This window comes from Cyprinus carpio, chromosome B8 (genome assembly GCF_018340385.1).
Source record: "Cyprinus carpio isolate SPL01 chromosome B8, ASM1834038v1, whole genome shotgun sequence".
NCBI lineage: Eukaryota > Metazoa > Chordata > Actinopteri > Cypriniformes > Cyprinidae > Cyprinus > Cyprinus carpio.
The window spans coordinates 24,444,224-24,588,402 of record NC_056604.1 but is presented as its reverse complement, the minus strand read 5'-3'; the positions used below and the strand labels follow the sequence as shown (position 1 = coordinate 24,588,402).

The following is a 144,179-nucleotide window of genomic DNA, read 5'->3' as shown; positions in this document are numbered from 1 at the left end:
CAGTGATAGAAAAAACATGAGCCAGACGTTTCATTAAATCAGCGACAGAAAATAACAATTTTGTGGGAAAATAAGATAAATAAATGTTTTTAAGTAAAGTTTTTGGACATTAAATGGATCATTTGAACATTGTGTACCACTCGTTAGAAAATTAAAAGTAAAATTATACATAAAAAGAAAAAAAAATGTTATTACATCCAAAACTTTTAACATTTGACTGCTTTTCTTATTTTAATGTACTAAAGCTGATATATATATATATATATATATATATATATATATATATATATATATATATATATATATATGTATAAATGAAATCAGTTAGATTTAGAATTGTAATGAAGGGTATATATATATATATATATATATATATATATATATATATATATATATATATATATATATATATATATAATTCAAAAACCCTTCATAACAAATCTAAATCTAATTGTGAATTTTTTTTAAATTCATAAAAAATATTTCTGCTTTATCATGGACACTTGTATGTATCATTGACCCACATAAATAAATATATAAATGATGTCACAGTGATGGTTGTTGATCTCTCACGTTTTACGTTTAGAAATTTGACTTGATTCTTATTTCAATTTAGTTTAATTTAATGTACTAAAATTAAAATAAAAAAATAGAAAAAATAGCATTTAAAAACAAAGACTTAAATTTTAAAATTAAAAATAAAAACTGATTCAAAATATTAATAAAAAATATAAACGTATCTGAAAAAAACTAAAACAACAATGATCCATACAGTAGCACTTATAATTTGAAAAACCTTCATTCTTATTTTGTGAAAAAAATTAAATGCGATGAAATGTGGGAAAGGTTTTATTGATATTTTTGAACTCAGGATCATCACCTGTAAGCAAACCTCATCCTTCTCCACCTGCTCAGGAGTGTAATGGTAGTGCAGGGCTGCTTCAAACACCTCGTTCTCCGAGTTCACCTCCAGATCGTTGCTGGAAAGGACACTCAGGATCTTTTCCGGAGGAAGCTTTCGATACACCGGCGTACGTGAGAAGGTCTGGATGTTCTTGAGTAGATACGAGCGAATTTTTTCCCCGAGCTGGTTGAGCCCGTAGATGTCAGCTAGCTTTTCCACCTCCAGGATGTTGTCATCATCCAGCCAGGAGAACAGGAAGTCGCAGCAGAAGCCGATCACATCTTGGACCTGCAGCAGAGTGGCAGCACACAGCACTTCCTGTACCGTGTCCAGGTCCAGCTCCAGCTCGGAGGTGTAGATGAAGTCCAGCAGTTTGGTCATCGCTGTGTATGTGACTCCATGGACGGGGATCTCAGTCTGCTGCATCTCCCGCAAACCGCCGGCAAACATACCCCTAAACACAGAGAAAAGAAGGACTGTACAGGGGAACAATAATCATGTAGCTCAATCTTCTGAAATCCACTTTTATTAAATCACTGTCACAAAACAATGTGCTTTAAGTTAAGAGCGGCAGGTTCAATAAAGACGATTTAGTTAACCAACTGTTTTACAATATTCTTTAAATATACTCTTCTCAGTAACCAATGGTGATACAAAGGTCATTACTCATTACTATTAATTAGTTATTAATTAATCCACAAATGCAATTCACACATACAATGACTTAAATACATCTCTTCTATAATGAGCTGTTTTTTTTTAATATATATCACATATTTTTTTATATATGACATATTTATCACATATACAAACATATACAGTACAGGTCAAAAGTTTGGAAACATTACTATTTTTAATGTTTTTGAAAGAAGTTTCTTCTGCTCATCAAGCCTGCATTTATTTGATCAAAAATACAGAAAAAAAATGGTAATATTGTGATATATTATTACAATTTAAAATAATTGTTTTTAAATTTATTATACTTTAAATTATCATTTATTTCTGTGATGCAAAGCTGAATTTTTAGGATCTTATCACATGATCCTTTAGAAATCATTCTAATATGAAGATTCATTATCAAAGTTGGAAACAGTTCTGCTGCTTTATATTTTTTCAGAACATGTGATACTTTTTTTAGGATACTTTGATGAATAAAAAGTAAAAAAAAAAAAAAAAAAAAGGAAGCTATGTTTTTAAAATATAAATATTTTGTAATAACAATATACACTACTGGTCAGTAATTTGGGGTCAGTATTTTTTTTTCTTTCTTTTTTTAAATAACATCAATACTTTTATTCAGCAAGGATGTGTTAAATTGATAAAAAGTGATAGTAAAGAAAATATATTATTAGAATTTTTTTTTATTTTTTTTAATTTTGAATAAATGCAGTTCTTTTTAACCTTTTATTCATCAAATATATTAGACAGCAGAACTGTTTCCAACACTCATAATAAATCAGAATATTAGAATGATTTCTAAATGATCATGTGATAGACTGGATGTTACATGTGACACTGAAGGGTGGAGTAATGATGCTGAAAATTCAGCTTTTATCGCAGGAATAAATTACATTTTAAAATATATTCATATAGAAAACAGTTATTCTAAATTTAAATAATATTTCACAATATTACTGTTTTTGATCAAATAAATGCACGCGTTGATGAGCAGAAGAGACTTCTTTCAAAAACATTAAAAATAGTAATGTTTCCAAACTTTTGACCTGTACAGTATATATATATATATATATATATCTATATATATATAATATATATATATATATATATATATATATATATATATATATGTGTGAAATAAAAATTAATCTAAATCTGAATTTGTTTTTAAATTTGTTTCTAAATCTGAATTTGTAAATAAACACACACAAACACACACAAACACACACACACACACACACACACACACACATGATACACATTACACATAAATAAATATATATATAAATGGGGACACATAAAGTGGTAACTTAATTGATTTGTGCATTCTCTGTATTTATTGGGTAGTTTAAGTGAAATTTCAAGGAGTGACAGCAGTGCTATATTTAAAAAAAAAAGCTAAAATATTTAATATTTAAAAACTTAAAATAGTGTCCAGCACCTAAAATAGACACTTTCTTTTACATATATATATGTTACCATTAACAATTCTGAAGTCAGTAAGCTTTTTATTTTTTATGAAATTAATCCTTTTATTCAGCATAGGTGCATTAAATTGATCATAAATGACAGTAAAGACACTAATAGACTAATATAATAATATATATATATATTTTAAATAAATGCTGTTCTTTTGAACTTTATATTCATCAAATCATGCAAATCAAAAAATATATCACAGCATCTGCAAAAATATTAAGCAGCACAACTGTCTTCAACATTAATAATAATTAGAAATGTTTCTCAAGCAGCAAATCGGCATATTATAGTAATTTCTTACGCTGAAGACTGGATTAATGATGCTGAACATTCAGCTTTGCGTCACAGGAATAAACAACATTTTAAAACACATTCAAATACAAAAGAGATGTAATAATAATTCACAATATAACTGTTCTAGCTGTATTTTTGATTAAATAAATGCAGCCTTGATGAGCATTAGAGACTTCTTTTAAAACATTTTAAAAACTTTATCATCCCTAAACATTTCAGGAGTGTCAGACGTGCCTGAAGTAGTCACACGAGGCGGCCAGGAGGATGCGGTGAGCCTGGATGGCCTTTCCTTCTACCAAGAGCACCACATCGAACAGAATCCCTCCTTGTCGCAGCATCAGGAGCCCGTCTAACAGTCCCTGTGGATGGGCATTACTGCGGTATTTCTGCTTGGCACAGGGCTGCGCGGAGTGAACGGCTCCTCCAGCCTCTCCAGCCACGCAGGAGACCAAATCATCAGCCATCTTGACATAAAAATGCAAACAGAAAGTGAACCTGCTCACATTTTTGTGCGTAGTTCCACACTGCTGCTAAATGAAAGCACAGGGAGAGAAATGAGTAAATACACACAAATCCTGACAGCTTTCCCCACCCTGTGTGAGTCATCAACTGCTATTAATCATCACGGAAAGTAAATATGACAAGCATATATCACACCACAGAGACAGCAGGAAGAAGACATACTTTGATTTACAAGGAAACAAAGTCCTTCCTGTCACATTTCATAACCACACAAAAACAAGAACTAGGTCAAAATGATATGTTAATTACTATAAATAAATAAAAAACAATGCAATTTTAAGGGCAATGTTAAGTTTGCACTCAAAATAAACAGAGAAGCTATGATTGACACCATGCCTCTCACTTTTATATTTGTACACAATGTTAACATCATTTAGCTGTAGTGGCCTATGTATGTTCTTCCAATGAAAATGATATTAGCAGAAAGTGCAAATAAACAATACGATAATAAAATGATGCGAACAAAACGGTGAGGTGTATTCAGCTGACAGCAGTGTGTGGCCGTTATATAAACTCACAGTACAGTAGATGTTATGAGTTATGAGATGTTATGAGTGCACGAGGTTGTGTGATCTCTGCAACACTCACCGGAAATGATCGGACGGTGAAAAGAAGCCCGTTGCAGTCAGATGACAACAGTCACTCTCTGATAATGAAGATGATTATGACGAATATGTTTTAGTTTGTTTGTTTTCTGATCGCCCAGCTGAGTTTCCCCGTGATGTCACAGCAGCGCTTCCGGTACAGAGCAAAACAAATGACATCAGCAGCTACTGTCAAATGAAAAGCACCGGGGCGCTACTTCACTGCAGTTCATAATAAAACAGTCTGTTCTGCTGCTGGATGCTAAACTGGTATTATGTTATGTTATGTTATGTTATGTTATGTTATGTTATGTTATGTTATATGTTATGTTATGTTATGTTGTTATATGTTATGTTATTTTATGTTATATGTTATATGTTATATGTTATGTTATGTTATGTTATGTTGTTATATGTTATGTTATTTTGTTATGTTATATGTTATATGTTATGTTATGTTATATCTTATGTTATATGTTATATGTTATGTTATGTTATGTTATATGTTATGTTATGTTATGTTATTTTATGTTATGTTGTTATGTTGTTATATATTATGTTATTTTATGTTATATGTTATGTTATATGTTATATGTTATATGTTGTTATGTTATGTTATGTTATGTTATATGTTATGTTATGTTATGTTATGTTATGTTATGTTGTTATATGTTGTTATGTTATGTTATGTTGTTATATGTTATGTTATATGTTGTTATGTTATATGTTATGTTTTTTTGCTATATGTTATGTTATATGTTATGTTATGTTATATGTTATTTTATTCTATGTTATGTTATATGTTATATGTTATATGTTATGTCATGTTATGTTATTTTATGTTATATGTTATGTTATATGTTATTTTATTTTATGTTAGTTATATGTTATATGTATTTATCTGTTATTAATAATGTTACTAATGTTAGGTAATGCATTCAGTGTACTTTTTAGATTACTTTTAGATTACTTTATGAAACTTACCATTAAAAGTACCATATTGATATAAAAAAGTAAAGAGAAAGAAAATATATTCCTTGAAATATGTACTTTCTTTCTTTTTAGAAAGGAAAATTTAAAAGAGGATAAAGAAGAATTAGGAAACACTAAATTATGAATAATCTGTGGCCATTGTGTGTGAATTATATGCGAGTATGCAATCCATAAATAAGTAACTGTAATCTGATCATGAGCATTTTAAAATGTTATATAATCTAAGTACAAGTGCTTAATGTTTGGAATCTGATTATGAAGGCCTAATCCAGATTACATGTAGGTAATCAGTTACTAACCAGATCTGATAATATACCATTATCATATTATCTATAAACTCAGTTGTAGCACAATTAGTTTTAATGTTTACTGCACTATTCTACTCACACACAATTGAACAGCTTTGCAATGTAAATGGAAAGCTCAATGTTTTGAGAATATTTTAAGAGCCCACAGAGGTCAGTCTATCATAAATGGCGCATTCATCTCTCATGAGCAGCAGAGGACGCTAGAGCTCTATTTCTGAGCTAATCTCAGGACAAGGAAGATGTTTTTCAGCCTTTTATGTCATGCAGCTTCAGTAAGTCTAAACCTCACATTCTGGATATAACTTTTCAATCATATTGAATGAACACACTTACAACAGGTACGCCAATAAATGCTTTATAGAGATTGTATTGGATTATAAGCACACAAACGAACATCTAGCTACCCTCGCTGCTTTTTAGATTAATATTCTAACATTTTAATGAAATAATAAACACATTATACACAAAATAGTGTATACACAGAAAAAGTAAAAAAGCTGTCACTGGGGAGGTACACTTTCAAAAGGTACAACCCAAAATGGTGCATACTAGTACCTTAAGTGTAGTACTTTCAAAAAGGTAATGCCTCAGTGATATACACATCCTGTATACATAAATTAATTTCTTTTGACTTTCCAATGAGCATCCAGCCAGGCCTTTCAAACACCTCTGCTTCCCTGGAATGGTCAAATAACAGAAAAAGAGAAGTCAGCGAAAGTGAAATCTTGTTGTGAGATTTGCTTCGAAACTACTTTCATTCAGAAATTGCTGGTGAATTTCACAAATAATGACAAAGAAATGGCAGCAACACACTGACTCTAATGTGATATTTTGAAGCAGAAAGATTAAAATAGTATTTTCCTGTAAAACATACACCAGAACATCCTTTTTTACTGTGTATTTGCATCATTTTGACAACCCTTTCTTGCAGCTGATGCTATTATTCAGTGGATTACTTTGTCTCAGAGCTTTTGCCATCTCATATCTAATGGAGCATGTTGCTCATATCACCCAAACCCCCAGCCGGGTCATTTGTAATGACATATGTCCACTTGTCAAAGGTCTGAAATCAATAAGAATCAAACACAGAGGCCATATGCAAGGCCAGTGAAATCTGTAATCACACCAGCTGCTTGTACATCCACAGAATATAAGCGCAGAACACAAACAACAGCATTTATGTCATTTGTTCACATTGACAATCTTAACTTTTTTTTTTTTGGTTTATTATTATTCCTGTGTGAGCTTAATTCTGGAAGCTAACGCAGCACTTCTGTTTCTTATATATAAAATATTCAGAGCTCTCACACTAGCCTGTCCAACGCAAGTGTTGCACTGGCACTAAGCATTCGGCGAGCATGTAGGATGTCTTGTCCACACATGATTAATTAGGCTGTTAATCATCTTTAAACACCCCCACTTTCACAAAAAGCTTATCTGCATTTCATAAACCTGCGCTGGTATCAGTGCGGTGTAATATATGAAGCGTTTACCGGGGGACACAGATTAGTAAGTGGAGCATGAAACTATTGTTTTCATTACCAATGACAGCAAACAATTGCAAACCACCTGCAAAATGCAATCATTTCATACATCTCTATCTGTCAAATTACCCTTTTTAAATGGAAACGATGTCGACATATTGCACAAAGACGGTGGTACATTCTGTAATGAGTTTTTACTAAGATAAGCGTGCTATTCTGCTCTGTGCTAATGACCTGATGGTTCATTGAATTAGCTTTGCCCGTGGAGACCGTACAGCGAGGTTCATAAAAACAAATGATGATGCATCTTGCGAGCGGGTTTAGCAGTACCAGGAGACTCAAGCACGTAGTGCATGTCACTCTAGTTCAATATGCTAAACAGCTTTCACATGCTAATTATTCATGGCTAATCGTGGCAGCTAATGATTTGAATATGCAAAAGTAGTTCTGTTGTCGCCTCTGGGCCTATAACAAAAGAATATAGTCTAAAGTAAAGAAAAAAATCTTTGTTTGAGTTTGATATCAGACTACAAAGCAAAATCTTTTAAAATGAATTCAGAATCAAAAATGCCATTGAAATAAAATGTAGAAAAGCCATTTAGTGTATCGTGCTGTTAAATATCCCATTAATCTGGGATTAGTTTTTTATGTTTACTTGTATTTGACTAATTCCTGTCACAGTACTGAGTGAAATCGTTTTCTTGGTTTGCTGAACAGCTGTATTTGTGTTGCTTGGTTGTACGTGTGCATGGAGGAGCATCCTGTCTCCTTCAGTTAGTGTCTCAGGACCTCTTGGCCGGGGCAGTGATGCAGATAAGATGCAGTTATGTCACTGTCTGGTATACGGCAGGAAGAGATCCAGAGGCAGACAGTCAAGTGTCCCAACGCAGTGAGTTCTGTTTCACTGTCCCTGAGAGTCACTGAGAGACAGCATTGCTTATCCATTCAAAAAGCACTAAATGTAAAATACTTTTTAGAATCATAAAATTTTAGTCAAGTAAACACAGGATGTGGAAATCTAGTAGGTGTTCATTTATGTTCATTGTGCATTGGCTACTTACTGTAAATCACAGGTAATCTTTTTTTTTTGTCTTACTTCATAAAGACATTGTACCAAATGTTGTAGTCTTTAAACAAACAACAACAACAACAAAAATCCCTTTGAAAAAATTTTCACTCAGAAATTGCTATTTTTTTTTGTCAAACAACACATTGAATTTCATTTTTAACTTTTAAAGTAGAGTGTAATAGTATTACTCCAGTAATTTTTGTTATGTTATAATTTTTACAATGCAGGTAAATTGGAAATTTAAAAATGCATTTCTTAGTTGTGTCTTATTTAAGCATCAGCTTTGCCCTAAAAAATCCCCAGAATTAGAGACACAAGTGAAACAAATGTTTACATATAAGAGTATACAGATTTTGCCACTACTGCATTCCAGCCTGAGTGACAGAAAGAAAGAAAGAAAGAAAGAAAGAAGAAAGAAGTGTATTTGAAAGTAGTAAGATTGAAATAGTGTATATAGTTTCTAGGGTGAAAATATAGGGTTAGGTTAGGGTTAGGGTTAGGTTAGGGTTAGGGTTAGGAAAGAAAGTAGTATTGTCTGAAACTGTCTTGTAAAACCTTCTTCTTCTTTTTTTTTTTTTTTTTACAGTGTAGAGCTATAAAATGAATATGGTTAGAATTGTAAGAACCCTAACCCTAACCCTAACCCTTTTTCAGGTTATATTGAGATTTTTGACTTTTAATCTGATTATCTTGGCAAATCTGAGTGCGGTTTGAGATGTTGTTGACTTCTTTCTGAAACTATACAGCAGGCACATGTGATATTATTGGGTCTCTGTATTTAATCTCGTAGCTGTCTGAGAAACAGCTGAGATATTGAAATCATCTCATTTGTCAATTTTCTTTCTGAATGATAAATACATTTTCATTTAGCCGGTTCATGGAGGTTGCAAACGTCAAAACCGATTCTCCCCTGGCTGTGACATGAACTATAGTACATGTCAGAAAGTGGCTATAGTACATACTTGATATGAGCGTCATAGCTGTTGTCTCTAGTGGAATATTCAATTAAACTGACTGGCACTGGATCAATGTTGTCTTGATACTGATTTGCTCAAGACATTGCTGTGTACAGTATGTCTGCTTCTGGCTTTCACAGGATTTCCCAAGGGCACTTTATGGGAAGCGATTAAGGGACAAACATGTTACATAACGGCAGGTGCACTAATAGATTTCCACAGCAATTACATACATCAGTGTGCCTGCCAGACTTTACATTTGGACACATTTTGAAATACAAAATGAAATATTAGTGTGAAAGTCAAAAATCCTGTGCTTTGGTTTATTGACATAATTGCTGATGTAATAATGCTTTAAAAAACAAAAGTGGCCAGATGATATGCTGTTTCTTAAAGTTTTTGTATGTATCCCTCTGTCTAGACCCTCTTTCCTTGTGAAATCATTGAAATCAGATTATTTCATGGTGCAAACATTATGAAAAATCAATGTTAAATTTCACCATTGATTTTTCATAATGTTTGCACCATGAAATAATCTGATTTCAACGATGAGAAATGAAAACTTAAATTAAACCATGTTTTTTTTGTATTGAATCAAAATTGAAACAGTATCAAATCAATTTTGCTTTATAGAGCAAGATTCTATGACAGTAAGTCATGTCTGTTTTGACTTCTTTTAATCAGAGACCATGTAAGTGATTTAAGTTGGACAAAGATTGATTTTATGTCCATCCTGATTTATTTTTCATTGTTGAAATAACATTATTTCAGGGTGCAAACATGATGAAAAATCAATGTTAAATTTCAACATTGGTTCAATTTTGATTTCAGCATTAATTCAATGCTGGTCTGGCATCTAGGATATAATTTTAATTGTAGTGTGTTATTTAATTACATTAATTACATTCAAAGTAAGAATATTTTAAATGTACTAAATTGCAACTTCATCATTAACAAATGTATAATTATAAATATATTTAATTACATGATATACAAGTTTAATAGAAATTACATTAATATGGAGACAGATTAGTCTCAAATATAATTCACGCAAAAAACACGATTCACACATGCGTAGACAATTTCACATGCATGAAACCTAATTCACGTACACACAAAAAAAATTCACGTGCATGAAAAAAATATATATTCACAAAAAAGCAATTCACATGCAAAAAATAAAATTATATATTCATAAAATACATTTCACAAATGCAAAAACACATTCGTAGATATACAACTGTGCACAAAAAACCTTTGAATGTTTAAAAATGTACGAGTGTCTGAATGTACAAATTGTCATTTACTACGAATCCACTCGGATTTTGTGTGTGTGTGTTTTTGAGACTTTCCTGGCAGAGCTCTCTTCCCACGTGGGTCTGTCGTACTCTTTAGCCAATCAGATGCGAGCTTACCATTCAACCAATCATGTCATAAGCCACCGAGAGTGCATTCAGAAGCTCGCAGGCAATCTGGGAGACGTCAAGAGAGAAGCCCATAGAAGCCCTGGCGTTACATTTTAAAATACTTTACAAAATAATTAATCAGAATACTTACTCCTGCTCACTCACGCCAAAGAACTCCCCCGCTCAAGCTCACCGTCTCTGCAAGATTAACGATGGCAGTTTGCACGCACAGCTACTAGAAGATTTACATCTGTCAGACAGGTTGCTGACGTCATCAAGCTTAGTTTGAGTTTGCGCGTCAGAAACGGAAGTTCGAAAAATCGCTAAAAATGGGCTTCACTTGTCTCAATTGAGTTCCAATTGGGTCGCTGTGTCCATTTCTTTTACTGTCTATGGGGATTACTGATGTAAAGGCTTAATTTCCGTTCTAATTAATCCATATTGCGCAAAAGGTGCGCAGAATCGTGCTCCTTGAATGCACTCTCAGTGGCTTATGATATGAATTGGTTGAATGGTAAGCTCGCATCTGATTGGCTAAAGAGTACGACAGACCCCCACGTGGGAAGAGAGCTCTGCCAGGAAAGTCTCAAAAACACACACACACAAATCCGAGTGGATTCGTAGTATATGACGATTTGTACATTCAGACACTCGTACATTTTAAACATTCAAAGGTTTTTGTGCACAGTTGTATATCTACGAATTGTGTTTTGCATTTATGCAATGTATTTTATGAATATATAATTTTATTTTGCGCATGTGAATTGCTTTTTGTGAATATATTTTTTTTTCACGCACGTGAATTTTTTTTGTGTGTACGTGCATTAGGTTTCATGCATGTGAAATTGTCTACGCATGTGTGAATCGTGTTTTTTGCGTGAATTATATTTGAGACTAATCTATCTCCATACATTAAAGGGATACTCCAACCCAAAATGAAAATTTCATCATTAATCACTTACCCCCATGTCGTTCCAAACCCGTAAAAGCTTTGTTCGTCTTCGGAACACAATTTAAGATATTTTGGATGAAAACTGGGAGGCCTGAGACTGTCCCATAGACTGCCAAATAAATAACAGTATCAAGGTCCATAAAAGGTATGAAAGTCCTCGTCAGAATACTTCATCTGCCATCAGACGTGCAATCTGGGTTATATGAAGCTACAGGAACACTTTTTGTAAGTGTTAAACAATTCCTTTGTCAACAGTCTCCTCTGTCTCTCTCCATATCACCGTATACTCTTCTGTATCATCCGCGCCACAAGGAGGCACTGTTTTCTTTCAAATCAAAGCTAAATACATGTAGAAACAGCGCATCCTTGTGGCGCGGATGATACAGAAGAGCATACGCAGCATACGGTGATATGGAGAGACACAGAGGAGATTGTTGACAAAGGAATTGTTGAATAAAGTTGTTATTTTTGTTTTCTTCACTTAAAAAAGGTGTTCCCATCGCTTCATATAACGCAGATTTCACGTCTGATGGCAGATGGAGTATTCTGACGATGACTTTCATACAATGGTAGGCATAATATTTCCCACTACACAGAGTTTGTGATGTTTCAAAATATCTAGGAATGAAAGATTCCACAACACTTTTATTACAAATATAAAATATATATACCAATACTGCCATACACACTTAAAAGTATCTGCTTTCCCACCAGCAATTACAAACTTGTAGAAGTTGTTGTGTTGTAGAAGTATGCGACTCGGGATGCAGCCGACTAAAGAATAGTTCTTCCCCGTCACCCTTCGTGTGATAAATGTCTTTTCCAGATTGTTGTCGGTTCATTGCTCTCTGTCCCTTGAGCCGCCCGCCAGAGTAATACATCACATTGCGAGGTGTAATTTGTTTTTGATGGAGTCGGTCCATGACATAAAGCATTGTTCCAAAATTCTGGAACAGCACTTGAATGACTCTTTAATTGGACATATATGGAAAGCTTGTTCTTTGCTCCAGAGAGTAAAAAAACAATTTGACTTTGTGCACACATTCAGTGACTGCATTTACAGAGCCACTGAGTCTCTCAGTCTTGCTCTCTGGGGTGTTTGGTGTTTTATTGCTGTGAACATGAGTATGAGATATTCACTCAGTAAATATTGTGCTTTTGCTAATAAGTCCAGCAGGTGTGTGAGCGGAGAGCAGTGTCATGCAGTGTTCTTCGGAGCGGAAGCTTGTGCCAGGGAGTGGCTGATCTGCACACGATGACTCTAATTAGTGCACAGCTGAGGTGGTTGGTTTCCATGCCGACTGGTTGGTCTGGTAGAGGTCAGTCTGAGCTCCACTCAGGAAGGAACCAGATAATGTGTTTTCTCTGGTTGCATCCTAATTCACATACTATCTGTGCTGATTAGTCCATTTAATATCAGAGTTCGTTAAATATTATGCCATAGGATCCCACATTATATGCTTTTTATGATTTTTTCCCCCTGAATTATGCATTCGTGCATGAATCAGTGTTTTAAGTAAATGTATGTACTTAAAACTTAACATGGAAAAAAAATGTAATCTGTTTACTTCCGGGAATATTCCAGGTTCAATATAAGATTAAACTAAATGCACATTTGATAGAATTAAGTGCACTTCTTTTCACAAGTGTTGTGTCTTTGTGAGAAAGTGAGTGAGAAATCAAAATGTATTTTTCTAGTAAGCATTATCATGTCACAAACACACAAAAAATTTTTTTGCAGAAAATTGACTAACTCTCAGACCTTTCAAGATACATGTGTTTGTGATGTGGTGTTTTTATCAGCTGTTTGGACTCTCACTCTGATGGCACCCATTCACTGCAGTGGTTCCCTGATGAGCAAGTGATAGAATGCAAAATTTCTCCAAATCTGTTCTGATGAAGAAACAAGCTCACCTACATCATGGATGACCCGAGTGTGAGTAATTTTCATAACATTTTCATTTTGGGCGAACCACTCCCTTAATACATATTTATGGCCCCTTATTCAAAATCTTTCATTAAATTGCAATAACTTTCCTGAGGCTTGAGGATCCCAATATTCCCTAAGAACACCAACAAATGACAGCATCCCAACAACATTATCTCTGCTCACTTCAAGGTACAATCCACCCTTAAGACACAGCTGTCATTCTTAATAAAGCCATTTTTACCAGTTTGGTTGCATTACAAAGTAATGTTTGTACAAAGAATGGTGAGTATGATGCTGAGGAGAACTTGGACTGATCCAGTGTGACACACCATTATGTGATTAATTTCCCGTCCATGCAGATAAGTGTTTTAAATTTGCTAGTGTGAGTATAGCCATTATCGGTATCTAAAACCATTATGTAAAATAAAACGAAGAATGGATTTGGGAAAAAAGAATAAATAAATAAATAACAACAGTATGATGTCTTAAAATCACAAATGAAGATATTTTAATGAAACATTTTTTTGTCCCTCTACTGAAAATCCACATAACCAAAACTTGGATGCTTCTAAAAGTTCATAAAGTCATTGTAAAAGTAATCCATATGAATCAAATGGTTTAACACAAGTCTTCTGAGAAGACTATTGCCTATTGAAAATATGATTTATATATGCTGATTTAATTAAGGATTTTATTCACATATAAATGTCGATCCGCCACACACATCAAATATGATAAATAAAAGCTCAACCTTGGTTGTGTGACAAATGATTACACGTCACTGGTTCTTATACATCAAGCAAGCACAGAAACATGTTATCATATATCCTTTTAGGAAGGTTTAAAACATTAACATACAGTAGATATTTGAAACTTTTTTTATTGCTCACAATTAAAATCACAGCAATACAGCCATCTGTTTTAAAATAGATATCACGCTGTGAGAACTTCACACTTCTTGACATCTATCACAGTCAATCACATTGGCTTCACAAACTCACCACTGTGTCGTATTTGTAAGTATGCTTGAAAATACCACTTTATTCTTTTTGGAAAATATTCAAATGAATAGTTTTTTAATTATTAATATTTGGTAGAGTTATTGTTCATGCCTTTCAGTATAAGGTATTCAGCTTTGGAAACATCCATATCTTAAGTACTTCTAGTCCACCAGAGGCTATTATCTCATAGTGTGCCATCATAACCTTATCTTCAGCTCTTAGTGTGTTCAAAATCGTTAACCTTTCCATTGATCTGCTTGAGTTTGCACCTCTGAACTGTATTAGCCTGTGCCCTACAGTAGCTCATCTGATCAAATACTTCACTGGGAGCTATGTTCTCTCAGAAAAGCATCTAATTTAGCATGTTGTAACTGCTGAGAAATGTTGGCAGATCCAATTTACCTGTGGCTCAGATGCTATCGAATTTAACTGTAGCAGTGCAGCGCTTGGTCCTGGTTCTCTGAGTACTCCTGCGGGCCGGTTTAAAGCTGGACTCTATTAATCAGGTCTGGATGGTGTCTTGACAGCTGGCTGACCCTGACAAGAGCAATTTTGTCTTTGCCTCTCACAAACCACTGCCATGTGATCAATTCTCAGCCACAGAGAAAAATCCTATAAGGCTACAACCGACGCTTGTCAGATCTCAACGCTCTGTCTCCTCGGGCACTTTCATAGAGACACATAACTCTCGCCCTTCACAATAATAAATCGAAGACGTTATGCTCTTTTTCTCCTCCCCCTCCGACCTTCTGAATCAGTCATGAAGAGACAGTTGTGCCGACCACAAAAACTGCAGTGATAAATTATTTTCGTCAAAGTCACTAGCTGTGTATATTACAGGACTGGATTGCCATTTTCCACTTGTCTCTGCTCGCAGGAAGAGTTACTTCTGAACCAAGACGGTTTTCGTCTTTCAAGATTGAGCTTTGATAGGGAATCAGGAAAATCTTCTGATTAAATTGGAACGCTTTCAAAGGATTTAATCAATATCTCAGTTGTGGACCTGTACAGCTGACCTATAGCTGACCCTGATCCTCAACCTGCATCCCCCAAGACATGCCAAAAAGATTAAATTAGACAAGGACTTCCATGCTGGTTTATGCTAAATAATACTGGTTTAACACTGGCTTTGTGAAGAAGAAGTGTGCTTTAATTGTATTGCATGTGCACTTAGTGCACATCAAACTTTGAAAGTGTATTTAAAAACTGTACTTGCAGATAATATAATAATTAATTCATGAAAACAATGTATTTAAAGAGAGTACACTTTTATGACTATATTTCTTAACACACTTAAGTACACTTTTAAAAAGTGAACTCCATCTTAATGTCAAATGAAAAGTTTTACTTTACAGTAATATTTGTGCTTTTAATGTTATTATAATATAATAATGGCAATAAACTATGAATTCAGACTATTCCGGTCATAGTCTATAAGTTACAACACCCTACTGTAGGCCTTATTCCATGTTTCTTAAAATATATATATATGGATCTATGCCAAAATTCCCCATTTATAAATATGCATGAGCACTTTTAACATTCATAAAATAAATAAATAAATAAAACAAACAAGTAAATAAATAAATAATAATAATAAAAAAACAATAAAATGAAATCATTATATGACATAAATGACTATCACTATGAAAAAAAAAAAAATATTTTAATAAAAATGTCAAATGGAATAAATCTCATAAATGCTGGTATTGAGATGAAAGGTCAAGATTAATAAGACCATACCCATACAATGAATGTGTTGAAATGTAGTGACATCTGGTCTAGAAGAAAATTAATCTTCTTACCTTGTTGATGAAATAAAGTCAATATAGTCTACAATTAATTAGGATTTTTATGTTGACTTAGATAAGTAGCCTGGTATGGAAACCAGCATTCAAACCACAACCTAGACTGATGTAGCAGAAGAGTAGATAAAAAGACAAACATTGAAACATAAAGTACATGTGACCTGTATTCAACTGGCCAATACATCTTTTGTAGCTGTACTGAAATGAGTGCGAGTATGTGGGATCTTCTGAATAAGACATGAGCATCCACCTGTCATGTTTATGCAACACAATCTTCCAGTGCTGGCAGTTTTGGCTTTGTTTTGTCGGTCAGGTCATGTCACCCAAGGTCTTTTCAGTCTCTCTCGATCTGTCCCACACCAGCTGAAAGATTAGACTTGAGGGTAGGTGGAACGTTTTGTGGTCCTTTTCCAAAAAGGCCAGGGCATTTTGGGAATTATATTAGGAAAGACATGGGTAGGCAAAAGGGCAGGGGTAAATACCAGTCATTATTAATTTGGCTCACAGCAAAGAAAGCATCTGTTTCACAACTGCGTACAGTGAACCTGGCACATGAGCAGAGGCTTTTCTAAAAGACTGAAAAGAGTTGTTCAGCATTTGAGTTAGGTTTCTTTCATGTTGGTGGAAAGATGTGGGCAATAGTTGATGACGTACAGTACCACCTCAGCTGCTTCTCAGGACAGTGCTGTTCTTGCTTCAATGTTGTTTACTGTGTTTTGTTGTAGCTGTTGTGTCCTTTGTTCATCCCGCCCAATGCCCTTGATAAACTCTTGGTAATTGTGTGAGTTGTTGGAGGCCTTTCTGTGAAGTGGTAATGGAGTGCAGGGTTGACCGTTCGACAGTGATGTCAGGGACTAATGGCTTTGCCTCAGCTGAATTGAAGATGGAAAGGTGAGCTGAACTGATTCTGTGGGTCTTTCTTACTAAGCTGTACACGTCTCCATCATACATGGCTAAAAGGAGCTGTATGTCATTTTTTTTGACTGTACTAAAGCATAAAACACTATTATATGATTGCAGATATTTAGCAAACATGTTCACATACTTGTTTCTCTGAAAAACTATTGTTTTGGTCTGTGTGATTCTGCCCACTACCAGTTTACCCAGTATTTCAACACCCTGGGTTTCCAGTTGGTGGAAAACACAGTGCAGCAACATAATTAAAAAGCCTCGACATTCAACTAAAAAGCTGTAAGACCTGAGGCATATTAAAGATGGATATAAACTTACCAGATTACAGTGTAAGGCTCATCGCCTTCTATTGTCAGTTGGTCTTGTTTCTGTTGCGTATTCTTAATCTGGCAACCCGTGTGAGCATCGAGTCCGAGAAGAAAGGTGTAGGAGAAACTATTTTTTCCAGTATTTTGAATTTGGACTGAAGTACCCATTTCAACCGTTAGCTGTCAAATCCTGAACCTTTAATATATTGGATAAAATATTAAACTTGCTAAATCAAGTTAGATATATTAGTATGTCCAATACAGAACCTACACAATCTTAAAAATAAAGGTTCTTTATTGGGATTGCTGGTTCCATGAAGAACCTTTAACGTTCATGGAATCTTTCCACTCCACAGGATGTTCTTTAGTTCAAAAGGGTACTTTAGATTTTTAAAATGTTCTCCACACTAAGAAAAATGTTTCACTGAAAGGTTCTTTGGTGGAAATGGTTCTTATGGCATCACAGTGACAACTCCCTTTTGGAACCTTTATCTTTAAGAGTGCAGGGCGAGATATACTACAGCAATTCTGGACTGCTTGAATGCTTTTATCAATGCAAAATGTAAACTACATTATCACCTAGTTCCAATCTGCTAAATGTGACAATAAAACATGAAGATATTAAGATATTATAAACACGAACAACATCATTTTCCGTAAAGCTGCTTTCAAACAATTGTATTGTAAAAAGTGCTATATAAATAAATTTGACTTGACTTAATATTTTTTGTTAATCGTTTTGTTAGTCTTTTGTAATATCCCTTTAAATAACAAAAGCAAGCTCATTGAAGGGATACTCCACCCCAAAATGAAAATATTGACCCCAAAATGAAAATGTTGAACATTTTCAGTTTGGGGTGGAGTAACCGTTTAATGACATCATTTTCTAAGAAATGACATTATTACATTAAATTGCATAATAAAATTGGTACATTATCAAATTTGCAATTTTTTTAAAGGCTAAATTATATCACTGTCAACTCCTTATTAAGCTTTGGCTATACTGTAACTTTAGCTGTATATTTGTATTCTGTTAGACAGCATCAGTTAATTTTATAGTTGTGTAAATAATCAGGATAATAATTAAATATATTTAAGTACAAGAGCAAGCAAATTTCTGGAAGTTTATACTATCCCATGTGAAACAGAATTAATTTGTATTGAAAATGCACTTGGGTTTAGCATCAGGGTTTAGCAGGTTATTTTCATCAACCTCTGCTGGTTGATGCTGTAACTACTCTATTGTGTGGACATCTTTATTTAGACATTTTTTTTTGTACCACATGAAGAAGTTTTAAAATTGTCTTTTCTTTTTTTTTTTTTTCACTGCACATACAGTCCAATGGCAAACTGAAAGCTAGCAATGATTACATGCTGGGGGTCGAACTGAATCTCTCATATACTTGTATGTATGGATGTGAATGTACAGTGTATTACAAAAAGTGAATTTAAGTCTAATGTTTACTTTTTTTGTTTATAGAGTGGATATTTAATTTATCATTTCATTGATTTAAATTAATTACTGATTCGTCTAATTTGGGGCAAATTAATTTGACCAGCTATTGAGATTTATTTCTAAATGATTGCTTTTAAAAGTGGTCAAGAGGATATCAGTTATTAAACTGTGCTTTAATGAGATGATTGTGCTTTTTTTTTAAAGATCCATACTGGACATTTTGTTGTGCCTGCTTAAAAGGTCCACAGTCCGATTTCTAGGTAACAACGTATATTGATCAATTACACACACACACACACACACACACACACACACACACACACACACACACACACACACACACACACACACACACACACGCAACTGAAGGTAAATGTTAAGCACACAGCAGGGCTGATAACAGAACAGCTAAGTGATTCTCTATGGATTCATTCACCCTAATCTGCTCTCATGCCTGTCGTTATGAGAGAGAAAGCATGTTCTCACTCCAAATACATCTGCAAGATGCTGAACAAAATAAAATATCTTCAAAAACTGCAGTTCTGTCATCATTTTCTCACATTCATGTTGATCCAAACCTGTATGACTTCCTTTCTTCTGTGGAACTCAAAAGGAGAAATTTAGCAGAATGTTCATTCTGCTTTTTCATACAAATCAAGTATAGGTTTGAAACGACATGAGGTTGAGTAATCAATGACAGGATTTTCATTTAATCCATTTAAATTGTAAATTAGGTTATGTCTATAATGAATTTGGCTCAACCTCTGATGTGCTCAAATGGAGGTGGTCTGGACATTAGAAATGTACAAATATGATGAAGGACGAAGAAGATTTAACATTTAGCAAACATGTGCTTGCATTACTAAGTGACTCTGAACAAAAGCAGAAAGGATGAATAAAGATAAATATAGGAGGAAATGGAGAGAGAGAAAGACAATCTAATCCTGGGAGAGTTGCATTTACTTTTCACTCTCCTAATGAAATGTAATCTTGATAAAGCATTATTTTCTCTTAGCCCATGCAGGCCTTGCTCTTGTGGTTTTGGAGCATTTCCATTCATCAGAGTGGATGCAGTTTTATTCAAAGCAAAGGAACTGAGCATGGTGCTTTTGGACAGAATTTTGTTTAAGTAGCTTATTACTTTGAAAAATGATACACACACTTGAGAGGTCATATTTTAGATATTAAATATAAATGTAATATTAAACAATTATTTATGAAACAGTTATGTGTCATGAGCATTATAGGTGAATTAATTTTATGAAAAAGTTCTAGCCTGTTTCTTTGGTAAAATTTTATAACTTTAATAAGTCACAAAAAAATTACATAGAATTATAATATAATATATATAATATATATAATATATATAATATATATATATATATATATATATATATATATATATATATATATATATATATATATATAATATCATTTTACATTTCTCCCCAAACTCTTTTGTGTTACTTTGAGTGGGAGAAAAAAATATATAAATGCATCAAATTATTATTATTATTATTATTAAATGGATGTTATATAATGTGATATTATCGGTCTCTCCTCATGGTTGGTTTTATTATAGAAAAAAAAAATACAATTGTAAAAAATTCAAAAACATAATTAAAATATATATTTTTGTTGACTTTTTTAAAACAAATGAATAGATCCCAGCATCACATCATTGGCCCATATCAACTAATGATCTGTCAAGCATAATATGTTTTAATTTTGTATATTTTATTTTATATTAAAAAAATTAAACTAATGTTATTAAAACTTAAGTTAACATAACATAATATAATATAATATAATAAATTATAATATAATATAATATAATATAATAATATTTGTAGTGTATTTTTTTATAGTTTTGTATATATAATATAATATAATATCATATAATAATTCTCTCTGTTGTAGCTATTTATTTTTATATATTATATTATTAGTGATTTATTAAGGTTTATTATTATTATTATTATGGTGTGTTGAATAGTTTTTGTTTACATAATATATCTGTGTGTACTGTGTATATTTATTATATATATATAAAGACACAAACATACAGCATATATTTTGAATATATTTACATGTATTTACATGTATATATTTATATTCATATAAATTATATCATATATAAAAATATTTAATATATAAACGTAACATATTTTTCTTAAATATATACATGCATGTGTGTGTTAATATATACATAATAAATAAACACAGCAACACATATATTATGTAAACAAACACTTTTATTTTGGATGTGATTAATCGTAATTAATCGTTTGACAGTACTAAATATAATATAATATAATATAATATAATATAATATAATATAATATAATATAATATAATATAATATAATATAATATAATATAATATAATATAATATAATAATGCTAAAATTATATTATGTTTGGTAATGTTTTCTTTAGCTATTAAATATCTTACATTTTTATGCTGCATGTACTTCATTTAGCTAAGCAGTTTAGCAGAGAATAAATAAGAAGTTGACAAAGAAGACAAAAACTGACAAATGAACCCCGTCCACACATATTTTTCTATGTCTTACAAAATAGTTTTGCTTTTCATGCAATTCTCTGTGGAATCATTAGGCATTTTGGCTCCATTTGTCACTCTGATTAAAGAGAGAGAATCCATCATGTCTGAGTGTGCCATGGCCTTTATGTCCTGCAGTGATTCTGACTCTCAGGGTCCTGAAGGAGCAGAGGCCTGTTCTCACCTCAAGTCAGGCTCAAGTCATTAGGGGACTTCCAGAATGTTCTTTATGCTGTTGAGCACATAAAAAAAAAAAAAAAAAAAAAACAACTGATGTAAGAAGTCACCTCGGTCCTGACCTCTCATTCTGTCCGAAACAAGCATAAATGTGCTTATCATACTTTACCTTTTCTGCCTTGGGTTGGTTGCTATCAGAATGAGTATTGATTCACTGTGACAGAAACCACTCTGGTCTGGTTTAGGGTGATTGGTGGAACTTCAGCTGAGGGATTAATTGGGAAATGGCCCTTATTTAAATTGCATTAGGCATTCCACTTCCAACCAGGTACAAAACCAACAGTGATGGCAATTACATGATTTCTACGCTTGCCCAGTCAAAATGACAATCTTTTGAGGAGAAGACATGACAGTGTGTCATTTAAAAGTCAGAAAACTCACAAGTCATGTGGTAAGTAATTGCAGATGGTTGAATGTTAGGAAATGACAATATTCTCCATTCCCCACTGGTGTAATGAGTTTTCTGCACCAGCATCCACCCAACATCTGCTGCCCCAGGCAGACGCCAATCAGACTGAAGTACATACTCACATTATATCAGTCTCTTTCCCTCATCTGAACACAACTGCAGGAAGCACACAACCTCAAACACCTGTGTATGATGCATTCATTGATGACTTGATTGATTATTCACAGATGCTGTAAATAAGAGATGGCTGGACAGATGGAATAATGAAAAAAAAAAAGAAAAGATATGGATCTAGCTTTTAAAGAATGGTACTTGCATGTGCAAAACTTGCTGGCATGATGCCAAATCAGTTACCAGAGTCATGCTAAGAGGTTGCGAAGGTGTTCTGAGTAGTTCTTACTAGTGCATATGTGATTGGTTGAGGTTTTGAGTCATTGCTGCATGATCAGGGTAGTTACTGCACGGAAATAATAATAATAAAAAACATGTCATTTATTTAAAGTGCATTAAAGTAACTGCCTTCAATTTTTAAGAACAATCAACTTAGCTGTATTAGTCATTTCAACGTAAGTTACATTATTGTGACTTAAAAAACATGAATTGAATCTTGTATAAAGTATAAAAAAAGTTGAAAATTGCTTAACTTATTTTGACTTATTACTGATCATTTTTTAGGACTACACTACACTATTTTTCACTTAAATAATTACCAAATTATGATGACAAAATGCTCATATTATCATTCAGCAGTGTCTTTCGGGCATTTTGGCTTATGTCTAAAGAATATAGCATATGGTCTTTATAATAACAAAATAATAATTTTACTTTTTATAAATATTTTTGTCCTTGAGAAAATAAAATTTATTAATTATTATTAAATTAAAATTTAGGGTTTGAGCAAACCATAAATATAATTTGAGAAAAACTTCTAATATATATATTAGAAGTTTATATATATTGAATATATATATTGTCCAAAGTATCATTAAAAAGCCCACCAATAAAGGGATACTCCACCCCAAATTGAAAAGTTTGTCATTAATCACTTACCCCCATGTCGTTTCAAACCCATAAAAGCTTTGTTCATCTTCAGAACACAATTTTAAGATATTTTGGATGAAAACCTGGAGGCTTGAGACTGTCCCATAGACTGCCAAGTAAATAACAGTGTCAAGGTCCATAAAAGGTATGAAAGTCGTTGTCAGAATACTCCATCTGCCATCAGACATGCAATCTGGGTTATATGAAGCGTCAGGAACACTTTTTGTAAGCAAAGAAAACAAATATATATATATCTATATATCCTGGTCCCTCTTTCACAGTAAGTCTTAAGGATCATTTCAATTGTTCCAGTCGAACATAACTAAAAACAACATTTTACAAAGTCTGAAGTATTAGGGACAGAAGAAATGCCTTATATGAGGGTCAGATGAGAATATAAGAACAATGAGGGAAAGAGTAGGAGCGAAAACAAGTGAAAAAGAAGTGGAATTCTTCCCAGTTGGGCTTGTTAGGAGAAAAAAAAAACATTCTGTGGAAACTGACATCATACATTCACATTAGCGGCTGATTTACAGTCCCCCAGTGGGCAGAGCGAATGATGGGCATCCCAGGCCTTCATACAGAGGTCTGTGCAGGTTATGAGCCAGAGGTTCCCTTTAATTTACACTGCTGCAGACACAAACACAAGTCTCTGCGCTGCACAGAACAGAATGTTGTTTATGTATGAGGAGTCTCCTTTGCATATCTAACGATAACTGTGAACCAGCGTGAGATTCTCTGCAAAAGCCAGCGTGTTTTTATTATCTCAACCTTCACATGAAATATTTTAGCAGGACTGTTCTCAGCTCACAGATTTGGGATTATCTGTACTCATAGGAATGTCTGCTGCTCAACCGTATCTTCAATTATTCTGAAAGGATGGCATCTCGGGAAATGTGTTGTTCAAATTTCTTTTTTAAGGATGTTTATTTGAAAAACTTGGGCTTTGAACATAAAAGCTGCTAACCTTTGACAATATGCAATACCTGACTGCATTGCATATTGTCTGTGGTGATGATGTGTATTTGTTACTTTTAAAATTGTGTGTTCCTAGCCTATTATAACAGTTCTTTTTTGAAAACATTCCAAATTGATTGCCTCAGCAAAACACTGAGATTTTCACAGTTTGGTATCACTCTGCTTTTCTGTCTTTACTCATTTTGACTCTTTTGGGAGGACGCACTTGTACACAAGTGATGGGCCCTGTCTAAATTCACAAACTCTCTAAGCAGGTACTTCTTTTAATTAAGTAATTACTTTGCACACCTAAAAAGCATGTTCTACATAGTATAAATTTGTGTAGTATGAATTTATTTCTGACATACTACATCCATCATGTCTTTGCTTTGTGATCTACCTGCATCAGTTGCATTGCTTCACTTCCATTCACAAATCATTTCCCATAGCCTCATAGGATAGTAAAGTCTCCTTGGATGTGTACTTCAGAATCTTGTAAGAAGTAGGTCATCTTAGTACATTTTGCATACTAATATCTTATGAATACTATGAATTTGGACATACTACTCTTTTCACATACTGTTTTTCCTACTATACAGCAATTTTGAATGCAGCCAGGGATTTTATGAGTGAGTTATTGAATTATTCACTTAACCGATTCTTTTAATAAAGTTGGGTCCACAGTGTATGATTCATAATAGTCCTTTACAATTGTTGCTTGTCAGACTGTACAAACATGATCTCAGCTATAAGCCACATCAGACTGTAGGACAGTTAAAATTTGTTTAAAACAGACAAATGCGAGAAGAGCTGTCCAGAGTTTTACATTATTATTTTGTGGCACGTTCGATGACAGTGAGCTGCATTTACATGCAGGATTGAAATGGTAACTAGCAAACAAAACAATTGCAAACAGGACTCTACCTCAATTTCATCAGAGGAAAATTTGATCAAAATGATGATTAATTGGCAGTCCGTGAGCATGTTAACTAGTGATCAAAGACTACAGATTTTGGCTTAGGATCAGAGCAATCATTTAAGATTTGCAAAATTTGACTTAGACGCCCAAATTTTGGGCAAGATCATACAGTGTGCACCTGGTTTAACACTGATTCATTCAGGAATAAATCACCAGTATTATATGATTTTTTAGATGTGACAGTAAATTCCTACCCAGGCTTCTGAAAACTTCAAAAATACCTACCTATATGTATGAATTGCTGCAGTTTCCAATTGAAATGAACACAAGAGGGAGTAAAATTCCAATAACTTTAATTCCTTTTCACATAAATTATGTATTAAAGGGACAGAGTTTTGATTGAGAAAGCCTCATTTTCACACAATTCTTTGCACAATATTGTTACGACCTTAAAACAAATTTAACATGCTGCAAGATTTGAAAACTGATACGTTTGAATATACAGCTTCACATGCATCTTCACAAGGTTTTTCTAACGCAGTAGTTTAGCTTGGTAGGAATTCCATGAAACAATGGTATGACAAAACAGCTTAAACCTGCATATAAAGAAGTTAAAATAGCACGGTTGCATCAGCAAATGCATTTTTATACCACATACCATATCGGTTAGGCTAAGGGTTGGGTTTGGTGTAGGGGAAATGTTATTTTTCAACATGCATGAGCCTTTTTAGCGACACTCCCTGGACATTTGAATTTTGAACCTACGCAATACATGCCTGAACCAATGTAATAAAAACTTGAATGCAAGTTTTAGTGCTAATCATTAGACATTTCACTTTGCAACTGCCAGGAAATGTGCAATAAGGCACATAATATCGTTGTAGCAAAAAAAAATTGTCACAAGCAAGTATTTCTAATGAGCCTGAGTTGGTAGATTTTGCTTTGACATTGTTTATAAATATTTTATTGTCAGAAAATTGGACGTCCAATCACATAGAAAAATAATTGTGAACATCTTCTGATCAAACTTGCATGATTTGATAATATTCATAGCACAAATGGTGTAGGCTGAATTAGACAGTGAAATTAAATAGTAGGCTAATAGTGATGTAGCAACAAACCACATTTTTTTTTTAACATAATGGTTGCTAGGCTTTTGGCTTTTACTATGTCACAGGTGCACAGTGAAATCAATGTCAGCCATGCTATCTATTTAACTCTACACAAAAGCTAAATATAGAGTTTCATTAGCTGGGCTATAGTTAAGAGTCATAGATAGACTTGTAATTATCTCACTGGTTCATCTCTTTTGTAAGCAAGCAACACTGGAATACAGTTTCACAATGCAGTTTTGCTTTTCAGGAGACTGAATAGGGTTTAAAATAGAAAGTATTCATACTGTTGACCTCTCACCAATAATCCACTGATCCACACCTCATTATGTATACGTACTACACTAATTGGATAGCAGAGATATTTTTTAAAATCTATTTTATAGACAAGAGGAAGACAGAAAAGATAACAGGACATGTAAAAATGGTAAATTTCAGAGTGACACACTGCTGCTTATAAAGCATGTAAATCTATGAGAATGGATTTCAAATTTCCAGTGCTCACTACCACCTTTTCTTAATACAGGCATTTAAAACCCTAGCTCTGTTACTAAACCTAGTTAGCTGTTTACTAAGACAGCATTTTAAGACATCATAACTTTGCTTTTAATGCGAATGTAGTTTGAAAAGTTTAGCTTACACGGTGTTCTTCAGGGTTCTGTTCTAGGGCCATTACTCTTCATCACCAACATGCTCCCATTATCAGGCCCGGATTGGCTAATCGGGAGGACCGGGAGAATTTCTGGTGGGCTGGTCTGATATTTTTGGCTGCAAGGGCCAGTGTTGTCATGCCACTGGGGTTGAGATCCGCTGTGCCGCATCCACTCACAGCAGCCCACTCTTTTTATTTATTATCTTCTCGCAGCCTCACTCGCAGGGTTGCCAGCTGTTCTGTATAATACGGAATCGTCCTGTATTTAAGGCATCAAAGAAGCATCCCCTTTGAAAGCTATAGCCTACGGTAATTCCCTTCCACCATCCGCGTTTTGATTTTGCCAAATCAGTTTGGGCGAATGCAAACAACTTATTGATCATGAGCCCAACATCCAGCAAGGCAGGAAAACATTCAATCTACCCGAGGGAAGACATCTTTCATTGTAAATTAATACTGTTGAATAGAGAAAAATATACTACATTTTTATAAAAATTAACTTCTAGTGTATTCTTAAAACTAGACCCAAGTACAAATCCAAAGGCCAGAAGTAGCTCACTCTCTAAATTTTCTTATATTAAAAAATATGCATTTTCATTCATTCATAGGCTATATGATTGCAATCAAATTTTAGGTAAAAAATGTTTATGCTTCAGTGACTTATGTTTCATTGACGTTCAGTTGCTATGCCTTCAAATTTCATGCAATTTGTATGTATGTAATTTCACAGTGTTTTCATCTCCTAAATTACTACACTACTTGTGCAGTCATTTTTTTTTAGAATAGGTAATTGTACATAAATAGATTAAGCAAAACAAATGTTATTATTTCCAAGAACTTTTTAGGCAGACATTATGATACAAATATTTTGAGCTTCCCTTATTCTGTCCCTTACTTTATTTAAAGAAATCACAATTGTCCCTTATTTTTTCATTTCTGAAGTTAATTGGCAGCCCTAATGATGACGTAATTATCATTTAACTCCCCCGACAGAGGCACCTTGCTAAAAAACGTCAGTTGTTGAATATATGTGAGCAAAAATACAATGAAGCACAAGGCTGTAGGGAACGGTTCACTATGCAGATGTAGGCCTATATACTGAGGTTTTGATAACATTATTTTAATAGGCCTATAGTCAGTTGTGAACTAAAGTGGGCCGGTCCAAGGCATGAAACTCCAGGGCTGAAAATGAGTCCCACTCCGGCCCTGCCCATTATGTAACGTTATCCATCATCATGGCTTCAACTTCCATTGCTATGCAGATGACACCCAGCTCTATATCCATTCTCAACACAATACTCCTTTTCCCACCAACTCCATATCAACTTGTATTAATGATATAAATTCTTGGATGACCAGTAACTTTCTTAAACTCAACTCTGATAAAACAGATCTACTTCTTGTTGGTTCACCAAAAAATGTAGCTCATTTCTGTGTCGACAATGTGAACATTGTCGGAGTCTTTGTTTGACCTTCCACCACTGTTAAAAACCTGGGTATAATCTTTGACTCCTTTCTCTCCTTCCTCCCTCACATTTCTTCACTCACTAAATCTGCCTTCTTTCACCTCCATAATATTACTCGTTTACATGCCTTCTTAAATATCAATGATGCCGAGACACTGGTTCATGCCTTCATTACTTCTCGACTCGACTACTGTATTTCTCTTTTCTATGGTCTACTAACACAACAATAAATAAGCTCCAATATATTCAGAACTCTGCAGCTAGGGTTCTCACTTTTTTAAAGAAACCTTCTCACATTACTCCCATTCTACACAGACTTTCGTATTCAGTACAAGATACTCCTCATCACCTTTAAAGCACTTCATGGTCTCACACCCTTGTATATTTTCTCATACCTACTCCCCAGTTCACACACTATGATCTTCTGATATTGGTCTGCTGTTAATTCCATGGCAAATACTAGCATCTTTTGGTGGACAGGTGTTTTGTATCTCACTCTGGAATTCTATTCCCAAACACATTGGTGATCTCTCATCATTACATGATTTCAAAACCCACATTAAAACATATATTTTCCTTCCCTGTCTCTCTGATCTCTGTCTGCATGATCTGATTCATGTCTTGTTTATCTGTATTGCTTTTTTGCCTACTGTCATGTTTATCTGTTATGATATTGTAAAGCGACCTTGAGTTTGCAGAAAGGCGATATATAAAATAAACATTATTATTATTATAAGTTTTAACCAGTTTTAACATTTTCATTTAACTTTAAATAACACGTGGTTAAGGGTTAAGTGCTAAGCTTAGCAACATGCTCATGTCAAACTATTGTAATTAACTGTGATTTTTCATGTGGAACTTCATGTTCTGTTGATGTAGAACCAGACGTATTTCATTTTGCATGTTGCCTTAGATTCAAAGGTAGCTGTGTGGGCAATGGCGCAATAAAGCTCACTAGGATTTGGACCAGAGCTACTGTGATAATTTATGGCAGTCAGTGCCACTAATGTCAAGCTGGCATATCATTCTAGTATAGTGCGACGTATGTCTCATTAATGTGCCTGAAATCATGGGTTGAAAGCTAGTTGCTGCACCTTTCATATTATTACCCCAAACCTCCTCCACTGGGGCACAGTGACAAATCTTAATAAACCCTTCAGTTCTGTGTGACATCTTGAAATGTCGTGACCTGAAGGCTTTGAAACCAGCCAGCTTGCTCTTGTCAAAATTAATTTGTTGACAGGGAACAGGTTGCCAGTTCAACAGTCTGAATGCCGGGATCAGAGGTCTTTGAGGTATAATGTTTTAAACTAGGCTTATTGGGTTGCTACAAGTATAATATCAGTGTAATTCGTCGGTACACTTAGATTTTAATAACATTATTAGTAATATTATTCCCATCATGTACTGAAAAAAGCTTCAGGTTGCAATTCTTCTATTTTTTTGTTGTCTGTCTGGAATATTGCTCTGTAGATTATCAGCTTTCTTCAAAACCGTTGCATTGGGGTGTGTGAATACATGTGTCATTACATATACGTGTGTGTGGAAGGTGTGAAAGTGTGAAAATGAATTCCTTAGCATTTATTCTGGCTGTATTGATCCCGGGGTCAACAGATTATCACTTCTTTCTTTTTATCTTCTATCTTTCTCTCACATACCTCTTCTTCTTCTAGTTCATGACCCAACGTGACATTCTAATTCCCACCGCAATGACGCGATTGATTCGGTAGAATCAAGATACAGAGAATTGAGTCACATATCGTGAAGCCCCTCTTCCAGTTTTTAATTATTTTGTTATATTGGCTATTTTCTCAGAGTTTCAGTTAAAATCCCTTTTAAATGGCCTAATTCCAAAAATAGGTTTAGAGAGATCGTTGTCTGGTTAGATGTGAAGCAACTGAAGCAAGTCTTTTTTAAAATACTTTGCCTTATCCACCTCATTTTTGACGTAAGAGCAGGTGGTTACTATAGTTAAACCATGGTAAGCACAAATCAACCATAGTTTTGCTAGACTAACCATAGTTTAACCACGGTATTTGTAGTACAACTGTGGCTATAAAAATCAATACACCAAAAAACCATGGTTGCTACACATTTAGCATGGGTAGGGGTTTTGGTTGGGGATATATGTCACTCCTGAAACTTTGCTGCATATACAGGGTATGTGGCCGTTGGTCCTGTTAGCATGAAAATAATTTTTTTAATTTAAATTCTGGATGGATTATGTAAGTGGTGCTGAACCGAAACACAGCAAAAACAAGTTAATGGTCACCGATTCCCATCTTGCTGCAAGTCCATCAGCCTCTGTGTGCCAATTAGACTGTTAACTTATTGACCAACACGTCAAGTCTTTCACTGACATTCAATGACGTGGCCATTTCTTGATTAAGGGCCTTTTAGATAACAGATGATTAAATATGTAAAGTCTCTATGTGCTGAAACACCTTCTGATATATCCGAGCATGTTTATTCATACAGCACAAATTTATATTCACTATACTTTTTGTGGCCACTACATAAAATTTGTAATAAATAAGGAGGATTTTATAAAAACGTATATAAATGAGGTATATTTTGCAACTCATTTCTCATAATCATGACATTTCTTTTTGTATTTGTGACTTTATTTCTCACAGCTGTGAAAATATTTAGGAGGATATACAAAAGCGATGTAATTCCCATGACTGACAAAACATATTTTACAATTTGACATTTTTTTTTTTTACTTTCTTACAATTGCTTGTTTTATTTTATTTTGAGAGATCTACAGAATCTAAATATATTACTTGGCTCTTCATTGAATTTGTTATGTGTATAAATCTAAACATTCAAAAATTAAAATGTTATAATGTTATTTGTATTGTAGAAAAAGTGCCTTTTGCATGTATTAGCATTATATGAACTATGATTTAATTAGTTATCAATACCACAATACTGCAGACATGTTGATTGAAGATTATTTGACAAACCATGATGCCTCTCAGCATACACACACACACACACACACACACACACACACACACACACACACACACACACACACACACACACACACAGGCACACACACACACACACACACACACACACACACACGCACGCACACACACAAAATGAAAATAAATTGTACTTGTTCCTTCCTCTGATGTTCTGATGAGATCTGATCCAGCCTCAGCTCACCCTCCACAAAACTGTCTATCACGCCTCTCACCTTCAGGAAACCTCACAGCGTCACACACTTGCACTCGTTCACACATCCACACACACACACACACACCCTCACACTGTGAAACACATTCTCACACTCTCTTCTTCTCATTTCGCTCTGTCTGATTATGTGCAGAATGAGCAGATTGAACTGAAGCTTGCAATTATGGCTCTTCAGTGAAATAACTCATCCAGTAATCCAATACAACTCCCATTTCAAGTTTAGAAGTCACAGAAGTAGAGACAGATAATGACGTATAGAACTATAACTAAAAACTCAGTCACAATTTCTACTTCTACGTTGTCCTCTGGATGTTTTTCAGAAGAAAATGTGAGTGGTGCCTGTGCAAAAACTGTTGCCATGGTGTTGCCAGGTAATTATTGTGTGGTTGCCAGGATGTTCGGAGTGGTTGCTTGATATTTTATTTTTACAGGCACCAAGTTCTGGTCAAATTTTCTAAAATGGAAACATTTGTCAAAGGCAGGCCAATAGCTTTATAAAGATATGCTTAATTCTATTGAATGTGCACTTTTATTGCACTTCAAATCTTATCAGCAGTTTAATTATTATTATTATTTTTATTTTTTTGCAGATGATAATAATAATAATAATGATAACAATAATAATAATAATAATAATAATAATAAAGACCACTTAAGTGTATGCAAAAAGAGCACATGATATGTTTCTTCATGCACTTAAGTGCACTTTAAAAAAAAGGACTTCACAACAATGTCAAATGTAAAACTCCTACTTTAAAGTACATTTTTAATCATTTTTTTAATCTTTTGTCAAGTTTTAAAGAAGTATATTAATTCACCAGAAATATTTGTCAGCACATTTGACAGTATAATTTTTCAAAGGCAATAGATGTAATTATGAAATTAAATGTAAAGTTGGATTTAAGTCCTACTTAATTGGGTCAAAAGCACTCTTTAATTTTCATTTAATTGTAAATAGCATGCAACTAAGTGTATGGAAACACTAAATTCAGTTAACACTTAAGTATATTCTTTTAAAGTATGCCATTTCCATTATAAGGACTCTTTTTAAAAGTACGCTTAAGTGTACTTCTTTTTCAGAAGGGATATAAACAACCAAAATATAACAACATATTTAGGATTCAGGTAGGAGCAAATGAATCATTGATAAAAAAAATAATAATAAAAAGGTCCCAGTTTATATGGCCTTAACTACTATGTAGTTGCATTTAAATTAATATTTGATACAATGCACTTAATTTATTCATACATTTTTTAACATTGTACTTACATTTTTAAAAATACCTGCATTTAATTAAATCTGTAATTAATTTCTGTAATTACCTATACTGTAGTTACACTTCTACCATTACTTCTAGAGATTGTAGTGATACATGACATAGTGAAAAATTACTGAATGAATAACACTTAAAGTAGTTTAAAATTAATTTTAAAATTGTGCCTCCTAAAAAAGCACAACTGGCCCCTGTCTGATACCGGCATATCGCTAATAATAAGGACATTGTACTTCATATTTAAGGCCAGCTAATATAAATTAGTATATTAAGTATCAGTCAGTCATAATTGTGAATACTTAGCAACGTATTTTGGCCCTATACGCACTGCATCATCTGAAAGGTAGATTCTAGCTGCTCTTTGGTATCGCTCCAGCCTGACTCACAGAGAGAATGCGAGTTAGGTGTTGCACTGCGTTAACATCCCGTTCTCATGGGATGAATGTGGAGACCACGTGAACACTCCCCCACAGTGCCACACAGTCGACTCTGGATAAGCCTCATTTCACACACAGCAGCCAATTTATGAAGCAACAAATGTAGTCCGAGAAAGAGATGTGGAAGTTATTTTGTAGTGTTTATGCATGGAGTGCTTTAAAGGACCTATTTTTGACAAATGTGACAAGGTTAATGTACATAATGAAATAGTTCATCAATTGCTCACCTTCTGAATGACAAGCTGTCAGGGCAAAAGAATGCCGTGTCCTTGACTGAGCAGACAAATTTCTAAAATTGTGGCAGAAAGAATTCATTCCACACTGATGTGGTTATTCACTACTTTCTAAAGATTAACTATCAGTTTCTCTAGAATGTAAATATCGTAAAAATAATCACAAATAATCATAAATGCCATAGATACTTGCTTACAACAAAACATTTTCATAGTAATTTTTCGAAGAACATATATATGAAATAAAAATAACAAAATAGTTTGGTAGAATTTGTCTGAAGTGTTCATTATTATGATGATTATGGTAGGAACTTATGATTTGCATTGGATTACTGCCTTAAGATACAGTCATATTTACCCATTGTTTTGGCGAATTTTCCTGGGCAAAATACAAAATCATTTTAGTACACTGTAAAACGTGATTTTTTTCAAAACTATAAATAAAACATAGATTATTACAGTACGTTTTACAAGAAAATACTGTTTTAATCTTTCTACTTTTACATTTTTACATTTATTTTAATCATGCTTGTCATTTCTTTGCAATTATTTGTGAAAATTACTAGCAATTTATAAGTGAAAATTGTTTCCAAGTAAATCCTACACCAATTTTTGCTCAGTATACACTGTAAAAAATATTTTTTTAAAGTTGTAAATAAAGCAAAGGTTATTGGAGTACATTTTACAAGAAAATACTATCCTTTAATGATGAATATGCCTGATATCAGTACTGTGAGCACCCTGGGCTTACATTGATTTCACCAAGCAGAATCTACATCATTTTGGTCCAAAAACAATGTTACTGTCATAAAACCAGGTTAAGACTGGAGTTAGAGGCTTGCACAACATACTTATCAGCCATCATTCCCTTTTATTTGGATAGAAATTTGACCCACATAAGATGTTAATCTATGAACATCTTGGCAAAATAAACCTTGTCCTGTGGCTTAGAAGAACATTACCACCATGTAACAACACTGCAGCCTCAATTGCATTCAAACCAACGTCACTGTCTCTCACATTTGTAGGCCGGAAATAAGAAATATAAAGATTTGAGTAGTGGTCTGCGAATGGAAAAAAACATCAGCTGGAAATGTCAATTACTAGAGCACCAGGAAGCCCCAGGTAGGTCCAGATAAAACCTGCAGAACAGATTTAACATGTGGACAAGAAGGCTCTGTAAGAGTAATATGGATTGTTTCAGAAAACACAGTGTGTGTTTAATGACACTACACTAATGGGAGTGTGCCACCGGCTCTATAAGCGACACATTTCATTGATGTCTTAAGATTAATTGTGTCTTAATGTGGTTGTTTATGGAACTTGCCAGAATGGCGTCTGTTATACATTATATGCTTATTGTGAGATTGTATGTTTTTAATTTGTAAAACACCAAGTCTGAGTTGTGAAAAATGCATAACTTTGCCAATTATGAAGCCATCCATTATTCTTAGTATAAATGACTTGCTGTCATAAAATCAACCATTAAAGCCAACCACTAAAAAAATAAATAAATTATGTTTGCACACAGTGCTTTAAAAGTGTACAGTTCATTGAACCCATTATTGATATCTGTTACATAACTGTCATGATTATTCTTCTCAAAAAACATGTATACTTTTCAAAACATTTCATTCAAATCATTATGGACCACATCCCAAAACATAGTTGGTTTTAAAATGTTTCCTGAAACATTTGGAGAGCAAGATGCAGTCTTTCAAGCAACATTAATTTGAGCTGTAAGGAGTTTTTATTATCCAGTGACATCTGACCTTTTTGTCTGAGAGACCTCAGCCCCTGTTAAAGGGATAGTTCATTCCAAAATGTTTAGTACAACCTAATGTTGTTCCAAACCAGTGTGACTGTCTTTGTTCTCTGGAACACAAATGAAGATATTTTTTTAAAAATGTTGGTAATCAAACATTTTCAGTTTTGACTTCCGTTTAATACAATGGAAGTGAATGGGAACCAAAATTGGTTGGTTACCAAATACCAACAGTGTTCAAATTATAAATTGTTCATGTTTCTCAAAAGAAAGAAATAAGAATACATAAATGCAACTTGGGAGAGTATAACATGACAGCATTTTCAATATCGGGTGGACTGTCTCTTTAATAGCTCAAAATGCATAAATAACATGGAAGCATGACACTTGACATTTCTTAATTTCATGAGAACTGGTATTAAATAGTCCCAAAAGTTCCATGTGAAATCAAAAAGATCAGGCATGAAAATAAGAAGAAGAAGAAAAAAGAATATATACAAACTATTTGTATTCATTGTATTTTTCAAAACTTGTCCTTACTCAAACGTGAAGACTATTTTTTTGACAACAATCATCTTTTGAAACAGAACATTCTGTGATGCATCAATGGCAGTAGTTTCAGTGTGGGTTTTAATTAGGAAGAAACGATTTTGAAGGGAATATAATTATTCATAGTATATCGGTCTCTGGAACCGCACACGTTAAGGAAGTGAAGTCAGTGTCAACAGATAGACCGAGTCCATGTGTGAACGAGTCTCGCGCGCTCGATATTTGAAGGCACCTCCTTCTTGCGCCTCAGGTTTGGTTGATAAACCTCAGCTCCTCGAACCACCGGTTACTCCTGCACAGAAGATAACAGTGCATCTAGAGCCACAGTCACGGAGACGGGATTTGCGCCTGTCACACACGGTAAGATGCGCCTGAGCAGAGTTTCACAAATGCGTGTTAATGGAGGGAACTTACCGAAACATTTAACGTCGTCGTTTCATGGTAAAATGATCTTTATATTCTGTCATTATGAATTCTGCCTCGCTCATTCCTGGATGCAGAGGCTCTGAAAGGTGTTACGTACTTTTTCTAAAGTCGTATATGACGTTGGAGACTCCAATGATGTTCCGATCGGATCATTTGTTCACCATTCAGTCCTGTCAGTGATCTTATGGTTAAAATAATCGCTATTCTATTCTATTCTATTCTATTCTATTCTATTCTATTCTATTCTATGTTAGTTTATTCTATTATGTTCTATATTGACCAATTCTATTATGTCAGGCTGCTGTCCTGTTCTTTTGTTGACCTATTCTATTCTATTCTATTCTATTCTATTCTATTCTATTCTATTCCATTCCATTCTATTATCTTGTGTTGGTTTATTCTGTTATTTTCTATAATAACACATTATATTATGTTAGGCTATTGTCCTGTTCTTTTGTTGACATATTCTATTCTATTCTTCTTTGTTGGTTCATTCTGTCATATTCTATATTGAATAATTCTGTTATGTTATACAGTTGTCCTGTTATTTTTTACCTATTCTATTCTATTATATTCTACTCTACTATCTTTTGTTGATTTATTCTGTTATTTTCTATAATAACAAATTATATTATGTTAGGCTATTGTCCTGTGCTTTTGTTGACATATTCTATTCTATTCTATTCTATTCTATTCTATTCTATTCTATTCTTCTTTGTTGGTTCATTCTGTTATATTCTATATTGAATAATTCTGTTTTGTTATACAGTTGTCCTGTTATTTTTTACCTATTCTATTCTATTCTATTCTATTCTATTCTATTCTATTCTTCTGTGTTGATTTATTCTGTTATTTTCTATATTGTTAAATCCTAGTATGTTATACTGTTGTCCTGTTCTTTTGTTGTTCTCTTTTATTCTATTCTCCTGATTTTCTGTTCTATTTTGTTCATCTCAATGACATCTCTTAGAGAGTGTGTATATGTGTGTTGCAAGATAGATGAAGCTACATTAAATCAGAAATTTAATAAACAGTATTTATTTGTGCATGCTTGTTCATCATAGTTCAGATATGCGTATTAGTGATATAAACAAAGTATGCTGAACACATTAGATTTGCTTAATTACTATCACCTCATTCTCATTCAAGGCAGCAAAGAAAACCTTAATCTCTGTTCACCGGGATTTGCTAGTCTCATAGACATTATTCTTGCTTTCACATTTATTATGAAGGAAATATGTAAATATCTTTCAGTAAGAGCCAGCCTCTTAACACAAGTGCTCTGTTCTGAGAAAAAAAAAAAAAACACCTCAACGAGTGAATACTCAAAGTCATTTCCACCATGTGAATATTATGAGTGCTAGATATTCATAACCAGTTTGCTGTCCTCATTATAATTGGGCTGGATTTCCCTTCAGAGCTGTTTCTAACTTCATAAATCCCTAACAACCCAAGGTATCAAAGACAGACACAAACACTGATGCATCAAAAGCTTTGATTCTCATGCACTGTCTTCACACTCGCTGGAGAAATGGGCAAGTGCTGCTTTTTCACACTCAACTCTACTCATTATCACCTGCCAACGACATGAAAAAGAAAGATACCTGTTACATAAGAGGCATGCAGTTATAAATAGTGCTTGAGTAGCACAGGCGCAAAAAAAGAACAAATGTAAGCTATATATGTTCTATGATGTTTTGAATGCAGATCAGATCAACTTCGGCAAGGTTTGACAGTGAACATTTTCTATCATTTCCTTATTTCTACAGATATTGGTAAGAGTTTTGGAGGCCTTCACTAACAAAACGTTTCAGTAAAACAGATAGCAAGATATATTTTCTCATTCTGTGTTGTGACTTTGACCTTATATAGTCTCAGAGCATCTTAGAAATAAGCATTAGTATTAGTCCTTGATCGCATACTTTGCACTCATTCTGCATTTGAGGCCAGATTTTCTTTTTGATCCCTTTTGACTTAGAATAACTCATTTGAAAAGCTGTATTTAAATAGTATTTGAGCTTTGCTTCTTAAGTGGTTGAACTCAAGTCTTTGTTCCCTGATTCTTAGGTTTTTTATTACTGCTTTTATTAACAGTTCATCTGACTTGACGTGATACAGTCCAATTTGACTTGATGGTTGAACTTCATTGCTTGAAGACTGACAAGATAAGTATTGGTTGTGTGGAGAGGCAGTATTGGCTGTCGCATATATGGTTTTAGTATCAAAATAAGGTCTATTAGCCTTCTTCCTTCTACTCTCTGTTAAAACGTGTAAAAGATGGTGTAGAAGTCTGAAAGTGAGATGGCTGATAGAGTGCAGGTGCAGCAGGAGCCACCTTTCATCTGTGACACATTCAGTTGATGGCTGCCTCTCTGATCTAAAACTAGTTTGTTTCTCTCGTTATAGCGGTGAAGTAAGATCTGAGAAGAGGGAGTACAGCATGAACTTTTCAGATGAAGTTCCTTTGGGAGATAAGGTGTCTTTAAGAAAAAACTGAAGTGAGATTTTGAGACGTGTCACTTATATAACCTTTATTTTCTTCTAATTTGATCCAGTGCTTTTTGTTGCAAATGATATGATCAGAATTACAAATGACCATGTCCTTGATGAAGAATGACCATTTTCGAAATATTAATTGGGTTTTTAAATTTAGGATGGGGGTCCCTCGCATGAGGATGATCATATTTGTGAGCCCATTGCAAAAGATCAGAAACCTCTGCTTTAATGGAAGCAAGAACATCTGTCTCTCTGTATAAAAAGTTGACCGTTGAAACAGAATTACCTATTAAATGACCTGCATTAGTGATGTAAGTGGTGCAGAATCTTTAATAGTGCATTTATTTAATATATATTTTGTATTTATTGTTTTATCAATTTGTTATACATTTTACTTAATGTTATATTTAAAGTATTCATTGTAATTTTTTAATGTAATTGTTTATTTTATTTTTATTATAATTCTATATCATCATTTTAACACTTCTTTTGAACTTTTCTTTGTTTTAAATTGGTCCAGGATCTAAAAGACAAAATCCCCAGATGTTCAAAGCGGTGTCAGATTTTTGAACCCCACTGTTTAGTAAAGCTCATGCTGTTTTTCTTCTCAATAAATGCTCAGCAGGCGCAGAGACATGTTTAAAATGTGCTGTATTTGAATGGAAATCATGATTTTTCCCCTTTAGATTATGAAACCGCTAATGAATGTCTGTCCACACTTCACACCATGACACTGTTCATTAACTTTAATAAAACATGCATGTTTATGGGATGTCTTCTTTTGACTGTAGTACTGTTGGATGTGCCACATCTGACAGCTATCAAAGCAAAAGCTCATCTTGAAATCCCCCCACCATCACAGGGTGTGCTCGCCCGTGGCGAGCTCTGTTATAAATATAGGCATTCTTTGCGTTATGCATGCTAATACACAGGTTTCTGAAGCTCAAGTGTCACAGAGCGATGGCAAAACCTGCTCGTTGTGGCATGTTTTCTGAAGCTGAAATAATAGGCAATGTCATTTTTCTCTCCAAATACACACCAGGTACTATACTATCACATTACAGTAAAAAGCCATTGCTTGTGGTAACTTACAAGTACATTGAGTATCAGCATTACTTCATTTTGCTTTCATAGCCATGAACTCACAAAGCACCTCTTAAAAATTCATACCTGCACTTCTGCCAAAACAGAAGTCTATGGTCAACAGGGACCTGCAGTTTCAGCTGGTCTCAGCTACTGCGCTAGCAAAGTCCAAATGAGTTGAGTGCCCTCCTGGATATTCATCTTAAGGAAGTTCTTTGGAGCATGGCAGCTAGTTTCTAACATTCAGCTCTATAATACCTGGAGAGATCCACTGGCATTCCCATTCATTTCAATGGCAGAGTATGAGCAAAGAAATCTGACATCTTTTTCAGAAGTCTTTAAGCTCACCAAGGCTTCATTAATTTGATCAAAAATACAGTAAAACACTAATATTGTGACAAATTGTTGCAATTTAAATGAACTGTTTTCTATTTTAATATATGTTAATATGTAATTTATTCATGTAATGCAAAGCTGAATTTTCAGCGTCACATGATCCTTCAGAATTCATTCTAACATGCAGATTTGCTGCTCAAGAAACTTATTATTATCATCAATATTTTAAACAGTTGTGTTTCTTAATATTTTTGTAGAAACCATAATGGACTTGCACTGAGCTTCATGATGCACTTCTGTTTTTAAACAGAAGAGCTTGCTTTTTTTCCAGTTATATATATATATATATATATATATATATATTTCATGTGAAGTAGTAATATGTGTAGTAATATTCAGAAAAAAACTTTATTTTACCTCTTTTCTTTGATAATAATTTCATAGTAATTTACATGTTAATGCCAACATTCTTCATTAATATTCATAATAGCAGTACTTTCATTGCATTATACTGTTTATGATTAATTAAATATGTTTTACATCATTGCATTTCTTTTTTTTTAAACAAGTCTTTACTGTAAGTTTTAAATTAAATGCATCTTTCCATCATTTGAATGCATCTTTACTAAATAAAAGTTACAGACCTTATTATTTTATTTAAATCTTTTATTTGGTCACAGCTAAACCATATATATATATATATATATATATATATATATATATATATATACCGTGCACACACAAACACTGAAAAAAATTTCTGTCAAATTTACGGTAAAAAAAATGTCAGCTGTGGTTGCCGGATTTTTACCATAAAAATATGGTAGCAACATTTTAGGTTTTTTGCTTTTAACTTAAATTTACAGTTAAATACCATAATTTCATTAACTAATATAATGTTAATATACCAGACTAAAATCTGTTTTGCACCTTTGTAATACTCTCATAACCACCAAATGCAGGTGGTGATGAGAAAGTCACATGATGAACCATAGCCCTTTACAAGCAGCTTTTAAATACTAACATATATAGAAGGTGCACAGAGTCATTCACACAGGCACTAAACACCATCATGGTAACACACATGAAACTGAAATAATGCAATAAACATTCATTTAACAACATTAGGTGTAACATACAACCCTATAAAAACTAAGAAACAGTTCTTCACTTAAAAAAAAAAAAAAAAAAAAATGGTATACTACCATATTTACCGTTAACCATTTAATAGGTTTTTACTGAAGAATTTTTAAAGTCTTTTACTGTTAAATTCACAGTCATTTTTTTACAGCGTATATATTCAGGTATTTGTTACAGCATCTACTGACAGGTGCTAAACCAACAGACCAGCTAAAGCTAGGTCTAAAAGCCAACATTTTAAGCTTACATTACTTCCATGTTACAGGTGCTTGAATTAAGGCATTAGCACGTCTGGGCTGGTCAGAACTTTCTCTCGTGCCATGTTGTCTATTTGAGAATGGAGGAGTCATGGAGACTGAAATGAGAGCTCTGTGGGGAAGATGTTGTTGAGATTTTAACCTTTGTGTGCAACCAGTGGTGCATCATGCGCTCTTTGTCACAGATATTGAACAGAGCATCTCTGCTTCATTGCAACACACTCTCACCCAGGAGGATATTCACTGGCAGAGTCTACCGTCCTAATTGAAAACAATCATTGTCCTTTAGAGAGGGCTGGTTAGAGATGCGAGACTGAGGGGGCAATAATGAACTTTATTACCACTTATCTGCCGCATGTGAGGCACATCTGTGCTGAGACTCTGTGATTGATTTACTGTCACTTGTTAGTTAACTGCAATAACCCTCTGGGATCTATATTAATTACACTGCAGCTAGTTATTTCTATTTAGATGAATGTCTCCATAAAGAGGATGATGGAGTTTTTCTTAAAGGGAATGATGAAAATTGCATCATTTATTCACCCTTATGTTGTTTCAAACCCATGTTACGTTATTTTCCTGTAGAACCCAAAAGGTGAATTTTTGAAGAAACTTCACGCTGCTCATTTCCATACAACAACAGTTTATAGTGACCTTGTCAATGCTAAAACATGGCTGAGGTCCATCATATTTACTGATTAACTAGGGCAGATGGATGAAAGACTGTTCTTCCTCTGCTTTCTTGTTTTTAAGTACAAAGATACCCTTTTCACTTTTGTATAACTGTCAGGATTTGTAATATGTTGCTTTGTGTTTGCTGGGGAAAAAGTTTCTTAGTGCCAAAGAAATGTAGTGCATTGTTCTACCTAGTCAATAGAGTTTTTATTAAACAGTTAGGCTATGCTAAGCTATTAGGCTAAACTGTTAGCTTGTTAAACCTTGTGAAAAAAAAATGTTTCATTGTATGGAATGTACAACTGTAGTCACTTGAATATATTTCGTAAAACACTTAAGTACACTTTTTAAAGAGCAGGTCATATGTGTTTTTGAAGTTTTGCAGTTTATAACGTAGCTATCCTTAAATGAAAACATTCTGCAAAGTTGTTAATCAAAAAAAGTGCATGATAAATAAAGATATTGTCTCTCAAAAGAGAGAGTCGGTTCTGAATCGCCGTAACGAGTCGTTATATTTTCGACTCTTTTGCCTGTTACCGGTGTACGTCACTGGGTAACACATTTGCATAATCCCCGCCTGCCTGTGAAATACGAACAGAGTCTGATCTGCCCACAAACACTTTTGCTATTAGTGCGTTTACATCATGTTGAGAAGACGCGGTGTTCAAGGATACCACAGAAATACAGTTCGAGCCTTTTGTTGTGTGCTTGTCATTTTATCAAGAACTGCTTCTCTAATCTGGGGCTTTTATCTTCGTTGGCTTCTAATCTTCTTAATGTGGACTAACAAGCTCTCTGAACCACGACCTGTAAGTAGTACGATTGATACGTTAGGTGTACATTTTCAATTGAGTGCTCAAAATATAATTTTTTTGTGCCAATATGTGATGTATACCTAGTGCAGCTTTAGGTTTCCAGGTAAAGCACGATATTACTGTCTTACTGAAGTAGTTCTAAAAATTTGCAGTGAACCTAAGAATGTGTAGATTATTGTAGACTGTTCTAATTACTTTGTTTAATAATAAAGAATGTAGTGTAGCACACAGACTTTATAATAATTGTGAAACTGCTGTTTATTGTGCTGCACTGGCAGTTACAGGGTTAATGCGGGAGAGATGAGTGATTTCGGCTGGTGCTCCTGTGATACAACTGTTCTGCGTTCTGATTAAAAGTTAAGACCAAGCGTCTTTTGTCTTTCGTTCTTCTTTTATTACAGTAGACATTTTTTTGTTTATATTTTGTTTTGTTTAATGTGTTGTTTAATTTGTTAGTCGGTTGGCGTATGTATCAAGTGTTCACAGTTTAGCAGCTAAACTTTAGCTGTGGGCACGATTCGCTTGCATAACTATTTTTTGTATTTTATGTCATTATAAGAACGGATTGATTATATTATTGTTTTATGTAAAGGTGCTTTGTCAATGGTAGCCCTGGCTAACTGGCTCAAGGACTCATCTCTGTGCCAATCACAACAGGTTTGGCCAGCTGACCAATCAGAGCAGAGTAGGCTTGAGGAAGGGAGGGGCTTGCTCCGAACTTGCTTGAAACGAATCATTTCCTAATCATTGGCAAATGACTCTAATATTAAATGTATATTCTGAGAAAATTACAATGTTTTCTGACCTTAGATGCATTTATACCTGATGTAGGGGACTCCAATACAATATTGGGACACTTTAAAATACCATATGACCTGCTCTTTAAAAGTTCACTTTGTAAATGTTTTACTTTAAGTTACATTTAAATCATATGCACATTTTGACATGCTGAGTTGACTAACATACTAAAGCACATGTGAAATTCTTTATTATAATTTGAACTTTTGTGTAGTATGTTACTCAATATTACACAAAGGAACTGAATTACAGCTTGATAATTTCAAATGTGTAATTACAATTATATTTAAAAACATGACATATGTCTCAATAGAAATTATATATATATATATTGTGTTTTAGTTTATCATAAATGCTTGTCTGTACATACAGCAGTACATTTTAACCATATTTCAAAGTATTTTCAAATTTACTTAAATCCTAAAATTCAATTAGGGTGAAAAACATTACTCTAAAGTTCAACTAATTGAATTTTACTATAAATGTAAACTATAATACACTTTAATAGTATATAACATGTAATCAAGTATCTGAAAATAATACATTCAGTCTGCACTTAAGCGTCTTCTTTTTAAAGTATATTATTTCCATTATAAGTACTCTTTTTAAATCTATGCTTAAGTGTACTTTTTTGTTACAAGGGAACCGAAGGCTGAAAACACAAAGAAAGGGAAATGTTTCACTTTACCATTTTTAAGTTCTGTATTATTTTGTGACATATAATGTAAAACAAAATAATTAAATAGTTAATATTGTGATTAAGAATAAGCACACTGTAAAGTGACTTTGTATCATTTCTAGTCAGGAAGAGGAATCTTGCACTCTTACTCATGTGGATTAAATTAAAAAGAAAAAAAAACTTCAACATTTTCAAAATGACAGTTTACAATCATAAATAAATTTAAATGCACATAATCTAATGCATTATTCATTAATAGCAATCACAGCCATTATTGTCATGGTGATTATGTAATCTCTCAGGCTTTATGCAATAATAGCATTTGGCGTCTGCTGTTAAATGTCATTTGACTGTTTGAACGCAGAATTACACTCTTATATTCCTTATTCCTCTCCTGTCGAAGTCTTGGGAGGCTCTTTCAGTTCAATCAGGGATGTTTTTTCTGATTAAGACACTTTCTCCAGTAAGGTGTCTGATTTGTAATTTCTAGTTTTAAAGACTGTTAACGAGGGTGACCCTTTATTTAACGGAGGACAATTGGGAGACATTTGCGACAGAGCCATACTATAATTATATAACTATATTACTATAATTGACTTATTATTCTCTTAGCCAAAAGAGAGACGGGCAGAGGCCAAAGTGAAAGGATTTATTTTTATTTTTGGAAATGGTTTATAGTGCAGTGCAAGTGTGTGTTGGGTGTGTTTTTGTATATTGTGTATTAGGACATTGTATGGGTAAAAATGATCTTTTATTTTTAGAATTTTATTTTATTTACTTTTATTAAAAAGTAAGGATCATGTTCCATGAAGATATTTTGTAAATTTCCTACCATAAATATATCAAAACTTAATTTTTGATTAGTAATATGCATTGCTAAGGATTCATTTGGACATCTTTAAAGGCGATTTTTTCAGTATTTAGATTTTTTTTGCACCCTCAGATTCCAGATTTTCAAATAGTTGTATCTCGGTCAAACATTGTCAGATCCTAATAAACCATACATCAATGGAAAGCTTATTTATTTAGCTTCAGCAAGATGTATAAATCTCTGTTTCGAAATATTGACACTTAAGACTGGTTTTGTGGTCCAGGGTCACATATGTAGCTGAATGTATTTTAGCTGTAAGTCTCACGTGGATTTGAGGAAATGAGTTGGGTTTAAAGCGGCAGGATTCTGCTCATAATTAGATTCTCACCCATTGTTAAACCTAACTGGGTTATTCATCACCTGCCAGTGTGCTTACATGCAAGCTCAGTAGCTATTACTGCAAAGCCAGAGTGCTTTAAGAAATCAAGAAGCATCAGTGGATGCAGAAAATCTGAGACAGATGGAGAGAAGGAGGGCGAGTAAGTGCTGCTTTAATTATCAGGTCTCTGCCCAAATTGTTTTACAGACAAGTATGAGTTTCCCAGTGCTGAATATATATATATATATATATATGTGCCTTTTATATGTGTTTGTGCCTTTGGTGCAACAAGTGTGTTGCACAGTGGCACGATGGTGCTGTGGGGCTCAAACCAGAAACCTTTAAGGTACAAGCAACCCTGTGCTTTAGCCACTTAGACTGCAGTTCCATAACAGTTTCAAAACAACATTGTATAACATCATGTAAGTCTGTTCTAGTTCTGTCAATTACTAGGTTAAGATATTTTGTACAATACCAGTTATTATTATCATCATTTAGTTGGTTATTTCTATGTTCTGTATAGATATTATTCACCTTCTTTGGGAAATACATATTTTTGATTAATATGAATGTTCTAAACAAAACATGAGAAAAACAAATACATTCAAATAAGAATATATATATATATATATATATATATATATATATATATATATATATATATATATATTTTAAATCTGTCCAAAGTATGTATTTCAGTGGATAGATGGACAGATGGATAGATTTACTAAGATATTAATTATTACTACCATTAATTTGTCTAGTAATGACTATAGGTCTTCTAGATTGACTAAATTTATGAATGCTATGCTCATTTTACTGCTGTTGCCTTGATAGTGGGGTGGTAAAATGAAAATTAAAAGATATCATGCCATCTTATTTCATGCCGTAACATATTGACAGTTAAAGGGTTACTCCACCACAAAATGAAAATTTCGTCATTAATCACTTTGGCAATTCTGCGCTGTACGCAGATGGTGAACGCTCTTCTGTGTCATCCGCGTTGCGCCGATGCGGTGTTTGCTTTCAAACCAAAGCATAAATACACATAAAAAACGTACCCTTGTGTCAAAATGGTGGTACACTGATTTGGAGAGACACAGAGGAGAGGAATTGTTGAATAAAGTCATTATTTTTGTTTTCTTCGTGTACAAAAAGTATTCTCTTCACTTCATAGCATTACGGTTGAATCACTGATGACAGATGGAGTATTCTGATGATGCTTTTCATACTTTCCTGGACCTTGATAGTGTAATTTACTTGGCAGTCAATGGGACAGTCTCAAGCCTCCCGATTTTCATCCAAAATATCTTTAATTGTGTTCCGAAGAGGAACTAAGCTTTTACAGGTTTGGAACAACATGGGGGTAAGTGATTAATGACAAAATTTTCATTTTGGGATGGAGTATCCCTTTAACACTTCCACTATAACATTTCCCTTGAGAACTGTAGCTTTTGTCTTATCGTAAATATTTCTAAAAACAAGTAACACCAACCGAACACTAAAGCGACAGCGGCAGCTATAAGTGGGCAGGTTACGTCATTTGTGAAGTCTAGCATTAGCACAAGCACATTCGTTCATGCATCATCATGTTGTTATTTGCATTGTGTTGTCTGAATGGAATTCCTCTCTGTTAGAGATACACACTGTCTGGTATTATTACAATGTTGATGTTTTTCTTATACACTCATCAGGCTACTTCGCTGCTGAAGCATTAAAAATTCATGACACAAGCTGCAGAGTAACATGCATGATGCATTTGTTGCCTGTGTGATATATTTCCTTTTTTTGGGGTTACCAGAAAATGTTTCATAATTCATTGCTTTGGTGTTGGATGTGCTGAATACAAAGAGGGAGATGAAGAGAATGTGTTCAAGTTATGAAATGACTGAAGTCGAAAAGAGCAGAACAAAAGAAATATCAAAGAACAGAACAAGGCGCTTCAGTCTGTCACTGTCCTGTTTTTCTAATAAGGGTATTTTTGTGAACAAAGAGATAAGCTTTGCTTTACTTTTAATGTAGATCACTTGAAAAGGTCTGTATTTTGTTCTGGTTTCTAACAAAATGCTTCCTGTTTTTATGCAACTGTATAAGCGTCATGGTGGGTAACAGATATAATTTGATTGGACTGACCAAGTGTAGACTTATGGAAGTCCATTTCCGCCACTAAATAAAAAATAAATAAATAAAGTGGTGTTAATGTTGCTGTATGTTATTACATATAGACTACTACACTTTTAAACAGTTATTTGCGTGTGAGTGTTTTTAACTTATGATAATCATTATATTATTTGGAAGCTGCATTCAAAATATCTTGGGGGAGCATGTGTCCCAGTTTGAATGGGCATGATGTTTCTGAGCAGGGTAGGGGGGAGTGGGGGTTCATATTGTTGTAATGTTTTGCAGCTTCGTTTTTTTCCTCTAATCTTGAGAGCTATTTTTTATTGTTTTGTCCTCAGGTCTCCCAGATCAACAGTTCTGCGCTATGCAAAAAATATGATGAGACATCTTGGGCACTAAAGGAAAACTGGTGTTGGGAAGGAGCAGCCTTGCGCTGGACAATTCCACTTCATTCGGTGCGGTTTCCGCTTCCGGACAGAGAGGTCATCGTTCATTTTTAAGAGATACTACAGCAACTGACAGCAATGGAGCGGTCTCACCTGAACAACAGCTCTGGCTCTTGGTTATTGGAGGATCCCGCCTGTCCAACCTCCCTCAGCAGCACCACTTTCCTCATCGTAGCATACAGCACCATGTTAGCAGTGGGCCTGGTGGGCAACACTTGCCTGGTTTTGGTCATCACACGACAAAAGGAGATGCGCAATGTGACTAACATCTTCATCGTCAATCTCTCATGCTCTGATATCCTTGTTTGTTTGGTGTGTTTACCAGTCACCATTATCTACACCCTTATGGATCGATGGATTTTGGGTGAGGCTTTGTGTAAGGTGACGCCGTTCATTCAATGTATGTCTGTAACGGTTTCGATTTTCTCTATGGTTCTCATTGCCTTGGAAAGACACCAGCTTATCATCCATCCCACCGGTTGGAAACCAGTTGTCAGACACTCCTACCTGGCTGTTGCGGTAATCTGGATCGTAGCATGTTTTATCTCCCTTCCGTTCCTTTCGTTCAACATCCTAACAAACTCACCTTTCCACAACCTCAGCCTTCCCTTCAACCCCTTCAGCGATCACTTCATATGCATTGAACAATGGCCATCTGAGGGGAATCGGCTCACTTATACCACAACGCTGCTGCTGTGCCAGTACTGCTTACCATTAGCTCTCATTCTCGTCTGTTATTTCCGCATATTTTTACGTCTGAGTCGCCGTAAAGACATGGTCGAAAGGGCTCGAGGTGGGCGGCAGAAGAAGACCAAAGGCTCAAAGCGAGTCAACGCCATGCTAGCCTCGATTGTAGCAGCGTTCGCCCTCTGTTGGCTGCCACTGAATGTTTTCAACACAGTTTTTGACTGGAACCACGAAGCAATTCCCGTCTGCCAACACGACGCCATTTTCTCGGCATGTCACCTCACCGCCATGGCGTCGACCTGTGTGAACCCAGTGATCTATGGGTTCCTAAACAATAACTTCCAGAAGGAGCTGAAGTCGTTGCTTTCCAGGTGCCGCTGCTGGGGGCCGCCCGAGAGTTATGAGAGTTTCCCTTTGTCCACAGTCAGTACAGGCATTACTAAGGGGTCTATCCTGAGCAATGGCTCTGCTAGCACCTATCAACAACACAAGAAACACAGTTTGGAACAGAAAGAGACCATTTAAATGTATCGGATGTACTATAAGGCAATGTACCTACCCACATTTCAAGCATTCAGAGGACCTACATGAGACCAACGCCAGTCAATCTGTGCAAGATTAGTGACTGAATTTAAGTTTTGGAAAGAGAAAATCTGTGACATTTGAAAGTCCTTGTTGCTCAAAGATGTCCACTTGTCTTCTTTAAACACAGAAATGGACTGAAACATATTAAGGAAAGGCTTACTGTAGCTAGGCTCTGCAGAGGAGAACCATGTCATGACAAATATCATTACAAATTGCGTTGCTGTTTTAACCACTGCTAAAATGACTTTGGCCAATTAAACATGCTGGTTTTGTGGCCATTATATGGTGAGTTCTAAATGGCACAGAAAGCCATTTTTGCCAATTAGAGCAAGGTTCTCTCTGAGAGACATTATAATGAAATACTGAGTGGAGGAGGCCTTTTCTTGTCATAGTCTTTTTCCATGTGACTTGGTAACAAAAAAAGAAAGAAATTGAAATTGAAGAATTGAAGAAAGAATAGTGAATTTTCACTATTCAAGTAATAGCTTGCCTAAAAATAAACATTCTGTCATCATCACTCATGTTGTTCCAAACCTGTGACTTTCTTTCTGCTGTGGAGCACAAAAGCACCATAAATGATCAAAACTAGTGCATATGACTATGGCTTGACATGGAATTTATGTCATTTTTTTTAACTGAAAATCTCCCTGCAGTGAGCTTTTAATTACTTGGTATGAATCAGTAAATTGATACAGATCAGTTTGATTTGCAAATGGAACAATCAGACAGCCATTTTGATCTGATTCACTGTAACTGATTCATTGTAAACATCTGGCTCAAGTCTCTAATGAACATAGTATGGCTTCAAAAAACATGAAATATAGCACATGACTCATATGGAATACTTTTATGATATTTTGGTAAGCTTTGGTTGCTATTTGTTGTAATTAAAGACCAACCTTTTGTGTTTCACCAAGGGAAGAAAGTTATACCAATTTGGAAGGATGTGAACATGAGTATATTATTGTTAACTATTTCTTTAAAGGAAGGTACAGAACTAGCAATATGTGTATAATGTGTACATTTAAAAACAGATGTAATGATTATATGTAATAGTTATTATACGGCATCATGACTATATAAGCACATTCTGTCATTGATTAGGAGTAGAATGTATCCTATTTCAAACTAGTATGTACAATAATTTACACATTTTGTTGCTCTGTGTGAGAGGTGTAATTTGTTTTACTGATCTAAATGTTAGTCAATATAAACACACTGTGTCCTTTGCAGAATGGCTTTATTTGCCAAAGCTATCCAAGTGAATTATAGAGTCAGTTCTTCAGTTCCTTGCACTTTCACTGGACTGTGGATCTATACTAAACTACGTGCATGTTGTAAGTAGCATTTGTAAAAAAAACAACAACAACAACAAAAAAAGAATATATATATATATATATATATATATATATATATATATATATATATATATATATATATATATATATATACACACATATATATATACACACATACATATATACACACATATATATTATATATATATATATATATATATATATATATATATATATATATATATATATATATACATACATGTTTATGTAGCCAAAACATCATCTAGTTATTAGAATAATAACACTTTGACACACTGTTGGATGTCTAGTAACATGTATGAAATGATCCGTCAACTTTATTTGAAGTTTCTGATCTAGTATTCACATCACTGATTTAGTAAAGCTATTTAATCAAGATTATGTTGCCACTTAGTTTAGTATACCCTTGTGAAAAAGAAGTGTGCTAAATTGTATTGAATGTGAGCTTCCAGTGTTCTTAAAATATTCAAAGTATACTATAAAACTGTACTTGCAGATAATATATTACTGAGGAAATAAAAAGTCACTTAAGTGTACTTAAAAAGAGTCACTTTCATGACTATATTTCTTAATGCACTTAAGTACACTTATAAGAAGTGCAAAATATTCCAAATTAAAAGTTAATTTAGATTTTTTTCCCCCTTTAAATAAGAACATTTATTTTGATGTATTCACTAACATAATAAAGCACATAAAGTACTTGTCAATAATTTTAAAGGTAGTGTTATTAAATATTATATTTCAAGTTTGTATATTTTAAATGTTCTAAATTGTAAGTTAATCGTTACAAATATATAAATACAAATATATTACATACAAGTTTCAGTAGGAATGACATTAAAGTATATTTAAGTTTAACATAAATGCAGTCACCGTATTTCAAATACATCAGACGCAATTATGAAATTTCATATAAAGATATGTTTAAGTCCTTTTATCTATTTAATATAAATTTAAACGTAAGTATTTTATTTACATTTTTATTTTAATTGCAATGACCATGCAATTAACTTCAGTACACATTCAGGTCACACTTAACTATATTGTTTTAAAATATTATTCCTGTGCTCTTATAACTGTATGCTAAAGAGTACTTCTTTTTAACAAGGGTATACTTCAACACTGATCATTATACACATATCTTGCCATCCTTATGTTTTTTTTTTCTTGTGGCATGTTTGTTAAAACAATGTACAGGGTTATGTGTCACTGTACGGCCAACCATAACATGCTGCTATTGCCCTGTCCCAGCTGACAACCTCATTTTTGTATTTCTCCTCATAATCTGTATTTTGGTGACATAATGCCACATAAGCTCCAAAATAGTAATTCGCTGTGAAGGTTGTGAAAGGACACATTGAAGACAACAAATACATGGCAAGCATAACATCCTCTGGCACAAACTCATGCAATGAAGTCTATGAAGTCACAGGTCCACGTAAGTGCATCATTTAAGACAGGGCCTGAGTTCTGACTGATAATATATAGCTTGATATTAATTGATCATTTCCATACCGCTTATTTATTTTAAAGTTATGTCCTCAGAGACACACTGCTCTTCTGATGTATTAAGCAAAGCACTCATCAAAACATAGCACTGATAGCACATTGACTATATAGCGTTTGTTCACTTCTGACACATAACGTATAGCTACAAGTTTATTCTTATTGATTTAATTGATTGTGTTTTGCTGAAATGGTTCATGGTGGTTTTAGGGCCTGACTGAGTGGGGAAATTTATGTTTTAACTATACAAGCTTGAGTTTCCCAAAAGCAGGGTTGCATCGAGAGTGAAAGGCATTAATGTGTGGCCATAAAAAACATCATAGCCATTCACCTGGAAAAGTTAAACAGTCAGGCACCATTTACAAAGATATTTATGGTGTGGTACAGTGTATTTCAGAAGCATCGGTAGTTTTCCTCTCTCTGTTTTTCACATATTGGAGAGTCAGTTATTGACTGGACAGCCTGCAGTGTGGAAAAGCTATATTCCAGCAATACACCTTTAGAAAATTGCTTTGAGGTATTAATGTGAATCAATACTTTTTTTTCTCATTTTCTTTTTATTTTGCTGGCCACAATAAGTGGCGTGTGCCTGAGGTCAGCTGGCTGTTTAGCATAAAGCTGATATCTGGACTGCTCGCAATAAAGCATTTACAACAGACCTGCCATAAATACAAAGTCACATATGACAAATTTCCATTCATGAGGCTGAAATATATAGTATAAAACTGCTGTTTACCAACCCAGTGAAGTATCTGAAAATCTCCTGGACACATTGCAGCTCTCAACACTATATACATTATATACAAATGTACTGTTGATTTTATGTTATTGAGCATTCACATAAATCTTCATAATTTGGTGTTCAGGACAACAACAAATTGGTGAAATGATTTATTTATATATTTTAAATAACTTGATTTATTGTATTATAGTTTCTACATTACCCAGAATCAATGAAAGACTAAATTATTTGACTCATTATGGACTCATTTCATAAGAAGTAACATGAATTATGAGTATCACAATTTTCTAGTAAAGAAAATTAAGTTAAAATGCTGTTTTAAATGCTTTGTTTTGTGAAGAATTCAGATGGTCATTTAATAAAGAATCAACAGAAATACCCTCAACAGTCATTTGAACCTTATTAATCATATCATTGGATATTTGGTAATGATGTACATATAAAGTGTACCAAAGTTTGTATTGAACTTATGTTGATGTTTTTTCCTCAAATCATGAATGTACTTTCATGTATATTAAATTTTAAACCTCCATCTGTTGCACTTCTTTTGTGTTTCTTTGTGCTTTTTACTAATTTTGAGACATTTCTGTGAGTTATAAGATATATTTAATGCCTAAATGAACTACACTGTAAATTAACAAAATGTTATTCAAGTTGAGCTAATTTTATTGCGTGGGCTTAGTTGAGAAGACATATTATATTAAGTCTACACAAACATATTTTGAATGAATGGTTATTTTCAAATTTAGTCAACATTCAGAATATTATGGGGCCCGGGAAGTCACCTGTAGGAGAAAAAATAAAAAATCTGTGGCGACGGTCGTGCAATTCATCCCCCTTTATAAACCGTACTCATGAATTCTTGAACTGTTCCCTCGGTTTAACATATCGTGCCCACGGATTAATAAACCGTACCCACATATGTCCTATATGTGCACTCAGATTTTGTAAACTGTACCTTCGGTTTTTGAATCCGTATCCACAAATTCAGAATCAGTGCGCAAGCAAAAACTATTTTGTGAGTGCGGATCATGATCTCATATACCACGAAAAATAAAATGTAATAAATACAATACAATGCATTCCACACCTAAACAGGTGGCGTGGTTGAATCATCTGCTGGCACAGACTGGGGAGCACAAATCTGTGATCTTACAAACCCGCGGGAACAGATTTCGAAAGCGTGCCCACGGATTATGAATTTGTGGGTACAGATTCAGAAACCAAAAGTGCGGTTTACAAAATCTGAGCGCACGGATTGGAAATTCATGGGTACGTTTTTTTAATCCATGGGCATGATTTGTTAAACCGAGGGAACAGTTTAAGAATTCATGAGTATGGTTTAACTAAGCACAGCAAGCAATTTTGTGTTTAAAAGTCCGGTCCGCTGTAAAATCAGTGTGCAGCACTTAAACAAACATTTTTTGCGCATGTGAAGGATTTCATTGCCCCGCACATTACATGCAAGAAAAATTAATAAATTGTGCACACAATTTACTAAATTGTTCCTGCAATGTACTAAATCGTACGCACAATTTACTAATTTGTTCACTCGATTTATAAGCACACGATTTATAAATCGAGTGAACGAATTAGTAAATCGAGGGAAATAAATAGTAAATCGTGCACAAGATTTAGATTACTATTTTTTTTCTGCATGCCATGTGTGGGGCCCGTATACATGGATATTAGAACATGAGTGAAGTATAAAGATTTTTTTAGGTGTGATGGTTGATGTTTGTTTATGAAGCAAATGTTACAAATATGGCAAAAATGGAAACGTGGAATCTGGGGAATGAGACAGGCTCATGAGCCCAATGCTGTTTCAGTTTTGCATGAATGCTGTGTATAATGAATGCCACTATAGCCAAATTTGTGTTTTATTTTATAGTTTAATATATAATTTTATAACTACTTATTTTTCATCCTTGTTCTGTTCTGAATACCGTTAAATTCAAAATATTTTTTGTTAAATGAGGGCAATTAAATAGGCTATAATTTTTATATTTACTAGTATTTTAATATAGACATGAATTAATGTAGCCTAATTGTTTTCATTTTTATTTAGCCTAACTTAAAGGGGTCATCGGATGGCCATTTCCCACAAGTTGATATGATTCTTTAGGGTCTTAATGAAATGTCTGTGACATAGTCTGGTTAAAATTTCTAAACTGTAGTGTAAAAAACACATTTTTTTACCCTGTCAAAAACAGCTCTTTTCAGAGCAAGCTGTTTTGTATCATTTTCCTTTAAATGTTAATGAGCTCTGCTGACCTTGCCCCGCTCTCAGAGAGACTGTTTACTTTAAGCCAGGCTCACACTACAAGAATGAAAGACTAGCCGAATCTTGCTCACACTAAGCAACAGGATTTGTTCTCATCTGTCGTTGTCTTGTCATAGCTGCACATACGACACAACACAACGCTAACGAGGTGCACACACTACAAAACATTCAGTGAAGAGGCGTTCCCGACCATCAGTGAAAATATGTTTTCTCACATAAATCCTCTCAAGAAATTACAGCGATTATAGGCCATATCTTCAAGTATGGACGATCAAATAGCCCTTCAATTGGTCTGTGCAGTTATTTTATGTGAAAGAAAGAAGAAACCACAACAAAAAAGAATATGGCAGAAACAATGGCTTGGAAGACGTGGACAGCAAGGACTGTCAGTACTGCAGAAAGGGTTGGAGGTAATTAAACAGTACAATGAAACGTGGTATTATATACACAATCTATGCATTTGTTAAATTTATTTCTAGTTAGTTGATTTTATTAATTTGTGGCTTTTCTTTTCTGTTCATAAAGATGCATGATAAGAGTGTTTATACCATCTGGACTGTGACTGGCTGGATTAGTTCCACCTTGTCATTGTATCACTTACATTACGATCACGTGGCGATAACATCAAACAGGTTTGAAATTGTCATAGCGTCTGTGATAGCTCGAGACAGGTTCGGATCACGTTGCTGACCTGCTCATACTTAAAGGGGTCGATGCCCATTTTCCAAAAGTTAATATGATTCTTTAGGGTCTTAATGAAAAGTCTGTAACATAGTTTGTTTAAAATTTTTCAATGGTAGTGTAAAAAAAATCCTTTTTTACCCTGTCAAAAACAGCTCTTTTCAGAGAATGCAGTTTTGTAGCATTTTCCTTTAAATGTTAATGAGCTCTGCTGACCCCGCCCCTCTCTTCCAAATTGCTCTCAGAGGGACTGTTGATTTGATTTGATTTGAGCAGAAAAAAAACAGTGGGTGGATTTTTATTATTTAAGGGTGGTTGTGTACACACATTGCCAACACACATTTCAGTTAAAAAAAAAACTTGTAAAAGTGTATGTAGCATCAAATGACCACTTTGACGAGCTTCGGCGACCGTTACGAGCACCGATTTGGTCACGATCGGGGGGTTTTGTCACAGATTGTGGAAATCTGTCTGCGATAGCAAAATCCAGCCAAAAATCCTGTAGTGTAAGCCTGGCTTTAGCTGCATTCATCGTGAGACTTGATAATTTGCACATTATTAAGAAAGGCGATTTGCAAAGATTGCAAAGCTTAAGCTGGGCTCACACTGTGCAATTTTTAAAAGTCCTTTAGGATTGTACTTGTCAGACTGTACCAAGAACATGATGATCATGTCACACTGTGGGATCTCAGTTTTCATTAATGTCAGACTGTACGACAGTCAAGACGCATTAAAAATGGAGAAAACTTGTCCGGAGTTCTACATTATCAACTCATACACATTCAGTGACTGCGAGCAGGATTGCATGCAGGGCTGTAATGTTGGCAATCATTAAAAGAATATAAATGGCAGCAATACCGGAGTATTTAAGAAGAATAGTGCAAGCAGCACTACACACCCACATGAGAACAGCGATGCAACCAGTGTTTATCATAGCAAAGGCAATGTATCATGAATTTCGTGAGCGGAAGACGGGAGCGCTGGAGTTAAGCGGTTAGAAGAAATATCTAGCATTAATTCTGATCATGGCTTGTCTTGAAAAACGAAGACAGTTTGACGTTCGTCGTAGGAGAAGTCAAAATCTTCTGACACTGCCAGAATTTCATGTCAAACCAGCGATCAAAGACTACAGATTTTAGCCTAGGATTAGGAATCTTTAAGGATTTTCAAAAATTGTCTCATATGACCAAATCGTGGCCAAAATCACACATTGTGAGCCAGGCTTTAAGCAGCAAACTTCGCAAAACACAAAATTTATGTCACTGCCAAAACTTTTGGCCCATGACTGTATAATGAACTTTAAGTTAAATTTTTGCATATTGTATGATATTTTTGTTTCCGTGAAGTGAAAAGATGGCATGAAGAGATTGCGCAGTCATTCTCTTTTATAAGCCATTGATGCTTAATACAACGAAACATGTAATGTAAGCCACAACAGGATAATGCGCTTATTTAATATTAACATGGTTGTATTGCATGTGCGAACTTTTGCAATTGTCCCGTGAAGTTAAAAGACAACATTAAATGTGACTAACAACAAGCCACGATTAAATCTCTATTTTTTTCAAATGTGGCGGGTTCCAAGTTTTAGCCTCGTGAATGGAACTTCAGAAAGGGAAGTTCGTCGTTCTGAACCAAAATGAACTACTAAATCATTACACAAGGCCGTTATCAAAGCAGGGTACATCTCAGTCAGTTCCCTAGTGAATCACTTGTGCACACGAGTCCCTGCACTGGTAAAGAGACCATGGCTTAGTAAACATTCTGACAATTGATCAATCAATTTGTAAAATGTGTGCCAAAAAAAAAAAAAATTGGTGGCAACTTCTGTTTAATCACAAATTTAATTAATTAATATTGCATTAATTCTTTTATTTTTTTAGATAAACTTTACATTTCTTTCTTCATCAGGGTGTGGCCAAAGGTTTCATTGGTGCTTTCTCATCATTGCAAGTTTTCAGATGCTGTCCAGTCAGTTCTTGCAAGGCACCAAACACTGGCACGTAACCAGACCGCTGAATTGCAACTACACAATAAAGACTTAAGGTAATATGTGTAAATGTGTAAGTTTTTTTTTTTTTTTTACTACAATTAAAATGTGCTTTATTGTTTTCAGTGGCATACGCTAATATGCTGTCTCGTTCTTATTCAGAGGTCACTGTAGCCACCCGGATCCAGTCTGTATCCAGATCAGATGGTGGATCAGCACCTAGAGACGTCCTCAACAGCCCTGAATGTCAGATAAGCCCCAGAGACAGAGCCCCTTTCGAAAACCTTGTCACCTAGATGGCCTTCGGGACAAGACCACTGGAACCAGATCAGTCCTCTGTACAATCTAACTTTGCTGCAGCCTGCAATTAAACTGCTGGATTCGTCTGGCCAGAAAAGTTGGAGTTTTGGTTCAATGGAGTTTTGAACCAAACAATGGAGTTTTGATTCCTTCAACCCAAAATGTTCTGTTTATTACTGTAAAGCTGCAACTAAAAAATAACAATTCAGGCAACACTTTGAAGACATAAAATATCTGCGGAACTAGTTACTAAATAATTAGTTGAAACAGCTTGATTTTTTTTTTTTTTTTTTACAGTTTATGCTTTAAGTATTGATGTGTGTAGTTAAGGTTGTTTTGCACAATATGCTCTGCTTCTGACTGTTTTGTACAGAAACTGGTGAATATTTGCCTCAAATAGAAAGGCACAGAAACAGACAGCTGAGAGAAAAAATGAATTACCATCATATCTCACCATATGCCAAAAAGTCTCTTGTGTATTTATAATTATTTTCCTCCATGTAGTTATTACTGGAGGTCATGTTAACTGATGTTAAGCCAAATTCACTTTTATCACATACAATAAATTGGATGACTGACACTCAGGGCAGGGTCCAGAGATTATAGTCCAGAGATAGTATTGAACTTCTCTGGCATTATGACTGAATACACGATGTTAAAAGGTTTTGCCAGTCTGAATCATATTCTTCAGGTAGCAACATTTATATTTACTGGTTTCATTGAAGTCAAGGAAATGGTTTAATATGACCGAATCAACCCAACTACAGTAGGCTAGACAAGTGAAAGTCATTAAATGCTTTAAGAAAAGGAAAATGATGCTGGAGTTCTCACAAAATACAATACAAAGATGACTGAATGGACAGAACACTGACTTGCTGAAGATTATATTATAATTGAGCATGTTCTTAAATTTTACTTTAAAATATCTTGCTATATCAATAAGTATTTGCATATGGTGACATACAGTATTTGTCATTTCACTATTCATATATCAATGTCACTAGGGGACTTCTGTAAAACCCCCTCTAATTACACGGTTAATCAAAACATACAAACTCAAATTATGTTCATCTATTTTCAGTAGAAAATAAATTTTGACATCATATATTTTGGGTCCATATATTTTTTAGAGGTCACTGAATTCCTATAAATTCTGTTTTTGTAGTCGGAAGTACTTTAGGCTATACAGAAAATGATCTGTGTATTACTGTAAAGTTATTAGACATCCCTTATGTAAAAGAATCACACTTTAGCATACTTTTAAATAGAGTACTGATAATGAAAGTAATATACTTTAGTAAAAGAATATACTACATTTAAAGTTTTTATTATAGTTTTAATTTTCATTTATTTTTTAATGTATACTTTTAGTTTAAATTTATATTAAATGCAGTTAATTAAACTTGAGTGTTTTTGACCCACTTAAGCATATCTTCATATTTAATTTCATAATTGCTATTGTCTTTGAAATATCTGTACTGCTGCATTTATGGCCACATTTATGGTCATCATTTATTCACTTAAGTGTACTTTAAGTGTGTTAAAAGTCATGAAAGTGAAGTCTTTTTAAGTATACCTAAGTGGTTTATTATTCCAGCAATATTATATTATCTGCGAGTACAGTTTTTTTTTTCTTTTAATATAATTCAAAGATTTGAAGTATACTATATACAGTACAGGCACATTAAATACAATTAAGCACACTTCTTTTTCTCAAGGGCAGCCATGCTGATCAATGCATGCCATTGTGTATGTCAACTCTTTTGACTAAAATTAAAGCATTACAATAACTAAAAGAATAGCATGAGGACTCAAATCAGCTTAGGTATGAATATGCTTTATGAACAGTGTCTACATAGGGTCATGCATATCTCAGGCAGGGCAGACAGAAATGAACAGAAACAACTCACACACAACATCTTTCTCATCCATGTGTTCTTTGCTTTGAATAAAATGTTAATTACCTCATGCAGACAAATTATAGGTCTAATCAGGATGTAGCATGTCGTGCCACAGCAGTCTAACTTCACTTCCAATAAGTGTGAATGGAACCTTGGGTATTTCCTGCTATGATTCAGACAAATAATCTGACAGCTTCATGGAAAAATGAAGAAAGTGACTTGACAGGACACAGACAGAACAATGAGCTGTATTAATGAGCCTCTGTCACTTTAATTTTCTTTCTCCATCCACCAGTCCATACCTATAATAAGATCTCTTTTCCCTCCCGCTGTTTTTCCCTCCTTCTACCACCCTTCTTATGTTCCAATCTCCCTTTTTGCCTTAGGATTCAGTTCTCACCTGTCTTAAATGAGCAAACCTGCACTGAGAAATTCATGCCTTATTCATAGGATGTCAAACGAGACTCAAGAGTTTTCCATCCATATACGGTGTATTGGCATTATTATACAGCACCAGAACAGACGCTCTGGGGTTAACACAGGATAAAAGAACACAGACGAGCACATTGTGTATACATTTTTATCACTGACATTAAATATTTTTTAGTGCAAGACATGGACGTGACTTCACAAGTATCCTGGATAACCTCACATAAACACAGTCTGGATCGTTTGAGATATTTAATCATCATTCTGTTTTGAACACCTTTGCTGGGAGGAAGGAAACAGTAATGGAAACTTTGTGTATTTAACTATCACCAATCCTCACAACTGCTTCCCTTCCTGACCCACCTGAGTAATTAGATTACATCTGTCATTTTGTGTATTTGTATCTGTTAGACAAATATATTACACTGCAACAATAAATAGAATACTAAATGGATCCCCTGAAATGCACTCAAATGTATTTAATTACAGCTGAGATCCAGCACCTGCTCCAACCTAAAGCAAATACAATGAATGGCAGTTGCATAAATACAAATTTAATTTTAAAGGCATACGATTATGGAAGCCGAGAACTGATGTGTTCAGAGAGAAGTGAAATATTTTCTCTGTGTTGTGAAATGTTCTGCAGAAGCACTAAATTTATAATGCGAACTTGCACCATGTCTGAGCTTTGCCTTTTGTGTCTTTTTTCAAACACAAGGAACATGTTAAATGTGGTCATTCTGAAACAAACAGAATAAAATATACATCACTGTACATTTGCTAAAAGTTTCAGACATGTAAACAACAACTTGCTACTGACATTTTATACATAAACCGGACAAATAGCGGAAACTAAATAGCATACATTCATAATAAAAGTCCTTTTAGGGTACACATATATAGGGAATTTAGAATAGCTGCCCCCAGATTAGCATAGCTAATATGTCTAAAGATAAATTCCCTAGTTTTTGGAGTCAGTTTCACCTCCATCTGGAAGTGCCAGCAGTCTGACAAGTTTGGCCACCAATTGTAGGTATAGACAACCATTGACCTGGACTTGAGCTGACCTGATGCGTCTATTAGCACTGGGTATCAGTTTGACAACCCAACCAACTGGCCACTGAGCTCTGGGATACTGTGTATTGACCATCATTACCAAAATCTTCCCAATTAAATGAGTCTAGAGGCCTGGGAGATAATGCCGAGTGTAATATGACTAGAAGTGATCAACGTGGTCTGAGAATGAGCCAGCAGTGCTTGGATAGGGGTTGTGGAGTATAGATTACCAGGAGAAGTAGGACTACTTGCCAACCCATAAGGAGCATGTGTGTAGTACAGTGGTTCTCAACCTTTTTTCCACTGGTTTCCACTTTTTTCCAATACTCTCGCTTTGCTGATGCCTCTGTGTAGGTAAGCCCTAGCCCTCCTGCACTCCTCTCTATCTTGTGGTCTCAGCACGGCATCCCGGACTCTGACCAGCTCCCAAAGGATACACCTGATACACCACAATGTAAGACAGAACTGTAGTATTGTAGATATCTATGTCTGACTTTTCAAAAAGCTCCCAGCTAGTATGCTCAAAACAGACCTGCAAGGCTGAAGAAACCTCCTTATTCCAGATGTACACTGTTTTAATTCATGGTTTTATTTTGCCAATGAGAGGTTTGTAGGCTGTGATCAAAAACAGGGACCCATGGTCCAACTGTCCAAGATGAGGTGAACAATAAACTTTATAAGCCCCAGGAATATTTGTATAGACCTGGTCCAGTGTTTTGTTTTTCCTTGCTTTAATGTCCACATTTTTATAAAATTTGGGCAGGACAGTCTTTAAACCTGAATGATTAAAATCACCTGCCACAATAAAAATACTCTCTGGATGATTGTTTTGCTGCTTACAGATGGCATCATGTTTCTTTGCCATGGCTAAATTAGCATTAGCTCGGGAATGGATGTAAACAGCAATGATAAAAAATAGCTGAAAATTCCCTGGGCAAGTATAATGGTCTGCATTTAAGCATTAAAAATTAAAAATTCGGGCAACAATGTCTCTCCATAAAAGTCATGTCAGTGCACCAACTGTTATGAATGTAAGCACTCTCATCTCCTTCTCTTGTATTACTAGAGTTTACTGTGCGTCCCACACGGTAAAGGGAACAGCCTGCTATCTCGAAGGCTAGGTCGGGGATGTTTTCATGCTGCAAAGTTTCCATAAACACTGTGACACAGTTGTCCAAGTGATTGTTGGTAACCTGCAATATCACATTGTCCATTTTGTTATCAAGGGGATGCTGAGAATAGCAGGTTTATGCGGAGCTAATCGTAGCCTCGCTCGTATACCGGGTCTCTTACCCCATTTCTACCTTTTCTTACATCTCCACCAATGTCTCCTTTCGGTGTGTCTGTCTGTCTTCATACATGTAGCTGATTATATAATCTCTAACGGGATAGACCCAGAGTCTCTGGGTGCACGGCCCAAACACCAGTCCCTTAGATGCAAGATTTCTGTCTGTGTATAAGTTTTAACATTTCTATTATTAAAGCTGCTTTACCTGCTGAAGAAAGAGCTCTGGGTCTGGCTACTTCAGAAACAGGCTGGCTCCCAACAACTATTCGCAACTCAGACTTTATTGATCTGATCTCAACGTGCCTTAATGCCAGCAAAAATCATCAGTATCAGTGCTGTTGAGGAGGTCGAGGTGAATGCATCATGAATGCACCTGAAAATTAAATTCCATCGCTTTGTGCAATGGCTGATCTTAACAATGAAGGGCCCAAAGCAATCAACTCCTGTTGAAAAAAAAGGGCAGTTGGTACAGTCACAGACTAGCTGAAGATAAATTTATTTGAGGTTATTTAAGAAATCCACATACCTCCATGAATGGAGCTCGGTCCACTCTTGGATTTCTGCCACTCTTGTTCCAAAGAACACTTTATACCTACAGGACTGTATCCAGGTAAGCACAGTAATTACTTCCTCTATGGCAATGTTCAGTTCCTGTCTGATAAACTTGCCAAGCTTGGTGCTGGTCAATGCCACACACAGTTCAAGACGTGGCATTGATAGCTGCTGTTTAGGGGCTACCTTAGAGCATGCCATGATGAAGGAGATATGGATCTTTCTGTGCTGCTAAATGAGGAGATAAGGATAAGGAATCAGGGAATTCCTTCTCCCATATGTTCCACTTCTACAGCAAGCCTGTGGGAAGGTTTTGGTCATCTCAATTCCTTATTTTGGTACAAAGCTTCTGAAAAAGAACCTTGAATAAAACCGTGGACTTTCTGGGGACAGTTATCGCCCAAACACAGATGGATTACGCCGAAATGCTCCCTGACTTTTCAGCGGCTTCACATCCCCTCAGGGCTTTCCAGAAGATACTCGGCCTCATGTCGTCTGCCTCCTCTGTGATTCCTCTGAGCCTGCTCCATATGCGGCCCCTCCAATATTGGCTCAATGCCTATATCCCATCCCAAGGCCGGTTTTATAACAGGGTAACCCACCGCTGCATCAGAGCCATGGCCCTTTGGAAAACCTCTCTTCCCATTGGGACTGACCTCCAGAAGGAAGAATGTCATGACAGATGCCTCCAGTTTGGGTTGAGGAACTCTGTACAAGGGCAGACTGGCTTTCGGCTCCTGGTAAAACCTGGAGCAGCGCTTACACATCAACTGCCTCAGGATGATGGCAAGTCATCAGACAGGTCAGGGAAGTCGGATGCTCAGTCCTCCTGATTCAGCTGCTATCGGCAGCCTCTTGGCTGATACCAATGAGGAAGGACCTTCTCTTGCAGGCAAAGGGCATGATTTGGCATCCCTAGCCATTGCCATTGGATTGACTGTGATATTCTTCCTGGGCTACTTATGATCTAGAATGACTAAAGAATCTTCCAGTATTTAACTGACGACTGTCGCTTTTTAGCTTGACCTTCTCCATACTGCACCAGAGATAACTCACTCACGGAAAGCTGCTCCACAGTCGAGACTAGCTGTGCTGCTGGACGATCCATCCTGGGTTAGTCGCATGGACTGTTGTAAAGCACAAGGCCTGGTAGGAGAGATTAAGGCAATGCTTCTTCATAAGCTTGCAGACGCATTGAGAGCTAACCTGCTCTTGTCAGTGAGTGAAAATAATGTATAGTGTCCAGGAGAGTGAAGTTGGCTCTGTTGCTCCATATCGCCATAACGAATGTAGCATCCAGCTCGAAGGACCAGTTTTCATGGACTGTGGTTTAGGTAGGTATGTGAATGCTCATCTATTACGGGGCACCAATGAGAAGTCTGACAGGAGACAGGGAACTGTTTAACTCTTTATCTGAAGTCCTTAAATGTTCACAGCAACTGGTGGCACAAAATTGATCCTATTTGATTGGGTATTGTAGAGCTTTATTACCATGAGGTGTTAAATGAGGTCTTTCTGAGAAAAAATAAATAAATAATAAAATTTACATCAGTGTATGTTTGCTAAATGTAAGTTACAGACAACCACTTGCTACTGAAATGTTATACATAAATTTGGTGAGGAGAGGATTAACAGTAGTGAACATATGCACATGAATCAATGCAAATATATTAAATATTACAATATTACGAACAATAATATTGTTTGGGGGGAAGTCGTGGCCTAACGGTTAGAGTGTTGGACTTGCAGTCCAAGGGTTGTGAGTTCGAGTCTCGGGCCGGCAGGAATTGTAGGTGGGGGGAGTGAATGTACAGTGCTCTCTCCACCTTCAATACCATGACTGAGGTGCCCTTGGGCAAGACACCGAACCCCCAACTGCTCCCCGGGCACTGCAGCATAAATGGCTGCCCACTGCTCCGGGTGTGTGTTCACGGTGTGTTTGTGTTCACTGCTGTGTGTGTGCACTTTGGATGGGTTAAAAGCAGAGCATGAATTCTGAGTATGGGTCACCATACTTGGCTGTATATCACGTCACTTTCACTTTTCACTTTCACAATACGTTCAAAAAATGTTTGACTGCAAAAGCTGAATTTTAAAACACAACAGTAAAATAAATATCTATCGCTTAAAATCTTGTATAATTAAACTTACATTCGCTTTCAGTCAATCACGTTTGATGTTACATCAACACCGACGTTAGGGGTCTTACTTGGGATCCCCAGTCACCTTTGAGCATTACAAGGAATGGCCGATGACTATTGGTGAGTTGAATTTGCAAGCTAAGCCACTTCCCATACAAATAAGTATATAAGATGGCGGCATGCATCCACTTATTCAGGTTTTACCTGAATTCTACCCACATTCTCACAATAAGGGCAGTTTCCTTTAGGGCTTTTCGCACCGCTTTAGTTCCAGAACAAAATATACAGTACTAAAGTACTGGGACGATTTTGCACGAACTGTTTCCCAGTACCATTTAAAGGGTTGCATTCGCACAGAGAGTGTGTACTAGGACGTGACGTAAGCCGGTCGACAGTGATGTCATTTTTGTGAGGCTTTCAACAACGTTAACAAAGAAGAACTTCTCGGTTACGTATGGTAACCCTCGTTCCCTGAAGGAGGGAACAGAGACGTCACGTCGGAATCTACTTCGAGTGTAACTAAACGAGCCAATGCACATTGGCATGCGATCATTGCATCCAGCTGTTGCTGATCACAGCTTGAGTAAAGAGGCGAGCTGGTGTCCCGGCAGTTCAGCAGTGGTACAGCAACTGTGGCGACGGGACATGACATCTCTGTTCCTTCCTTCAGGGAACGAGGGTTACCCTACGTAACCGAGACATTCCCTTTGGGATCCCTACCAACACGCCATAGGTGCTGCCCCCTCCAGTGTCCTGTGTAGGCCTCCTGATCCTTCCTATAAGGCAGATGATAAGACCGGGCTTTACACAGAGAAGGTCAACTACAGTTGTTTCTCGCAACCCAACAGTAGGACTTGGATAACACTGGGAAAGCGTTCCCTTTCCATTTGGAGGAAAACGCTCTATTTTGCTAGGTTTTGGGTTACAGATTCTCTACCTGGCCCTCCTCCGGGGGAAGGAGTGGTGCAGTCACCATCTCCCTGCAGTCTCCTCTATCTCTGGGGCGCCCGTCCCAGGGCCTCTTGCACCTGCGCTCACCTGTGCTGGGTGTCCTGCCTGCGAATGGGCTCCATGATGCTGCTTGTGCTGCTGCTGCATGGGAGCGGAGGCAGCCGTAGAAGGGCACCCATGGTGACGAGTAGGCTGAGGGGCTACAGACGGTGTGGAAGCAGCAGTTTTCCTCTGGCACAGGATGCCTCAGTCTGCTACTGTGCTGCCGAGAACTGCTGGGCAAAGCTCTCGACAGCATCGCCGAAAGGCTGGTCCATGACATGGGAGCATTCAGGAACTGCACCTTATCATGCTCCTTCATGTCAACCAACCACAAGTTGGTAGTTCCACAATTAGTTCTGGTACGATGAAAAGGTTCATGCGGTGCGAAAGGCCCTTTTATCTCTGCTTCCTCACTGTCACTTTCAACACATGGCTTCGCTTGCCATCTCTCTGCGGGATCCGAAGAATCAGGTAAATACTCCTTCTCTGCCTCTACTTCCTTGGGCACTCTTCCTCCCCATTGCTGCCCCACAGTGGGTACATCAGACACGCATGCACAGAATTTGGGGGCCTGGCTAGCATTCCCTGACCTGTTTCATCTGGATGATTCAACTTTGGCTATTCAGGGGCATCCTTTTTATGTCTGTGATAGAAAAGGATGCCCCTGTCCTGCGTGCAGAGATTTGCAGTCCTTTTGCCAAAGGATGCAATAGAGCCTGTCCCTCCAGCCAAGATAAAATCAGGGATTTACAGCATTATTTCATTGTACCTTAGAAATACATTACAAGACTTAAATTGGTCCCTTCACAGGCTTCTGTTCAAGATGTTGATGCAGAAGTGTTGAGAAGTTTTTGTGTCCCTAAGCTGCACTCTTAAAGCAAGTGTCACACCCCTCTTAGCCTGTTAATTTTCCTGTTAGCCCCAAGCTCCACCCACCCAATCTCAAGCCAATCAGAAATGTCTCACAGACTTTATTAGCTGCACCTGTGCACACAGCTTGCCCTTTTGTTGCATTCGGCTGTACTGTGCAGAAGACTGAGCTTTGCTCCTTTCATTATGTTTTTCCTGCATGTGTGTAATTAACCATGTAAGTGTGTAATAATCGACCCGCCAGCCCAAAAAGTGGAATCCAGCGGCCTGGTCAAAGGTTTAATGCATATTCGGTCTTTTATTTAGTTTAATTTAGTCTAGCTCCGTGTCCGATCTGACTCCCAGATTTGTGGAAATACCACTACACATTAATCTACTTGAAAAATGATTTCAGAAGAGATCAGAAAAAATCAAATATAACAATTTATTATTAGTCAGGTAAAACTGTATCATGCCAATTACATAATGAAACAATTAGACTCCAATTTAGAAAGGATAATGCAAATGTGAATCACATTGTAGCCGTGTAGACAGCCACAGGGAAAATAGCCCAGTGTTCCACGCAGGAGAAAAACAAATTTAACATAGTCACACATGTAACAGCTATCCTAATTTAACACAAGACACACGCTCTAAAATGCATAGCATCAACAACAACCTTTTACCTAAGTATTTCAAAGAACACTTAACAGCAAAGTAATTGTGTGTTTTAAAGAATAAACTTAACTAGCCTATGAGCACATGTAGTAGCACAAACAACTATACAGTGTGTTCTACGGGCACAATGTGTTTAACACAATTACATTTTTGAATTATACCTGACAGCAGAAAGACACAAAGCAGTGAGAGTTCAGGTGCAGAGCTCAAGAGACTCTCACACGCTGCATGGGGGTTACTGGCTATAGAATCCCAATGCAGTGTTTTGTCACTTCCCTTCTATACCCAAATAAGAAAAACAAAGAAATCTTCAAATCAGTTGTAAAAACATAAAATACATTTTGGTTTGTTAGGTTCTGTGATCCAGGGTCACACCTGGCTGGAGATAAACAAACATTCCCACAGACCCCTAAAGGGGAACACCCCCCCCACCCCTATCAGCAGAACACAATTCTACAAAAAGTTTTCAATCTTTCTCATAACACAAGTGACTACTGTGAAATAAATTGAAACCAATTTACCAAACGCACAAATACCTTTAAAATGATACCAAACATGAAGGGGAAAACCACAGGTTCACAAGATGCATGATATGTGGCATAAACATGTTCTTAATGAACTTTTAGTGAAACCTTTTGGAGGAAAAGAGGGAGAGGCAGAGAGGGCAAGGGGGAGAAGGGGGTCGTAAATGAGCGAGGAGAGAGTTGTTGCTTGCTCTCTTTGGAGATTTCTTCTCCAGATAAGTTGTATTGTTTTATTGCATGACATCTGTTTTGTGTGAGTTCCTGAGTTTTGGCTTCACAAGGAGTTAATTTCACAAGGAAATAATTTCACTCCTTGCAAGTGCTTATTTTATATGAAATAAGTTTGGCCTAAAATGTGTTCATGTGTTTCATACTTGCTATATTTTCTGTTTAGGCATGCACTTTGGTTATTTAAATATTAATTAGTAAAGTGAAAATCTGTATTTCTGTTCCCTTATAGAAACCACACACATACACACACACAAATGCACACCTTGTGTTGCTGTGTCCCATTTGTGCTTTGTGAATTTACGTGGAACACACTGTTGTGTTCTGCAAAATTTTGTGATTCTGCATATGACTGCTAGGTGGCAGTTTAATAGTGTAAATAAAAAGGTAGAGAGAGATGAAGAGTTCTGTTATTGCTGTTAGACATGAGTTGTCCAGTGGTTTTCATGTAATAAAATCTCCATTGTATGGAGTTAGCTCTGGCCTGGGTCCTTTTCATCTCTAACACACGTTAGGGTATGAACAGTTAATTTGCGCGAGGACTAGCTCAATGAACCTAGGTAGTTCTGGCTTTGGCACTTTAACTTTGACTGAAAGGGAACGTCTTGGTTACACTATGTAACCCTCGTTCCCTAAAGGAAGGAATAGAGGAACAGCCCTCATGCCTTGAACTGCACTGACTGCTATTTCTTGTAATGCTCAGAGGTGTTTGGGGGCTCCCAAGTGAGATGCCTAACGTCAGTGTAGACGTAATGTCTCCATTCTCCATTCAGGGAACGAGGGTAACATAACTTAACCGAGACGTTCAATCACGCACATTCACACCTGAAAAAAATGGTGGAGCAAGCGGCTGGTAAAAGTGCAATGGCGAAAACTAATGTAACTAGCGGCATTTTAGGACACACATAGGGAATATAGAACAGTTGCTATGGTAAATGTTTGTACTCAATATCACTCAAATATGGATTAATGGTGCATTAACTAGTTCTTCAGCTAGTGTTAGCACCACTGTTCTGTCTTTATTAGATGCTGCACTGAAGTCTATAGATGTGGATCCACAAGATCACCCTTGCTTGATTCTGTTGACCTGTAGTGTACTTCAAATCTTAAAAGTATATTTAAAAATGTACTTGCAGATTAATTCAATTAAAGGCAATTTAAGTGTACTTAAAGAGAGCACACTTGTCTCTTAACACACTTACATTTTTTTTTTTAAAAAGTGAACATTGTAATAATGAAAAATAAGTTCAAAAAGTAATAACCTATTCAGTTGCATTATATATAAATTTATATAATGCGAAATGTATGAAAAATATAACATTTAGTTTGCACTTAAGTATGTTCTTTTCATGTACATTATATCCACGATAAAGGCACTCTATGCTACAGAGACTAGTGAAAAAGCTTCAGTCTTGTCATTGTACAAAATGTATATTAAACATATATTAAAATGTACTGCAAAAGTACAACTTTCATGAATCATGAAAGATTTCTGTATGTTCTCGATAGAAATACTTCACATTATGCATTTTGTTAGGAGAGTGATGTTTTATTGCGCAGCACTGTCTCAGAGGCCTGTACATCAGGCAGATTTTGTGGCTGAAGTCCTTTGCTTCAGGAGCTGCTCTTTGTGAGTGTTTTGGTAGGTGGTCATAGACTCCTTAAACTTCTGAACCCCAGTCTGACACTTCCTCCAGTCCTGATGCTTAGCCAAAGCCAGTGAATTTAAACTAATTTAAACAATTGGGCTACTGCTCAGCCAGTGAGCAGTTTCAACCTTGCCGAAGTACAGTAAATAAACATTGTACCAGCTTAGCACTTTGGAGATCAAGTGTCTATTGATTTTCATCAGAGACAGATGCAGGGGAAAAGAATTAAAACATAGAATAAGGCTGCTGGGAAATGGACTAACATGGAGATCTACATTATTTAAAGTATGTTTGGAAGCAACCAGCAAGCAAAATGACTAAATAGTGGAAGTTAGCTGCAGAGCAAAATGTATAATCTGTGAAATTATTACTGAAAACCATGCATTTTAAAAATACCACAAAAGGAAGCATCACAGAAAGCCTCCAAGTTAACATTATAAATAATCTTAGCACTTCACACAGTCATGTTCTACATTAATAATGTATATTCAGAGGATGAACAGACAGTCTCTGGATTAACAAAGAATGAATCCGGCTTTGAATCTCTTTAGTTTTCAGTGAGTAGAGGATGGGATTCACGCAGGGTGGAAGGAGGGTTGACAAAGACAAGCATACTGTTCTTACAATTGGGTTTATAACAATTCCAAAAAGTCCAAGATTGAAGATAATAAAAATTGGAATGAAGAAAATGGCCACTAATATGAGGTGCTCAGTGCACGTGGCCAGCGCCTTATAACGGCTCTGATTATTTTTCATTCTGTATACAGCAATCAGTATACCCATGTAGGTCAAGAAAATAAAAATCAAAGGTACAGAACTGAAGAGTATAGTTGAAGTAGTGGCAAAATTCCACTGAGTTGTAATATCGCTACAGGAGAGTCTTAAAACCGGAGCAAAATCACAAAAATAGCTGTTGACCTTAAGAGAGCCACAAAATGACAGGGTTGAGATGGATGAAGGACCGTACAGTGATCTAACAGAATTAAAGAACCAAACTGTACAGATTATATAGGCCATTCTGATGTTTGTGTTTATAGACTTCTGTTTCAAAGGAAAACAGATTGCAATGAACCTGTCATAAGAGAGAATACATAAGGAAAGTGATTCAAGTGATACAAAATTATAGTAAGTGAACATTTGCGCAAGGCACAGTTTAAATGGCACAAAATTGTCTAGAACAATGTAAGTCTTTATCATGCCAGGCACAAGAGAGGTGCTGAGAACAAGATCAACCAAAGCCAGACTACCAACGGCCATGAACTTTGGGACATGCAGTCGATGGTCATAGAAAATTATGGCGATCAGAAAGACATTGCACATGATTGTGATCACATAAATCACAGTGAGGAACATGACATAGACATTACTGTAAGGCATTGAACTTAGCGCAACAATGTAAAACCCTGCAGGCTGAATGATGGGATCGCTGGTGTTCTGCATGCCTGTATTTTTTTTACGACCCAGCTTCCTTGCAGCGTGCTTCGCTTTCAGTAAAGAAACCAGATACCTGTGAGAAACAGCCACAAACAGTCTTTGATTTAACATCAGTGTTGCTTGAGTACATATGTCATTATGACATTCAGCCTAAAATATAGCAATATACAAATATACACTTAATAAGCTACAATGATTATCTTAACTGCATACATGCAATGATGCTGTGGTTTGCAGATAATGCAGACACGCAGTTGTCTTCCCTGCAGTTAAGTTCCGGATCACTGTGTATCCTAAATTTTAACTCAAGAATCTTTTTGGGGGCAATATATTGACCCGTTTTCCCCCCAGAGGTATCATTAAACAGGAAAGAACCACCGGTATCTAAATAGTCTAGAGAGAAAAGACATTCATTAGTGCTGTTTACTTCATTAATGTGAGTTTAATGATGGTATAACTAATTGCCTTAAGTTTGTTTGTTTTTGTGTTCAATTTTGTAACAATAATACAAATTCCCAGAAGGATAATGCAAAGGCGGCATTATGAAAAAAAATAAAAAACAGGTAAAATCATATAACAAACTTTTGCATTTAAAGATAAAGGCTATAAAATCTTCTGAAGCAATCAGTTGATTTACTGTATTTTATTATGTAAAATAAATAATGAAATAATACAAATAAATAAAATATCCACTGCTCCATGTTTCAGGGTCTCTTTGCATCTGCTCTAAAGTCTATGGTCTTGTGTCATGCTCCATGGCCCATGTCCTCCATTTCTTTATGGTCCAGGCCTGCCACTGTCCCTTGGAGTAGATCCAGTGCCACACGGTCCAGGGCTGTGTTCCACTTTGCATTAAGATAAACACTTGTGAACTTCCCTAAGGACTTCCCCATGGGGAAATCCCGCTGCTATTTTGAAGTGCGTTCCACTTCGTGAAGTGGACTAGTCGATCCCTCCATTTTGACCGAGTGAGCATCTACTTCATATGTACACTTCAGGCCGCTCCATTTACTAACTATTCTAACACGCCCCAACATATCTACATCATGATGTGCGAAGATTTGCATAACGGCACCCAAATGTTCACGCAAAGAAAGAAGGCTTAACTTTTATTCTTGCTGTTGTCACTGCTGCCATGTCGTGGAGACGCTGTGTTTTGTTGTGAAAGCAAAGCTACTTTGTTTGGTCTTCCAAAAGAGGACACAACTAGAAATCAGTGGTTAAGTTGTATTTACAACTGTCCCAGAACTGCTCAACCCAAATAATTAGATGTGTGCAGTGCATTTTACGGAAGACAAGGACTGTTTCCTGAACCAGAAGCCTACAATGCCTTCTGTGCACAAAAACTGTTTCTATAGTAGGGCAATTCCAACTTTGCAAGGACAGTCTGGCGCTTCTGACTCACAGTCTGTAAGTACGATTACATATTTAAAGAATTTGACATTGACTATTCAAACGCAGTTTTGAGCAGTGTACAGTATATTTGTCATTTCTCCGATCACAAATGCAGACATAGTTTTATGTTTACGCAGCGCGATACGCAACGCAACTTGTAAAAAGACAGTATAAGTCATTATAATCAGTAATTATGTCCCCTTTGGATGCAACAAATGCCTCGTTTGTAATGGGTTTTATTGGTCTTGTCTCATCGTGCCGGGAGACGGCATCACAGTATGTTAAGGGGCGTAACCTTTCCGTCACACGCTTGAGGTATTCAGCCAATCACAACGTACTGTATAGCTAGCCAATCAGAGCAAACCTTGCTTTTCAGAACATCAAACTTAGTAAAAATCGATGCGTTTCAGAAAGCTGGGGCATAGGAGATCATGTGACTCTTCGACGGCGGTGCACGCACGGTCCTTCGCTCTGCTCACTTTGTCAAATATTCTACAATCCTGATAGTAAATTTCGAACCACTTTCTATTTACTCCATCATAAGTACTTCATCGGTCAAGGACAATCGGAAAAGAGTGATTGAGCAATCGCCAATAAAAAAAAAATTCAAAGATCATCATTACAACCATCATTAAAGTGACGTGACGTGACATACAGCCAAGTATGGAGACCCATACTCAGAATTTGTGCTCTGCATTTAACCCATCCAAAGTGCACACACACAGCAGTGAACACACACACACCATGAACACACACCCGGAGCAGTGGGCAGCCAATTATGCTGCAGTGCCCGGGGAGCAGTTGGGGGTTCTACAGCGCCAAAGAAGAGCTCAACAGCGCCATTGCTAACAGTATCAAGCTGGCACTTAAAGAGCAGCAAAGTACTTTGGATTCAGTTGTGGCCTCGACAGTAAGAGATACGATAGACTCTGTATTGACCCCGGTATTGCGTAACCTACATATGGATATACTAGCGACCAACAATTCTGTAAAAGAGCTAAAACAGAAGTTGAAAAGCTAGCCATTGCGGCGAAACAGACACGTGACTGGGTTGATTCCGTTCAAGCAGCTGCACGTGAGGATAGGAGAACAGTCACGAACCTGAGAAAACAGCTAGAACAACTTACCGATAAAGTGACAAACATAGAAAATAGGAGCAGGAGAAATAACGTGCGACTGGTGGGGTTACCAGAGGGGGTGAGGGCTCCCATCCAGCCGGCTTTCTCAGAGATAATCTTTCTAAGTGGTTTCCTGCACTGAAAAGATGCAATATTGAGATTGAGCGGGCTCATCGCGTCTATGACAGAAGAAAAAGTAACTCAGAGCAGCCACATACTTTTATCTTTTGTGTGCTGAGATGGCAAGACAGATTGGCGATCCTGAAGGGTGCACGGCAGGCATACCCGGTGAAATATACGCAGGATAATGTCACGCTGCTGTTTTTTCCCGACTTCAGTCCAGCCACGTCTGCCAGGAGAAGGAACCTCAGTCCAGTCCTTAGGGGGATGACAGCACCGGGTCTGAGGCCGTTTCTCATCTATCATCTATATAATTAAACTTAGGCACAATGGTGAGCAAATGATGTTTGACTCTTCTCAGAAAGCAGAGGAATTTATCAGCTCACTGCCACAGAAGAAGTCATCTTAACTGCCCAGGAGAGGAGAATAACAAGGTGGAAACATGGACACTTAAGTTGCTGCTGTGATCTTCTATCCTGCAATCTTGTCTAGTGACTGATAAACTTTGAAATCTTTTTTTGGAGCTAATGGAAAGAAGGTTTAATTACTAGTTCTTGACACTGGGCTTTTTGGGGGACATGTTTTGCGCTGGTGTGAATCGGTCATGTATCCAAATATTTTTCTGTGTTTTTTTTTTTTGTTTGTTTTTTTCTTAGGCAGACCTATATTCTCGATAATGTGCAGTTTGTTTTGGTTCTTGTTCAAAGTTGTTTGTCGTTCCTTTTTCTGTGCTACTTTTATTTTATACAACAGACATTGATATCTTTATTTCAATTGAATTTTAAAAGGATGGCACACTCAGGTGGTTTGGCATATAGAGTTACTTTAAGAAGATCTCATTTTGTGCTGGATTGGATTGCGTCATCTTCTGGTCGACCACCTGTTTCCTTGGTGTGTGGTGGAATTGTTGATAGCATTACAATGCCTTTTCTGTCAAATCTGTTTGGAATCGGGAATTATCTGACCTTAATTTATTTGTCGACTTAGGAGAAAGCGTGGTCTAACCTCAGATTAACCTCTAAAAATGTTGGCTCAAGTTATTCATGGAGCATATATATTAACACATAGTGTGTGGATGATGTCTGTTGTGGTTGTTTTGGTGTTTTGTGATGTTTGTTGTATGTATAAAAATAAATAAAAAAATTAACACATTATTTTCCATATAATGTACATTATTGTTTCTCCTTTATGCCCCGCCTTCTGAAACACGTCGATTTTTACAAAGCTCATCGGTCTGAAAAGGAAAGGTGTGCTCTGATTGGCCAGCTATTCAGTGCGTTGTGATTGGCCGAATGCCTCAAGCGTGTGACGGAAATGTTACGCCTCTTAACATACTATGCCATCTCCCAGGCAAGCAGCATAAGACTCAGTCCAGCTGCTCTGCTCGTGAACATCCCATCATTGGTTCTTTTTTAGCAGTTCAGTCAATGTACTGTTAGGAGTAACTGAATAAGTCGAGATATTGGTTTATTTTGTATCAGAGGGAGGGTAAGGCACGTTTATAAACTGATTAACTTAAGTAATTTGTGGATTAGTGCATACTGGAGATGTGAACCATTTGCAACGATTCAGTTTGATTTGCTGAACTGATTCGACCAGTTCACTAGATTTGTTCACGATCCGGACATCACTAGACGAGACAAAAACAATAAAACCCATTACAAACGTGGCATTTGTTGCATCCAAAGGGGACATAATTACTGATTATAATGCCTTATACTGTCTTTTCACAAGCTGCGTTGCGTATTGCGCTGCGTAAACAAAACCATGTCTGCATTTGTGATCTGAGAAACAACAAGCCTGCTCTATTGCTCAAAACTCGCGTTTAAATCATCATTGGCAAATTATTTAAATATAAAAAACATACTTACAGGCTGTGAGTCAGAAGCACCAGACTGTCGTTGCAAAGTTTGAACTTCCCCACTTTATAGAAACAGCCTTTGTGCACAGAAGGCATTGTAGGCTACTGGTTCAGGAAACAGTCCTCATCCTCCATAAAATGCACTGCACAAATCTGAATATTTGGGTTGAACTGTTCTGGAACAGTGTTGTAAATACAACTTAACCACTGATTTCTAGTCGTGTCCTCTTTTGGAAGGCCAAACAAAGTAGTTTCGCTTTCACAACGAAACACACAGCAACTCCACAACATGGCAGCGGCGGCAACAGAGAGAATAAAAGTTACGCCTTCTTTCTTTGCGTGAACATTTGGGCGGTGTTATGCAAATCTTCCCACACAGTGACGTAGAGATGTGGGGGTGTGGTTGACTCAACTCTTATAAAGAATGTCTCTTTAGATTTGAGACTTTAGTGTTTGCTACTTGTATTATTTGTGTCCCCTTCAAAAATTGCTCTTGAGAAATTTTGTTTATTGTCCCCCAACTGTTAAATGAAATGTACACCCATGCGGCTTTAGGCATGCTTTCAAATCACTCTCGCGGTACTTTGATGGTTCTCTGACTCTGAATGGTTCTATGTTTCATGTGTCACGTTTTGTTTGTTTCACTGTGCTCATTGCTTTCATGTTTGTCTTTAGGTCATGAGTCTTGATGTACTGTGTAAATAGCCACTTTGTTCCCATTGTTTCTTGTCTAGCTTTGTTTGCGTAACTGCTGTTGGTAGGTTTTTTTTTTTTTCATATTCATGTTCAAGTAATTTCAAGTCATTTTTGTTTGTTCATGGATTCAGTTCAACTTGTCATCAGTGGACCCATTACACACTCCCAGCTCCCACAGCATGATACACATCACTGTGCTTTAGGAGATTGCCATGCATATATTAAACTATACATATTCAACATTCTATAAAATATAAGACAATCCATGCATCAGGAGACATGAAAGTGGTAGAGAAAGATGAGAAAAATAAGACTGCACTTCAATTAAATATAAACTTTGTTCCTGTGGCTCAGTGGTAAAGCATTGCATTAGAAGCGCAAAAGGTTTTGGGTTCGATTCCCAGGGAACACACATACTAGTAAAAAAAATTTATGGCCTAAATGCACTGTAAGTCGCTTTGGATGAAAGCATCTGCCAAATGCGTAAATGTAAATAAACTCAAATTCAACAACTTGATGGAGATGATAAATGGACGTTGATTCTTAAACTTCTTTTTCTTTCTTTCTTTCTTTCTTTCTTGCTTTCTTTCTTTCTTTCTTTCTTTCTTTCAATGACTACTGTAGTTTCTAAATAGTTTACATTCATTTGAATTTCATTAGAAAATCATAATGCTACATGAACAAAGTGCTTTTACAGAAAAACACCACCACAGGCATCTGTCTCAATTTGAAGAATTAAATAAAAGCAGAGTCCTTTATGTTTTTCCCCATGTTCTTAATAACTCTCTTTTTAAATGATTAAGGAAACTTATAATTATCTTTGATAACACATAACCAGAACTTCAACCATTTTAATCAAAGCTTACACTGTATTTTAAGCTCTCCAGAGGCTATTGGATTGACCGAATATCTTCATTCAAGGTGTTTTGAGTGGACACAGCTTCTACAGATGAGCTAATATTTCCAGTCTGCCACTGTTCAAACAAACAGTTAACAAAATGAACGTTGCTTGGACTTAGAAATGTAAAGTTTAGAACAAAACACAGCCATCTTCTTTTAAATGGACACACACCTTATACATACTGTATAAAGAAATTGCAATCCAAAGGGACAAACACACTCAAAAACAACCTAATGACTCCCCAAACAACCTCATTCTCTCTAAATAAAGACAGCAATGACAAACTAACTAATTTGTCTTCTCATATTAAGCAATGCTTAGACAAAAACAATCGTGTCTACTGTGTGAGAATGATTTCTGCTCTAATTAGCCCCAGGCAGGACCCATCTCATGAGGGTCAGGTTTAATGACCTTATATGCAACGCAAACAACAACATTCATCCTCAGAGCGATTTAACTGATCTCCCCAAACTCAAAAAGATATCATAATACTCTCAACACTTAAATGAAAATAAAGAAAACAAGAGAAAGAGACCTTTAACAAGAAGATTATAGGATCTGGAATTTAAAAGGCCAACTTTGGATTTATTATTTATTTGTTCATTAACAATGATAATTTTTCATCAGCTCAAGATTATATTTTTAATATTGAGAGTTGGCTGCAGTGATGTATGGTGAGATTAAAATCAGATGTGAATATTAATGAGATGTTGCATCAAGTGGATTATCTGAAAGAAAGAAAGAAAGAAAGAAAGAAAGAAAGAAAGAAAGAAATGTATTGTTTAATGTGTAAACAAATCAAATGCATGCAAAAAAGCTGTGGTGTTTGTGTAAGGCTCAATGCAGATGTATTTGGAATTAAATTCTACACAGTACTGCTTACTATTTTTGAAAATTAGCATGTGAAACAGTGTGCATTATATAATTTTACACTGATATCAAACAGCCTATAGTTTCTATTAGCCACTAGTGCCTAGTGAAAGAACTGTCCACTAGCCAGTTAGTTACTGTTTCCAGATCAATTGACTGTTTGCACATTTACAAATATCTCAATTCCTGAAGCCCATGTTATTCCAAATCCATATGGCTTTCTTTCTTCAATTGCACACAAGCCAACATTTCTAAAAACCAAAACAGACAGTTGTCATGAATTATATGAATTACATTACATGAATTATATTTATGAAGTATAAGGAATATAATATAATTTTATGTGATGACGTTAAAGGAAAGCACACAAGTAATTTCAACATGGCGAAATATACTGAGGGGGGTGATCCTCACCATACATAATTAAAACACCTTTACTGTATATATAAAACTGTACAGTCTTCATCATATGTATACACCATTCAGATGACTCTTCACAAATCAAAATGTGTAAACATTTTAAATTGGCATCAAACTACTGAATGCACCTGAATGTTCATGACTATAAGACATTTTTTGTTTTTTCCACATTTCTTTTTGTAGAGGAAGGACCATTGGCAATAACAGTTGCTAAAAGGCAACCAAGTGCAAGTGATTCTATCCACATCCTATCAGTATAAATAATGCAGCCTCATTCCCTCAACAAGCACCTTAGACCACTGTCTACTCTGTAGATATGGACAAATTGTGGAAAACAAGCTCAAAGTCATTATGTATCAGCTGGAAACAGATAAACATGAAAATAAGGCATGACAAATGAGGACAGCTATTAGCTTGGAAATGAGCTTCATTTATTACAGGGGATCTGGGAGAAGAGACCAACAGAATACATTTTGTTTCATTTGGCCTTGACCCCTTTTGCCTTGATGATTCAGTATCCTGACTGCTTACTCACTACTGATCCGAGGTCGTATGCGTATTTTTTATTTTCAACAGAAACTCCGATTTTCTATCACTTTTATGGATGAGAGCATCAAAATGAAAATCAGGGACCACCATACATCACACAACATGTGCCACTTCAAGCTAAATATGATGGCTGTGCTTTCTTGGATACAATACTAGCTGTGCATGTCTTGTAGCAATCACATAAACCATCTTTGATGGATAACAACATTGTTTGAATGAATGTGGCATGTGGAAAGAAGGTAGAGAAAATAATATTATTAGAATAATTCATTATATACAATCATCAATGGATAAAATCAAGCCTGTTCTACATTTTCTGTTAACATAGAAAATTCTGTTTTACTCAAAAATGTCACATTGCTTCGATGTTCAATTCAGTTATTCAATTGTTGAGGGTATTATATAGTCCAGTCCTTTTGTATGGAGTGATAGGATGTAAGTTTGAGACCCGTCTTGTAGTTACACAAAAGTATCTGCTAAATAAATAAATGTAAGCCGTATGATATGCTGTGATGGTGGAGTCACTTAGCTTTACATTAAACTTTCAGTTAGCTGATGCGATTCCACAGAGACTCTGTCACGCTATCATCTTCTCCTGTATGTCATTCTCTTTGACAGAAAGGATTTTTTTTTAAGACTGTAGGACTTCTCACAGCTGTCATGCCACAGAAAACTGAATGATCACCTGCAAATCCTCTCCATGAGAAGAAACAGCAGTCAAAACAGCAAGGGGTTAGGAAATTACCCTTTAAGCTACATATGATCTTTTAGTAAGCAAAATATAATTTTTTAAAGGTGATACATTTTCAAATATCAAACAATTTTTTTTTTTTCAAGCATATAGGATTATCTGTCTAGGCATCAGGAATAAAACATGCAACTGTTAATATTGCATCCGGTACAGCTTTAGACTTAAGAGCATTTGAAATACACACACACACACACACACACACACACACACACACACACACACACACACACACACACACACACACACACACACACACACACACACACACACACACACACACACACACACACACACACATATATTTGCTCATTTATTCAGTAAATGTTTGACTTCAAACATTCTTCTGTGACATTATCCATTAAATCATTATCTGTGTCAGTTAAATGTAGCTATACCTGTATAGCTTAACTTTTCTACATTTCATTAAAGAAGTACATCAAATCTTTCAAATCATGTTTCTGTCTTACCTATGGAAGCCTGTTTCCACCACTGTATAAAAAAATAAAAGATGATAAATGAAACGTTTTATCTCACAATTCGGACTTTGTTTCTTGCAATTCTGACTTGTTATTATACAGTATACACAGAATTGCAAGATAACTCAGAATTCTGACTTTTTTCCCCTCACACTTCTGAGTTTACATCTCAGTTCTGAGTTTATTTGAACAACAACAAAAAAAACCTCACAATTGCAAAATAATATCTCAAAATTCACTTTGCTTCTCAGAATTGTGAGTTACATCATGCAATTCTGAGTATATATATATATATATATATATATATATATATATATATATATATATATATATATCACACTATAATTACCTTTTTTACTTAGAATTGTCAGAACAAATGCCACAGTTTATCTATGGACATCCCAGACAGGAGCAAAGTGAAATGTTACTTCACCATCTGAAACTCTACCATCATTTTCCTGGTCTTTGATCTGATGTGTCTACTGGGCTGCAGAAGTCAAACAAAATAGCTCTACTGGTGCTCTCAGTCAGTCTCTTCCAAATGAGAGCACAGTAGATGACAGCTTCCCTCCACCTGTGACCCTTAAAAAATATTCTGTTTTCTGCAATACCTTTAATTTAATTAAAAGCATTTCTTGTGTAACTTATCTTATGCAACAACATGATTGTATTACTTTATATGATTTTACCCTGAAATCCTAATCACACATTTTAGCTTTAAATAATTATGACGGAGAACATCACATTTTTTTTTTTCTTTTTTTTTAACAATGTGCTATTTTTGTTTTTCCCACCAAGACTATTTTAGGTCACATGCTAATGGGCACCTCAAATTGTAATATATTTCTGGTGTTCTTGCATGTCTGATAAATTATCTTGATGTTTTGTTTACAGAACAATGATCATAATCATAATCAATCACGATGTCTATTCTTAGTGGAACTGCACTAATACATTTCCTCATAGATAGCGACAACAATTATATTACGGGATTTATTTATGTATGTAGTAATGTTTATAGTAAAATGCTTGCAGTCATGCATGAATAACAATTCTGATTAAACAATAATATTCTACAGAAAGGCCAAGAAAAAGAGAGAACTCCAAAAGTGAAGATGAGCTCAGATTTATGAGCAATATTAAATAGATAAGTGATCCTAATTCACAGTTCCAGTTTGTAAGTATTCCAAATGTTTTATATGAATTGTATAGTTATACATTAACATACTGAGAGGATTTTTGTCTACTATTTTCCTGATGTGGTACAGATTCAGCATATAGCAACATTTTCCCCATTTGAATTTTTTTTTAATATTTTACAAAAACATATATTGTGTATATATTATGTACAAAAATGTCAATTGAAAAATATATTTCCTTGTTTAAAACAATGCACACCATAAAATTATTTGTATTATATATGTGTGTAAATATATATATGGTTATAAAATTAAAATATAGTTTATACATGTAATTGTTATAAAGCAGTTCTGTTAATATATACATGGTGATGATGATACTGATAAAAGTCATAATGAGGAAGTAAAAAAGATGTTTGTAAGGTGTTTAGTGTTTGTGATTTTCCCTTTATCTCTCTCACACTCCCTCTGGGTTTGTATTCTGTTTCCTATCTCGTCTCAACTCAGACTGTATATGCATTTATTATTTATCTATCTGATTTATTTCAAAGAGATCCTAAAAAACAGATCAGAGCTGTGTGGCACCTGATGCTTTATTTATGGACTGATGCATCTTTCAGACGACCCACTGGCACACGGGATGCTCTTACACAGCTCCCTGTATTTCCTCAATGCTGTAGAAATCTTGCACTGTGACTTACATCAGCCTCAGCAACATCCACGCTCTCAGAAAAGGGTTTACATGAACACAACGGGCAACCCCAAATTCAAAAGGCATTTTATAACAGAGGGTAAATATAAAAGTCTTCTCCCTTTTACAAGGGACAGTTGTTAATCATAATTTTCTGTGAGCTTTACAACCCATTAGCCATTTCAGAACCATGTTGAGAGTCACAGTTGCTTGGAAACAATTTACACAAGTCACGCATGAAGACAGAAGCTTAGTACTAACCACTGTTTACACTTTCCTCTTTATGCAGTACAGTATTTTTTACTCTAACCACAGAAAGACACTGCTTGCATAGTGAAGGTATGTCACATATAGACATATACAGTGAACTAATGAACATGTAAATTACACTACGGCTGTGGAGAGTCTCCGTAAACCACATACGCAAGCGTGTGTGTGTGCGTGTGTGTATGTGCCCGCACCTGTTAACATGGTTTATGAGGACACAAATTTGTGTAATGATATGTGTATGACAAAGGAATTACAAGGTGAAGGTGGTTTACAAGGACACTTCCTGTGTTGTCCCCATACTTCTAAAGGCTTTACAAACTGCTGTGTTTTCTTCGATAATGACTACTGATGACTTGAATTAAAACAAAATAACTGATTTACTGGAGTTTCAGATTTACAGGGATGGTGAATTCATTTTAGCAGCGCACACACATACTCAGTTCACTTCTTTTCATGCTCTCAATCCAGGAAAGCATTATGGGCAATGATTTCTTAAAAGGGAACAGCCTAATAAATTACTATATAAGCTGTTTCAGTTCTTCTAAACAATGAATTAAACACTATACTAAGCTTTTATGATTAATATTAATCTAATTTAAGTCACAACTAAAACATACAAAATGGTTTAATTATTTTTTATTTTATCTTTTTTTTTTTTTTACTTAAAATACAGAAATATTTCTGCATGAGGGATAGGCTTAGGGCTAGGGTTGGTGTAGGGTGGTAGAAAGTTTGTACAATATAAAAACCATTACGCCTATGGAGAGTCCCCATAAACCACACATACCACTATGTGTGTGTGTCATGGATACACCAGACTCTCTCGTCACATTCACTGCGCATTTATGGCCTTGCATTGACTACTGACCACTCAAAAATATCATTGTGAAATACCATTATCCAATTCCCCTTATCATAGCCGCCTTGGAACTTCTGCATGGAGCCATCTTCAGAAAGCTGGACCTGCGAAGCACATATAACCTCACTGGTGGTTAAGTGGAAGTCTGCTTTTGTAATTCCCCATGGGACACTACAAATACTGGGTCATGCTGTATGGGCTGGTCAATGTCCCTTCTGTTTTACAAGGCTTTATAAATGAAGTGTTTTGGGAGTACCTCTACTGCTTTGTGCTGTTCTACATTGATGACATCCTCATGTACTCCTGGAACCTGACTAAACATTGCCAACTCATTTGACAGGTCCAAGACAAGCTGAGAGAATACTAATTGTGCCTCAAGGTGGAAAAAGCAATATTCCACCAATGCTCCACACAGTTCCTTGTCTATAGTATGATCTTTAGTATGCTGATGGCATCAGGATGGACTAGGGGAAAGCTGAAGCTGTCTGCACCTAGCCTAAACCCTTCACAATAAAAAAAATGTAAAGTTTCTTGGTTTGTCCAATTTCTACTGCCGGCTCTATTATCTCTCTTCTGAAAGGTAGGCCAAAGTCTCTGTTCTAGACTCCCGGAGGCATCCAAGCATTTCAGGTCCTCAAAGAAGCCTTTACTACCACTCCTCTGCTAGTGCACTCTGATCCCGGGAAGCCCTTTATTGTGGAGGTGAATGCCTCATCCTTTAGAGTACCTTCTTCTACAAGAAGCTGTCTCCAGCATAGTAAAACTACGATATCTGCAATTGTAAATTCCTAGCCATCAAACTCAACTTGGAACAATTGAGACACTGGTTGGCCATCCTTTCAGCACCTCAACCTTAAGTACCTCCATGATGCCAAACATCTAAATCTTCTACAAGCCAGATGGGCTCTATTCTGTAGGTTTGAGCTCACAATTTTCTGTTGTCCATGGCAAAGAACATCAAGGCTAATGTCTCAGTTTCCCTGAGGATACACCGGATAATCCAGACCCCATTCTGCCTCCCAGTGTCACTGTCAGCCTGATCCAATGGTCCCTGGATGATAGGATATCCAGCCCCCTTCAAGATCATTTCCAGCTGGTGATTCCTGAGAACCTTCTGCCACAGCCACCAGAACTTCTGAAACCTATTCCTTGCTTGGGGTAAATATGCTCAAAACTCTCTTCCAATGTGTCCTTGTTTTCCAGCCTCCACTATTCCCCTGGTCAGGAGTGCCCTCAGATGTCTCAGCAGTGGCTTATTGGTTTCAGAAGAGTGCAAGGGTGTGGGACTCACCACACCACCTTTTCCAGTGGGCAGTGCCCGGACTTTTTGTCAGCCATGCTGATGCTCAGTGGACAAACACTCCTACTTACCAGTCCGGGAAGAAGTTATGGCTCTCAACAAAGACATCAGGCTTCTCCTGTTCTGGTGCCAAGTACATTGTTTTCTTTCCCATTAAAGAACAAGTCGACCTGGTCACCTGTAAGTTGAAACTCCCACCACACCAAAGAAATCATTCCATGATCCATGTTTCATTGTTCAAGCCTTGCCACTCTACTGGCTCCTCCATTCCCACAGAACCTAGACCGGTGAACAAGCCCCCCCCCTGCCCCGCCATTGTTCCTTGAAGATAGTCCAGTCTAAGATATCAAAAAGGACCTGGACTGCGGACGCCGTTGGGAAACAGTTAGGACCATCATGGGATGGGGAGGCGGGTACTGTTCTGGATACACCAGGCTCTCCTGTCAAATTTACCTGATTACTGATCACCTTCATCATTAGCACTCCAATCAAGAATCTCATTAAAGCACACACCACAAATCACTCATCATCTGACCTCCTTACCTGCTATCTTAACCTTGGTTTGGCTCGGAAGTCTCCAGTGATCTCCTACATTGATTCCTGTGATCTCTTTCTGTCCCTTTGTGTGTGTATTGGAGATTTACCTGCATACTTACTGGTCTTGTGCTATTTCAACCGACTGTCTGAGGCCAGCATGAAATTCAGGAACAGTTGACGGGCCATTGCAGCATGTTATAATGAAAGATTATTATTTGCATGTGTTTTTAAGCCTTTAATCATTCAAGAGATTTAACTTCATTCAAGCACAAGACACGCGCTGTGTTCATAACACCAAATTGATTTCTCTCCTGCACGCTGTGCTCACAGCAAGCATGCAGAGAGCCATGTCTCACAACACTTGAATGCCGCATTGAGTTTTGCCTCTTCTTGTGCTTGAACAACAAATACATACATAATTATGTTGCAATACCTGTCTTGGCGAGTATCATCAAAAAGCTGTTGGTTATGTCTAAAGTGAACATAAACGGTTGAGAAAGAAATTGGATTTGTATAAATATATTGGATGGACAGTGTCTAAAAGTGACTGCGCCTAATATACTAGCTGCTGTCAGTGTCCTTAAAGGGTTAGTTCACTTAAAAATTAAAATTTTAGGCATCATAGGTGTATGTGACTTTCTTCTTTCAGACGAATCCAATCGGAGTTATATTAAAAATTGTCTTTGATCTTCCAAGCTGTTTAATGGCAGTCAGCCGGTGTTACATATCATCAGTCCGAAAGAAGTTAAATATAGCGCATCCACCCATAATAAAAAAGTGCCTCACATGGCTCCGGGGGTGAACAAATGCTTTCTGTAGCGAATTAATGCGTTTTTGTGAGAAAAACATCCATATTCAAAACATAATATTCACTTTAATGTAAATTGCGCTCACTGTTGTTCACGGAAGCAGCTCCGGGCAGAAGACGTATGAGGTTGGCTTTGCGCATGCGCCGGTGAGTGTCATGAAAACCAAAGTTTGTTTACAGGATCAAAGGAAGCAATGTTTCCTTACTTTAGCAAAGGAAAACCAGTCTCCTCTTGGCTTATAATGAAATCCTCCAACATTCATCCTCGATTTGTACTTGTAATTCATGACCATTGTTTTGTTGGCGCTGACTGCCATTAAATAAGTAAATAATGGGCTAATTTTTATTTTTGGGTGAACTATCCCTTTAATGTTAATCCAAGAGAATAAAAAAGAGAAAATCACTCATTGCTCTTGACTGAATAATTTTGTATTTTTAACAAGAATTAAGCTATATTTAATTTATACAGTGAAGACTGTATTTGATATGATGATATTTTATATTTGATTTTTTGGTTCCCTGAATGCCTACATACTTAAAAAAAAAAAATCATTGTTTAATTTGTATTTTTGTTCTATTTATTTATTTGTGCTATTTACGTGATTTCAAACAAGGCCCACTGGTACAACCTGCACCGGGGCACCCCAAACCCCACGGCCCTGGCTAGAAATAATTGTAAAGAGCTGCATTATTGAATTTAAGTTCAAATTTAGAATTTATTTATCCCATGTGACAGAAAATCAAGCTGGAATGATGTCCTTGTAGATAATTCAAAACCACAAAATATGTTGAATATAGAGGAAGTCCACTTTTATATTCACTTTAGTCTGAGAATATTTTTAGTCGAAAATGTCCTTAATTATTTGTGCATAGAGGAAAACCTATTACCTCTCCTAAACTTTTTTGCAACTTTTCCCAAATCCTTTTAAGTTCAAAATGTTACTGTTGCTACGCACCATCTGTCCAATTCAGAAGATAATGTGACTTTTAACGTGCATTGTCACATCTTAATATTTAGAGAAGGTACAGAAAGAATCGATTTAGATTTTTTATTTTTTTTTCATGATTTTAGACCTCAAAATGGAACTGTGGTATAGCTGTGCTTTGACTGATTAAATGTTTAGTCAAACAATGTCAGACTAAACGTAGTCTGGGTAACATCCCTACTGATAGCATAACTAATAAGTCTTGCAAGGCCAGTTAAGGAGCAGAAACCTTACATGCAGTGGGTTTGAATATAAAATAGGTCATGACATTATCTCTGTAAAGAAAACACACTCTACTGTGTGTGTTCAGTGGCTCCTTATCTAATTTATTTTCAAGAAGGCAATACCCAACCCAAATAACCTGACCGGGAATTTAAGGGAGAACTGAAAACTTCCCTGTTCCTGAAGGACATTTTGTCAACAGTAGTTTCCAAGAGAAGTGATTATCAGGCCTATGTGTTTGCAGAGCATGTGGGCAGTTACAGACCTAGTGGGACATTCTGGAAGACACAGGCTTTTTACAGAAGATAAGACTGGGGCCACCATGTAAGAATCACTCAGCTAAGCAGGATATTATCACTCGCTTATTGTTTAACGTCATTTATCAATGCTCCCGCATGTGTCCGTTTTTTTTTTTTTTTTTTTTTTTTTTTTTAATGCTGCAGATAGGAAGACAAATAAATCTGTTGGCCAAGAAATTATATTAGTTTTAGCTAATAGGGATTTTTTCAATATTTAAAAAAATATGATATAGGGGTACTGGGATATTTATTTTTTTCATTATATTTAAGTTGTGAAATATTAGATGTGCGCAGCTATGCAGATATGACTAATTTTCTTACATTAGATGTTCATAGACAATAGACAGTTATATAGGACATCATAAGGTTTCATTATTAGTTCTTGAACATACAGTTTCCGGTTTAGATTGCATGTGGTTTATATATAAATATAATGTGTGTGTGTGTATACTTAAATACATATTTATATTTAAATATAAAATTAATAAATCTTTTTTTATATTATTATTTTTTTTTACTCATATTATTTAACATTGTCTATACGAAATTACATATATAAATAGCATAAGGGAAATAATAATAATAATATGTAAACTATAGATATTAATAATTAATATCAAGTCATGTGATTTTTTTAATCCAAAAATGTTTACTCTGCCCTCTACTGTACAAAAAAAGGCTCAATATGCATAAATAAATTGAAACCATCGAATGCAGTTCAAGTTAATCCATTTGCCCAAAAGTAAAATTATCTTCTGAATTTATCATTTTAATTTAGAGACTTTAAATTATATGAATTACAGAATTAGAGATCCGTGATTCATTTTGCAATACTACCTGGGCTTGACTTCCACATTTGTACCCGCAGTCCTATATACGGCTTCGTAATGAATGAGTAGTTTGACTACAGCAGCCCGCAGTCACTGAGGTAATCATTTCCCTTGCGTCAAGATTCCATTCTCACCAGGCAAGTTTTTCATTTAAGAGTCCAACACCACAATTGTGTCCGATTGGTCCGAACCGCAGGGCAAGTCTATGAAACGCGTCCTGTGATTGGCCAAGCGTCGAGGTCGGCAACAGTATTCGCGTTTTGATTGGACAACGGCTTCGTCATTTTGGTACAGTGTAGCTAGGTTGGCTCTTCCTACTCCCTTTACGTAGGTATTAGTTTAATACATAGATAAGTTAGCGAGATATTAATTTATTCATTTTTGTACAGTTGATATATTTAATTAGCGTAAACAAAGCATGCGAAGGGTGACGCTTTTTGTCAACGGAACCTCCAAAAATGGCAAGGTGAGTGAACACACGCAGTGCACGTTTAGCCTGTAACTCCAGTAACTGAGTGTTGAGGGGACACTGATGTCCTGTTAATGCATGAAACCTCGATCTCACTTTATTTAGTAAAGATAGCGTGCCACTCTTACTCCTGACGATATGGGCAAGGCCACACAACAGCTCGCTTTTCTGTTATTTTGACATTATTGTTTATTATACATCGCAATTGCATTTTCTGTATTGTCCTGACGTTAGCAACAGCAAGTACGTTAGTAAGCCAATACGTCAATATACATTTAGTAAATTATTTACATCATATTTTTTTTATTCTGATGTATGCATATTTTATATAATGAAATTATTATTATTATTTAATACTATTTATTAAAATATTCAATAATTATTATAATAAAAAATTTTTTTATTAATGCAAACATTAAAATTTTAATGGCTTGATCATGCATTTGTTTCTTTTGCAGGTTGTAGCTGTTTATGGGACTCTGTCTGATCTTTTGTCAGTCGCCAGCAATAAATTGGGAATCAGGGCTTGTAACCTATATAATGGGAAAGGTGGTCTCATAGATGACATTGCCCTCATCAGGTGTGTTGCATTTGCATTTTTTAATTATTTCTTATTTATGAAAGACAATGTTGGGAACATTATTGAAAAATGCATTGCTAATCTCAGTTGCTTTGAGTTCTATGATTACAGACAGCCTTGTACTTGATTCTTGAGAGATGATATGTTGGATGAACTGACTGGTTATTGTGTCTATATTCAACAGAGATGATGATGTGCTGTACGTGTCAGAAGGGGACGCTTTCATTGGTGAGTCAGCATCATTTTGTTTTCCACTTTATGCCACTTGGAACACAAGGGTCATGAGATTCCCAGGGAACACAAACAAATAACAAGTCACTTTTCATAGAAGTGTAAACATTACTGAGTGAAACTAAAAGTGTACTTCAAGTTCAGTGTGTAAAACTATGAATGTGTTTGTGTTAGACCCTCAGAGTGATGGGAAAACGTCAGATGACATCTCAGGATCGCACACTGATTGGCTGACGCTGAATATTGGTGGGCGGCTTTTCACGACCACTAGGTAAACATGCACCATGGGATCGCTGTCTTATTGGCTTAAAATCCATTGAAGTGTCTAATTTATTAATCTAGTTCTAATCTATTATAACTACTGTGAATACACATGTTTGTAAGTAAAATATGAGAGATGAAATAAAGCAAAAGGCTTAAAAGGCTGTGATTTAAAAATGATTATGGTTTTTTTAAGGCAAGAAAAAGTCTCAACCGTAGTAAAATCTGCAAAATTATGAACAGCGATTTTGATAAACTCAAGTTTATCATTTGCTAATCAAGTTTGGCACATTAATGTAGATTTTAAAAAACATATAGATCGTAATATAATATATGTGTGTCTGTACAGTTAAAGTCAAAAGTTTAAATTCACCTTGCACAATCTGCAAAATGTTAATTGTTTTACCAAAATAAGAGGGTTCATACAAAATGCATGTTATTGTTTATTTAGTACTGACTTGAATAAGATATTTCTGAAGAAAAAAATACCACAGCTATGGATCATTCAGGTAACAGCACAGCATTAAGAATCACGTGTACTGTATGTAAACTTTTGAAAGGGGTCATTTTTACAAATTCAACTATTATTTTCTCTTGTGGACTATATGCAAACATCTTTTATGTGAAATATCTTATTCAGGTCAGTACTAAATAAAAAATAACATGCATTTTATATGATCCCTCCTATTTTGGTAAAATATTTAACATTTTGCAGATTCTGCAAGGTGTATGTAAACGTTTGACTTCACTTATTTTACTAATTTTAAAACAATCTTTAAAGTAAAATAGCATTTTTGGTGTGTACAGCAGTATATATATATATATATATATATATTATATATATATTTAACTAAACTATAAAATATATTGTTAATTGAAATAAAGCTGAAAAAAATATAAAATAAATGTAAAATAATATAAATAATATAAAATAAAAGTATATTATATATAGAAAATAAAATAGAAATATTAGACTCAGACTTAATTAATAATTAAAGCTAAGTACAAATAAGCACATAATAAACTTACTAAAATTAAAAAAAATGTATATTAATACATATTTTAGTAGTATATAAATAATGCTAAAATAATACTAGTATGCAGATGCTAAGTGGTCTGTCATTGAGATGTCATTAATATAGTGTGATCTCTCTGTTTCCTCTTGTTTAAGGAGCACTCTTGTGAGTAAGGAGCCTGACAGCATGCTGGCACACATGTTTAGAGAGACGGGTAAGATTATAGTTCATGTTCACTCACTGACTGATTTAGGCAGTGTTTGTTTTGCTAGTTCATCAGGTTGTGAATCAGTGTAAAGCACAGTTCAGAGTTCTTTCTTGATCTGCAGATGTATGGGGTAATAAGCAGGATGAACGAGGGGCTTACCTCATTGATCGCAGCCCAGAGTACTTTGAGCCCATCCTGAATTACCTGAGGCACGGCCAGATCATTGTCAATGAAGGAATAAACTTACTCGGTGAGTGACATCTGAATGTTACCAAAGGCATTGATAGTTCCCACGTAGCTTATTAGATATAAATTTAATATTAGATGTTATATATTATGTACATTCGGGTGTAGATTAATGCAATAAACAAAAACAAAAAATAAAAATAAAAATCTAATAATTAATAATAAATTATAATTAATGCTAAACATGTTTTTGTGTCCATATCCCAAATCAGTTTCATTTTCTAGTTATAGTGGAATGCTTTTTATGTTTTCTAGGAGTACTGGAAGAAGCTCGATTCTTTGGAATAGAGCAAATGGCTGAACAGCTAGAAGTGGCCATTAAGGTAATAGAACGGAAGTGTTAAAGTGACTCTTGTTACATAAAATGTATATAAAAGTTGAGTCAGTGAGATTTTTAAGATATGCGCACCAAGGCTACATTTATTTGATGAAAAATACAGTAAAAACAGTAATATTCTGAATTATTACCAAAATAATGTTTTTTTTTATTTTTATGTAAAAAGTTAATTATTCCTGTGACGTAAATCTGAATTTTCAGCATCATTACTCCAGTCTTCAGTGTCACATGATCCTTCAGAAATCATTCTAATATGCTGATTGGATGCTCAAGAAGTGGTTCTTATCTTTATCAATGTTGAAAACAGTTGTGCTTAATATTTTTGTGGAAACCGTGATACATTTTTTCCAGGTTTTTTTGATGAATAGAAATTTTAAAAGAACCATTTATTAGTATTATATATTTTTGTAACATTATAAAGGTCTTTACTCTTCAATGTTTTAATTTAATGTGTCCTTGCTGAGTAAAACTAAAATCATTTATTTCAACAATAAAACATCTTACTGACCCCAAGCTTTTGAAAGGTTCTCTATATGCATATGATTATTCATTAAATTTTTTATTTTGTTTTCTATGGCATGCAGAATTCTCATCCACCTGAAGACCACTCTCCACTCTCACGGAAAGAATTTGTTCGGTTTCTGCTGGCTACTCCAACCAAATCAGAGCTACGCTGTCAGGTAGAAGGCATTTGTTTAGGAATTGTTCAGATGTGTTTTAGTCAGTTTAATGTTGGCATTAAAGCAACACTATGTAACTTTTTCTGTGTTCAAAATGTGCAAAATGTATATAATGAGCGAGTACATCATAAATTCATCTACCAAAACGCCTTTTTGTCTTATCCCAAATCACTACGGTAAATTTATAATAAGTGATTATTTTTGGACTATTGTAGCCTGTGTAACCCCTCTCTCCCGGGTCCTCACCGCCACACCTCGTCCTTGCTCCGAGTGGGCCTCGAACCCGGGTCTCTGGGATGGGAGGCAGACGCACTAACAAGGAGGCAAAATGACTGCAGCCACTAGCGTCTGTCGCTAGTGCGTCTCTTGAGATCAGGGGAGTGAGGTTTACCTGCACAGCACCTACTCGCTGTCCTCCATTACACTCACCCCCCAAAACCTCACTCCCATCCGGGTCACGGCACCAATGGAGCCCCTCTCTACCGGGTCCTCACCGCCACACCTCGTCCTTGATCAGAGTATGCCTCGAACCAGGGTCTCAGGCATGGGAGGCGGACGCACTAACAAGGAGGCTAAAGGACTGCAGCCACTAGCGTCAGTCGCTAGTGTGTCTCTCTGAGATCAGGGGAGTGAGGTTTACCTGCACAGCACCTACTCGCTGGCCTCCGTTACACTCACCTCCCTAAACCCCCCATCCGGGTCACGGCACCAATGTAACCCTCTCTCCCGGGTCCTCACCGCCACACCTCGTCCTTGCTCCGAGTGGGCCTCGAACCTGGGTCTCTGGCATGGGAGGCGGACGCACTAACAAGGAGGCTAAATGACTGCAGCCGCTAGCGTCTGTCGCTAGTGCGTCTCTTGAGATTGGGGAGTGAGGTTTACCTGCACAGCACCCACTTGCTGGCCTCCGTTAGGTAGTAACACATACCTGCGTGAATCGCCATAGACATAAACTTGGAGAAGTAGCTCCGGTTAGAATGTTCTTCTGCGGGATGCGTGCAGTTCTGTTTATTAACCGCTAGCGCGCCAAAATTTACATAGTGTTGCTTTAAGGTGTCTTTTTTCCTCTTTCCCTCTCAGGGTCTTAATTTCAGTGGAGCGGACCTTTCTCGGCTGGATTTGCGCTATATTAATTTTAAGATGGCAAATCTGAGTCGCTGCAATCTCACCTATGCAAACCTATGCTGCTCAAACCTGGAGAGAGCGGACTTATCTGGAGCCAACCTGGATGTGAGCTGATCAAAACTTTTATCACTATTTTTTTATCTCCTCTTCTGATTTTAATCCCTTTGAACTGATATAAAGACTTTCTTTCTCACTTTCTTGCCCGTTCTCCAGGGTGCTAATCTCCAGGGCGTGAAGATGCTGTGCTCTAATGCAGAGGGAGCGTCACTGAAAGGATGTAACTTTGAGGATCCCTCTGGGCTCAAGGCCAATCTAGAAGGTAAAACTGCACACAGAATCCATTTTTTAGTTTTATGAATAAAATGACATATTATATACATGACATATATATACTTTCACTTTCATAGTAGTCAATAGGGCCTTTCGCACCACAGGAACCTTTTCATAGTACCAGAACTAATTGTGGAACTACCCACTTTTGGGTGTTTTCGCACCACAGGAACTGGGAGCGATTTTATTACCGGAGTGCCTTTTTCGAGAACCAAATTAGCGCCTACTCCAGAGCAGGGTCTAACCAGCAAAATAAATAAACTTGGATAAACTTGGACTTTGGATAAACTTTTGTACATTTTAAAGTTAAATTATTTAATCTAATGCACTTTGAGGGTTCAAAATTAAGAGCTCCAACCCATGTACTCAACTAAGAAAACTTAAGACAGAAAAAAGTCAATGAATTGACTCCTACCTGAACTTTAAAGTGGACTCAACCCTCTTTTTATTTGTCACACTATCACACTGGTGTTTTAGGAAACAAATTAGAATATAATAATAATAATAATAATAACAATGACAATAATAACCATATATTGTAAAACAATTGCACTGTAAAATACATGAAAATTAATATTTCGTAGGTATATTATTTTTGCTTTACATTACAGAAGGAAAATTATAATACTTTACTTATTTCTGTACTTGAAAGAGATATTTTAAAGTTGGACTGCATTGGAACCACTAGCTGTCAGTAATTCATACTGCACTTTTAAGCTTTTATTTTGAAGGAAAACTCCAGCTTGAAAACAGCCTTACAAAAACGCGTCTCACTACAAATCTACTGAAATGCTGTGATCATCTGCTGTGAAAATAAAGCATAACTAGTGGCTGTTGTGTTGCGTGCTAAACTCACAGCACGTGCAATAAACGAGTTCACTGCAGTCATTCACTGTGAACGGAGCAGTTCTGGCCTAAATGGTGGCTGTCTGATCGCCTCAACAATGTGTGAGCTTCGCTTTAAAACACGAAGCGAAACAGACTTGATGAAGGAATTAAGCCATATTTTGCTTTTGGTTTTAGTTCATTTGACAGATACTGTGCCAAAGCATAACGGCCTAAATCACAACTTTAAAGACCTTTTATGCTATTTAAATTATTTTTAAAACTACTATTTTTTTCCCGGAAGACCTATTGTTTCGTATCATCATGTGACCATGATTATATTGAGACAGTTTTGCTATCGCGATATCATGATACCTTGCCTTACCTTAACTTACCTTTTTAAAGAAACCGTAACTAATTGGACAATTGACAATTAGTGTTTGGTGATTAGTTTTTGGTCTGCATTTAAATTCTCACCTGCTGTGTTCAGCTGGGATTAGGACTTTGCTTTCTACAGACCGGACAACTTCTATATTCCACACTGACTGAATCAATCATTTCTTTTTGAACCTTGCCTTATACACAGAGGCATTGTCATGTTTGAAAAGAAAATGATCCTGTCCAAACTGTTGCTATAAAATTAGAAGCACACAATTCGCTAGAATATCATTATATGCTTAAACATTGAGATTTGTACTCTTGGAAATTACTAAAGTAGTCAAACCTGTTCAATAGAAGGGGGTGTCCCAAAAATTTTGTCAGTATAGTGCATTTGTTTTAAAGTATTACAATAGTTTTCACTGTGGTACGGAAATTGGTACAAACAACTGACATTTTGGTATTGTGACAACACTAGTCATTGCATATGAAAATGACGCTGATACCACATTGTGTTGCATTATCATGTTTTGTGTTTGCGTTTGGTTAGTTAGTGTATTCACTGTGTGCTTCAGGGGCTAATCTGAAAGGAGTTGACATGGAGGGCAGTCAGATGACTGGTATAAACCTGCGTGTGGCGACGCTGAAGAATGCTAAGCTGAAGAACTGTAACCTGCGTGGTGCTACATTAGCCGGCACAGATCTCGAGGTGAGTCAGCCGAGTTGATTTAATGGCATGTAGCCACATTCCTCATAACACTGAAAGAAACGCTTTCACATATGTGTGCAGAACTGTGATCTCTCAGGCTGCGATCTACAGGAAGCCAACCTGCGTGGTTCAAATGTGAAAGGAGCCATTTTTGAGGAGATGCTGACTCCGCTGCACATGTCCCAAAGTGTGAGATAACCAATTACATCTCTCCCTGCCCGGCAACCTCACCAGCCAGCTATTCACAGCTCTCCCTTACCCCGACCCCCCTTTTCGTTTCACGCTCCTGTGAAACCGTATGCAATACTAGCACTTGGTTTGCCCACCCCTTCTCTCTGAGCTTTACTCTCATGCACTAGTGCACATCCAGGGTCTGTAGTCATGGCCAAAAATAGCGAAAGCTTAGTGTAGAGAATCCAAATATTTGAAAATGCTATTTGTCAAACCAAACTTGTTGCTTTTGACTTTGATTTTATTTATGCTTTGAGTTGACCTTTTGTTCGATGTATGCATTTCATGTTGTGTTTTGTCTCAAATAATGAAGTCAACACTTCAGTCAGTCAGTACAACCAAATATTATCTGTAGAATTTTAGATTGAGCAATCAATTGTAAACAGTTTATGATAAGGCTTATTGTTGCACAGCTTACTGCAGGCAAAACAAACTCATAATAGTAGCTTTATGTATATAAAATATGGAAAATACCTTAGGGTCTGGCTACAAATATGCAACGTAAACGTATAGCTCTTACATATTCTGTTTTCACATTTACATGTAAACTAAATTAATTGTTTGTTTTTGTTTCTGGTTTGCCAGTTGTTGTTTGATCTACCTCCCAAACAACCCGTTTTAGTTTTAAGTCATTAAGTCAAATGCAAACCATTAATCTTTAATAACTGTGTAATAACACTTTGCCATAGGCTAATATGCACAATAATTAACCAGTGGTGCCAATATGCTGGTTTATAATATCACTATATTGTATGTGTGAATGTTTCGCTTTCAGGTGTCTTATTTTCCCCATTTTTAATCTTGTTTTAATTGAAGTGACCAGCCTACACCAAAAATGTTGTGATGGTTCTCATGCCTTTATTTAATGTTTGTCATGATATCATCAATATCGTCCTACTTTTTGTTAACATTTTGAACACATGAAGCACTAAATTAGGACTTTTGCATTCATATCCAAAAATTGTGTGTGTAAGACTGACAAAGTAGCACATTTATGAAATGCAACTTAGGTCTTGTGCTGCTCAACTATTGCGTTATAATATCACCTGACCTGGATTATTTGCTGCATGGTTAAAAAATGAAACTAACCATCTCGCTCAGAGATTTCTGACAGTAGCTCAAGAGTTATTTGTTATTCGAAATGCTGTTATTTTTCGTTTACAAATGTTATTGTAGGTACTCTATCAATCCTGTTAAATGAAGGCAATCAAAATAGACTTTTGCACTTAAAGTGTGATTCTCTATGCATATCAGACCCTTATGGAAAGGGTGCTAGCTATTTATTTATGTATCAGGCTGTATTTATGTAAGTGGTAGGGGGAGGATCTACCTGCTCTCTCTTTACCAAACTTTGTTGCACTCTATTACGGAAGTGTGTTTCCATAAATAGACTGTTATAATCAATCTCTTGTTGTTTGTCTTTATTTATTTGGTTGCATATATTATATTGGAAAAATTTCTGAAGGATCATGTGACACTGAAGACTGGAGTAATATCTATCTATCTATCTATCTATCTATCTATCTATCTATCTATCTATCTATCTATCTATCTAAAACATTGTTATCAAAAATAAAAACTGTACAGCTTGATGTTGGGTTTAATTATTGTTAAAGATTTTCAACAATCTCACTTTTTAATTGATTTAGATTTTTTAATTGCACATCATATGATGTTGCCTTAACACAGTGAATGTTTTGAATGAGACTGGAGAAAGCCTCAGGTCACGTACTGTAACTTCACGTAAGGAAGTAAATAGAGGAACTAAATTTTTTTGTGGTAATCAACGGCATGCCACAGATACTGTCAACAGAGCTTAAGATATTGATCCAAGAATATTCCCTTGAAGTATAGGTTTAGTGTTATTTTTGAGTGATTAGAAAACATTGTTTCAGGTTTTCTGTCAGCCTGTTTTTATTTTTATGTATTTATTTGTTTATTTATATATTATTTTTGACTAAATCTGAAAAAAAAAGAGCCTAAGACCAGCGCAACTAAAATCCATCACTTACGCATGACTTTTATCTTGAAAGCTCGTCCGTGTGTTGTACGCAGAAGTTGCACGTCTTCACTGTGCACTGCAGGTAACGACAGTTTTATTACACACAAACACTAACAGTTGTTGATTTATCGAATTTGAAATCCTTAAACAAAACGCAAAAGTATCAGTTGTTCGTCATATCGTAACCAAAGGCTTAAATCAGTGGCACATTTAGCTGGGATGCTAATACTTGTAAATTTTACAGGCAGTGTCCAAAGCGGAGCAATGAAAAAAAAAATCTTATTCAGTGTCAGTTCCAACCTGTGCTTTATGTTTTCTGCAGCAGAGGGTGATAGAGTCCAGATAATGCTGCACTTTATATGGAAACCTATGATTGATACCTCGGAAGAACTTGAATAACTTAATAAACAACTGTTTCCATGCCCAGAGAAGTAAATATGAAGATGATGAACTTCTTTAAAATGTAAACTGCTTACAGAACAGATCAACATGAGTCTATAAAAATGCTTAGGAACAATGTGTTGTACTTGTACTTGACCAGCACACGCACAGCATTTTTTGTTTGTTTGTTTGTTTAAATTAACTTAATTTATTTATTTATTTATTTTTTGCAGTTGACTGAAATAGACTTTAAATATTCCATGTATTCTCACAATTCGTCATACAAATTACAGTGTGTAACTACATTTTCATATTTTCTGAAGAACATGTGCATGGCCAAGCAAAACTCACCTCCACAAAGCAGGGATGTTCTTAGTAGTTGGTTGTACTTAGTGTTAGGCTTCAACTGTAAAACACTGTGAAAAAGAAGTGTACATAACTGTATTGAATGCACACTTACACTACAAATCTTAAAACTGTGTGTGTATGTATATATATATATATATATATATATATATATATATATATATATATATATATATATAAACTGTACCTGCCAATAATATAATATTAATGAAATGGCCACTTATACTTTCATGACTGCGTTTAAAAAATTAAGTGTTATTTTAAAACTACATTTTAAATTATTATGTTTTAATAAAGCAATAGGCCCTAAGAAGCCATGGTTTACAGTGATTTTACAACAGGTAAGGGGTGTTATTAGGCAGAATGCAAAGCAATGCTTAGCAGAATGTTTAGCAACACACAAATGTAGTAATACTGATATAATGATGTCACATGTGTGTTTTATAGAGTATTTTACAACGGCCTCAAACATGGTTCAGCCAATCATAATCAAGACAACTATTTGTTTATAAGAAGTACTTAATCTTAATTTTAATTTTAAGTGTTGTGTGTTATTCCATATTATATTTAATATGGTTAAGTTTTAACTAGGGCTGTCAATCGATTAAAATGTTTTAATTACGATATGGTGATTAATTAATCTAATGTTATCTTAACATGCAGGGAAAATGTGTAGTGGACGCCTTGCAGATGCAAATGGTGCAAATGTTTCATGTTTTGATTAAAAGTTAACATTGCCCAGCCACATATCACTTTGTTTATTACTTACCGGAGCTGTTGAAACTGGAGATACACAGTAAATAAAACCAAATAATCCACACATAAGATAAAATCAATAGATGCAAGGACTGTTCAATGAAGCCCGTGTGCATTACTCTAACTGTATAAAGATTTTCATGGAAATATAAAATATACTGTTCATTTTTCCTACTTTGAAGCATAGCCTACTTCCGCTTCATGCGATCACCTAAATGTGAGATACTGACGGGCAGGGGCATAGCCAGAACTTTTTTTCAGGGGTGATTTCTTTGGGGTGGCCAAAAAAAAAAAGGGGCAAAAATACTGTGGCGGGGTGGAAGAATCACACGACAAGGAGAGCTTAGTTTAAGGCCCCGGAGGGTGGATTTATTGAAAAGCAGGTAAATACGTGAACGTTGATGGTGCTCTAGCTCACAATATGCATATTATACAGTCTCCTCCATGGTGTAAGGCAGAGGTGCCCAATAGATCGATCACAATCTCGAAAGGTAATGCTGGTAGATCACACATCTTTTAAAGATGCTTTAGGAGAGCGTAAAGGGTGTTTTTACAGTGTTAAGCAATGTAGCCAGTTACAGATATACACTCCAAGGCTCAACATTAACACTTCATTACTGCCAAACAAATAACACAAGCACTGACTAGAGTGGCCGCGATCAGCTACGGTGCCTGTGGAGCCATAAATGCACCACACAGGTGTGCTGCTCAGATCATCTCTAACATCACTGAATCTACTGTTAAAAATAAACCATCCATTCATCATATCATCATGCAAAACTAAGAATTAGAATCATTGTAATGTGGCGATTGGGTGCAGTTATCTAAATCAAAGAAAAATATAGGGGCAGGCAGGTGGATAATTTATATGAAGCTGCAGATTCGGGTGACGTTTTAGCTCATCCGTGCATCATTATTTCTGACCCTGTGGGGGTTGACAGTTGTGCTGCACGTTTGGTCTGGATGTTGTTTGCTCCAGTGACAAGTAGCACTATATTTGTAAACAAAAGAAAGAAAACTAAAAGAGTAATGCTTTACCTAAACACGAAAAGTCTGTGAGGTGATTGACGCTATAAGACAATATGGGTAGCCCTGTCTTCAAGAAGAAAGAAACCTTTTGGAGGGAAAACAGAAAATCAGGCATCTTCATAGAACCAAACCAACTAACTAAATGCGTGAGAAGGCCTGTCTCTCACATGATCTAACGTTAGGCTACTTCCCGTATCAATTCTTGTGTGTTTGGTTGTGAAACATAGTTTGTAGACAAGACAGAGTTGTCTGCGATTCTTCCTATTGAAAAGTTGTTCCTATTGTAAAATTAGTGTCGATCAGTTGCATCAGGAAGTTATCCACCTTCTTGTTCTGGAGAAAGGCACTGGCATGAAGGGGCTCGCTATTCTTTTACTGTGCTCACGGATCATAAAAATTTTCAATACCTCTGAGAAGCCAAGAGACCCAATCTTCACCAAGGCCATTGGCCTCTGTTCTTTACCCAATTTGATTTTCATATCTCCTATCGACCTGGTTGCAACATTAGAGGGACTGATGCCTTGTCAAAAATTCACTCTTCAGAAGAATCTCCCGAGGATCCCAAAATTATACTCTCTTTTCAAAGGGGACTGCAAGTCCAATCTGATGGGTCCAAGACAAGCTTGAAGCCGGTGCCTCAGAGAGTCCTCTGCCAGATTGCCCACCTAGTCATCAGTATGTTCCTGTCACATAGCTGTGCTCTTAAGAGGCGCACAATGCAGGAGTAATCCAATAACAGTCTTTTATTATAATCCACAAAGCAAACACAAAGATTTGAGGAGTTGGGGTAGCACAATGAGTAGGCCAAAATAATAATAGACCAGGACAGAACAGAAATGGGGAGAATTTATACAAATGCAAGAGCGAGACTAATTATATCATAGAATGAACACATGTGAAATGAATGAACTAAGCAGGGTAACCAAGGAAAACTAGGTCACAGGAAGCGAAGCATAGTTCATAAGGCCAGGGTGGAGTAGAAGGAGGGAGGAGCCTGGAGCAGGAGGTGCCAGATCCAGAGGCCACCCAGAATAGCGGCCAACAGTGGAGTCGACGGCGGGAGGAGCCATGGTGGAGAACGGGCAGACACAAAGGGCCAACTGACAGAGACTGAGCCGCTGGAGGTGGAGACCCAGGTGGAGCCAGAGGGACGGAGTGGTGAGGTGAAGGCAGAGGAGTGGAGTCCCAAGGCGGTGGATGGTCAATGACTGACCAAGGCGGAGCCGGAGGGACAAGGGAGCCCAGTGGAGCTAGTAGGATGATGGGCCATGGTGGAGACGAGGGAGCTAGGAGCCAAGGCAGAGCTGATGGGTCGAAGGACCGGGGTGGAGTCCAGGACTTGGAGGCTGGAGGCCGAGACAGGGGATCCTCATGCCTAGGAAGAGCTGGAGACTGGAAGTCCCGAGGCGGATCAGAGCGCCCAGATCTGGCTGACTGAGGGTGAGCTGAGGGGTTGACAGGCACCAGCAGAGACGGGGCAGAGGAATTGGCTGGCATAAGAGGAGGCGGGAGAGGGAGGCTACAGGGGAACAGAGGATGGGAGGGGATGGGTGGGAACAGTGGATGGGCAGGAGATTCAGGGATTGGGTGGATTAGGGGATATGCAGAAGACATAGGAGACTCAGGAACACTGGGTATTAATGCCTCCCCAAACCAGTCTATTAAGTCCTCTTGAAAAATGTCCATCAGTTCCTCATTATGTCCAGAAACCAGTTGCAGCTCACCCTCAGCGGCAGGAGTGTGGGCGGGGCTTCCCTCCAAGCCCTCGATCTCCACCAGTGCTCCCTCAGGGATGGGTGAGGGTTCCGGCTCACATACATGGTCAGTCAATTTTTGAGGCTCAGGCTCTGGTGCGATGATTGGTTCAGTCGTGGGTTTATGTGCTGGCTCATATTTCGTGGCAGGCTCGGGCTCTTCATCTGCGGTGGGCTCGGGCGATTGCTCTGTGCAGCGGGATGATGGCTGGCTGGTCTCTGGGTTTGGAGTGGGTCTGGTAAAGTCCTCCTTGGTGGGGCAGACATTGAAAAAATATAGGGGATACCGTGGTCCAAAATCATTATCCAAAAACTTTTCTCTTCTGGTGGGTTTTCCTGGATCTGTCTGGCCTCATTCTGTGGTAATATTCTCTATAGAATGCAGGTGTCAACACCACATTTAAGGAGATGGAGGTACTGCAGACTAAGAAAGTGTCTTTAGAGGATGCTGGAGAGTACACCTGCTTGGCTGGAAACTCTTATCGGCCACTCCCATCACTTTGCATGGTTGACTGTCTATGAAGGATTCTTTGCTTCTCATGGTACTATTTTTGTTTGATGGTTTATGCTTCCAGTCTGAATGTCCTTGTCTTTGTGTGAGCACCCACAATGCCCACCTTCAACATTTGCCAGTGTCCTACCGATATGTCAGTATCATGCTCCAGTCCAGCTTTAGCGGCCCTACGCCTGACTTCTTCACTGTGGACTGTGGACTGTGTGTTTTTCCCAATCATGGTAGTTTTTGTTTGTTTGTTTGTATATTCAGCCAAATGAAACTCACAATTTTCTCTGCACCTGAGTCTTCATTTCCCTTCCCCAAAACCTGACATACTTATAATACAACATGCTGTTATTTTTTTTTCATTTAAAAAATGTTAATGTAGGTTGTGATGGAGAGTTAAATGTTTTCTATGAAAGAGTGTATTGAAACTTTTTTTCCTTTTGAGAAAGATGGACATATGCATGATTCTTTTATTATAATTTTAATTTGTTTTTGAAGTTATATGCTTTTTTTTTAATTATTAGGGGATAGAAAATATTGTTTGCTCAGTATAAAAGTAATAGAAGTCTATAGAAAGTCCCCACAATTCAGGTATAGCCTACATTATGGGGACAAAATTTCCCCACAAAGATGGCAATATCCAAAATCCTTGTTGGGACATTTTTTGGGCCCCATGAGGAAAACAGCTTACTGTAGATATCATACCAAATTAAGTTTAAATTGTTAATTTGTTGAAAATCTATATCTATATATATATATATGTACGTCTAAAAAAATTAGAATATCATGGAAAAGTTCTTTATTTTTTTAATTTAATTCAAAAAAGCAAACTTTTTTATATTCTACAGTAGATTCATTGCACATAAACTGAAATATTTCAAGAGTTTTTTGTTTTAATTCTGATGGTTACGACTTACAGCTTAGGAAAATGAAAAATTCAGTATCTCAAAAAATTAGAATATTTTCTCAAAGATCAATCAAAAAAAAAGATTTACAAAACAAAAATGTTCAAGATCTCCAAAGTAGGTTTAATTATCCACTCAGTACTTGGTTTGGGCTCCTTTTGCACAAATTACTGCTTCAATGCGGCGTGGCATGCAGGTCATCAGCCTGTGGCACCGCTGAGGTGTTATTGAAGCCCAGGTTGCTTTGATAGCGGCCTTCAGCTCCTCTGTATTGTTTGTCAGATGTTACTTATCTTCCTCTTCACAATACCCCATAGATTCTCTGTGAGGTTCAGTCAGGTGAGTTGGCTGGTCAATCAAGCTCAGTAATATCATGGTCAGCAAACCACTTGGAAGTGGTTTTGGCACTGTGGGTAGTTGCTAAAGTCCTGCTGCAAAATGAAATCAGCAGCTTTTGAGATGTACCTGTATATATATATGTATATACTTTTTTTTTTTTAAGCAACATTTTTCTGTGAGGGCTACATTAAGGCTTATAAAAAAATTATTTTGTACAGTATAAAAGCATTGCATCTATGGAATGTTCCCATAATGTTGGAACCCAATATATGTGTGTGTGCATTTGGGGAGTCACTTTTAGACTGACCGATATTCTGCCATTACAACTGGCGCACAGATAGAGCCCATTGACAGGCTTGTGTAAGTGATGTTTTCCTCCTAGATGTAGAAGATTTTGCTTAAAGGAGATTAAACTACGGTAGCTACAATACAGTTAAGTCATATAGTAACATTTTAAGCCAACTGCACAATTATATAGTGTTTTTTTCTTTCTCTCTCTCTCTCTCTCTCTCTCTCTCTCTTTCTCTCTCTTTCTCACACACACACACACACACACACACACACATATATTGTTTTTCTTCAGAAGACATTAACTCAAAACTGGGTTCGTTGGATTAACATGCTCACTTTGAGTGGTTTTGAAGCGTCAACTTTGAGGGACCCATACACTATGCATACCCATACATTATATGGACTCAGATGGATTATTTTTTCTAAAAATCTTAGTTTGTGTTCGTTGAGAGTTCATCTGGATTCACATAGCCCATCTACTCCACTTCTGAAGGATAAAATAATCATTTCAGTATCTGTCTGGAGAATGATAAAGTTTGGCAGTTACTGAGGCCACAATGACCTGATCTTACCTGTGCTTTATGTTTTTTCCAGCAGAGGGTGATAGAGTTCTGTTAATGCAGCACTTTATAAGAAAACCCAGGACTGATCCCTTTGACAAACTAGAATAACTATATAAAAAGCAAATTTAGACTTAGTCTCGAGGTTTGTTCCCTGAAGAAAATTTGGCATATTTTAAAGTTAAATGCATCAATCTGAGCACTTTGATAATCAATTTCAGTGAACAAAGTGAACATGAACGGGTTAAAAGGTCTTTGCATTGTACCTGCATTGTATTAGTTTTGATATTGTATCCAGGGTCGTCCTTAGGGGGGTGCAACTGGTGCAGTTGCACCGGGCCCCGTGCTTGAGGGGGCCCCCCGGCGAACGGACAGAGGGGGGAAAGGAACGCGATCACGAATGGACTAAGGTGATACCCCAACATTTTTAAATGATATAATATATTATTTTTATGAACAAATCTAAATGAACATATTTCAAATTATATTCTTTGCTGAGATTTGAGTAATTTCAATGTGTATTCTGCACAAAGATGCAGTTTTGTATCATGGTTATATAATGGCATCATCATCCAATGATGTCACAACGTCATTTAGCAACTTTTAGCAACAAATAAACCTGCCTTTAGCAACTTAACCTGAAAATAGAGTAGGCTGTAGGTTGATTGGCTGTTAGGCTTTTTGACTATTGCAAAAAAAAAAAAAAAAAAAAAAGCTCTGTGTTCAACCATAGTCCATGAAACTTACATGTTTTGTTCATCAAGATAATCTTCGCAAAATAATATATCTTTTATGAATTTTGAAGCCTAAATAAAAGTGCCAGAAGAACTTTAAAGCTAAACTTAAGCTATAAACGAACTACAACACCACAGTCGCTCGCCTTCAACGTCACCACCACCACAATCCCGACAACTTTTTTAAAACTTATTTTTAACGTTTAGTGAAAAGGATTTACTCTGGATGTATTTGAATCCATGCTACATAATCCTTTTTATATAAACTGGAATAAATGCAAAACTAGAGTCCAACTAATGAATAAATGAAATAATCATAACTAACCCTTTGATGCACAAGCTATGAAAACCCCTTCTAATGCACAACATGGGTCTAAAATGACCCGTATTGATTTGCTATGTTATTTCATACTTCACTGGGCTTTTTTTTCTTATATCTTTTGAAATCAGTTTATTTTAGCATTTAATATTCCCTTATCTATAAATTCCCTGATCCACGAATAGATGGAAATAAAACGAACAAAATAAAATCACACAGGTACAGCGCTATATCAATTTGCCATCTCAGTGCTTACATGCTTCACAAATGACGTGCTCCTTGCAAACAAGCCTGACACTGAACACCAGATCCTGCACCTCTTCCTCTTCGATTGACCCTCCTGTCTGATGTATACCTGTGGCTGGGTGGTGGCTGTGTTTTGTTTTTATCCCACATCTTCCCATTGCCTCTGTAATATGGTTTTGAAAGTGGGGTGTGCCCTCCAAGCACCTCTTCATATGTTGCACGACAAGCTCTTTGACCAGCTCCTTGATGAATAACCGTCGTGCCTTAGTTACACCACCCATGTAATCAGGGTGTTGGGTAGTGAAGTTGATGTAGGCCAGCGATGGTCATCGTCAGTCTGTACAGCCACAGCCCTGCAGAGTTTTGCTCCAACCTTGATAAAAACTGCCTGTAGTTTTCTAGTAACCCTTAGACCTTTATTAGTTTGTTCAGGTGTGTTTAATTAGGGTTGGAGATGAACTCTGCAGGACTGTGGCTGTCCAGGACCGACGTTGGCCACCCCTGGTGTAGGCACATCCAGACCATTGCACCATAGCACCATGGGCCGCCTTCGTGTTTTTCGCTTACATGAGTAGGTGCAAACCATTTTCAATCTATTGGACTGGGTCTGAGTTTCCTCTTAAAGGACTCATTGAACAAGTCTTCAATGTCATCAAATGAGTCTCCTTCATCTAGGAGAGCTGGATTTACACCCACAACTCCAGACTGACCATAACTGAAATAACATAGGAAATGAATAAGGGTCATTTTAGACCCATGTTGTGCATTAGAGGGGTAGTGATACTAAAATTATTTTTATTAAAAAATTAAGAAATAAAAATAAAGATTTGTGATGAACAAAAACAAAACAAGTTAATTAAGGAATTCCTGTTATTCTGAATGATGAAGTAAATTTCTTGCAAAGATATAGAAAACAATATACTAAGTCGGGTCACTTTAGACCCATGATGTGCATCAAAAGGCTAAAGGTCATATGAAAGCATGTACTTCTGTACATTTTGAAATAAAGTCAATAAATTCTTGATTAATATTAATATTTTAATTAAATACGTGTCTTCATGTATACTATGCAACAAAATTTAGTGCATTTAATCTATTAAAAAGCAGAGTGAGCGAGTTTTTGGATATGGTCAGCTTAAACTTATTTTAGTGAATAAAGTACAATATTTGAGTTTTTTTTTTTTTTTTTTTTTTTTGTTAGGGTGGGTACACAAAATGTTATTTTATCCTTGCTTCTAGAAAATCCTCAATTTTTAGGCTATGCTTTCTAACAGCTTCATGTTGCTGCAAACATTTAATTTTAACATGGCTTTAAGCACTATGCATCGTTAAAGTTTCACTTTCCCTGTGACTAAGCCAGTAAATGTGGTTTACATGGTATAATCATATGAGTTCATCTTATGGTACAAACCCAGAGTCTCCGCACCAGTAGGAAAGTGATTAAACCAGCATCTTCCATCTGAAGACTTGTGTTGCATTTCGGGGCAAAGAAAAAAAAAAAAAATTCAAACAACAATATAAAATTAATTGGTTATTCTACAATAAATTGTACTATAAATTATTACTACAATTGGAAAATACTGTGAATGGATAAACTGTTCAGCATGATGATGATAATGATGTTTAATGTCTTCAACAGGGCCTGTGGTCCCATTTAGTAACTTGTTAGCAATCATCTTTTTTAAGAAACATAAGAGTTAAAAAAAACACAGCGCAACTAATTTAATTGAATCGCAACCTCTTAGAATTTGATAAGCACACAAATATCGTGATTTAGATTTTGGTTTGAATGACACTTTGCCAAAACAATGGTGCGCAACGTCAGATATCTTTTCTGTTATTATGACAGATTAGACGTGGACAACTAGGTAATTAATAAAACTGCAAGATGATGAAGTCCTTTAAAATATTTTGTTTTACACACTAGTTACAGTACAAATCAGCACTGAGTTATCACTGCAGAGCAAAAGGGCAACCCAGTGCTTTCCATCAAATGAGAACACGGGTCTAAAATTATGCTTAAGAAAAAAGATGTGTTGTACTTATGCTTGACCAGCACATTTTGTACTGCTGTAGCCTACTTACGATGTTCTCCGAAGTAAGTAGCCAATACATCTGAAAAACTCCAGTACCAGGGTTTCTGAAACCAACTGCTTGGACCTTTCTGATCTGATGTAACTCTGTTTCATAGACAGGTAAAACCTTGCCTTCATTTATAATGTCTGATGTAACAAAATATAACATGCTTTAAAACTTTTACAGAATCCCACCAGGTCTTCAGGGGCTGACAGTTGAGCTGCAAGTCTGGCCCAGATGTTGTTTCCAGTTTGCTCTAGTTCGCATCCATGCTTTGCTCATCGTCAGGTTGCATTGCATGCAGATTTCTAACTCCTAACAAACATGGAAAACAGAGATATAGACTAACAGTAAAGTCCAGGCACTTCTCCATCCTCCATTCTCCAGCTGTTGATGTTGTTGAATATCGCGTTTAAATGGTGTCACAGTTGGCTATCTTACGTCACCTACTGGTGGTGCGAATGCAACCAGGAAAATAGTCCTATGGGAGAATTTTGTTCTCAGGGGACTGGCCTGGTGACTAGTTCCTATAACCGAGTTAATGTGAAAGCCTCTATAGTCAGCTATGACATTCTGTCTGAACCCGAACCTGAAGTTATGATCTTTCATTAAATGACTCTGGGCTTGATGATCGGTTTCCAGATGAAACTTTCTGCCAAGTAAATTAGACATTAGCCTGTCAAAGGGCCATCTGAGGGCAAGACATTCCTTCTCCATTGTAGAGTACTTGGTTTCTCTTGAAAACAGCTTGTGAACTGAACTGGCTGCTCTTCTCCTGTACTTCTTTGCACCAAGACTGCTCCAATGCCAGTATCAAATGCATATAACCATGTTCCAGGAGTACCCCCCAAAACTGCTAATTTTGCATGTCTCCTTAAACAAACACACCTGACTCCAAGACCTGAAATGGGTGTGTCAGACTGTGGAGTGTTGGTTTTTGTGTAGAGGTTGGTTGTAATGGAATGATTAATAAGGTTCTTAGTTGCAATATGCCAGGTATACAAACACAATTTTAGGCCCAATTTTCACTTGCCAACAGTTTTCTGTAGATTACAGATAAAAGCATGAAAGCAGAGGCAAATTGGTGTGTGTTTATGTGAGTGACGATCGCATACTGTAAATTATCAAAGGCAAAATAGCAGGCTGAATATTTGAGACTCATTGCCTTGCAGCTTGAACAAAAATGTGTTTTGAGTGGAAATGACATTGGTGACAACCTACAGCCAGTAAGAGAGCATGATAAAGGGCAACTTCCGCTCACATAAAATCTTTTGTGAATTCTCACGCATGCGTTTTGTGATTCGTCAGGGACTCTTCCTAGTCAAAGATTTTGCAATGTGTGACCCCCATTTGCCAATCTGACCCCACCTCCTTCTTGGGCCTTGGTGTTAGAGTTTATCCTGTTCCTTGAGGGCCACTGTCTTAGAGGGTTCAGCTCCAGCCCCAATTAAACACACTAAAGTAATCTAGGTCTTCAGGATTACATGCATTAATATGGTTTGTATTAAGACTTCTTGTGTATTTTAATTTTAACAATTTCAATGTAATTTTAATGTTGAAATACCTTTGAATAAATTATAAATGAATAGTTTTTAAGAGAGTAGGCTTCCCTGTGTTTGTTGTCACAGCATGACTCTTTATATGACCCTTTGTCTGTTGGCCATCAGCCGTGTCCCATCTCTCTCTCCAGCTGTTCAGCTGTTATAATGTTCCCAGATGGGCCAACCGCCATGGAGTAAGCACTGAGAATTTTAAGATTAATGTTTTAAATGTCACAATGACTTGACAGTGATTGTGTATTTGATGCTCAAAACCGAAGTGCAAGTGATGATGTCATAATCACGCCTGGAAACCTGGTATACCTGCTACTGAGGCTAATGTTTGCTGCCTTACAATTTCCTTTAAGAAATTCAAATCTAGCCACTTTATCACTCAGTATTTGCTTAAAATATCAGCAAGTGAATATGCAATATTCTGGGATAAACATATAGAACAGATTCACTGTTCCATATTTTTGGGAATATGTTAATCGAAGCTTTCCAATATAAAACCACTCAGCCTTTTTTCAACCAAAATCGATTTAAAAATTACCAAGTAATAAAAAATTCAAATTTCAGCAAATTTAACTTAGTCTTGTAAGGCCCTAGCCACTTTGAAAAATAAATAAATAAAAATGCTGCTGTACCTGATTGTATGGTGTGTTTATTCTCATGACTGCAAATTTGTGACAATATTTCTCACATTTGTAATGGTGTTTCTTGTTATTTCCAAGATGTTGGTACCCTGGTACCTCACAGGCCTATAATCCATCCTTGTTCGTAACACATAATGAAGAAGGTAATAATGTACCAAAACTAGTATACACCATCAAAGCTGCTATAAAGTGTTCACAGCACTATTAATGCCTAAGGCCAGGCACAGATTACATTTCTTGTTTATTTCATGTTGTCCCAACAGTTAGTGGCTCACATTGAAGTGCTGTTTGTCTATCTATATAAATTTTACAGTGGTCTTTCAGCTGGAGGGCTGGTCTATAATCTGTATTTGACCCTCACGTGGCCCTTGCAGATGTATCGTGGTATATTTTAATGTGAAACTGTGGTGCCAACAGAAGAGTTTTTATTTGTCATCTTGACACCTTTAAATTGTAAAAATGTTTTCTGCTAGGTTGCATTTCATTGCAAAAACACTTGAACTCACACAGAACAACCTACTGGACAGCAACCAGTCTGGTTTCAGAAGTGGACATTCAACCGAGACTGCCTTGCCCTAAGACTGGCAAGAGTGGATTGCAAATCTTCAATACTTATCTTGCTGGATCTGTCCGCTGCTTTTGACACGGTTAACTACCAGATCCACCTGTCAACCCTATTGGTAAAGGGCATCTCAGGAATCGCACTCCAGTGGTTTGAGTCTTATCTCTCAGATAGGTCCTTCAAGGTATCTTTGAGAGGTGAGGTGTTCAAGTCACCACATCTAACTACTGGGGTGCCTCAGGGCTCAGTTCTTGGACCACTTCTCTTCTCTGTCTACATGGCATCATTAGGTTCTGTCTTTCAGAAACATGGCTTTTCATATCACTGTTATGCTGATGACACTCAACTCTACCTCTCATTCCATCCTGATGATCCCATGATAGCTGCTCGCATCCCAGCTTGTCTAACTGACATTTCTTGCTGGATGAAAGACCATCACCTTCAACTCAACCTTTACCTAGACAGAACTGTTTGTGTTTCCATCAAACCCATCGTTTCATCACAATTTCACCATCAAGTTAGGCACATCAACCATAACTCCTTCAAAAACAGTCAGAAACCTTGGAGTTATGATTGATGATCAGTTGACTTTCTCAGACCACATTGCTAAAACTGCCTGGTCCTGCAGATTTGCTTTATTCAACATCAAGAAGATCAGGCCCTTTCTTTTGGAACATGCTTCACAACTTCTTGTTCAAGCTCTTGTCCTGTCCAGGCTGGACTATTCCAATTCTCTCCAGCCAGTTCTATCAAACCTTTACAATTAATCTAGAACGAGACAACAAGATTAATTTTTAATGAGCCGAAAAGAATGCACATCACACCTCTGTTTATCAATTTGCACTGGCTACCAATAGCTGCTCGTATAAAATTCAAGGCATTAGTGTTTGCCTACAAAACCACCACTGGCTCTGCACCTCTTTACCTAAATTCATTACTTAAGACTTATGTGCCCTCTAGACCCTTGCATTCTGCAAGTGAATGGTGCATTATTGTGCCATCCCAAAGAAGCACAAAATCACTTTCACAGACTTTTACATTAAATGTATATAATAAAAAAAAACTTGCTACATGTACTGCATAAGGCTAACTGTTACCTGTCATAGCATCATATCATTGCTATTCTGTTTATTTTGATTGCTTCCATTGTTGTCATTTTTAAGTTGCTTTGGATAAAAGCGTCTGCTAAATGACTAAATGTAAATGTAAACGTAAAATTAAGTTATAGTATGTATAACTAGCTGTGTATGATTAGTTAGCCAAGTAAACGTGTGTGTGCGTAGTAAATGTTTTAGTCTGGCAATTCCATAGCTCTTGGTTGAATGGGCATGCTGTTGGCTGATCTCCTGACTGTTTTTGCAGAAATTGGACAGCAAAGATTCTGGCAAGCACAGCTCACAGGTAAAACACAAATACACAAAATAATTCATATTGTGTAAACTGATGTGTGCATCCTTCATATCAATCTAATCTGCTATTTTACATGTAGAACATTCATCTGAATACTCAGTTCCCTTTCAGTCGGTCACTCTCGACGCCACGTCGGTGACCGACGAAAATGGGATATCGCTTCGATAGACCAATCTACTTCAAGTGTAAACTAAATGAGCCAATGCACATTGGCATGCAATTATTGCATCCAGCTGCTGCTGATCACAGCGTGAGTATAATAAGGCAGCAGGTGCAATGCATACCAGCTTTTAGCTTCGGAGCCGAGCGTTAGTATCGTTCTGCTCAACTGTGTCTGCTGTGAACTACGAGTTCAGCACGCTCTCGGAAGCTTCGTGTGTTGGCGAGACGGCGCTTCAGTGGTGGTCGTTCCAGCGTCGAGTGGATTGCACACCTCACGCTGCTCTACCCCCTGTCATGTTACAAGCGGCCAATTCCCCTGTGCGCCTCAGCATTAAAAGAGCATTTCCTAAAGAGCAAATTTCTCTAAAAGAGCTTCATGGGTGCGTCTTTGTAAAGACGACGGATCGTCCTTATAAGGATGCCGTTTCACCCGCGCGTTTCTGGGTGTGGTCGTTACCTGGCAACGGGTGATGGTCACGATTGCTGCCTCACGTGTCTGGGCAAACACGCTGAGGTAGCTTTCGTGGATGAGTCATGTTCCCTCTGCGGGAAGATGACCATCTCGGAGCTGCGAACCAGAGTCCGCTTCCTTCAAAAAAAAGGGGGCGGAGTCCCGTTGCCGCGATCTGGGGCTCGTTCTGGTGGCCGACAGATGAGAACCACTTCCGGCAGCAGCACGGGCGGTTTGAGGATTACAGTGGTGGCAAATCCTGCAGGAAACCAACCCTCTGGGGACCATCACTCCTCTTGCATCTCCGATCCAGTGGATTAACCCATGGAACGCGCTGGGCCCTCTTCAAAGAGCGTACCAGTGGTATCCAGTGGGCCTCCCCCCAAACCAGATGTCGATCTCAGCATCGGAGGGAGAGCTGTCAGATGAAGATTCAGCTGCGCTGCCGCCCTCTGGGACGGTGGCAAAGCCTGAATTGGATCTGGAGATGACAGCTATGCTTTCCCGGGCTGCCAAGAGGGTAGGGCTCGAGTGGAAATCTCCACCGCGTCCCGAGCCCTCGAGGCAGGATGATTGGTTTCTCAAGGTGGCATGCGCTGGTTCTCAGCGCCCCACCCTGGTGCCTTTCTTCCCGGAAGTGCATGACGAGCTCACCAGGTTGTGGATGGCACCTTTTACTGCCAGAAACCGGCTGGTGGGCTCCTCCTCCCTCACCACCCTCGATGGCGGTGCAGCGAAGGGGTATTCGGTAATTCCCCCAGTGGAGCGGGCAGTAGCGATGCAATTGTGTCCTAAGTCTGCCTCCTGCTGGCGGGGAGACCCGGTGCTACCTTCCCGGGCCTATGGTCTAACCGGCAGTGCCCATATGGCTTACGGGGAAGCTGCTTCTGCCTTACACGCTGTGGCGTTACTGCAGGTGCACCAGGCCAAGGCACTGAAGGACCTGCACAAGGGTGGTCACGATCCAGAAGTTATGAAAGAACTCAGAACCGCCACTGGCCTTGCGCTCCGAGCGACGAAGGTCACCGCGCGTTCTCTGGGTTGTGTGATGTCCACGCTTGTGGTCCAGGAGCGCCATCTCTGGCTGAGTCTGGTTGAAATATGGGACGCCGACAAGGATCAGTTCCTTAATGCCTGTGTCCCAGACCGGCCTCTTCGGTGGCGTGGTCGAGAACCTGGCCCAGCAGTTCTCGGCTGCACGGGAGCAGACTGAGGCGGTCCAACCTTCTGCCCGGCGAGTAGCTGCCTCCTCCGGTTGCAGTGCCCCAGCCTGGTCTGTAGTGGAGGGGGGTGCTCGTCGCCGAGGGCAGCCCCCCGCATCCGCAGCAGCCTCCAGCAAGTGGTGCCGTAGAGCTGGGCGTAGGCAGGCCGCCCCAAGAGCAAGAGGCCCCGGGACGGGTGGCCCAGAGAGAGGTAGCCGCTTTCTGGGGGATGGTGAAAGCACCTCTCCCTCCCCTGGAGGAGGGCCGGGGGAGAATTTGGAAATCTCGACGAGAGAGCGGTTTTCTCTGTCTCTGGGTCCCAGGAGGGCACGGAGAGTTGCGGACGGCCAAACACCGGACCTCACTCATCCTCCTCCTTCGCCAGATGACAGCAGCGGGCGGTTCGAGAGCGTCAACAAAGGCCCTACTCACGCACTCTCTGCCAACCTGTGGAACCAGGTGAGCCCTGCACCCCACACTCGCACCACACTCGGGACGTTTGGCTGATACAAGCACAATCTTGGGATCAGTTGTGCGAGCACAGGGACCTGGTGCTCCGGCACCTCAGCCTGTTGGGCCTTCGGGTCAACTGGGAAAAGAGCAAACTCTTGCCAACGCAGAGGATCTCTTTTGTGAGTATGGGGTTGATTTCGGTGGAACAGGCAGAGGGTCTCTTTTATGTGCGTGCACGGTTGGTGGTATAGTGATTGTGTATATTAGAGGGAAGTGCGGGGTTAGTACTGAAACTTTCAGAGGCTCCTGGGGCATATGGCGGCCGCAGCGGCACTTACACCGCTCGGCCTGTTACATATGAGACCACTCCACCACTGGCTTTATGGCCAAATCCCGAGGTGGGCGTGGAAGCGCGGCACTCACCGGGTCCAAGTTACACCGGCCTGTCGCCAAACCCTCACCCTGTGGTTAGATCTTGCGTTTCTCAGGGCAGGGGTGCCCCTAGAGCAGATCTCCAGGCATGCTGTGGTTTACACCGGCTGGGGGGCCACGTACAATGGGCATGCAGTCTCAGGGGTTTGGACGGGCCCACAGCTGCAGTGGCACATCAATTGCCTAGAGTTGTTAGCAGTGCTCCTTGCCTTGAACCGTCTCAAAGGTCACTTACGAGGCAAGCATGTGCTGGTCCGAATGGACAACACGGCGACCGTTGCATACATCAACCGACAAGGTGGTCTGCGCTCCCGTCGCATGTCACAACTCGCCCGCCACCTCCTCCTTTGGAGTCGGAAGGTTCTGAGGTCACTTCGTGCCGTTCACATTCCGGGCCTGCTCAACCATACAGCCGACGAGCTTCGTGCCGTTCACATTCCAGAGACCACTCACTGCCAGTTGTTCTACTCCCTGACCGAGGGAACTCTCGGCACGGACGCACTGGCACACAGCTGGCCGCAGGGCCTACGCAAATATGCGTTTCCCCCAGTGAGCCTTCTCGCACAAACACTGTGCAAAGTCCGGGAGGACGAGGATCGAGTCTTGCTAGTGGCGCCGTATTGGCCCACTCGGACCTGGTTCCCCGAACTAGTGCTCCTCGCGACAGAGTCAGAGACGGGGCACCGTTTGGCACCCGCGTCCAGACCTTTGGAAACTCCATGTCTGGTCCCTGGAGGTAGTGAACACCATCACTTCGGCAAGAGCACCGTCTACGAGACACGCTTACGCCTTGAAGTGGAACCTGTTTGTCGAGTGGTGTTGTTCTTGCCGAGAAGACCCCCGAAGATGCCCGATTGCGGTCGTGCTTTCCTTTCTGCAGCCAGGGCTGGAGCGAAGGCTGTCTCCCTCCACCCTCAAAGTCCAGGTTGCTGCTATTGCTGCGTACCATGACCCCGTGAATGGGAAGTCTTTAGGTAAGCATGACCTCATCATCAGGTTCCTTAGAGGGGCCAGGAGGTTAAATCCTTCCCGGCCCCCCTCCATACTCTCTTGGGACCTGACTCTGGTGCTGAAATCACTACAGCGGGGCCCATTGGAGCCTTTGCATTCAGTCGAGCCAAAGTTTCTTTCATTGAAAACTCTGCTCCTGCTTGCACTGGCCTCCATCAAGAGGGTAGGGGACCTGCACGCATTTTCGGTCGACGATTAGTGCCTAGAATTTGGGCCGGCTGACTCCCAGGTAATCCTGAGGCCCCGGCCCGGCTACGTGCCCAAGGGTTCCCACTACACCCTTCAAAGACCAAGTGGTGAACCTGCAAGCGCTGCCCCTGGAGGAGGCAGACCCAGCCCTTGCTTTGCTCTGTCCCGGCCAAGCATTGAGATGTTATGTAGACCGGACACAAAGCTTCAGGATCTCAGATCAGCTCTTTGTCTGTTCGGAGGCCGGCAGAAGGGGAATGCCGTCTCTAAGCAGAGGATGGCCCACTGGATTGTGGATGCCATAGCCCTGGCTTATCAGGCACGGTGTGCCCTGCCCGTTTAGGTTGCGAGCTCACTCAACTAGAAGTGTTGCATCCTCCTGGGCGCTGGCTCGTGGTGCATCGCTGACAGATATTTGTAGAGCTGTGGGCTGGGCGACCCCTAACACGTTTGCTGGGTTCTATAGCCTTCGTGTAGAGCCGGTATCCTCCTGTGTTCTCACCTCAAACGGGTAGTGGCACCGAGAGGCCCCGGTTAGTGTTGGCTTGCTAAAACTGCTCCAGAGTGTCCGTACTGTAGACCCTGTTGAGATCCTCCATCATCCTAGGCAGCTGGACGCGGCGGAACGTCCGGCGCCAGGCCTTCATGATGAATCTGTGAGAACCATGGAAGGCTGGGTTCCATATTGAGACCTAAGCAGTACTCGTATGTGTATAGTCCACGGTATAGCCTTAGAGCCCGTGTTTCCCCGGCAGACTTCTGCCTTTCCAAGAGGGTTTGAATCACCTCAAATTTCTCCATATACACCTAAATGGATGCTATATGTGTATTTGCTCCCGAGACCTCCTTCGGGAAGGATGGGGCCTTCCGCAGCGTCCCTGTTCCAAGTGGAATGGGTACGTTTTCACAGTGTTATCCAATCTCACCCAGTGAGGTAGTGCTTTGACAATGGTGAGTGGAACTACTTGTTCCGAGCCCCGGCCTACACCTAATAGGGGCGCAGGCGGCTCGCACAGGGCACTGGAAGGGGCAGCACCCACGGCGCTTTGGTAGGGATCCCATTTTCGTTGGTCACCGACGTGGCGTCGAGAGTGACCGACTGAAAGGGAACGTCTCGGTTACGTATGTTAACCCTCATTCCCTGAAGGAGGGAACGGAGACGCCACGTCCCGTCGCCATGGTTGCTGTACCACCGCTGAGCCGCCGGGTCTCCGGCTCGGCTCCTCAGCGAAAAACTGGTATGCATTGCACCTGCTGCCTTATTATACTCACGCTGTGATCAGCGGCAGCTGGATGCAATAATTGCATGCCAATGTGCATTGGCTCGTTTAGTTTACACTCGAAGTAGATTGGTCTATCGAAGCGATATCCCATTTTCGTCGGTCACCGACATGGCATCTCCATTCCCTCCTTCAGGGAACGAGGGTTACCATACGTAACCGAGACGTTTCACAAGCTACTATAGATAATGGCTAATAAAGGCCAGAAGCATAAGTAAAAATGTCTTAAAATATTATCTCTGTGCAGCCTGTTTATCAACCCCACAGGCTGCATTCAGAAGAGGTTTTTACCACAAGCACAATATATACATCATCACCACACATATTCATTTAGTAGTAGTTTTGTTATTGGTAAAATACTGCACTAGCTTTGCAAAATACATCCTGGTCATCTTTATCTAAACAGTTCCACCCAAGACAGTGTTTATTTTAACACATAAACTCTAAAAATTCCAAGTCAGCCCACTACACTGGTCATAAATTGCACTTTTAAATTACATAGTGGGTGTTATGTCTATACGAAGGCCTAGAATTTTCTTTGTACGTTGGCAGAGGTGTATGTATCTAATCATTTTAGTCTTATGAGGTTTATGTCTTTAGAGACCTCATGAGATTGTTTGACAAACACAATTTTCTGTCCTTTTTTTCTGCTCTTGTCCAGTGGAAAAGAGGAAGGTGAAGGCACAAATTGAATGTAGTTTTCCAGCACATTTACTGCTTCTGCTTCATTTGTTGAGTTAGATTAATGATATTTGGACACTGGACCTGTATATTGACATAGCAGCAGGAATCACTTTAGAAATTATTGGGCTGAAGAGTATGTTCCTCTGTCTCTCTCATAGTTTTCTTACTGCCATTTCTGCAATACTGATCATAGATTTCTAAATAATTAATTTCAAGTCTTTGTCTTTGTTGTTTTATACCTCATTCTCATCTGTGATAATGTGTGTAAACACGTGTGTTTCTTCACCACATCCAAGGTCTTGTCTGGAGGAGGGCCAGCTTCCATCTGGAGCTTATTGCAGCTGACGCCATGCAGCGCAGTGCAGGAAAGTCTGATTATTGATGTGAATATTATTTTGTGTGTTCACTACGTATGTGTATTGCAGCCTAACTGTTCACGGAGGCAAGTTAGCTACCTCTTATCCTAAAAGCAGTGTTTAAAATCTCCTCAGCAGGCAGATAATACATCTCCAATGAACAACCTTTAACTAATGCCATTCAAGCTGGGTCATGGGAAAAGACAGAATCCAGACCTCATTCATTAGAAAAAAGCCCTCTGTGCCGATGCATATGGCTGTGAACGCTGCCATGGAAAATGCAGCCTAATGCACTACAGCAGTTTGACTGATTCATTGCAGATGGCACGGGCAGCGCTCGAGCAGAAACATGGCCAAATGCTGTATTCAAGTCAATGCATGATTCTGGGAGAATTTAAACAATCACTCTAAGAGGCTTTCCACCGGCCTGTGTTTGCCAGAAGCTTCTCATAAAAGAAGAGAGAAATGTGTGACCTTTAGGTGCAATAAGACGAGAACTAGAAGGGTGCACTATGTTTTGATGTGTGAGGTTGTATGTGTGGCGTGTGAATAAAGGAATATCTCAGACTTTGATGTGGTAAATAGTCTCTTGCAAAGCCTGGAACTGATATCAGCTCCAGCTGAAGTCTAACCAGAGGAGAGGGGAGGTCATTGTTGGTGGCTGTTCAGTATTTGAATTTAGTTTAAAGCCTGTTTTTGTAGCTGGCTGGATGGATGGATGGATGGCTGGATGGAAATATGTGAATACAAAGACCAAGTAACATCTGGTTTTATGCATTATTTTGATTTCAGACTCAAACATCACCTAGATATAAGTTAGAAATGTGAAGAGACAGATGTATTTTACATAAGAGCATTGGTTAAAGCTAAACCATATTCCTTCCGTTTCTGATCTTTTTTAAGGAAACCAGAAGCAAATATAGAAAGACACCACAAAGGGAAAATCTGGATCCGTTTGGGTTGAATGAGATTTATTTGGAAAAGTAATGAAAGTTCCCAAAAATCCACTTCCTCAGTTCTGTTGCCCTCTGAAAATATACTGCAAAAAAAGCATTTTCTCAAACACATGAATGAATGGCTAGGGCTTTGGCATAGTTTGCACTGCAAATATTCTGTTCTTTTCGTGTTTCCTTTAAACAAGATGTTTGCTTGGTCAAGCAGCGGATACTTTTTTTTTCTTAGTGTAAGAATAAAACTTAAAGTTATACATAACCCAAGATATATTTTTGAAAACAGGTCTTAAAGTCATAGGCAATTTAGGTATAGCTATTTATTTTTCACTGGTAATTTAGAATTAGAATTTATAAAACTGGAATTTTTTTCTTTAGTGTGTTTTTTTAATTATTATTACTCTCTCTCTTTCTCTCTCTCTCTCTTTCTATCTCTCTTTAACGTAATTTTAGTTTGAGATGGGTTTGGATCAGCATTAAAATGGGAGATAAGTTCAGATACATTTTAATTGGATTTAAAATAAACAAAAAAATTCCCAGAATAAATTTTATATATAATTAATAATATAATTTTACCATTACTTCTAATACAACTGTTTTGAAATGTTAAATCTCTTATAACTTAAAACGTTATAGTAATTGAAAGCATATGTTGCCATGATTTTGTGATGGGGGTGGGGGGGTTGTTGTTTAAATCACTTACCGTAAATATGAACAATACTATTAGTGGTCCACTTTCATTAAGCACCACTGAATAGCAAGTGTGCACATCTTTATTTGCATTGTTCGTTTTCTTTTCTCTTGTTTTCCATTCTTCTCTTTCTCAGTATTCCCGGTGCATGCTATTTCTGAACTAAGTTTAATCAGGTAAGTGGCTCTGTATGGGCCGCCACTTCAAAGAGCGCCACATTTCCAGACAACACATCTATATAGGTAGACACGACCCACATTACCTAATAGCCTCTGTGGACCTGTGCTGGAGGAGGCTGGGAGAGTGACAGTGGCTGGTAATCTAATCTATGGGCACAGCATCATAGGCCACAGAGAACTGGGTGGAGTGAGATTGAGGCAAAGCTAGAGTAATTGAATATCCTCATCCTTGATTTAAAACATCTTGTCATTTGATGATTGTGCTCATTTACAGCCTTCAGCGTGGGCGACTGCTCTGCGAGACACGGGATGGGAGGTGCCAGAAGGTGTGAGAGACGGCGAGGAGGGCCAAGGTCAGGTCTAGGGGAGGTGCTGTGTTAAACGGTCAGGGGGTGGAGCTGTGTAAGTCATATTAAGAGGAAATACTGCATCACCTTCCTGCTGACACACGCATCAGGGTCATGACTCCTGGATGTGTGTTGTGTATTTCCCTTTATCTGACCATGTTTTTACCATTTGTATAAGTTTGACTACAAATACCACGGGTAAACTATGGTTAGTGCAACAAAAACTATATTAATCATGTTTTATATTTGTTTGTTTTATTTATATTAAAACCATGGTTAATATTTAAAGATTGCAATGCTGCACCTTCATATAATATACATTTGCATCTTTAAATCAGAATATAGTAAAGTTCATAGTCAAATTTTACATTAGCTTGAGAAAAAGCTAGTATATGAAGCTATTTAAAAACTTGAGGTTTGAAGGGTTGAAGTTTGAAGTACGGTAGATTTAAAGAGTTTTAAAAGAAACAGATTCAGTTCATCCGAGCCGATTGGAATAGTAGGAGAGTTGTTTAAGATCTCAGTATACAGTGCTGTATAGCTGTGGGCCTGTTCTAACATGTGAGGTATGTATCTGAAAGACATGCATTCACTGACTGTAGGCTACCCTGTTAACTAGACAAAACACTTCCTTTAGCCCTCTGATTTTGACAAATGAAGGAGGAGAAAGAAAAAGTGAGAAAGAAACAATGGATCATAATATTTGTCCCAATAGTTGATTCATCTCATTCACATGCATTCCACAACCTTTTTCTGCTGTTGATACTTACAGCACATTCTCACACATAACACATGTTGTATTCCTGTCATAACTGTGAAATATTCATTCAAACAAAACCTTGCAGTCATTTGAATTTACTGTCTTTAAATCCAACTAAAGAGCTCAAATGAGTCAAGAATCAAACACTTGCGTGTTTTTACAGTTGAACTGGTTAAGAATCAGCATAAAAAATGCTTCCTTCAACTACCACTCCCTCTATTTTGGTCTGAATTCTTTGTTAACAAAAGACAGTTGATCCTTTGGCATTAACAATTTACTGTCTGTTAAATCTGAGTGTAAATCTGTGCATATGTTCACACCCAGCTGTATCTTGTTTGTTCAAATGTAAGAAGTCGGTCACAGAACAGAAAACTACATAACTTCAGACAGAGAGAGTAGAATGAGATCAAAGAGAGGTATGAAAGAGACCAAACAACGTGTCCATTTCTAGTCATTAGCAGAGCTTTATTGGTAAACATATTAAAATTCCAAAGATACAATCTCACACCACACAGTTTAGATTAAGTATTACTGCACATTGGCATTTCTGCTGAAGCTGCCTTCGTTAAGTCCACTGAATTGCATTGAATGACCACTTGTTGTATATTTATTTATTTATTTATTTATTTATTTATTTATTTATTTATTTATTTATTTACTTATTTTCTACTTTCAGATAGCTAATATAAAATTACTGAAATAAAAAGATAACATAAGGATACTTCAATAACTGTTTTTTTTTATAAGAAGATTTTAAATCATTATGTGACTAATGCACATGTAAAGTATAATGTGTTATTTAAAAAAAAGTTAATAACCAATTTTTTAAATGTACTAAATTGCAATCAATAAAATGGAAGTTTCAACATACATGACATTAAAGTATATTTTATACAATTAATGCCTTTCAGTACATTCAACAATACACATTAACAATATTTCAATGACAACTGAAGTAATTATTAAATTCAATTATTAAAAAAAGATGGTTATAGTAAAGTCATACTTAGCCTAAGTGGGTCACTTTTAGGCACTTATAAGTTCAAGTAATTGTATTTAATATTAATTTAAACTATAATACATTTTAATTGATTTATAAATAACCATAGGCCTATATTTAGCCATATTTCAGTGTCATTATTTGCACTGTAGCCTATTGTTTCTCGTGCATTTTTAGAAGCAGTTCACACAGAATGCGTAAGACGCAAAGCTAAGCAACTAAAAAAGAAAGAAAGAGAGAAAAGAAGAAAGAATGAATGTAGTGTCTAGAGTAGTTGAAAGTTGAACTTTTATTTATTTATTTATTTTTATCTTAGCACCAACTAAACGTGTTCGGCGTGAAGAGGCGCTCACCATTCGGTATAAAGGTTATATTTAGGAAAAGGTTTCTTCCATCATGTTGTTTATGAGCAATTCAACCAATAGCTAAGGTTTGTAATATTAGCAATTGGAAATAAATCACTAGCTCATAATTTCGGCACATCGGTATGTGCTTTACATTAGCATCCCTGGGCTCATTTCAGGTCACGAGAGGAGGATTGTATCTCAGCACAGGAAAATGTAGTCCTGCCAGAAGAGATAGCATCATTGTTTGGAGAGTAGAATTATACACTGGGAAACCCCATGGGAACAGTTTTCATTTTTTGGTGTTGATGTGTTCATGATATTGATGCATGTTTACTTCATATCTCCGCCTGTTTGGTTGGAGAGCGCAGGAATAGTTTGCTTATGTGTGTTGTTTTTTAATTAAACCAATGTAATATGCATCTTAAAATGATTTGCATTACACTGAGGAATTACTAAATGGTCCATAAGGTGAACATTATGAATTCTGTTCTTTGTCAAAGACATTTTTGCTTCTTAGCAAAATAAGAAATATCGACACTGCATGTTTCACCGCCCCAGACAAACTTTTGCCAGACTTTGTGCTATTTATCTAAACACTAGACATGCCACAGCACATTAAAGCCTATTCAATGAAAACTTACTGTTGCCAACTGTGAAAAAGCTCTTGTATTCACACATCACACAACTGACTTTGCTGTCAAAAGTATCCTGAGCTGTTCAGATCTGGGTTACAACCAGTTATGTGCTCGTGCAGAAAACATCCAAAGCTTTTCATTTTCGTCATCCTCTCAGTTTTAAAAATATTCTGTCCGGGGGAAATGGTCTAAAAGCCTGCCCTGTCATTTTCCTCATGCTAAAACTGAAGCCAGCAGCCCACATCCTGCACGCTAATGTGTGATGTGTTATAAAAGCCTAACGTCTGAAGTGTGAGATCACGCTGGTGTCATTACAGCAAATTATGCGATTTGAAAAAAACTCCAGGATGTGTTTCTTTTTATTTCTTTCTCCTTTTTTACACATGCTAAATAAAGCTATTGATGAGGACATACCATAAACATCTAATGTTTTTATACTGTATAAAGTACATCATAAACATTGCACACTAACCCTAAACAAAACCTTAACCATAACCCTAAAAACCTCATGCATTTTATTGGGGAACATTTACACAGCAATGGGTTGATCCCATAGGTTTTTGATTTGCATTTTTGAAAAGTTTCAGGTATAGACAACAAATTTGTCAAAACACAGATCCGCGAAAACAGCTTAAAGGGTTAGTTCACCCAAAAATGAAAATTAGCCCATCTGTTACTCACCCTCAAAGCATCCTAGGTGTATAAGACTTTCTTCTTTCAGACGAATCCAATCAGTTATATAAAAAATTATCCTTGCTCTTCTAAGCTTTAGAATGGCAGTAGGTGGGTGTTTTTTTTTTCAACAGTCCAAAATAAGTCAAATAAAGTGCATCCATCCATAATAAAAAAATGCCTCACACGGCTCCGGGGCTTGAATAAAGGCCTCCTGTAGCAAATTGATGCATTTTGTGAGAAAAAATATCCATATTTAAAACATTATAAACATCCTTCTTTCACTTCTGCTGACTGGCGTAGACGGAAACCGTTCTGGTGGATGATGTAGGATGTGTACACAAATTAGAAGCACAAAATGAGGATTTGTAAAGAAAAAATGTTGGAGGATTTTGATATAAGCCAAGAGGAGACTAGTTTTCCTTTGCTAAAGTAAGGAATCTTTGCTTCCTTTGCGCCTGTAAACAAACTTGTGAGACTAGCATATTCTCACTGGCGCATGCGCAACGCGTACACCCTATGTCATCCGCCGAAACTTTGCCGTGCCGCTGGTCGCCAACAGTTGCTGTCGCTCGTGTCGCCGGAAATCTCCAACTCTTCATTGAAATGAACTGGATCGTGTCACTTTGTCATTGCATTTCGCTTGTAGTGTGAATAGTGCTTTACATTTAATATGCGTGCGCATGACGTCAGAGTTTTTGCAAATTTGCATATTTGTAGTTTTCACAGAGCGATAACCGTATTGCATTTAAAAAAAAACTTTAAAACCCATTTTCAAATGTTTGCATTTCAGGCCCCAAAAATGCTATTGTGGTGTAAATGAACGGCCAAAACACAGAAAAAGTTTTTAGTTGAACATGGTGTTGTGTAAATGACCCCTTAGAATTGAAAAATAAAGGAAAATAAGGATGACACCAAATGTTCCCAAAGGGAGTTTTTGTCCAATGAAACTCACTCCTGGTGAGTCTTCAAGCATTAGCTAAAAGTAACCCCTAACACACACACATGCACAAACATTGAGCTGCTCAATCTATCTCAAACAAAGACATGCCGGAAAGACACAGAAAGGCTGATGGAATGCACAATGCGGTGTTGACAGGTGCATGAACTTTATCACAAGTGGAGGTGGTTCCAACGTTGCTTTGGCACAAGTTACCTCATCCAAATCCCAACAACACCACCTATGCCTACAAAACACATTTAGCACTTATTATGTAACCCCCATAATCTGTTCTCTATCCTCTAACATGAAGATGTTATCTTTTAAAATATGTGATTTTTCAACAGTAAAATCCGAAGTCCATTTGACTTCCATTTGTGCCCGATATGTGCCTGATAAGTCTTCTAAACTCATATAATATCTCTGTGTAAAGAGCTTATTGAAATTTAAATATTTAAATCAGTATTCACTGGAAAGCTTAACATCCCTGGTGAAATAAATGCACTTATCTTCATATGTAATTTCATAATTATATCTATTGTCTTTAAAATATGGTTAAAGTGTACTGCCGAATGTACTGACAAATTCATGGTAAACTAAAGTATAATTTAATATAATTTAATGCATTGAATTGTATATTCACTTACACAGTTATAAAGTTGTAATTTGGAACATTTAAGATTGATAAAATTTTATATTGAATAACACTACAGTTAAAATATTTACATGAAATTATTTTAGTAATTTAAATTTGCTTTAATATGTTAGTCAAACACATCAAAATTAGTGTACTTCTTTAAAACATGACAAAATATTATTAAAGCAATGATTTAATATGTACTTTAAAGTACAGTCATCAAAGTGTCCCTCTTACACTTTGGTGACCTTTTATTTTAGTAATTTTCCCATAATATATATTTTTAAAAATACTTTTAATATTTCAAGTACACTTCAAGTGTACATTCAATACAGTTAAGTGCCATATTTTTCCATTTTGGAGCTTTAAGGCACCTATTCCCAAATAATTCACTGAGTTCCACAGAAGAAAATTGGGATTAGACTAACATGAAGGTTAGTAAATAATTTAACTATCCCTTCAAGTATGTTTTTTGAAATGTTAAAAGAGTCTTGGTGTTCAAATAGAATATGACGGATAATAGTGCTATCCAGTATTTTCTCAGCAAAAATTGTCTTGGAAACACAAATCGTTCAGGAAAAGGTGAACGAGACCGTGGGAGCAGTTAGAGACTAAAAACTGAGTATGAAAATCGGTATGCAAAGATAATCCCGCGGTCCCATTGTTCAGAGAGGGATCTTCTCCCTCTTAGCTCCGGCTCATGACACTGTGTGGTTTTCTCTTTTTTCATCTCCACGGATGAGAGGGTTCTGTCTTTACTGGTGCCTGCAGAATTTTCTTATGCTGATAAAGGAGGGAGTGGACATATAGGTATGGAGGACGGAGTCTTTGTGAAGCAAAACAGAAGTCAACAGCCCGTGTTTTAAAGGGAAATAGTTCTATGGATGTTTAGTGGCAGGTGTGTGTCACTGAAAAGATAAAGTCATCTGTCTTATTTGACCTATGCAAACATTTGTGACAGTCGTATGACCAAGATTATGTGAGTGGGTGAGAGCTGTTGCTGTGGTGTTTCTAAAACTACCAGGATATGCAGAGGTCCCAGGGAACGGTCAATCATTAAACGTCTAAGCAGAGTTTATGGAAACCTCCAATAACACAAAGGGTACTTTTTTATTGCCACTTTATGGGGGCTTGTGACTTGCATGTGCGCACTCTTCTAAGTTCCTTCTTGGGAGTTACAGCTCACTTCCCAGCTGTGTGTTCACTTACATGCCACACACACACTGGATGGCCCTTTTTCCACATCTCCACCACTAGCTCTGTTCCAAGACTTGTGTGCTCCCTAGTTAGACAGCCTTTTGAGTGCCGGTTTGTGTGTTTCATTTCATTGCAATACTTTTTTGACAGGTGCACAGCTTCGCTGCTTTCTCAGCATCACATTTTTAAGTCAAGTTAAAAGAAGTTCAACTGCCCTTCATTCTTTTCTATGTTGCTGCACCTTACATATAAAAGCAGTAGCGCATTCTGTGTGAGTATGTTTGAAATTTTAAGGCAATATCTTATGTTTACCTTGTCGAGAATGCAATTCCTGAATGCACTGCAGCAAGTTCTGTAAAAAAAAAAAAAAAAAATATATATATATATATATATATATATATATATATATATATATATATATAACAAAATAAATAAATAAATCCAAGATGGTGGATAAGTAAAATGTAATTATGCTTACTTTTTATTTAATGCCATAGATGTAAAATAGTTCCAACCAATTAAAACTTGACAATCAATTGTACATATTATTTGAGAGTTATAGGTCAATTTGTTAAATGTTAAATGTTTATTTTCATTATTGAGTATTGTCCTTTTAGATTAGCAACATGCTAATGTCAAACTATTGTGGTAGAAAATGTACAGTGTTCCAACAACTCACTTTAGGTTCAATTTTAGTTAGGACTGGGGTGTCTAGCCCTGCTCCTGGAGAGCGACTGACCTGAAGAATTTAGCTCTATCACTAATTAAACACACCTGAAATATCTAATCAAGAGCTGCATTCAAAATCACAAACTGTCTAGTAGTTACTATTTGGTTTGGACCTTACCCTTACCATTGAATATGGTTAATATGAATGGAATTCAGATATACTGCATCCACCATGCTGTCACTGTCACATGATCTACCAACATCAGTTGTGTCACTTAAATGGTATTCACAGCTCCTCTCCTCTGGCTTAATGGGATAGTTAAGTGTCCATTGAATGCTAATCTTGCTGTAAGTAACAAGTACTTTTCACCTACTTTTTTGTGTACTATAAATTTGGATATACTACTCTTGGTTTTTCAGGGCCTTCAGGGCATCTACTAGAACCTTCTGACAGGTGCGTTGGAGCAGGTTGGAGCTAAACTCTGCAGGACATCATTCCTCCAGGAGTAGGCCTGGACACCCTTGAGTTTATCTGTACCCCTAATTAAACACACCTGAACCAGCTAATCGAGGTCTTTAAGATCATTAGAAACTTATGCTGTATTCCAATTGTAATCGGAAGTTGGAAATTCTGATTTATGACTTGGAATTTCAGAGGAATCGCAACAACTCCAACTTAAGAATTTAATATGGCTGCTCAAAACGGTAGTAATATATTGTTTATTAACACTTACATTCAACTCAGTGGTGCATGCACACAGTAGTATCCAACCTCTATTTGTGGACATGATATGGCGTTAACTGTGTAAAATACTGCTTTTTAAGTGTTTTAAATTGACTGTTACAATGGATGCGTCCATCTTGGTTTTCTGACTTCTCTACTGGAGCACAGTCCACTTGAGTGTGACATCATTACCAGCTTTCAACGTAATCCGACATCCGACTTTAAAGGTAAACGAAACGCAGCATTACCAGCAGATATGTTGGAAATAAACTTTGAGGAAAGTTGCCCTCTAATAGCATGATTGGACACTGCTTTAAAGGCAGCTGCTTATGTAGACAAAAGACAGAAAGGTTGCCCATTAGGTTTTGGAACATTTCTGTTGTCTCTATGGTACCTCCTGCTAGGCTTAGGCTCTGTGGACACAAGTCTTTCAGAAATTTCCAGATATACAGTGCCAATTTAGTGTATCTGACAGAAGCACCATACTTTCAGCCCCCACATAATATGCAATATTACATCATTGTGTAGCCATTAAAATGTCAACCCTCCCATAAACCCCAATGTCTCAAGAGAGAGCAATTTGTGGTGATTCTGACCAAAGGTTAAAAGTTTTAGCCTCAGCTCTTGCCTCTGTGCATCTAAATCAAACACAGGGTGTTATACAGTGTTATACACAAACTCTGAATCATTGAGTTCAAAGACCAGTGCATTGTGATGGCATTAACAGCAATTTTGAACATATTGCACATTTAACAGTCCCATTTTTACTGCACAGATGATGAACAGGCTTGTATGATTCACCCACATACTGGCATTGTATATTTCATACAGTTAATCAGACAGACCTTGTGCGAATGCTTAGCTTAAGAACTGAACTGCAAATGTGTTCCATGTGCTTCCACAGAACTAAACACATGTCGGATGATGAGGATGTTCTGAGGATCTGAGGAATGTCTGTGGGCCATTTGAAATGCCTTGTGGTTCTTGGCCTTGGTTATTGTCATGATCCACTGCAGCTGGAAGCCGTACATGCTGCTGCATGGTCACTGTATTTAGATTATGATGTGCTAATGGTGTTGGCCAAGGAAAGCACCACTTTCACTATATTCATTATGTGGTGTTAGCCAAGTATTTAACTTTGCATTTAAATTTAACCTGGTAGAAGATAAAATAATTCATGGATTTACATTAAAGGAAAGACCCAGGCCATAAAGTATTATGGAAACATGAGGGGTGAACTCTTTTGACCAGTAAGTAACCACCCAGAATATCTTAGATCATCAGCTGCATAGCAATGCACTAAAAAAACGCAAAACACACCATAACAACCTCTTAGGATCGTCCTGGCAGGGGAACATTCTTCATAAATTACATGGGCATACATATTTTGGAGGCTACCCAACCCATGCTGTCAGGGCTGTGAAAAGCGAAGTCAACTTAACATCTTGTCCTGGGCCTGGGCCATGGGGGGCCCAAAAAGTTAGCATTATGCCAAACAAAATTGGACCTACCTTCTCCCATAAAGTTCTTAAAATCATTCCCAAAATGTGGATAAGAAACAATAAAATACATGTTTTGGTAGCTAAATTGAGAATTGTTGTCTGCGTTTATCTAGCACTGTAAACTGATGGGACCAGGACCCTAGTGGACCCTCCATTTGGTTAAAAACATTGGGACCCTAGTAGTCATCACGTGTATGCACCGAGGGACCAAAAAAACTAGTATTCAGCACACATTGGACCAGATTTACTAAACAGGGCAAATTAGTGCGAGAGTGCAATTCCAAAATAGTGCCGATGGGAATGGAAATTTCTAAGAGTGATTTACTGACAACGTGCAAATTAAAGAACACAGACACAACATCTCATTTCCATAGTGACCAACGCAAATTAGCGCATGGATGTTCGGATTCGGATAATGTCCAAATAAATTAATATGTGTGGAAAAAATCCTCTCCCTTCTACCACGCACTCTCTGTTCTCTGCGGTGCCTCCTCCTAGCAACAACAAATGCAGCCATTTCATGCGCAAAATGCTTTTTTTGGGGTATTAAATCATGGCTCAAATACCAGCAATTTGACGAGGGCAAACTTTAGTAAATTGTGTTGGGTGATTCATTTTAATACTCTCCTCCCATAAATTTTGCGCCTGAACGTGATACTCCTACAAATGCATATTCAATAAGGTCAGGCACAAAAATAACTGTGTCCACGCCTTTTCAGCACTAATTCTTCACTGTGCATCTTCAGTAAATCCTGAAAGTACTATTTTAATGCCAAAAGAGAGTTTGCGCTGCTGCAAACTTTTAGTAAATCTGGTCCCATTATGCGTTTGAGGGGTATGGGGGCCCTGGTAGTCACTCAAAGCACCAAGGGCTCAACTTTTACTTTGGAAGTCTCAAGACACCCAGAACAACTTATAAATATGGTAGCAAGTTTTGTGCATTTCTTTCCAATTTCAGGCTCTCATGTCTAATATCCATCCATCCAGTTTTCAAACAACTTATCCTATGTAGTTTCGCAGGGATGATGGAGCCCATCCTAGTGTCTCTGGCATAGGTTGGGAAAAACCCTGGACAGATGGTCACTCCATCGCAGAGCTAAAACTCACACCTATGGACAATTTATTTTCTCCAACTGGCCTGTCTAACAGATCTAGTTTAATTAAGATAACATGCTAACACTCTCCATGATATTGTAAATCTTTCTGATTAAAAAGTGCCAGTAATTATCATAGGGAAAAGAGGTGAGGTGATCAATAATCCCAATTGATTATGGTCAAACAGCTGTGAAGCTACAATCCATTCAAAGGTTCTCAAAAATATGAACAATAAATCCGTTGAAGGATGATTACCTTTGTACAGAAGAAGAATTTACACTACAAAGAGCAGTGAATAATACACAGGGATCACACTGTTCTCTGATGTTTACTTCAGAGAGAGGATTTGCATTCAAACACAGCATCTCTTATTGACAGTCAAGATGATTTGCAGATTCTATTGAAGAAATGGCAGCATCATTTAGCAGGCAAATGTTGAACACACATGCCTTATCCAAGATGAAGCTGCACTGAGTTCACTTTGAGCATCAAAGGCACATATGGGGATAGAAATATATTACAGATATGCAAACTAGATGATTGTAATATTACTTCCAGATATACATTGTCTTTCTGACAAAGGTTGTGCCGTTACAACCGTTCTAAACAACTTGCTTTTGCCTAGTTAGTAAATTGAAAACTTTTACAACTAGATCTCTTCTGGAGAAAAATGCTTGTCTTTGCAATATTTGCCTCTGTAATGCTGCGTGGCTGCTTACCAAGCCAAGCCTTATCTACCCACAAGTTATAATTCTGTCTAATATGATTCTGAACTATATTTCTGTGATGACCAGTGTTGGGCAAGTTACTCTGAAAATGTAATCAAATTACTGATTACTCCTTTTAAAAGTAATCACATTACTGTTCGGATTACTTTATTTTAAAAGTAATTAGTAATTAGTTACATTACTAGTTACGTTACTTTTTTCTCCATGAAATTTATGAAATCCTAGCATACACACTCCCAATAAATATTTGTTATTAAAGAATCAACATTCACAAAACATTATTTTTAACTAAAGCAAGCGGCTGCTGCATGCATGGTTTGGATGAGAGAATGCCAGCAAAGAGCGCTGCATTTATAATCTCTAAAAGACATCTCAGTTCATCGCAATCTCGCAAATCTCTGTTATAACACAAATATATGCATAATGAATCTTTCATAATGTCTACTATTTGTGTGTTGTAATGAGAGGATTCATGAGCACTCAAATTTCAGCACTGCATTGCTCAACACTGTAAACACGTGTTATAGCCTAAAATTAGAAACTTTGCTTAAGCTTGCACCTGTTAATCGTTTATATTTTATATTCATTCATGTTGCTTTTGTGCAAAAGATGAATAACAATTTATTTGTTTTAGATATTTTATGTTTAGCTGTTTCTATTTTGCAGGAGTCCCGTGATCATTTTATTTTCCCGCATCCTGCACATACTACATGAGCGTCTACCCGCTGGCACCAACATCTTGTCCAGTGCTGCACTCTGTTGCGTCGAAGCTCGCGGGAGCAGGTCTCTAATCCACTGGCACTTGCATCCTTTTTACAATCTCTAGATTATAAAACACTGCATTCTGTCAGCAATGTAACGTGGCAGTTACGTTACTAAGTAATGCGTTACTGTCCAACACCGGCCATGACTCATTTGCATCCACATAGATGCTGCTGTGAGTTTGATCACATTAAATTACATATGACATACATGGAATCGCCAAGTAGCAGATCCATACAGGTGGAGCTGGGGAAGGTAGAGGATTTCTGAAGTGCACTGCAAACTGCTACAGCAAGCACTGGCCAAGTATTTAAATGTTGAGCAGCAAGCTCATTGGCTGCTGATGAAATTAAAACCATTCAGCTGCTCCATGGAATAATGATGTGATTATATCATATTGAGTAAGAACCTATCGCTTTGAGTTTCGGGAGTTCGAAATAGCTCACCAAAGCGAACTTTCTGGGGGAGTTCGTTTTGGCTCCTAAACACCTTTGAGCTTCCATTGGTCCATGGCAGTTACGCAGTCGGTGGGTGTGTTCTGAAACTCCACCTTCGGTGAAGTGCGATTTTGTTTCCCCAGGTTCGTTTCTCATTCTACGGAGGTCCGACCATAGAACAACATCTCCTGAGTACACTGGAGTGTCGAATAGCTGAGCTGGCACAAATATATCCGCACCTGTACAATCGCTCGCAGAGACTCAAAAAAAGCATTTAATTCCTAGAAAGAAATTACAATGAAGCTTGGTGTTGACGACCCAGAGTTATGCAAAAAGCGAAGTAGAGAAAAATCCGAGACAAGTTTTCCAAAGCCATGAAAAGAATTAAATGAAAGAGTAAACATATAAGGTAGTAATTACCAAATACGTGTTTCAAATAAATGTTACACCACGCTGCTGCTGTTTTTCTTTCAATAAGCGAATTTAAAGGGTACAATAAATTCAATGGCAAAAGAATATACAATAATATACAATAATAAACATTGTATATAATAAACAATAAATCATGACACCACATAAAATATAAAAAGGAGTAACAATTTATCCAGTTTAATAAAATAAATAAACATTATTTTCCAATTATGGAAATAGAATGGTTATTTTGTGTTGCAAACATGATACTTGACTCTGACCACTGGGGCCCGTCTCACACCTAGATTGCCTACACTTCTTCATTTCATCATTGTTTTATTTAGGGGATACATGCGAGCGTTGCGACACATGTTTACATTAATCTACACCCCACCTCCAGCAGCACGGGGGTGGCGGGATGTTCGGAAACAGTACAGCTGTCGCTCAGCCTTTTCGAACTTCTTTTGCCCCCAAATGAAGAAAGAAATTGAACTTCATCTGAAGTATATTGGGGCCTTTATGAGTGCTCCCCATAGAAGAATAATGGTGTGTGCACACCAAAAGCGAAATAAATATTCGCATCACGCTATCGCTCTAGATTACTCGTGGGATTTTTCTGTGTCACTCACGTGAATGAAATCATTGTGTAATGTAGGGGTGTAAAAAAATATATCGATACACGTGAGTATCGCAATATTTTGTTTGGCGATACTGTATCGATTCTCAAGAATGGAATATCGATATTGAGTATAGATATTTTTTGTTTGATGACAGGAGTTTCGTTTTGAGTTTATATCCTGACTGCTAGATGGCAGTCTTCATCTCTGAACAAATCCTGAGTGACAGGAAATACTAGCATCAAGGCATGCCACTAATGTTAGCATTAATATAGTTCGCTGCTAGTAATAGAGGAGGAAAGAACTGTCCCAGTTCCTGTTTCGGTGTACAAAGATGAAGTGTGCTGTCATTTGATTTAATTCATACGGAAGACACGATTGAGGGTTTTATTGCACATTCACGGCAATCGTGTCACCCAATTTGCATCATTCACTTCGCCAAGTCTTCAACTTCGGTGTACTTTTGATACAACTTGTTGTTACCCGTCTCAGGCCAATGAGAGCCAAAAGTGTAAGTAGAACACACAGTTAAGTGTCTGCAGAAAAGTAAGAGAAACACATGAATATGCTGTGAGCTCTGGTGATGTTTAATGAACTCTGACCCGAGTTGCGCAGTTCAACATCTCAAAAGCACTAAGGCATGAATAATAACAATTTCAGGGTTAGCCCGAAGATACATTAGAAACAATACTGAATTGAACAGTATCATGTAACCTTGTTTCTCTTTAAAATTTTGATTTTGGTGACTATTTTTCTTTGTATATTCACACATTACACATTTATGATTTCTACACTCTTCCCTATTTTCTTAGATGGGTCCTGATATCTGAATGACCTTTGACCCATGTTATATTGCTTTGATCTCTCTTCTTTTTCTTTTAAAACCCCACCTCAGTATCCATTATGACACCAATGACAGCAATGATGAGTGGGCATTGTAGCGTGAACCAGACAAATTAAAGATTCGATCGGGAGCCTGGTTGAAACATGAGCCGAATTCCACAGAAAGGCAGGATGTTGTAAATCAACTCCTAGCACCACAGTCTGATAACCAACCAACTCTTTCACAGAACAGCTTTCAACATTAACACCATTAGAACAATTATTGACAATTTCAATTCGAAGAAGAGATTGTCTAATTTGGGGCAAGTAATCGAAGAAATGGACAGTCCGACCCTCACATGTAAAGCCATGAGAGTAAACAAGATCGTTGGATTGACTTCCCCCCACCCAGCAGAACCAGACTGAAATTCCTAAGGAGACCTGTTAACCCCTCTGGTCTTCACAGGACATATACTTACTCCCCAGAATGGCACAGAGAATGCCTTCCAATGCATATATGCACCAAAATGAACTCAAAAAAGACTTCTAAATGGATATCAGTCCATTGCTCAACTCCATATCATACATGAACCCACACATTTGATTATAATGTTTCTAATCACTTATTGTGTATGTCTTTTTAAATAACTCTTGAATAGCTTAAGGGATCATATTCATGTTTAGTATGTGTGTGTTCGAATCTTCTTGCTTGAAAGGTTTCTGACCATCAGTTATTTGTCAAATGTATCATATTCTTGTTATTGGAATCATGTCCAAATTATACCCTGCAAGAGCGGGAAAATTCGGACCTCGTGCTTGATAAGATAACATATGATTTATGAATGGGTGGGACAAAGCTTTTAGTCATGCTTTGTCATCACTTTTAGCGTTCTTCGAGCACCGTTCCAGCGTGCTTCTGCCTGCACGCCTGCTGCTACTTAGCCACGATGAGAAGAAACTGCTGATTTCACATTTTCATTCTCTTAAACTCACTCTTTCCTAACGTTCTATCCTCCTGCAACTTGTGTGAATGTGTGAGTGCGTGTGCTTATGTGTTAGATTAGTTTATATGTCTTAGATTTATCTAATAAAGCCTTATTCATATTGAAAAGAGAAGTATCTTGTGTTTTGTGCTTACAAGTTACTGTCTTAAACTGCCGATCTTGTTACTGTGCTAATTAATAGTGTTTTCACTATACTTTGGATATTAATATCCAGCGCAGATTTGATGTTAAACGGCTCGTTCAGTGAATCGCTGGCCTTTTCATTGATCAGCCGTGAAACAGTGATTCTGTTCAAATTCCCTTTAAAATCTTAAATGATTCCCTTTGAGCTAAATTGACCTGTTTCCCTTACAGCATATAAAGGTAGTAAAGAGCATTTTCACGTGGAATGTATTGCTGTGTAGACCAAAGAGCCTTTGCTTCTGCTCTCTAAAGTTTGATGTGATGGTTCACCCAAAGCATCATATGTAAGCATTTCTTGTGGTTTTCCCACTCTTTGCGTCCTTCTCACGTTTCCTTCCACCCTCTCCTCTGTTTCTCTGTCCATTTAATTTTTTGCATCTCCCACTACTTCTGCTTCATTCCTTAGTTTCTCCTCATCTTTATCTGGCATCATAAACCTTGGACTTGGAACAAATCTATGAATCTCCATATGTACCCGGTCCAAATCTTGAACCTGGTTTTCCGGAGGATCACATCTTTCATCTGAATAGAATTCCATTGCCATTCGACGAAGGTGAGAAGGGTTTTGGGTTGTTTGAGTTACAGGTTCTCTCTCTGTTTGTGGAACTGTTACAAATTTGTAGCAAGGTATGTTTATACAAAGGTCATACTGGTAAGTATGTTCCTCCTCATCTGTACCATTTGAGTCAGACTCATTCTCTGGTTGACTTTTCACTTACTTTCTTTGTTTTACTTTCTTTGTCTCCTTAATTCCAACCATCGGCTCTTTTAAGGGTTAGTCACTGACAGCAAGCAGGAGGTTACAGTGAAGCACATGAAGATCCTTGGAACCTCAGGTTGTATCCTGTACACCGGGCCATCACCAATGCACTCTACGACCCGATGTACATCCTTTTCCCAGTATGCATGCAACTTTCCCGGGCCACCTCTCTCAAAAAGGTTTCTGACCAGCACCCGGTCTCCTGGTTGAAGAATGGCACCTTTTACTGCTCGGTCATAGTATTTATTGCCCTTTGCTGAAGTCTTTTGGCTGTTCTCTTTTGCAATTTGATATGCTTGTCTCATTATGTCTTCACATTGTTGTGCAAAAGCATGTTTATTTGAACTCTCTGTCTTGTTTTTCAGGTTGAACAGCAAGTCAGCAGGCAATCGGGGTGATCGGCTGTAAAAGAGAAAGAATGGACAGTAGCCGGTCGATTCATGCCTTGTGCAATTGTAAGCATGCACTACGTGAAGCAGGTAATCTTTACATTCACTCTTTTTTCCTCCTCCAGAGTCCTAAGCATTTGCAGAACTGTCTGATTTAGCCTCTCCACAGGGTTACACTGAGGATGATATGGTGTGGCTCGCAAGTGGGCTATTCCTGACAGCTGTTGTAACCTCTGAAACAGGTGGTTCTCAAACTTTCTGCCCTAGTAGTGGTGGAGTTTTTCGGGTTACCAAAACAGATGAATATATTCCTAGAAGATCTTGCCGCAATTTTACCAGACTTATTTCTCGTTGGATATGACTGTGCAAACTGTGTGAAATGGTCTACCAGGAGAAGGATATACTCATAACTACCCTTACTCGGCTCAAGATGTAAGTAATCCACACTCACAAGCTCAAATGGGGAACTGGATGTTATGGATCCCATAGGTGCTCTTTGATGAACATGCGGATGCTTTTGTTTATACAGGCACACTTTGTGGTTATGTACTCCTCAATCTCCTTCCTCATTGAGGGCCATATTCAGTATGAAAAGATTACTTCCTGACCCATCCTCTGTTCAATAGGTTTTGCACATAGTCTTTAACCTACTTATAAAGTGGTTTTGGGATAGCATTATAACATTTCTGAACTGGTGTGTTATCTGATCTATGGATTTTCATCTGAAGATCAGGAATACATCCGATATCTTCCTCCTCCTGACGTCATCTGGGATGAGCACAGAAGTGCATTGTTGATCTGCTTATCTGACTGTCCAATGCTAAAGGATGGGCACACTGGTCTTATTTCGCTGATGGATCTTATATTACCTAACACAAGTCTCTGAGGCATGAGGAGGCACATTTACAACAGCAGGAAACAACTCCAACCCTTCCGGGGAGGAAACATTCTTACGCTGGTTCAAACATCATGGTTTCACCCTTGTGCCGTGCTTTTACTTGTCATCTTACCTCTAGGACTTGACCACAGGGAATGGTGGCCACAAGCTTCCCAGTCTTTACTTTAGAGCTTGCAGTATATTTTTGGGTGAAGTTAGAATTCACTGTGGACTCTAAGGTTTCAGCAGCATCTTTTTGCATCTGCAAGGTCTCAGACAGCAGATCAATTAGGTTGACGCTATTGGCACAATCATTATTATCCCTTATGATCTCCTCAATTACATTGAAACCAAGTAGGGGACAGTCCATGCCCTTTTGACTCACCAATAGGGGCACTTGGATGGCAATGTTGTTTTGTTTACCATTTGAGATTTATAATAAAACTTCAACCCATCCATCAAAGGGTAGAGCTGTCCCATTTGCAGCAGTGACATAAAGCTGGCTATCCGCTAGTAAAGATTCTATGGGTTGAATTTTGATTTTTGGTAAGGTTTTCTTTAGCCAGTCCCATCCAGCAATACTGACCTGGGATCGACTGTCCAAAAGCATTGGAGTCTGGGCACCATTTAAATGCCAAGTTATCATGCAGCAACCGCCAATCAATTGTGCAACATGTTACTCTACAGTCTCACAAGCTCTGTTGGATGTGTTCTGTTTTACAGGTTTCTCACCTCTAGGAGCACCGGAAGAAGGTTGAGACACTAGATCCTTTGTAGTCACTGGTTGGGACACTAGATCCCACCCCTGACTGCCCACACATCCGCCAGTCTGCCAGTGACCTCCTCTCTTTTATTGCTCGACTTTTCATAAGACAGCCCACAGCTCGGTGCCCTGGTTGACCACAAAAGAAGCAGTGAGTACACACTTCAACATTTTGGGATATACATTGCTTGCATTTACCCTTTGCTTCTGATTTTAATGGTTGTCGTGTAGTTGCTGAAGCTATATTAGCTTGCTTTTGAACAGCAGGGCCCATGGACATGACAACTTTCTCTAGGTTCTTGGTTAACGCAGATACTTACATTTATGCATTTAGCAGACGCTTTTATCCAGAAGAAACTTACAGTGCATTCAGGCTATACATTATTTTTTTTTACCAGTACGTGTGTTCCCTGGGAGTTGAACCCACAACCTTTTGGGCTGCTAACGCATCATTCTAGTGTATTGCCCATCCTCATCATCCTGCTGTGTGACACTTGCAATTGTGACTCTGGGTTTGTATGTGACCTATTCGTTTTTGTCTTTCAGTTTCCTCACTAACAGACTGTGTAATCAGTTTTAGAATCTGATCATCTGTGGTTGTCTGTGTCACTATTGCTGCTTTAATGTCCCTCCGGACAAATGTGTATTTTTCAGTCAGACCCTGATACAGTGAGTATAGGAAAACACCTTGGACTAGTTTACGATCATACTGAAAATCAGATTCTGTTTGTTCTAAAGCAAACAACACTCTCTGCTTAAGCCCAATTAACCTATATATAAACTGTTGAGGGGATTCTTTGTGCTGTTGTTTTGCATTACTCCTGAAATAATTCAGTGCTACTCCTGTCCCTAAGGTGAACTCTAAGGAACCGTTTTAACTGGAACGCCACTGTTAGGCTGTCTTTTGTGATAAGCATCTCTGTGAAGGTACCAAGTTTGAATACCATTAACACTGTCCGAATGATTTCTGACTTGGCAAATAGGATGCAACAAAAGAGAACTTGATCAGACCAGTCATTTGTTCCGACACTCTAGGCACTGGAACAGTTTGTTCAGCTCTTGGATGTGAAGTCAGATCTGTAGTTTGTCCTACCTGCACCCTGGCAGCTGCTAATGTCGATTCAGATTGTGATACCAGTCCCACAGTATCTTCGTTTTCTTGATGTTGGAAGCAAAACCTTGTTCTGTAGCAGTCAACTCATGAATGAGGTCATGAAGGGTCAGCAAGTGGGCCATTCCTTGGTTCTCTAGAGTCTGCAGTTGTTCTCCTCGCATGAAATCATCGATGAAGACATAGAGTTCCGTTTCCATCGCCTCTACGCCTGGGACCACCTCTCCTTCCTCTTCAGTGCAACACTGGGCTACTTTATAGAGTGCTTTGAATTTCGAAGAGCTGACCAGCAGGTGGAGCTACTTCTCGATCTCCCACCGTAGTTCTCGAAGAGTAGCCATGACTCGACTGCTGGTGTCTGCCATTCAACTTAAATCTACTCACGTGAATAATTAAATTCACCTTACACACCTTAAGGCAGCTATGATTTTGGTTATAATCTGTGTACTTTTGATACAACTTGTTGTTACCCATCTCAGGCTGGAGAGACACGAAAGGGTAAGTAGAACACACAGTTAAGTGTCTGCAGAAAAGTAAGAGAAAAAAATGAATATTCTGCAAGCTCTGATGATGTTTAATGAACTGCGCATTTCAACATATCAAAAGTGCTAAGTGCCCTCTACAGGAGGCACGAATAATAACAATTTCAGGGTTAGTCCAAAAATACATTAGAGTCAATACTGAATTGAATAAAATCATGTAACCTTGTTTCTCTTCAAAATTTGTATTTATTTATTTGTGTGTGTGTTGGGGGGGGGGGGGGGGGGGCTAATTTTCTTCCTACATGCACATTTTTACAGATTTATGGTATCGACCCTCTGCGTCAGCAAAGTTTTCTCACAAAATGTTTAGTAATTAATTATATGAGTGGGTGGCAAGTGGGCAGACTGTGGTCCAGAACATGTTCAGGACATATGAGCACTACATTTGCAATCTGGATCTCATGCATTTCAGACTACCTATGTAGTATCTGATCACCAAATGTTTTTGACCTTATATTTAGCATATTTAGACATCTGTAATTAGCTCTGAGCACTTGTGATCCAGTCACAAAAATTGGATGTTATTGGCAGGTGTAAACAGTGACTCTGTTTACAATATGTTTGTGGAAACAAAAGCAAATCTTCAAAAACTAAAGTACAAAAGTAAGGATAGCAACACTATCCATTCTGCTGCCTTTTTGCATAGATATGTATAGATGCCCCATTCGAATGCTCCAAGCACGTAGACGTGTCCGCCATCTTGGAATGGTCAATTTGATGTCATTTACTATACTATGGGTTTGCAGACCATCGGCTGTGTATGATTGTGGCATCTTCAAATATTCATCGGTTACTATGGTGAATGACGTCAACTTGACCATTACAATATGGCGGACAGCTTACGAATAGCAGCCCATAGAAACAGTCACTAATGAGGCATCTATACATATCTATGCCTTTTTGTGGGTTGTTGTTACCTAGCAACAGGAGTAAAGAATGACTGTTTAGAAGACACAAATGTATTGTGGTTCTGACCCAAACATTACAACTTTGAACAGAATCCAGCAGGGAGAGTAGGAGGGGAAACAATCAAACTCTGATTTCGATCAAGCAATTGTACCAAATATGAAAGCAGCTACTCTAAGTACATCTGGTGAAAATCGTCTGCTCATTCAAAGTGCTAGCGTAGTTCTCCTCACCAAAATGCTTGAATAAAGACACCGTTTGAGCAGCAACAATGGTGCAGGACAAGTTACCTAAAAAGTTATGCTTTTGACCACGTTTACTCTTCATCTCTCAGACTTGTCTGTCTGCACCCTCCCCCCTTCTTTCCTGCAGTCTATCCCTCATTAGTCTCACTGAGGTCGGTTCACACCTCATTGCCACCTCCATTCATTGCTGTATTTGGTTATAAGCCCTCTTTAGTTGGTCAATGGGACCCTTTCAGATTCAGCTGCCTGCTTGCTTGCAAAAAGAACAAGAGGGGGACTAACAGACAATTAGTTAGATTTATTCCTAGGCTTTGCCATTGTGGAAAATATGCTGAGAGGAACACTTCCTCATTTCATAGAATGTATCTTTTGGGTCTTACCAGCATCTGGTCTCATAAGTGGAGTTAGGGATGACTAAACCATTTGATGGTCTAATGGGCAGTAGTCATTTCTCTGTCACTGGGAAAATAATGTTAGAGTAACTGATGTTTCAATAAAACGTGTCAAAAGAAAAGAAAACAGACAAGGAAACATTAGTCCTGAGGCCCTTTTAGAATACGAATGGTGTGTCACCCATTGCAGAGGCGTCTGCTGTCTCCCTCTTGGACTTTGCTATTGCTTGGAGAGCAAATTGGGTCAATAAATGTTTTAATAGAGAGAAAATTGTCACCTCAAGCCCTGTGAGGAAACATTACAACTGTGAACAGAACACTGCTAAACAAATAAACAACTGTCAAATTGAAATTTCAGAGGAAACTGTTTGGTTGTTTTTTAGAATGAAATACACCACACTTGACTTACTTTACTGTAATGTTTTTACTTTTTAAGATGTTTATTTATTTATGTATTTATTAGCATTTTTCATATTTAATAAAGCTTGAAAAATGTGTCTCTGCTTCTCACCGGAAAAACATTTTATTCTCTCTCCTGAGCTTATTGAGTAGGCTCTAACATAGAGTACCTTTGTGGGGCCCCCCTTCATTACAGAGCCAGGACAATGGCCATGCTGCTACTTAAGCAGACACTTCAAGGATCCACGGATGTTTTCTATGCTATAGTACTTCCAAACTAATTGGAGTTTGAATAAAACAGGAGATGTTATCTGGAGTTTGACCGAAGCTTTTCCTGCTGTTGAGATAATACATTTGCAAGCTCTTAACTTTGTTGTGGCCATCTTTACTATGCAAACACAAACCGTGTCAGGGGTGTGTGGACATTGTTGTCACAAACACAAAGAATGGACGGAACAGCTTTATCTACAGAGGATAAAGAAACAGGACTTATCAGTCATTCCATAAATCTAACAATGCCTTTTAAGCATTTAGAGTGGTTAGTTCAAACATAATGTCAACAATTTTTTATTTTTTTTTACCTGGCTTAATCAGTCAGTCTCAACTTTGTGCTCTCAGTTTTCAAATATAATATGTGACCCTAGACAGCAACACACACACACATAGAGAGAGAGAGAGAGAGAGAGAGAGAGAGAGTATGACCCTGGCCCACAAAACCAATCATAAGCAATAGCCAACAATACATGTATGGGTCAAAATGATCAATGTTTCTTTTTGCCAGAAATCATTAGGATATTAAGTAAAGATATTCCATGAAGATATTTCCTACCGTAAATATATTAAAACTTTATTTTGATTAGTAATATGCATTGCTAAGGACTTCATTTGGACATCTTTAAAGGCCATTTTCTCAATATTTTGATTTTTTTGCACCTTCAGATTCCAGATTTTCAAAT

The 144,179-nt window shown here is 37.3% G+C and overlaps 4 protein-coding genes across 6 annotated transcripts in view; 2 read left to right on the top strand and 2 right to left on the bottom strand.

The window, feature by feature from the left end:
- The window catches only part of LOC109113776 (kelch-like family member 22), a 9,222-nt gene extending 4,554 nt beyond the window's left edge, over nucleotides 1-4,668 (bottom strand). Inside the window, exons 1-3 of one of the 3 annotated variants that reach the window (XM_042730210.1) lie at nucleotides 4,466-4,668; nucleotides 3,590-3,819; nucleotides 881-1,358 (exon numbers count right to left, since the gene is read on the bottom strand). In XM_042730210.1, coding sequence (XP_042586144.1) covers nucleotides 881-1,358; nucleotides 3,590-3,819 — 708 coding nt within the window. In that variant the 5' untranslated portion in view covers nucleotides 4,466-4,668. Of the gene's footprint in view, nucleotides 1-880; nucleotides 1,359-3,589; nucleotides 3,886-4,465 lie in introns of all 3 variants that reach the window. The other 2 variants (XM_042730209.1, XM_019126594.2) reach the window with 2 other exon arrangements.
- Nucleotides 4,669-35,764: 31,096 nt separating this feature from the next.
- On the top strand, nucleotides 35,765-50,992 carry LOC109060476 (neuropeptide Y receptor type 1-like). The gene is made up of 2 exons (XM_019077654.2): nucleotides 35,765-36,224; nucleotides 48,219-50,992. Exon 2 carries the CDS (start codon nucleotides 48,405-48,407, stop codon nucleotides 49,536-49,538), a length of 1,134 nt encoding a protein of 377 aa, XP_018933199.1. The 5' UTR covers nucleotides 35,765-36,224; nucleotides 48,219-48,404; the 3' UTR covers nucleotides 49,539-50,992.
- A 13,022-nt stretch (nucleotides 50,993-64,014) lies between these two features.
- LOC109055562 (olfactory receptor 10A4-like) lies at nucleotides 64,015-85,715 on the bottom strand. Its single transcript, XM_019072757.2, has 3 exons — nucleotides 85,648-85,715; nucleotides 71,244-72,233; nucleotides 64,015-64,553 (listed from the first exon to the last, which is right to left on the bottom strand). Exons 1-3 carry the CDS (start codon nucleotides 85,713-85,715, stop codon nucleotides 64,499-64,501), a joined length of 1,113 nt encoding a protein of 370 aa, XP_018928302.2. The 3' UTR covers nucleotides 64,015-64,498.
- Nucleotides 85,716-89,528: 3,813 nt separating this feature from the next.
- On the top strand, nucleotides 89,529-98,288 carry LOC109060555 (BTB/POZ domain-containing protein KCTD9). The gene is made up of 12 exons (XM_042730208.1): nucleotides 89,529-89,724; nucleotides 90,186-90,307; nucleotides 90,492-90,535; nucleotides 90,713-90,809; nucleotides 91,971-92,029; nucleotides 92,145-92,273; nucleotides 92,525-92,592; nucleotides 93,191-93,286; nucleotides 94,367-94,516; nucleotides 94,625-94,730; nucleotides 96,520-96,653; nucleotides 96,735-98,288. The coding sequence occupies exons 1-12, from the start codon at nucleotides 89,677-89,679 to the stop codon at nucleotides 96,849-96,851; spliced, it is 1,170 nt and encodes a 389-aa protein (XP_042586142.1). The 5' UTR covers nucleotides 89,529-89,676; the 3' UTR covers nucleotides 96,852-98,288.
- Nucleotides 98,289-144,179: the final 45,891 nt, after the last annotated feature.

What these genes read in the sequence shown, in the direction of transcription:
- LOC109060476 (XM_019077654.2), top strand. Translation starts at nt 48,405, where the DNA reads ATGGAGCGGTCTCACCTGAACAACAGCTCTGGCTCTTGGTTATTGGAG.
- LOC109055562 (XM_019072757.2), bottom strand. Translation starts at nt 85,715, where the DNA reads ATGTACTTGGCACCAGAACAGGAGAAGCCTGATGTCTTTGTTGAGAGC. An exon ending in CATAACTTCTTCCCGGACTG is followed by an intron (nt 72,234 to 85,647) that starts GTAAGTAGGAGT and finishes TGTTTCTCACAG; the next exon opens with GTATCTGGTTTCTTTACTGA. An exon ending in AGCCGGATTCATTCTTTGTT is followed by an intron (nt 64,554 to 71,243) that starts AATCCAGAGACT and finishes GCCCTTTGCCTG; the next exon opens with CAAGAGAAGGTCCTTCCTCA.
- LOC109060555 (XM_042730208.1), top strand. Translation starts at nt 89,677, where the DNA reads ATGCGAAGGGTGACGCTTTTTGTCAACGGAACCTCCAAAAATGGCAAG. An exon ending in AGCTAGAAGTGGCCATTAAG is followed by an intron (nt 92,593 to 93,190) that starts GTAATAGAACGG and finishes TATGGCATGCAG; the next exon opens with AATTCTCATCCACCTGAAGA. An exon ending in TAGCCGGCACAGATCTCGAG is followed by an intron (nt 96,654 to 96,734) that starts GTGAGTCAGCCG and finishes ATATGTGTGCAG; the next exon opens with AACTGTGATCTCTCAGGCTG.